General features: G+C 43.0%; 3 protein-coding genes across 12 annotated transcripts; 1 reads left to right on the forward strand and 2 right to left on the reverse strand.

The window, feature by feature from the left end:
• The first annotated feature begins 3390 nt into the window (after positions 1-3390).
• Positions 3391-8457, forward strand: ankrd33bb (ankyrin repeat domain 33Bb). 2 transcript variants are annotated; one of them, XM_010894064.3, is made up of 4 exons: positions 3391-4441; positions 6456-6585; positions 6712-6852; positions 7022-8457. In XM_010894064.3, exons 1-4 carry the CDS (start codon positions 3977-3979, stop codon positions 7825-7827), a joined length of 1542 nt encoding a protein of 513 aa, XP_010892366.2. In that variant the 5' UTR covers positions 3391-3976; the 3' UTR covers positions 7828-8457. The 2 variants fall into 2 exon arrangements, with proteins under 2 accessions (XP_010892366.2, XP_010892367.2); XM_010894065.3 differs by having other exon boundaries at positions 3391-4414.
• Positions 8458-10748: 2291 nt separating this feature from the next.
• ctnnd2b (catenin (cadherin-associated protein), delta 2b) lies at positions 10749-91629 on the reverse strand. 8 transcript variants are annotated; one of them, XM_020045468.2, is made up of 23 exons: positions 91614-91629; positions 70221-70354; positions 62795-62907; positions 51528-51562; positions 50076-50192; positions 46279-46424; positions 45543-46089; positions 45216-45359; positions 42836-43082; positions 41415-41471; positions 29743-29875; positions 28034-28247; positions 25047-25230; positions 22736-22853; positions 20149-20334; positions 19448-19636; positions 19051-19201; positions 16610-16841; positions 15600-15684; positions 14956-15082; positions 13742-13873; positions 13538-13614; positions 10749-13454 (listed from the first exon to the last, which is right to left on the reverse strand). In XM_020045468.2, the coding sequence occupies exons 2-23, from the start codon at positions 70347-70349 to the stop codon at positions 13203-13205; spliced, it is 3615 nt and encodes a 1204-aa protein (XP_019901027.1). In that variant the 5' UTR covers positions 70350-70354; positions 91614-91629; the 3' UTR covers positions 10749-13202. The 8 variants fall into 8 exon arrangements, with proteins under 8 accessions (XP_019901027.1, XP_010892369.1, XP_010892368.1 ...); XM_010894067.4 differs by lacking the exon at positions 91614-91629 and adding an exon at positions 90145-90294; XM_010894066.3 differs by lacking the exon at positions 91614-91629 and adding an exon at positions 90034-90294.
• A 4954-nt stretch (positions 91630-96583) lies between these two features.
• LOC105024241 (probable G-protein coupled receptor 141) lies at positions 96584-98577 on the reverse strand. 2 transcript variants are annotated; one of them, XM_010894074.4, is made up of 4 exons: positions 98446-98577; positions 98132-98244; positions 97888-97975; positions 96584-97795 (listed from the first exon to the last, which is right to left on the reverse strand). In XM_010894074.4, the coding sequence occupies exon 4, from the start codon at positions 97780-97782 to the stop codon at positions 96892-96894; it is 891 nt and encodes a 296-aa protein (XP_010892376.1). In that variant the 5' UTR covers positions 97783-97795; positions 97888-97975; positions 98132-98244; positions 98446-98577; the 3' UTR covers positions 96584-96891. The 2 variants fall into 2 exon arrangements, with proteins under 2 accessions (XP_010892376.1, XP_010892374.1); XM_010894072.3 differs by having other exon boundaries at positions 98132-98577.
• Positions 98578-102012: the final 3435 nt, after the last annotated feature.

Here is a 102012-nt window from a genome sequence, read left to right on the forward strand (position 1 = left end):
TTCAGGTTCACTGTGAGACTTATCTGTTGTGCTTGAGGTAATTTCATAGACATTGTTTGAGTTGCTGAGATATCCATAATTAGATGTTGCTTTTTCTTATAGCCAGTTTTTCTGAAAGCAGGTAAGTGAACCGAATATAATGTCAGTCTCTTACTCATGCCTGTACTTTGCCAGATGGTTACCCAAGGTTACCTTGCTGCCTCAACCTGCTTTTGTGGGTCAGCTGAATAACCCTCGTTCTGTAAAATGTGCGACAGATGTTGTGTGATCAGAGTTCCAGGTTTTCATCGCTTGAAAACTGTGCGGAATGCTTCAATGGGGGAATGCAAACAACTGTAAGCTATCTATTAGGGCTACATAGTCATCTCAAGTAACTTCATATCATCTATTAGGGCTACATAGTCATCTCAAGTAACTTTATACTATCTATTAGGGCTACATAGTCATCTCAAGTAACTTTATACTATCTAGTAGGGCTACATAGTCATCTCAAGTAACTGTAAGCAATCTAGTAGAGCTACATAATCATCTCAAGTAACTGTACGCTATCTAATAGTGTTACATAGATAGTCATCTAGCGATATTATAAATATAAAAGTATCAATAATAAGTATCCATATAAATTAATACTTTGTGGGCAGCTTTATTGACTGTATTGTCTAAAATGTCATCATAGTTGTCGTTTTTCTTTTTCATTGATTTGAATGCACTGACAACAAAGTCATAATGTCTGATGTTTTTCTTTCTCATTGACAGCAGTGCAATAAGAAAAAAAACATAATTAAGTTGACTTTTGTTCTCACTAATTGCAAAGGCTTGGGAAGAAATTATTATTATACATTTTTTATTGACTGCAATGCATTTACAAAAACGTAAAATATGTGACATTTTAATTTCTCATTGACTGAAATGCATATACAAAAATGTCTGACATTATGCAAAGTATTGACAGAAATGTCAAATATTACAAAAAATGTCATATATTATGATGTATTCCTTTATCATTGACTGCAATGCATTAAAACAAATATTTTGTTGATGTCTTTTTGTTATTGCAAAACCATAACAGGATGACGTTTTGCTATGATACAATGTAGTATGTAAATGTTGAACAACTTAGTCCCGCATAGAAAGTGCTCTTCATAAGTAATGGGAAAGTGCTATCTTTGCTGTACACTCAAGGCCATTGAAAATACGATTAATAGATGAATGTGAGTCAAAAGTACAGACTGTCATCTATTACAATATAGCTAGGTAAAGACATATTATTCACAATAATCAGTATCATTTTATAGGTAATAAACCCAGCTATCAATATGGATGATGTGTCATAGAAATTCTCTCAATCTGTGTCTTAAGTCTGTCTGTCACTGCACGTTATCTTGTTGCCTCCTCAGTTATTCCTTGCAATGCAAATGAGATGATGTCAATGGTTTAGAGATGAAAAACGTCAGACTGGGCACAGTGGCTTTTACCTCAACCTTTAGAAGTTGTCAAGATTACTTTTTTACTTATAATACACCATAAAAATATCTGGTTGATGTCATATCACGAAACATACACAAATGTTTGGTCAATAAAATTCCTTATAATGTTGTATTCAAAGAAATTAGTATTGAGAGCAAGTGTATATACAATTTCGGCATTATGCTTTTTAAATAGAATGTACTGAAAAGTTAAATACTGACAAATGTGTTATGTTATGAATTACAGTAATCTACAAAGCATTTAGTTTAGTTCCAATTCAAGCTTGTGCAGTTGGACTGTATTCACTCTTTGACATGCCGATACTCTTGAAATGGATCAGGCTTTATGATAAATGTAGAGTATGTGGTTCCAACATGTAGAAATATTATTTTCTTTAGTAAAATATTGTCCTTGGGAAAATATAAAGCCCTTAGAACTGAGTTATTATTTGTAATCCCCATTTATATTGAGGCGTTCATTCTACTCCACCACCCAGCTAACAGGGGATGTCTTGCTGATATCTAGGTGGCCATGACAAAACCTCCGGATGTCCTATCAGCTTATATTTGTTTGCAGTGTTCACTATAACAGCTAGTCAGGGCTGACTGCAGTGGCAGCTTCTGATTGGCTTTGTAATAGGGGCGGTGCCAAATGGTCATGTTTTCTTCAATTTGAGTAACAAGGACTTTTTCCAAGTTATGAGCATTTCTCTTCCCTCCGTCTTCTGTAAATTGATGCTGGAGCTTGTATTGTTTATATTGTCCAATCTCTCTTTTTCTAGCCCTGTGGTATCACCATGATGACAGTGACTGTGTGGCTATGCTTAGCCCCTCTTTGGCCCCATCTGGGAAATACTTGATATAGAGAGCTAACATTATGAACAGATAGAGTAAGGTTGTTCATTTAAATGCCCCAAAGTGTGCCTCAAAAGTCATGTGATGAAAACTCTAATATGTCATATGTCATTGGTGCTGCCCTCCCCCTTGATAAGCAATCCCTGCAGTAGGTGTTTTCCCCAACGCCCACAGCTTCTGGGAAACAAAGTGGTAGGTAACTGAAAAGCTTGTTTTTAACAGTATTTTAGACATGTGTGATGATCTATGAATACGTTATTAAGAGTTTGTTTTGCCATATTCACAATCAATTATTTTAGCACTAATATGGCAGAGCTCAGATAAGCGTGGGAATTACATTGCATTGCATTCCAGGTTATTACTGTAAAAAAAACATATGCAAGTTACTATCAACATTTTTAACTACATTCATAATGCCAGTTAACTCACAAAATGTTTGCAATGAACCAAGAAAATTATCTCAATCAACCAGCACAAATTATGTGAATTCAATAACAAAACGATGTAAATTAGTGTCAAGACGTCTTGCTGTACGACAGACAGGCTAGCTTTTTGGGGAAATTCAAAGATGATATATTATTTCGGCTGCATCCAATTAACAGCCAGGCCAAGACAGAGCCAACAGCAACCAACAATAAATCAGGATCACATGCAAATACTGCTCAACCGGTAGGAGTGGATGATAAAGCAGTAATGTCATGAAATCACTAAAGGGGAATCCCCACATCACCAGGGAAACTATTTTAGGGTGAGTACATAATTGCAAGAGTAGTCTATCGTGGCACACAAGCATGCAATAGAAAATGTGTCAGATGGAGCACAATATCTATACGGCACAATACAAAATGGGCCTGATCTTAAAATCTTGGTCTACACAACGTAACCCAAAAAACTCAAAAATGTAGAAAACGAAACAAGAGTGCTGTACAAACGTATGCACACCATATAGATTTAGAAACTACAGATTTTGGAGATGCTGTTACTATGTCCGACTTCCTGACACAAAAAAGGAAAGTATAAGGCAGAAAGAGGGGGAGGAGAGCAAGAGAGACAGAGAGGGAGAGAGAGAGCACAGATTGACTAAAGGGATTATGAAGCGCCAGCTTAGAAAATTCTTCCACATCGGTCAAAGGAAATAAATGTTTTACTGCAGGGGAATACAAGCTCAGGATATCAGCACATCAGTAACCACAGACTATCTAAAAGAAAATAGTGCCTTTTGGTGAACAGCGTTTTGTGGGACAACTTTGGCAACAAATGTATTCAAGAAATGAATTCTCAAGCTGTCATATTGTTGCTGCCAGTTGCCAGTTGGAAAGTAAGAAATACAGAAGGCAAATAAGGAGGTGATGAAAACAAGAGGATCCTTTGGGGATGTCACATGGATGTAAACAAGGTCCTTAATGACTGCCTAATGCTTGAGAAAACTAGCTTTATGGATGGATTAAAGAGGATATTCTGAAACATCGCCCTGAATCATTTCAGAAACAGATTCTTTTTTAAATAACATAGTATTTAGAGATCGCATTAACTACTCCTTCTTCCAGTCATAGCTAAGTAATTTATTTACATTTTGTATGAAAGGTAATCGGTCATACGAGATTAGGATTTTGGTGCCTTTTCCTTGTTGTGGTGGATTTTAAGCAGGTGCTTCAATGGTGCTGATCACAGAGGACCCAGGTGGCGGTGGAGGAACTTTGTTAAAGGTCCAACAGAATGGGATGGACAGAGGTCAGGCCAGAACCATCAGAAGTTCTGGAGATGAAGACTCATCTATGTTGTCGGAGGCGGTCGCGGACGGCGAAACAGACGATCCTAACGAGGCGGACGGCGAGGACAACAACTATTATGAAGACGACGATGATGATGTCTATCAGGAATTCGAAGAGTTTGACTTTGACACATTACCAAACCTCCCGGAGGACACCAGCAGTATGGCCTCGGACGACTCCTTCTACCCTCCGGATGATTCTCTCAAATACAACACACCCAGTCCAGACACGCCGGAAGCTCTGTCCTTCTTCAAGGCCTGCTGTAACAACAACTCCATCATAGTAAAGATTATGATACGACAAGGGGTGACAGAGGATGAAGTGAGAGAAACAGACAAGAACAACAGAGTATGTTTTGTGTTGTCGTTAGAGACAAACTAGTCAGTGCTTCCTGTGACTTAGATATCAGCGCTATCAAGTAAAGGCCTTTTGGGCAAATATGTGGTTTCTGTTCCGATGTCCACTCTTACATCCTACATATAACAAAGCTATGTGCTGTATAACATATTCTAGGTATTCTCTGCTGGTTTGGACATTGGAACATGGCAGATTTCCCTGAGTTCTGATCTGGTGTATGCTTTATGGTGGTTTTGATGGACAGTTAAACCAGGAATTTGTTTTCCAGGCTTTCTGCTAGGGAACAGCTTCTTTTAAATAAACATATCTGTGGACAGTGACAATCTCAGAGGGAAAGTCCCGGCTGTTGCTTAAGCCCTGGAACAGATGGAGGTGTGGATTCCGGTTTGCGATCGAGTTGAAGCAGCTCATAATCATGGCTGAGCTTTTAAAAGGTTCACCCTAGAATTCTGGGTGTTGCAGGACAAACCCAAAGAGAGGGTCGGCACTTGAAATCCATTATTCTTCACCCCATTAACGAGCATTTTAGGTATAGTACATGTAGACACGAGGTTTAGGCAAAGTGTTTCTGGGCTATATGCTTACAGTAACCAAAACATTTGCTGACTAATATACATTACATTCAAAACATGTTGCTTGTAGATTCCAAAATAGAGAGGTTACGTTGTTTCCCCAGGTATCTGATGAAGGAGCAAGTCTCGGTCCCTGACCTATTCATCATCATCTCAAGCTTTGTCCTGGGACAGACTGATATAATCCAATTAGTGAGAAACCGTCTGTCAAGACCTTGTAATGTATCAAACCGTCAGTCAGCCCTGTTCTTTGTGTAGATGCAAACACAGAGAGAGAGAGCAGCGTTTTCAAATCAAACACACTGAATTGATGTGTACTGTGTTTGATCAGAGAATCCTACTCTCCAGGGGAACAAACGGCCTCCAACACACTCGTAACATGCTCCTTAACTCAGTAGTCTTTTGACTTGGCTAAGTATAAAACGGCTTTAAGATGTTATTTTTGGCAAATCTAAAATGGTACTGGCCTTCTTCCAATTGACTACACTAGACAGATAGCGGGGGCCAAGACAAACAGTGTGTCAAGATGATGTTCTCCTTTTGGTTGTTTATAGAACCCTAGCCACCAGGAATCCGGGAAGTTCTGCTGATCGTACAGAGCACTAAAGTTTCAGGTTTTTGTTTTAAGAAGGCAAAAGGTTTGTTTGTACGTTAAACACGTTGTCTAATGCGCTTTCTTCAGGTGATGGGTGGTACAGACAACAACTGTTTATTTGGGGGTTAGAGTCACTGGATCCCATTGGGGGGGGTTAGGGTCACTCTTTTCACATTGACCTGTCTGTAATATTGGGTGGGGTCATGACACCCCTGGGTACAGTGGCCATGGTAACTGGGTATATGACCGAACCCAGAACCTGGAGCACTGAGCCACTTGTGTGCCATGCGTTCTGTGTACAGTGCGTCATTATAACCTGTGATTAGTGTAGGCAGCAGGCAGATGGTTCAGGAAGCTCTGAACTTAAGCTTAACTTGGATTTCCCTTGGGGATCAGTAGGCCTCTGATGCTGTGTCCCTGGCTATACATCACCATCCAATCATATATCGATTTGCAAGCGTCGCTCCAAGCACATCTTTATTCTGTTAGATTAATAATTTCTCAAAGATATCTACCAGCACCGACAGTTGGTTAAATCATCTCTCATTAAACAACAAGACAACCTAGTGTCCTTTTCTTGGGTGTCAACAAAAGTCAAAGGCAACACACCTTAGGTGAAAGCCACAGCCACGTTTGTATAAAGCTGACGTGATGTATTGGACGCAGCATGTCGTCCATATATGTGAAAGGTCAAATGTCAACATATGGCGCGGGCTGTGAATGGATTACCAAAAAGGTCAAGGACTAAGGCTAACTAGAGGCTAACAATAGACATCAATTGTTGTCATCTTTAAAGTGAAATGTGTCCATGATCTTTGACTGTGGTTGTGCTTTACAGAGCGGGCTGATCGTAGCCTGTTACATGGGCTGGGTGGATGTGGTCATGGCTCTCTCTCAGTGCCCGCACATCGACGTCAACTGGCAGGACAATGAGGGAAACACGGCACTAATGACAGCAGCTCAAGCAGGTAGGAATCCACAGATTTCTCAACGCCAACAAGTTCAAACAAACGTCTGAAAATCATTAGTGAAATTCAATTTAGTTCAATTTGAATAAGGCAAAGAGACCATTCTGGTTTCTTTTCTAATCTCAGGGCACATAATGATATCCAGCTACTTGGTCAACTACTTCTCGAACCTGGACCTAGAACGCAGGAACTGCCACGGTTTCACGGCTTTAATGAAGGCTGCCATGCAAGGACGGGCAGATGTGGTTCGGATGCTCATGTTGTCAGGTAACGCTCAAACCTTTGTACTTCCAGATCATTTGAAAAAGGTTTAACTCTGCAACTCCACAGAAGGCAGCCCGGTGCGTTTAACAATTTCCATGAACTTCACATTTAAAATGAGAACTGAACAGGACGCGTACGATGGCTGTCCTCATCTGTGTGCCCCCGCTAACAGGAGCGGACGTGGAGGCCAGGGACTACGGCCGCAAGATGACCTCCAGGGAGTGGGCGCTGTTCACCGGCCGCTACGAGACGGCCTGCCTGATGATGCGTCTCATGGCCCAGCCGTGTGCCGAGCAGTTCTGCGACTCCTACAAGCCGGAGTGGCCGATGCTGGAGGAGCTGGTGGCCCGGCGCCAGGAGCCCAAGCCCTGCTGGCGGAGGGTGGTGGACAAGACCTGCTGCTCGTTCTCCTTCCGCCTGAAGACTGACCCCGTGGACGACGGCGTGATGGATCACATGGTGCGCATGACCACCGCCCTGTCCAGCCCGCTGATCGCCACCGCCTGTCGCACGGTGTGCCCGGGGAGCCCGCCCTGCGTCGGGAAGCGGCGCTACGCCGTGTCGGAGATCCTGAGGAAGCAGCGCGTGGAGGAGCTCAAGCGCCTGGGTCCGGAACGCCTCAGCAACTACAAGAGGCTGTTCAATAACTCCAGGGTGCAGTTGGTCCCCAAAACGAGGGAGCGGAGGGCCAGCCTACAGCCACAAATGCTGCAGCTGGCGGGCACCGCTGTCCTGAGGCGCGCCAGCCTGCTGCCCCTGAACATGATGAGGAGGAGCAGCGTTAGGCCAGGCATTGTGGTCCCCAAGGTCAGGCTGTGCAAGGCCCCACCTGGGCCCGCCCCCGAGAGGAAGAGGAGGATCAAGGACCCTGATTTTCTCCAGCCCCCAAAGTGGAGGTACAAAGAGGCCAAGGAGGAAAGGAGGAGGCAGGAGGAGGAGGAGAAGCAAAGACGTCTGCTGACGTTGAGGAGGAGGTGAAGAGCTTTGACGGGGGAGGCCATTCTCAGGAGCTTCCAGGTTGCTGGGGTGTTGATAGGCTGTGTTCAGTCTGTGTCACTGAGGTAATGACTAATGCAGCGTTTACTGTAAATGAACTACATTGGAACATTGCCTTGACATTTAAGTCACGCTGTAAATAGGAGATTCCACTGTAAAGATTGAATAGCCCAAAGTTACAAAGTTGTCACTAGCAATTGAGATTTTAAGGGCTGTGCCATTGGATTTTATTGTAACCATGGAGCAGCATGTTTTCCTGTCCCATATTCGGGACTCTTTTCCCGGCTTTAATCGTGATTGGGTAGATACACTTGTTGCTGAGGAATTAATACTTGAACTTTGATACAGATGTATTTTTGTATCAGTCTTTTTGTCAGATTATGGATTTCTCCATCTCTGTTTGATATACCTCTGTTGTCGAAAGGATTACTCAAGAACATGCAATATAACCTTTGCACACTGTGTGTTGTGTCAAAGCTTCGGTCTGAGACCTTTTCATTCCTAATGAAACACTGAAAGCTCCATATTTACGTTCGTCTGGATATCCTCAAAGCAGCCAGTTCACCAACCGTTTGGATGTTTCCTTACTGTTAATAAAGGTTAACACACGTATACCTCTGTTCTGAGTCTTACAGGTCAATGAACAGCCCACCACAGACTTACAGACAGCTGCCCTGTGGCCTGTTCTGGCTCACCCTGCTGTGCTGCCTACGCTATGTGTGATGAGGAGCCATGAATCGGATGTGATAATGAATAGATTTAGGGGTGAATTATATTACTTTCTGCTGTATTGACGGAACAGAACAGGGTCTTCCGCAGGATATTGATATTTCAACGCATACACACACACAAACACACACACACCATTTGACAGGTGGGAAGTCCCAACATTGAAAGAGCTCACAGCAAGGGCTCCTGAAGTTATGTCAACCGAACACTGAGCGATGTGGAGTGAGTGTAATATTTAGGCGCCAAATGAGCCTCTGCCAGTTTGCCCAGTGGGTTCTTTCAGGTTGATCGGCTGGGAAAATGCAAACTGACCATTTTACTGTGTCTCAAGGTAACCTCAGTGCAACAACGTATAAACTGTAGGACTATGGTGCACACTTTAGGATCTGTGGCTTCCTGTCAGAAATCTGTCCCCCTCAACGCTGATTTCATGTAATATTCAAAACGGTCCAGTTGATTATATAACTGCCCTATATTCTCAGCAGCCCCACATATTTACATAATCACAATGTTATATAATACTGGAAGAGAGATATTTCCGTTTACTGTTGCAAAACTAACATACAATTCATGGGCTATGTCGTCCATAACTTGAGCGCATTTCCGCTTGCACTGGTATCTGCCGCTGCAGTGTGCATCACTGGCCCGGCAGAGCAAAATGGCAGACCTGACCTGTGAGAGAAGAGTTATCCCCTAACTGCCCACTAGGGGGCACTGCGGCCTCTTCCAAGCCGTTGACATTGACACATCGTCAGGCTACACCCGTTAACACTCCTCATCCAGCACACAGACACCAGAATGATGGATTCTCCCAGGATTAGCGAAGCAATTAAATTTTTAAGGGATACAATGGAATATTCCGTCTCTTACATTCTGAAACATAGCTTCTTTTTAGCTATACAAAATGCTGTATCTGGCGCATGGGTGAACAATGTGAGCATTCTCACAAAAGCAATTCAGTGGCCTTCTACTTCTGCTTCCATTCGTCCATTAATAATCTATGCTCTAAGCTCTCATGGAGCAGTTTGGGAACCTTTCCTCACGGAGATGCGAAAGATAGGCCCGGACACTCCTTGGGCGGGCGGCTGACACGTTAGCCCGTCGGTGTAAAACATCAAGCGAAACATTTCGGAACAGGCACCACAGCAGCACGACGACGGGCACGAGCGGTGACCCCCGGACTTGGCGTGACCCAGCCAGGCCCGCAACGTGGCAATCAACACCTATCGCAGTGGTAATCTCATATGACAAGGCAACAGCTTATACAGACCCGTCAGCATTATCTCCAGTCAATGTCACCAGGGAAACACAGAGAAACTGTAAGGACATCTCCCTCCACTGTCCCCAGTCGCGGCTGAGTGGCCTCTAAGAGCTCAGTTCGGTCAACCCAGCATTGCATTCTCTACAGAGAAGCTATTTTTTCCCCTGGACTAATGTTAAGCTCTGTATAAAAACCATCAACTACTTCCAAGGTGACCAACCCGACAGGTGTACTTCAACTTTTCAGATTTAGCAGTGTGGCCTGAAATATTGTGAATAAAAGGACTGTTAACATTGCTGTGATAGGTTGAAATGAAGCTCAGCCTAATTGGCTTGAAACTACACACTAAGCGTTCAGAATTACACAGACAAGCACTGTGGACTGGAATAAGAAAAACACAAATTCAACAAATGCTAGTTTAACCTTCGGGTTCCTCCAGTAAGACTCCAAGCTAAGAAAGACATCTTGGAACTCTGTACAGTGGGGCTGATGTGTTAACAGTCCCAATCCATTAGTGGAATGAGTTCACTGCAGTGAAATAATATGGAAAGTGTCTGATTGGAATGTTAATGGAAAATCTCCCAACTTTTTATTCCAGACGTCTGTCTCCCTTGGTAACAGGGAAGTTAGGGAAATAATGTGGACTCTGGATCACCACTTCACCAAATCAACAGACACAAAGGACATTGTCTAATCCACAACATGATGAAAACGGGATCCCATCGCAAAATCCTTTGGATTTGAGTTGATTTCAAATGCTATAAATGACAACACCCTTTTTTTTACTACAATAATTGTACATACTCATGTAGCAATCATTCTTCTGGTGGAAACAAAAAATAATAATTTCAACACAGCGGTCGCAGACAGACAACACAAAAGGATGCTGATGAATAAACAACCTCCAAAGCAGTGACTCTTAGATGGTCCATTTATATTTTGTAGCAGTTGCAATCTGTTGAGGCAATAAAAAGTTTCACAAGTCTTTTAAAACACGTTGTCTAGCAACAAAAAGGTTACTGACAGTTTAATACAGTTTGTCAGGTATGCCTACTATTCACAAAGACTGTGTCTGTTTCAGATGCTTACCAATGAGAAGGGGAATCAATATCATGTTAGAATATGTCGAACAATTTTGGGGGTTTGCATCATTTATTCATTTTTCAAGCATCTGAATGTGACCTAGAGACTTACGATATGTAAGGGAGACCAGGGCTTGTTGTCACAACTTACACCTTTTTTTCCCCTCTTTTCTCCTCAGCTTCAGTGCGTAGCTTACCGCCATTTTGTTTGACATTAAAGAACTGTTCATGCATTAGTGGGTAATTGAATCGGATTTTTCACTGATGCCATAAACCGTTATTGTAACATTTGTAACATCAAAGGAGGGCTTGCTATGAAACCATGTGTCATGCTGGGAAAATATTGTTGCAGGGTTTGTATTCAACTACCACTGTTAAGTTTGACAGATAAACAGAGGGTCACCAGCGCCACTGTTCATAACTGTACACCACATTGATATATACAGGTTTGAGGAAAACCGACAGGTATAAAGGAGATTTTTTTTAGTTGGTGATGAAAGACAATCACCTGTGAACATTTCAATATTCAAAGCTAGGGACATGAAGTGGCAAAATACATTCTGAAAACATCAATATACAAAGATCTGTGGGTATAACTTTTAGCACTCTTTCTTGTAGTTAGGTCTGTGACAACTTCCGTTTCTCAGCTTATTCGGCCCCTGGTCTCCCCTATTTCACATAGCAACAACATGACTACACAAAGTCAACATTTTAGTGTGTAGACTGGAAAATGATGCCGAACAAAAACCTACATGTATTTCTTTACAAGTCTTTTCCATAATGTTGCTGCTTTAAGTGACATCCACATCTGCACATAAAAAGTATATATTTATATTTATATAATATATATTCATACTCTATTAACAGTTTAGTCTACCATGAACGTAATTGCCACCCATCTCTGGACGGAAAAAAATGGATTGTTCTCAAACATTGATTATTTTACAACACAGTCAACTAATTTGTACATCTTTGGAGGGAATTAAGCTCTCAAAGATCTTGTTCGCTCCTCCTGGTAATGTTTCAGTTTTGTTACAGTATATATAGCTTTATTCCATTAAAACACATAAAAAAAGCATTTACAAACTGGCATCATTAGAACCAACAACTTGCTGTTGAATGTAAACTTCAACAGAAGTTCAACGTTACCCCTCAGCTTGGAGATAACCATGTTTGGCACATTTTCTTTTTTTTTCTTCATTTTATTGACAATGAGCACAGTTCACCAAGAGGCTTATCTAGGAACAAACATGTTTTCATGTAGATATGGTTTGACAAAAAAAAATTATATCGCAAGGCATGTAAGGACATGAACAGTTTTCGGAGTATAACTACGGTCCATCGGTAAACTGTTTACGGCAGTGGAAAAGCACCAGGGGAGAGGAATGATGCCGTTGAGCCTCCGAGTTTCACCAATTTGAAATAGTACCCTAATTTTGCAAATGCATATCAGCTCGCTTGTTGTTGTTTTGTATGTGTGCAGACATTGTACTCTCCGTTATCGCCCCAGAATGTTACGCACAGATTGCCGTTACGTTGAACCACTGAGGAAAGGGACACAGGCCTTTGTGTAATATACACTATGCACTGGTATCTCTGTAATGTACATAAAATACTTTATACCAGAATTAAGAATTAAAAAAGTAGAAATAAAAAAAAAAGAAGAATTGTAACAAATCAAAAGATACAAAGTCTAGAAGCAATTCCTTTGACCAGAGAGGACACTCCTTACATACAACACACGTTGAAGCCGGAATTTACCTAATAAGAGTTTGTGACTGACAACTATTCCCTAGCTTGTGTAAATGACACTTCATTTTCTTGTGCTTCACATACTAATCTCTTTACTATAACACATATTTACAGTTGCCTTTGTTCTAGAACACTCCCGACCGTCCCCAAGATGTTCTGCTGCTCACACTTCCATTCTCCAAGCTTCTGGTTGTGACCCCATCACACAGCATCCTCCCTTGCCTTCTGTGAGTCATTTCCTCACAAGATGCTACGCTTTCTTTTTCCCTCTCTTTCTATCCTCCCCTCTTTGTGACTCTCTCTTTCTCGCTCTCCCGCTGTCTCTCAATTCCGTCAGCTCGGATCTCTCTCGGCTTTCTTTCTTCAAAGACACATGGGTGTGGGACCTCTCTAGGACAAACTAAACTCGCTGAAGAAATGTCTTGTGGTGTTCATGCACATGCGTGGACTGTCTGTCTCTCTCTCTCTCTCTCTCTCTCTCTCCATAACAGGACAGCACACTGCCAACGACCGGACCTTCCTCTATAAGTCCACTAGACCCAGGAGTCTGGGGAGGCCGGGTAGTGACTGGTCTCATAGTTGAGTTCACTATAAGGGCGAGACGCTGAGTAGAAGTCCACGTAATTGCCGGTGGACTTGAGGCCCAGGTGCATGTTCAAGTCCGTGGCCTGGGCTGGGCGCTGGTGCACCTGGTCCTCGTAGAAGGCCTCCTCAAACTGTACCCCGGGGGGGTTCTGGAACGGCGGGTACGGCTCCTGACCCGGGTCGGGACCTTGGGCGGAGACCTTGGGCACACATGGAGAGGTCAGAGCGGTGCCGACAACGAGGCGCTAGGGCGAAGCCATCGGGTTGTTTCGTTATCCCTTACCTGGTTGTGTTTGATGTCATCGCTGGGGGAGACGTAAGCACCTCGGAACAATGTCGACGTCCCACTCGAGATTTGAACTGTGGGGAGGCCGGGGAACAGAGGGAAGGTGAGATGACTATCATCTGATGGAAATACAAGAGCCCAAAAAAACCAGGCGGAACCTGATGGAGGGAAGCAGAAGGCGGCCTTGAAATTCCCTCCTACCTGCCATGGCGTCTTTCCTCGACATGTGCTCGCCCTTGTTGCCATGGTAACTGGCGTTGGTGCCCGCGGACTCGTAGTCGGTCTTCCGCTCCTTAAGGCTGATCATCTCTCGTGGAGAGGCTGGGGCACTTGCTGCAAACGCAAATGACACAGCACGTATACAATTAGCGGTGAAGAACGACATCCATCCTGGCCCCTCCGTCAGGTACGATCCTGGCGCTCTTGTGCGTTGACATGTTTTGTTTAAACAGCGAAAGGAGGCTCGCGGAGAAGCAGCTGATGACATCATCAGAAGACTGTTACTATGCTATAAACCAACAGGAAGAAAACACATTCTGTACATGGGTCTAACTGAGCATATGCTTTAGGCTGAGGTCAACACATTTAACAAAGCTCTTCTATTATTACTTTATAACTGGATTCATTACATTCACTATTTCCATATTTTTTTCATTAAACTCCATTTAAGAGCAGTCCGTAACGTCAATGCCCTAAAACTAACAAAAATCAACAAAAGGCCTCCTGTCCAAAAAACTGCTCTTATACAGATACAATCAGCATTAAAAGGAGCCAAAGCGCCACGGCTGGAGGTGTCAATGACAATACTACAGACACCTCTTACATTTCCATTTCAGTCACGTAGCAGATGCTCTTATCCGAAGCGACTTACAGTCAGTGCATTTTGACAACTGTTCATGTTTAGTAGGCGTATTCTGCTCGGGCACTAACTGCCCCCCAGAGCAACATTTCCCATCCACCATCTCTCCTACGAGGCCGCTGCAGTGATGAATAGAGCCTGAGTCGTGGCATTCAAACCGGCCGTGGGGAGAATCTGCTCGGTGTCTTTCATCTGAGTCATCCCTCCATCATCCCTCCTCCTCTCCTCTCTCCTCTCCTCTCCTCTCTCCTCTCCTTTCATCTCAGAGGGTAAGTGAGTAACTGGCAGTTGCTTATTAGTGTCTGGGCAGACACCATCTTATCCTTGCTTCAACCTACCTTTGATCTGAAATATTACTAAGCGCCCTGAATCTTCCTGTCTGAGATGAATGGACAACAAGCCAACGGCCCTACAATGGTTAAGCCTGCTAATTAAAGTGCCAAAACATAAACAGCCTGTCAAAAAAATAATAATACTTCAGTATTTGAATACAATGGTCAGTCACCACTAACTGTGTTTTCTGCCAGTAGGGGTCTGATGCACTGAGAGGACTCACCTGATCGGTTATTGGGCGATGTCCGTACAGGGGAGATGGACGGGGTGCGGGAGGAAGAGTACGGCCTTTGTCTATCTCTCTCTATTGTAGAGGACGAACCCACGAAATGATACTGAGAATATCCATCCTGGGGAAAAGAAGATTCTAACTATGAACGACTGCGACATACTGTATTCGGTCATGAATGGCCACGCTGTTAGAGCTAAAATAATCAGATGAAATAGCAAATGAGTTCCAATAAGGCCAAACTGAAGAGGACCTTCTGGTACTGACAGCATATCCGTTGTTGTAAAGCAGTCTTGCAGAGCCTGGTTCCCCTTCCCCCCAAAAGCCTTTAAAGCCTCTAATTCTTAATCTGCCTTGTTTCATTAAAGCATCTCCTCAGCTCAGGACAACACCGAGAGATTATTTAGTTTATCAAACTGCAGCCCAGAGGGACTACAGCTTTACTCTCACTATCAATTCACTCACTTGTTTTGCCTGGTGAGCCAATCGGACTGTCAACATATGATGCATGCCCAGGACAGCACAAACATTTTGCCCTTGACCTTTCTGAATGAGTGCCCACCTCCGTCCCCACCCCCACACTGACTTCCAACCTCACCTTCGTCAGAGGGCTTGCGGTCACCGAAAGATCTACGCACCTTTTTGTAGAGGCTGCGAAGGTCTCGGTATTGCCACATGCTGTTGAGGACTTGAGAGGCTGCTTTCACCACTTTGGGAGTGTGTCTGCAATGACAACAAAAGGTTTGGAATGTTTGCTGCTGGATTAAACATCACCTGTTTAAAATCATTCTGAAACACTAATTCAATCTATCTCGTTTCAGACAACCATTCAAAGCAAACATGAAATGGAAACAAGGTCATTCCGTACTTAAGCACCATTGGCATTTTTGCACAAAAACAAGAAAAAAAAAAAAACAGAAATGAAGAAACGCAATTAGCAGAGCTAAATCCAATCAGTTTAGCATCAGAGGCCCCCCTCTCTCACACAGCACCTAATCCTCATCCCTATCTCATCACAGCAACTCCACAAGGCACAACTGTCAGCACCAGAGGTGATTCACTTAACCAAGCATTCTTCACGCTGATTCGCACTAGAGATATAGAATGATCATCAAGCCATAGCATTGTGCTTTTATAGCAACACCATCCTTTTCTCAGGATTCTTAAAAGAAATGTTTTATCTAACACTCAAATTGTATTCACTTCTTTTCTATGGAACAATATACTACAATGGTTCAGTCTGTTGGCTTTGGCAACGTTGATCAACAGCATCAGGACTGAGTGAAGAGGTAGCCAAGGTACACCACTCCATTACCTTGCTAATTACAATGAGAAGCTCACTGAGGGGAGAAAAACCTAGCGCATAAAATCACAAATGAGAAAACATAAAAACAACTGCCGGCCGCATTTTAAAAGAAATTTGAGAGGACATCATAAAAAAAACGTCTGTCTGAAGTCGATCTCGAGGGACACGAACAGAACCCGAACATGCGCTCACGGGAAACCATGGCGCTAGACGGCGCACAAGGCTGGGCGGCTGGAGGGCCGCGCGCTGGCTTTAGGGCCAAACATCTCTCGTGACAGTGCGCTAACAGGCTATACACATTAGCAGACTGGGGCGAACACAGCTCCACTTCTGGACACCCACTTGTCTCCTTTGCTCCTCGCGATGCCGATGAGTTTCTCAATGCCTCCGGCGTCGCGCAGAGCCTTAGTATTCTCCATGTTCTTGGTGATGACCTCGTGCAGGGCACAGCAGATGGCCGTGACGGTGTCGTCCGACATGGTCTTCCCGGTGGTACCGGCTGCTGGGCCGCCGCTGCTGTTGTTGTTGTTGACCCCGGGTAAGCGGTGGACCAGGTCTCTCATTGCGTACTTGCCTGGTGCGGAAAGAAAACAACACATGAGGGTTCTGATGTAGATTTGGACCAGTCAGGGAAAAGATTAGAAAAGAACAGATGCAGAACAACAATCTTATCTATTAATAAATTCGTCAGAACACGTTCCGTTTGAGACCAAAATACCTTCTCGGTCTCAACATTGAGAGAGGGGAAAGGATAGCAAATGGTCAGGAGAATGAATCCTTACAATCAAATGCAGTATTACTGTCCTTCACAGACAGATACTGATAATGACATGCAGTATTACTGTCCTTCACAGACAGATACTGATAATGACATGCAGTATTACTGTCCTTCACAGACAGATACTGATAATGACATGCTGTATTACTGTCCTTCACAGACAGATACTGATAATGACATGCTGTATTACTGTCCTTCACAGACAGATACTGATAATGACATGCAGTATTACTGTCCTTCATAGACAGATACTGATAATGACATGCTGTATTACTGTCCTTCACAGACAGATACTGATAATGACATGCTGTATTACTGTCCTTCACAGACAGATACTGATAATGACATGCAGTATTACTGTCCTTCATAGACAGATACTGATAATGACATGCAGTATTACTGTCCTTCACAGACAGATACTGATAATGACATGCTGTATTACTGTCCTTCACAGACAGATACTGATAATGACATGCAGTATTACAGGTCTTCACATGATTAATACTTATGCAGAATGCAGTATTACTATCCTATACATGACTTGTCTGCTGTCAAACAGCATTTTATCGCTAGCTATTCTTTGACCACTTGTCTAACTTTGCCATTACTCAGAAGAGCCTCAACAGGAGAGCCTTCCAGATCAGAGACGTGCACAAGCCCCTCATCCTATAGAGGCTACTACCCCAATGAGCACTGAGCGGTCAAGCTAAAGAGGGCTCTCTTGACACCACATGAGTACAATAAAAATGACACTTGACATTGAGGCATGGCATTTGAAGAAAAAAAAGGACTGCTTGAAAACAAAGGACATAGCTACTTATGGACATAGCTACTTATCCATTAGGATGTATATAACAAGTGAAAAGACCAGAGAACCAGAGAATATGAAAGGCGCAGTGTTAAAAAAAGAATAAAGACAGAAAGTAGGGATCAACATACAAAAGGCGAGAGAGACGAAAATTCTGAGACTGGTTCTTTTAACAATTCACCATTCTGCCTTAAACTCCCACCCTGACATTTATATCTATATGATAAGGGCTTAATATATCCATCGTCTGCTCAATGGGGCTCTTTAAAGACTCCGCTCAACACTCACACTATACTGTAGGCCTCCGGACACAACATTTGTAGCTGGGATGGAAATGTCAAGCCCCTTGACACCTCCCAGCTAATGGCATTTTTACAGGGGGAAAAAAATCCTGTTTTAAAGTGAAGCCTGGGATTTGAAATGCCCGGGAATGTCTAGTCCTGCTGGTGCACAATGCATTTAAGATCTACAACGGTGTGGCACTTGCTAAACCAGGGTTGTGGGTTTGATTCCCACGAAGGGACAGGTCGAAAGTATATTCACTCTATATTTGCACTACATGGAAATGATTTGCAGAACCTTCCAGAATATTTCAAGCCAACATACCTACTACAGTTACCATGTCACTGCAGAAACAAAAACGCAAACTGAAGCCACCACGACTGCAAGCAGAAATCCGGCTAGCGCCAAATCCCATTACAGCTTTACATGGTTATCAATGTGTCGTATTTAGCCAAACATATCTTTGGCTTAACATGACTTAAGCATGTAAACAAATAATTATGGACAACCCTCTGTTCTATAAACACAGATCAACGGGTTTCTGGTGGCCCACAGCGCTCCATGACATTATACAAATGTCTACTTAGAACCGAGCAGCAGCCTGAGACGGCAGGAGCAGTTGCTATGGAGATGCAGCGGTCTAACAGAAAACCAAGTTTATTAGAGGGATCAATAGTCTTTTAGTGCTGTCATGAGTAGAATTTCAACAATGTGAATACAGTCCACAGAGATAGCTCTGCTCTGCACACCTGTCTCGACAGAGAACGACGTAGATGGATCTGGCTAGGTGCATGGAAAAAAGGAACAAGCAAAAGCATATGTAAAGCATTGTTGGGTGCACAAACACACAAGCACACACATTTGCATATTGAATGTTTATACGTAGAATTGTGAATCACCGACAAGCTCACTTACCGATGAGCTCTTTGTTTCTGACGTCCAAGGCCATGTTTCTCAGAGCGGTAGCCACGGCGCACACGACGCGATCATTGTCTATTCGCAACAATTCCACCAGGATGGGCAGACCCTTCTCTTTCCTGACAGCCGCACGGATGTAGACAGACCACTGGAAAAGACAGGAGAGGAGACCAAGTCGGAACACACATGGACACACCAAAGTAGCACAATCCCTGTTAAACATAATCTTTCCCCGGATGTAGCCTACCTGATGCAGTCCTACCGTGACGCCGACTTAACTAAAGTCGCCGACGTCCAAAAGCGTTTTCGTGTTCATCAGCAAGTTCATCTTTAATGGTTCGCTAAGAAAATGGCCGCCGCCGGAGCAGCTCTGAGGAGGGAGACCATGGCTTACTGTACTATGCTGTACCTTCCAGCTGCCTGCAGCCAGGTTCTGAAGCGCCCCGGCCGCCCCCTCCAGGGTGTCTGGGTTGGAGCACTCGGACAGGAGTGTGAGGTAGGGTTTGACAATGGTGGGGTGCCACAGCATCTGGATGCCTTTGGGAGGGTCAGCCGAGTCCGGGAAAGGCCCGACGCCGTCCCACTGGGCGACACACAGGACGGTGAGGGGTTACCGGCTGAGCCGCCGAAAGTAGCTTCATTATCGTAGAACAATGTGAATAAGGAGTGTGGTTGAGACCTGAGTGACGAGTGAGTCGCTCGTTGCTTTCTGAATTATTTACCAGACCAACATAATTGAGAATGAGCATCCCTGTGGCATATCTAACAGGCCTTAATCATCAACACCTTACCAACCACATCAGCTTCTACCGTACGCCAAAGTACATTACTAACAGCCATTTCAAATCACAGTAAATAGCACAAATTCCAAAGCATTCAGATAACCATCAAAGAGTGGCTTTTGCCTGCTTATTTTCCGGGCATGGCAGACATGATTTTTATGTGGACTGCCAAGCCCTTTCAGATATAAACCCAGTAAATGAGTAATTATCCATTAGATGTAACCCCCCCCACCCCCCAGCCTGCGTCCAGTACCATTGCTCCAACATGCTGGCTAATTGCTAACAGCTGCGTTGGAGATGTTGAGGAGCCCACCTGATCGTGGGCCTTCTTTTTCTTCTTCTTCTTCCCCCAGCAACCGGAGCTCTCTGCATCTTTGCTGTTGGCATCGCCACAAAGCAATCCGTCAAGCTCGTCCGTGCCTATCTGCTGTCCCTGAGATGTTTCTGCAGCCAGTCGATACGAGAGATTCCTCAAAATGCACACACAGTTTTCAATGGTCTGCAAGGACAAAACGGGGAGATGACCAGAGATCGAGGGAGGCAGAGAGATAGAGGGAGACAAGGAGGGAGGTTAAGAGATGGGGAAGGGAAAGAGAGGGGGAGAGATTGGGAGGGAGAGAAGGTAGAGGTAGATGAAGGGATAGTTTAGCAGAGCGAGGAATATAAATATATATATATATATATACACAGAACAGGAAATATAAAGGGATCATGAAGAGCAGAAAGAGGTCAGGGGTAGAGAGGAATATAGACAGAGAGGACAGAAATGGAGAGAGAGAGAGAGAGAAGAGAGATTAGAACAGCATATTATATTGAACCGTGCCAGGACATGATTCGCGTGTGGTCTATGTAGGGAATAAGGTCATGTTAGACTGATAAGGCTTCCTCACATGGAACTGGGCAGGATGCTGTGAGGATACAGTGAATTCGGGAGTCAAACATCTGTCTGCTGCCGTTTGCTTAGGAACAGACACGCGATGCAACAGACCACAGCTCTGCCTCGGAATACAACAACCTCACGACCTCGTTACCAAACAACGGCGCCTGCTGCTTGTCACATTGTTACCAGCCTTTTAATGGATTGCATCTCACAGAATGCTGTCAACGGAGCAGAGGCCAAAGCCTTCCATGCAACAATTAACAGCGGAACAATTGATAAATGCGACTGGTACAGCAATGGTACAGTAAAGTGCGTCCATTTTAAATGGAAGGCAAACTGTTTGTGCTCGTTAGGTTGTCGTGCTGGACGCAGGTCAGAGCCGCGTTACAGTGCTAATCCTGTTGTAGCGAGCAGGAAGGCAGAATGCATCGCGGTTGGGGGACTTTGATCTGGTAATTGATTTTCAGTGGGATTAGGTCCGCCAGATCTCCTTCAAACTGGTTATTACAGACAAAGGCCCTCGGAAATCAAACAAATAAGGCACTCATTTCAAAGGTCTATGTGGCGGTACAGTCGGTGGTTCTTTGCGGCGTCGTAACACAGTGTTGTATAGATATGTCATTTCATTAAGGAGGAACACAGTGTTGTATAGATATGTCATTTCATTAAGGAGGAACACAGTGTTGTATAGATATGTCATTTCATTAAGGAGGAACACAGTGTTGTATAGATATGTAATTTCATTAAGGAGGAACACAGTGTTGTATAGATATGTCATTTCATTAAGGAAGAACACAGTGTTGTATAGATATGTCATTTCATTAAGGAGGAACACAGTGTTGTATAGATATGTCATTTCATTAAGGAGGAACACAGTGTTGTATAGATATGTCATTTCATTAAGGAGGAACACAGTGTTGTATAGATATGTCATTTCATTAAGGAGGAACACAGTGTTGTATAGATATGTCATTTCATTAAGGAGGAACACAGTGTTGTATAGATATGTCATTTCATTAAGGAGGAACACAGTGTTGTATAGATATGTCATTTCATTAAGGAAGAACACAGTGTTGTATAGATATGTCATTTCATTAAGGAGGAACACAGTGTTGTATAGATATGTCATTTCATTAAGGAGGAACACAGTGTTGTATAGATATGTCATTTCATTAAGGAGGAACACAGTGTTGTATAGATATGTCATTTCATTAAGGAGGAACACAGTGTTGTATAGATATGTCATTTCATTAAGGAGGAACACAGTGTTGTATAGATATGTCATTTCATTAAGGAGGAACACAGTGTTGAATAGGGGGCAGATATGAATGTCATTTCATTAAGGAGGAACACACTGCGTGAAATGGAGGTAATGTTTGTTTGTTGCATTTCTCTGGGTTAGCTTGTCCTGTCTGTTTTCAATCGGATTCACAAACCGCACAGTCGGGCACCGACTGAGCGTGTGAGTTACTGTGACCCGTAACTGAATCCCCCAATATTTGAATGTTGATTTCGTACTTCTGAGGGATATAACCTCAACATAATGAAGAGCGTTTCATCCTATTATCCTCAATAATGCATTTTAATGCGGGAGAAAAACATTAAGTTCATCCATTCGCAGGAAATAGAACATCTGGTATTGGCTTTTGGGAAATGACCAGAGTAATCAGAGCTGCTGATGACCTTTGTTAGCATCCAGCCAGACGGCCATGCAGACGCCGATCACCACTGCCGGGAGTACACGAGAGGAATGGCAGGGCAACTAGGGGAGGGACCGGTGTTGAGCAGGTAAATCATCATCAAACATGGCCACTTACAGGCGCTGAGAAAGCGTCGAGAGCCAGACATAACAACCTTGACAACACACAGATCCAGACCCACACGAGACGGCCGCGCGCGCGAGTGTTGTAATTACGTGCGTGTGCGGTGTAATGACAGGCCTCTGTGCCTGTCGTTCCCTTGGCGAGGCGTTGAAGGTGCTGCTTCATGGGAACAGATGAAAGGAAACACAAAGTCAAACCTTGCTATCGATCTCGCTGCTGCCCAAGGCGGTCTGGATCACGTAAAGCAGAGCGTCCGTCAGGCCCTCGCATTCCCGCATCCTCCTGCGAGCCTCCTCCCCCGCCGAGCTCACGTTCCTGAAACAACAAGCAGGAAACAACCACACGCACATTTCAGCTCTGTGTATCACCGCGGTCCTACGCTGTATCATCCGGTAGTAAGCCACCGTGACCATGTGCTCCGTGTTTTCCAGCCTAATATATACGCGGCTTGCCATTAACTGTTGAATATTCACACTGAATACAATTCATGAATGTAGCCTATAGCTAAATGACATTAATGGCAACATGCTTTGACACCACGACAAGCCCGGCCTATCTGTCGGCCCGTGTTCCCAGCCTGGACGGACCAAATTGTGCCCCATTTTCTATGCAACGCACTACTTTTGACCAGTGTCCAGAGGGAAGATGTCTCCATTGGGGACACTGCTCTTTCCTGTCTTCCCTCCGCTGCCCTTTAAATGTCAGGTCATTAGCAGTCTGGGATGGTGCTGCCAACTGGCCTCGTCTTAAAGGAGGCCTCTGGATGGACAACATGGCATTTATCCATCTGTGTCTCTCTGACTAGTGAAGTTGGGACCAAAAGATTGGGACATTATTGATGGCCTGTGTGTGTGTGGGTGTGTGTGGTCCTGCTGGTACCTCGCTCCAGCACTTTGTAATTGGCCCGATAAACAACGCAGCCTTGGATCCATCTATTGTATCCGTTTGTCCATCTGTTCAGGAGGGGCTTGTTCTCTCCGGGCGATGAGGGAGTTGGCCGTAGAGGTAAGACGGTGTTCAAAGCGGTGAGACGGGGTCATTTATCAGATCGCTTTAACACAGACAGCGGTCAGTGCCCACTGACCGCCCCAGACACGTGTTGATCCCGGACATGCAAGGAAACGATCCAAACGGGGAGAAATCGACCATCTTCAGAGGGTTTGTTCACTCTGTCGTGAGTGTGGATGTGACGGACGGCGACTGTGAGCATTTGCTGATCAGTGGAGCGTGGACCTTTTGACAGACTCCCTCCCATTATGAAGAGCTGACGCCGGGCACAAGAAACATCCAGTGAAGACGTCCGTTAGCATGCTGTGTTCCCTGTCAGCCATGGTGATTCCACAGGCTGTCACAGGATGAGGGAAAAGCGTGTGATGAGGTGACAGGTGGCGAGGCATCTTGGTCCCGCACATTAAATATTCAATCAAGGCCCCTGCTCTACTCTGTTCCTTAACGACCCATGAAACTGATAAATTAGCCTGCTGAGCTCAGGGATTTACTGTACAGTCAGTCATCCTTTATCAGAGGCAGACATTATGACTCAGCACATTTCACTCAGAGTCGGCTTCCTCCCACCTCATGCAGCTGCAGTCCCGATTGGTTGTGCTGCCGGAGACAACTTGTCTCGGCGCCAATGGGAACGGGGCACGCCCACAAAAGCATCATTAATCACTTCCTGCTTTGACAAGGTAATGTGTGTGCATATTAAAATGGATCCAGGAGCCTTTGTTTTCATTCCCTGAAATATTATCAGATAACAAAGAGAAACAGCAACAAATTGCAAGGAGAGAGTAATGTAGACGAAATTAATAACACCGAAATGAGCAGACAGGCAATGTATTAGCTCATTATTCCCTCTTCTTTGCAGACGCCTGCCTTTACACAGGGGACGAGGGCCCAGATATCAACACTTGACACACAGCCAATGTATCCCGATGCCAGCGTTATAATCAGAACGTCTTTGACAATACTCCAGAACTATAGAATGTTTTAATTAAATCCTGCAGGGAGCATTGGAAGCGGCTTTAAGCCTCAGCGCAGAGTGCTCAAATACTGTTTTCACACAACATCTTTCATAATGTAGGGTAATTAGGGGGGAGGAAACGTGACACGTGGGCTAGCTCCATAATCAGTCTGACACTCGTGGCCTTCATTCTCTATGATAAAATGTCCGTAACGAATAGCTCTCGTTCACTCCGTCAGAATTCCCCAGAAGGACAAAGCCACCTGAGTATACATCCTCCACTGATAACACCAAGGACCCGGGTGCCGGGAAGCCATGCAGAGATAAAACGGGGAGACAGCGAGAGAAGCCAGCTGTCTCATTTAAAACTACACCGAGAAGAGGAAGGCCCTAGAGGAGACAATACAACCCATCGGGCGTCAACACCAAATTGACATACACTGTCCCGACTTGTGACCTCTAACCTCTGACCCCGTACTCCGTGGGATCTAGGCCGGAGTAACTGTGAATGACTCCATTTCAGTGGCTGACGTGTGAACACTGACCTGAGGCAGCCGGTGGCATTGCGGAGGACCTGGGACGAGTGCAGGTGCAGTTTGCGGTCCTCCTGATGGGGCGAGGTGTCCCAGCCCGAGTGGGGGATGATGACCGCGTTGGTCAGCACCGCCAGGGCATCCTGGATGATGGGCATCTTCAGAGCGTCACATGATGATAGGTTCCACAGCACACCTGAGCACCGGACGAGAACACAACATGACATTGACGAAAAAAATTCCTTTATTGTGGGAAGATCGGTGCTGACAGGTGTTGACATCCCGGGAATAGAGGTACAGGAAGTACATTGGGATCTTGGAAATATTGTGATTGTGTGGCTGAAAGGTAAAAAAAATAAAAAAAAAATAAAGGGAAATTGTAATGCCTTATATTTTTCTTCACCTCCTGTGGATATTAATCAAGTATAATCAAGACCTACCAAGATCTTGTAGGTGATTTAACAAACAGCAGTGGTTTTTAGTTTTCATCAATGATTCTTAGGACTAATCAGGATTGCGTGACTTCTGGGACAGTGATTTTAAACCTGTGTTTTGTGGCCATGATAAGCATGGGTGAAATCTACGATAGGGAGGGTTTGGACTCTTTTCTTCCCTTTTCATCCAGAGTGTTGGGTGGACCACTAATTGAAGGCACATTGGGACACTCCTTGACTTGAATGAAACACTTCACACTGTTCTGCTTTCATATTTAAACAAGTGTCAAGTCATGATAGCAGACCTATGCAGACGTTTCAGGTCATTTGGTCTTTTCATTGGTTTTCTCTCTGATTGCTGTGAACCCGGATGTTGCAGATACACTGGTCGCAGCCCCTGGAGGGTCTAAATAGCCTCTGTACACTCAATAATCTCCACTCCCTCAGCTTTGGGGTGCTTGTTGGAATGGCAGAGGTGCTTGTGTCCATGCAAATGGATGGCTCTGGGTCATTGGAAGAGGCTGATTTGGGGATGGGGGTGACTTCGCTTCCCGCCTTTGAAGTAATCACAATTGTTTACGGCTTTCTCCTGAGATGAAAAACATAAAATGACTAACTTTCCAGAGAGAATTTCACCAGCGGGTGAACAGAGATTATTATACTGTATGGTAAATTACTTGTTGCGCATACGTTCAGAAAGCAGCATATTTCACCCCTTTAGTTCTGATGTAGTGAGAGCCCGGCCTCATCGTGAAATAAACTGGGCACCCAGAGCTTCATAGATTTTCTTTTTTTTTTTTCGTAATTGAATGTGCAACCAGCCAACCTAAAAAAAAAAGAGGGAATTTTCTCTCGCCTACCGATTCCATTCCAAGCCAGTGGCTTTGGCAGCAGCTTTATGAGAAACCCACACAGAAACGGAGACAGGGAGGAAGCTGTCAATCTGCAGCTGGGCTCTCCTCTTTAACCAAACTGACTAAGGCTTCAGTCTTCCTCAAACTGGGGCAACTTTACTAAACACTGAAGGGGGTCAATACACATCTAACATCCTGTTCATGGAGAACTTCAACTCAACCCGAAACTGCAACAGCGGTAAATAGAACAGCAAAAAAAGAAAAATGAAATCCTCGTAATAGTAATAATTACTTTCAGTAGGATGTGGTGGATTGAATATGGAGGCTCTGCCATGAGCCATGTTAATGAGTGAGCATGCAGCTGTTAGCCAATTTTTAAGGAGAACATTTAGCACAAGAACTGGGTATGTGCAGTACAAGAGGAGAGCAGGAGGAGAGGAACCTTTACTTCCATTCAGGGGGAGGGCCTGTGGTTGTGGTTTTCATGTGGTTCAGGCGAGGTAGCCGCCAAGCTGTGAACCGCCGACCAAGCCGTTGCACATTCTGCATGGAGACACTCTGTGGCCTAGCAACCGTATGGCTGTGAGCGGCCGTCCGTTTCTACATCCCCTCGTCCTCCGACCGCTATAGTTGTCAACGAATCGCCTCTGAGAGTTAGCAGGAGGACAACCGGATGAACTGTAATCCAGCTCTCCCACAGCCCATCCATCCTTCCCATTACTAGACTAATTGCAGCCGTGCAGTGTGGCGCAGCGACGGGGGCTCCTGTTCTACATCGCACGCCGTCCAGGATAAAATCCGCCACGGAGACAAAGAAAGCTGTCATTCAAAACAGATTCATTCCCTCTGAATAATCATCCTCTGCTTCTCTACATGTGAAGGGGGACGGGGACGGGGACGAGGGGTGGCGGCGGCACAGCAGGGATAACTACTTTCTTTGGCTTCCTGTGATGTCATAAATGGCTGCCACCGCATCCCTAAGTAGGGCGCCCCCTGGCTGTTGGTGGCTCGGGGAAAGCTGCGAGACGAAGAGACGGGTGAACAGGCCCTTAAATCCGTGCCCAGTCACAGTGAGGAACAGGAGGCTTACGCCAGAAGAGAAGAAGTGAAGAGGCAGAATTCCTCTGGGCTGGGGAAGGTTTTCTGCTGCCTGATTAATTTGTGACAGTAGGGACTTGGTGCGCCGTTCGTTGAATTGCTTTCTAATTTATATGGTAATCTCCTTTAAGACAGTACCAGCACAAACCATTTATTTCCCAAGCATTTCCAGGCTTAAAATCCTGCCTACAATAAAAATAAATAATACAATAACCGAGTGGCACGCTCTCTCTAGATATGACTCAAGGGATTTAACCTCTGACTTTTTGGCAATGTTCACTTTCAGGACATCGCTCCTTTAATGGATTACTGGAGGGCCATACCCTAGGCAAGTTCCACATCATATGGGAAATCCTTCTATACAGCTAATTTGTGGATATTATGACATCTTATTCAGTGTCCAACATGTATTGATAGCCTAGTACTAAGGAAGTTGACGTGAAAGGTCCCTTTTAGATCTGTGGCCAGCTTTTCAACACATGGCCAGCGTCCTCCGCGCAGTATAAACGGCATAGGAAATCAGCTCTGATGTGTTTCTAACTCGCGGTGAGCATGCGTGAGCCCCGACACGGTCCCGCGTCACGGCTAAGCGATGTCTCAGTAACGTCCTCACCTGTGAGTAGCTCTCTGATCTCCACGTCCGTGGTCTTCCTCAGGAGGCGCACCAGGGCCGGTATCCCGCCACAGTTCTTCAGGGCGATCTTGTTGTCGTCGTTGGCCTTCCCGTACACCAGGTTCCTCAGGGCTCCACAGGCGCTGCGGTGCACGTCGGTCATCCTGTGATCCAGCAGATCCACCAGCAGCTGGATCCCTCCCTGCCTACGGATCTGGAGAGGGCGGACCGAGTGTGAGGACAGAGTGGTGTGATGTCGCGGTCGGAAAAACCCATCGAACAAGGCAAGATCTGAATAAAAAGAGTACGGACGGAACCAACTGAACGCAATGGCAGATCTAGTGTTGTATGCAAACTGTCTGCCACAGAAGCGGTCCATAGTTTTACACACTGACAGCCTACAGGCATCCCTGGAGGCGGTTCACTATAAATACACCACAGCCTCTTTCATTACTGTCGTGAGGTGGCTACACACAAACTGACAGAGAGACAGGCAGACATGTAAACGTGTTTAGTACTTGGAAATACAAGGTACTTTTTATTATTTAATTAGACCTCCACACACAGCGCGGAGGAGCGATGCCAGCCGTGGTGGCGGATGCGATGCCAGGCCTGTCGCTTCATAATGGAACGGCGCTTCTCCCTCAACTCTCAATTAAACACGGAGGAGAGGAATCATTCCACACCAGACACCCTGTTTACCTGGGCTCTGCTCTGCTCAAACATACCCAGGAGTCACTTAGTTACGGGGCTACCCCGGCACCTTTTCCCTTTCCGCAACACCACAAGTGATTCGGAGCTGGAATCCATTCCGCTCGCGAACACAGGGGCGCTGGCGACGGCCTGACCAGATCACAGCTACATGCCTGCAGTCATTATCCTGTACATGCTTTATTTGTACCATGTACGCAGTACCAAGTCACTGCTAAACACATGTTCTTTCTCGCTCTGCTGTCAGCATAAAAGAGGAGGCTAAATAGCTGCTTCCCTCCCAGCCTGCCGAAATAACCAGATACTGCTAGGCAACACAGTACACCATCATGACAAGCACCGCTAACGTGGCTCGACGCTACTATAAATACTGGGCTGTGTGTGTGGATTCCTACTGGGTTTGTATGCCTCCCATGTGTGTGTGTGTGTGGGCGCGTGTGTCGTGTGTGTGTTCTGTGTGTCTGCCTATATTGCCAGGGTGATATATTGCATAGTTGGAGAGGGGCGGTGAGATGAGCGTCAGCAGGCTTCCAGGAGAAGCTAGAAGCTGACCTAATGACTTTCTTGCAATTGCTTCCAGACAGCATCTCACCTGCAACGTGTCGCTAATCTCACCATCCTTCCATCTTACACAGCCAATAACACCACATATCACACAGATTTCACACACACACACACACACACACACACCAAGCTGTTCAACACCTCACATAGTTAAGTGTAGTCAGGCAGTAGGAGGGCATACTATCTATGCATTAATGTGTGAAAACGTCCCAATTCAAACACCTGGAAAACGTAACGAGCTACAATGCTAATTATATTTATCCTCAAAAGAGGTTGGACAGAATGTGTCGAACATGTTGTGAGCAGAGGCGGACTGTTTTACAAGCTCCAACTAAAGGGGACACCGGTCCCTCCTACCGACGGAATCCGATTGTTTTCAAGCCTACGTTTGAGCCACAAACTGGAACCGTGTCCCGGTGCCTGGTCCGTGTTACCTCCGACTTGATCTTGTTGTCCCCGAAGCACAGGTGCTGGAGGTAGGCCGCCGCGTTGGACTGGACCGAGGGGAACTGGTGTTGGAGCATCTGGATCACCTCAGGCAGCTCCGGGTCTCTCCAGCCAAACTCCCTGCAGAGGACCGGGGGAAACGCAGAGATGAATCCTGTCCACGCTTTGACCTGTCTAAAGTCCTCCGTGGCTAACTGGCCCCCTATTCCTTATTTAGTGCACTACCTTTGACCGGGACCCATAAAGCCCAGTCCAGACGTACTGCTCCGTGTTTAGGGAATAGGGTGTCATTCTGGACTCAAGACACATCGGGATGCAGTGCTCAACTAAATATTCACTCACCGCCTATTCCACTGGAGTCTTCAGTCCATCTTTTTCCCACATATCTCTACGAATGTGGGGATTACTACACATGTCTGTGTGCTGTTCCATTTCAGTGCTGAATTGCAACAGCTGTTGCGGTGGTAATTTGCTGTAAGTGGTGTTGTAGAATAATGTAATTACAGCGTTACAGAAAAGAATAAGGAACCATATTGTCGGTTGCTTTTAAATGCCTGGCGGCTGGGCCTGTCCCAAGGGTTGGAAACGGGCTGCCGGGAGGCCAAAACTGGCCACAAGTGAGTTTTTAAATAAAAAAAACAACAAAATATATTATTACATTTTTATAGGACTTTTGTTTTTTTGGGGGGTAAAGAAAATGGCTAAAATCGTCAGGAATACAGCAAATAATATATTTAATTTGGGCAATATTTTCCCAAGTATCCACAAAAATTAAATAAGAGACATTATGTACATCGAAATGAAGGTATTAAATTATCCTTACGTAGAAATGACAACCTCTTATTGGGCTTAAAAAATATTTGCAGTGTAAAAATTATTGTTTATATGTATTATAATTACATTTCGGCCCCCCATTAATACATTCATACAACAAAATCTGCCTGGGGCAGATCTAGACGCCTACATCTGGCCTATTGTGTCTTTAGCAATATTGATTCATGAACAGTAAGTTGCACACTTAGTCTGCATTTCATTGAGATACACTTCCAAAGCAGAAACACATGACACATGCGTTGTCCATGTCAAACAATACATAAGTTAGCATAATGAATAACATAATGAGTGCTGAGCATGAAGAAGCCTGAAGGTGTATTGCACACACTATTTTCCAAACAAACTCATGTTCTTGCCATCCCTTGTCTTAGCATACGGCTTAGCATGAAAAAACATATTTGAATCACAAGTGATATTCAAATCAAACACAATGCTGTTTCCTATACCTGTAAGTAATTAATTCAATCATTCTGCGGTGAATACAGACATAAACTCTCAAATCCTTACTCGTGATGAATCACCAGCGACACATTCATTCAGTCTTTTTCCCCGGGGCTGCATGTTTCACAAGTTATCTCCGCAAATATTACCTACTGAATGAATAGAACCAACAGGTCATTCTATTCCTAGGTTTTTGTCCCTGTTCTACATGCGTATTCCAGATGGTTAACATTCCAAAAACCTGCCCCAGATGACACTAGTGGTGCTCCAGTGTGGTAGCCTGTCCTGAGGCTAGTTCTGGGCTGTCAGAGCCCTCTGTCCTCCCCCCGTCCGTGACGTTCTCACCGCCCTCCACTGCCACACCTCAGGAGGAAAAAGAAAGACAGACACTGGCAAAGGCAACGGCCTCCCTGTACACACCTTCCAGCCCCTGTCAAATCTCCAACCATCGCAGCTGTCTGCAATCAGGCTGTTCAGCTTGTCAGCTAGCTCTCGCTGTCAACACAGATGCCCCAACACTGGCTTCTTAACTCCACATGTCACTGACTCTCAAAGACTGAGAATCAATTACATTAACGAGTAGGATCGTGTGCGTGTGAGAGAGAGAGAAAGCCAGAGAGAGAGAAGAGAGAAAGGATGGGGGACAGAGAGAGAGAGAGAAGAGATAGAAAGAATGGGGGACAGAGAGAGAGAGAGAAGAGACAGAAAGAATGGGGGACAGAGAGAGAGAGAAAATACAGAAAGAATGGGGGACAGAGAGAGAAAAGAGACAGAAAGAATGGGGGACAGAGAGAGAGAAGAGACAGAAATAATGGGGGACAGAGAGAGAGGGAGGGAGAAACAGAAAGACAGTTTGGATGAAGGTAAATCCATTTGATTTCAAATACTTTTTGACAGCACCCCTTTTGATTTGAACAAAGCCTTCCATATACTGTAAAATGTTTTTTTTCCCCCATTAATCCAAGCAGTATTTACTCTTTAAGAAGGTTACTCTGAACTTTTAATTGTGGACCTGATTCCTGAAACATTCAATAGATATAACCTTTATGGTCAAATATCCAGGATTGTTTTTACATTATATAGCATAGCATATACAGCTAAGGGTTAAAATTCAGATAACACGGTAAATTGAAAGCTTCTGTTCCTCACTCAAAACTTTCCTTTTCAACTTTCTTGGAAAGGAAATAAAAAGGTGCAGCGGTCTCTTAATTTTTTCCGGAGCTGTATTTATATATATATATTTGAGGCACAAATTGCATTTGAATGGATATCACCGATGAAAAGTAATTCTAATTGACCTTTAAAGTGATAATCTATCCACTGTAGAATGGATAATGTCAATTTAAATGGTAATGTCTTCTCTATTATCTGCATCTCTATGATTTCAATAATATTTGTAGAGATAGAGATAGATAATGCAAAAACTTTTTTTGATAACATTCAAAATGCTTTATGTTTAGGGCATAAACCACTGGTACAGATAATGACAATAAATCCACATTCATCTAAATCCACTAAACCCACCTATTCAAGAGCACATTGCATCTCAACAGATGGTGGTCACAACCAGGGACGCCAATAGGAATGACAGGGCCCAGGACAGAATTTAATGTTTAGGACCCAAAATACTGGCCAAAAAATAAGTTAATAATAATTATATTACTGTCCAAAAAACTGGTCATAAATGTTTTATTGTTTAACGTTTTAAATCATAACTAGGCCACATTAAAATCCCTTTGTTTTCAACACAGGTAATTAATTATGTCACATCTTTTAAATTCATAACCTACTCAGTCCCAATCAGCCATTACTGCTACACATATTTAGACGTTTTCTTTAAGACTTGTCCTTCCATTTCTGTGCTCCTAGTTTTGGTTGCATGGTGGCAATGTTTTAGCCAGATAGCTACAGTACTGTAGTTAGACAAATGTATTAACATTTTAATAATGTAAAAAAAAAAAGTAAGCTGCACTCTGTAGAATGTTTTCAGTAAAAAAACAATTACAACATTGTGCAGTTACTAACCATTCAGAAAGCGGTTCCACACCAATGCCCAGTACAGAATCACATTCCGAATAAAAATATGAAAAATGGATTAACCTGTTCTACTTCGTGAAGCTTTGCCCATACGGGCTTCACTCCTATTGGTTCAACCCTTTGCCAATAGGCAGTCACTGAAAATTTTAATATGCAAATCACACCTCTCATGGCCATCTGCCCCATGGCTATAAAAGAGGGTCTCACACCTTGCTCAGTCTCCCACGCGGTGGTCGAAGCACACACCCTCTTTTGTGCATGCTCGTGACAGCACTAAAGAGGAGCCAGTGTGCAACGCCTGCGCCGTCCTCCCTTTACAGGTGAGGATGGACAGGCAGGCGTACTTTGCTGAGGAGGTCCCTCTCTCCGAGGAGGATTCTTTTCAGGCGGAGTTAGAGAGAGAGGTGACCGGCCCAGCTACGGCTCCGCCCACCTCCAGAACTGTTCTCCTCGTTTGGCTGAGCGGGTGCAGAGTTGACGCCCCCCCCCCCCCCGAAGGACAGGAGCGTCGACCCCCTGGCGGTGATGAAGGATTTCTTCACTGCCATCTCCACTGCTCCGCGGTTTTCTCTTCGTGCGCAGGACAGGCCTCTTTGCCCTAAACCAATAGGAGTGAAGCCCCTATGGGCAAAGCTTCACGAAGTAGAACGATAGTTACTACCATAGGGTTCATGCACTGACTGGTATCTGACTGCTTTTCTCATGAAGAAAGGTATGTCAGGAGACTGAGCAAGGTGTGAGACCTTCTTTTATAGCCATGGGACAGATGGCCATGAGAGGTGTGATTTGCATATAAACATTTTCAGTGACTGCCTATTGGCAGAGGGGTAAACCAATAGGACCGAAGCCCCTATGAGCGACGCTCCACTTATAGAACTGGAGTCACAAAAGTAACTATCGTTCCAAAAAAATTGCTAACTATGAGTTCAACGACATTCTTCTTAGCCTTGCTAACAGTAGCTTACGGTCCCTGGTAACTAGATACAGAAAATCGGTCTAAAAAGTATTTTTTCGCTTTGCCGTTTTTCGTAGTGTATGCTGTAGTAGACAAGGCAGGAACTGTTTGTCGTCCTGGTCTCTAGCTGCTGATATAATTTCTTACATTAAGCAAACTTCGCTCCTAATGGCATACTTATGCTATATATAATATCATCCAGGTAAAATGCTTGTTCACAAAATAAGTCAAGGAGGAAAGCCTGCCTCGCAGAAGGCGATTGGCTGGAACGGGATTGGCTGGGAAGTTGCCGTGTGCTACAAAAATGATAAAATGACATTCCACTGACACTTAACTTTAGTTTTTTTTACTGAATAAATCCTATCTAGTGCAGCTTTAACAAAGTTATGTTGGCACTTGTGTTTAGAGTATCACCCTGATTGGCTGTTGGTAGAACAAACAATTTCTACAGAAAAAGGCTTAAAATCATAATGCTGTATAAAAAAAAAACAGCAGAGTAAAAACCACAAATCCCTTCATCAGTGCAATTCATCTGTTGAATAACTGTTAACTTTCTCAATAGCACTGAATACTAACATTGACTAACAAATGTATATTTATATTTAAGCCAACCGAATGGGCCCCCACAGGCCTGGGCCCGGGACAATGTTCACGGTTGTCTCCCCCAGTCGGAGTCACTGGTCACAACACAAAACCAATCACATAAGATAGGGTCTGAGCAACAAAAGACAGTAGAAGAACATTTTGGTTTTAAAACAACATCAATGTATTTTCTTTTAATAATTAAGATTTTAAAAAAAGATGAAGAACAAGATAATATTTATTTCAAATGTATATTTTTATCAGGCATTTTATGCTTTATTGGATAGGCTAGAGGTGAAATATTAGCAGAGAGTTTCTGCTGCAAGAGCACTGGGTGGGAATCGAACCCATGCTGCAGCAGTATATGTTCACTGGAGGCGGCTGCTTAGACCGCCCTGGGACACATTTTTCAAGAATGTTTCTAAGCTTTTAAACAATATCAAACTAAACTGTTTATCTTTTTCAGTAATGAAGACGTGTGTAACTGTATGGTTGGGAATGAAAAACAAGTCAACCTTAAGTACCTTTGTCTCTTGAATGTTTTGACAGTCAGGTCCAAAAAGTCACTTTCACACTATTTCTACAATGTGCCGATGTGTATTGAAGTTTTCTTTTTTTTTTTTTTACATCAAAAGGTGTGCTGTCAAAAAGATTGAATTCACATGGATTTACCAATGAGGGAGAGAAGTGTGTGAGGGAGGAAAGAGAGGACGAGAAATGTGAGGGAGAAAGAGATGAGTGAGGTAGAGAGAGACGCGTGAGTGAAGGAGAGATGTGTGATGGGAGGAAGAGAGGGAGAGAGCGTGAGAGAGAGGAACAGAGAGAGAGAGAGAGGAACAGAGAGAGAGAGGAACAGAGAGAGAGAGAGGAACAGAGAGAGAGAGAGGGGAACAGAGAGAGAGAGAGAGAGGACGAGAGAGAGGAACAGAGAGAGGAACAGAGAGCTAATTCTGATCCGACGGGCTTGGCAGCTGCAGAGCTGTCACAGTCAGTGATGTACACGCTCTGACACCTAAAAGAGCCTCAAGACCATTTCATCTCTTCACAATCCTTCTCCCAGCAAAACCAACCACCACTGAAGTGAGCTGTGGAGAAACGGACGAGGCCATGACCGTTTACACAGGAAGAGAAATGTTAACTTTCAGAAAGGTCAACAGAGTGACGGGCTCTCGCTGGAATTCTATCTGACCTCTAACACATAAAACAAAACACAGAGAAATGAAATCCCGGGAAGCCCCCCAATCTCAGCGCAGGCCCTTCCAATTGGAAGCGGTGTTTTACACGGCAGGGGAGCAATGTACCAACCAAATCCATTCCCAGACTACACAGGCATCCACCAAGTCTCTCTGCACGCTTCTACTGAGCCGCTGAACCCGCTGAAGTGGGCTCTGCACATGCTCAGTAGCGCCGTAGCGAGGCTCCACTGTTACCTAATTGAGTATTGTTGAGCTATAGGAGCTGACTGGTGTGCAGTCGTCAGAAATGATTGTATGAGTCATCAAAGGGAAACAACGCAGAGAAGGTAGGGAGTGAGATCCTTTTGTTCGAAAAAAATTAAGAATTGACCAATGGGAGCTATCATTTCTCAGACATTTCTTCTCCCCATTTAATCACTGATGATTACAAAGCTTGTTCATATTCTCTGTGGTATGTCCCTGTGAGAAATGGATGCATTAGCAACAATATTCCTCCTTACAAACCATATATATCCTTCTGTTATCTAGCTATTATCTGCTATTGTATGTAGATACTATCCTTATAGTTACATCAGATTTCTATCTGATTTGTAGATCAAATACAGCATGACAATACATTTGGCTGTTTACCTTATGCTGATCTTCTCCAGTCAGTGGATTGTTGTATGCATTTTCTCAAAATAAGTCTAACCTCTTGGCTGCATGATTGTTTTTTTCTGAGATCAAATACTACTTAATGGAAAATATTGAAATATTATGTTAAATGCCTGAACACTTTGAGCAAACTACTGTATTTTTAATCATATCTGATTAAGAGTCAAGTAGCATTCTGAAACATTGCATGGAGTCAAACCAAGTCAGAGGGAATGACACTACATTGGGGTTATTTTCTTGTGAAAAGATTTCAAAGACTTCTGCGTTCAGCAAGTCTGTGTTAGCTTAGCGGTTCATTTATTTGCCGTGTGCTGAAAATAACCCACTTTTTCCTTCATAATGCACCAGTCCTTAATGAACAGTAGCCCATTATTTCAGATCTATGTGACATGGGCACTTTGTCAGTGTTAGTATAGTTGTTAAGTCCTCATGTATTGTGTTAAATCAACAGGCTCTGAAAAGGAATTTGATGTAAAGCTCCCAGATGCTCCAACCAGCCAGGAACCTTGTGTCTGTAATGAAATGACCCCGAAAGACTACTAGAGCCTCCGTGTGGAACCCTTTGAAATGGATGTTATGGCTCTTATTTGCTCCATCACAGACAGGGAGAATAGGACACTAGTGACCCGGCTCTGTGTGGTAATGTCTGAGATGTGGTCCATTCAGCCTGGATTTGAAGTGGAGTCCTCAAGCCAAGCTTCCGCAGGCACACACCCACACACACACTCGCCATTGGCCACTCCCTCTGATGAAAGAATAACAGTACGTATTGCTTTACCAGGAAATCATACAGAACCACTGTAAATAAATGAATTATCCATATGGATGGACAGAGTAGCATACGGACACACTCGATTAGCCGGTAAAACTATCACAGGCCTGAATAGAGGCGCTATATATTCGTTGCACTCCAGTATCTGTGCATTTCGGTTCTTCCACAACTATGTGACTTTCAAGAGAGCATGACGAAAGTAAAACACAGGCTCAGAGTCATGAGAGGGCCCCTCCCATCCCATTCAGCAGAGCCACATCAGACGGGTAGGCTCCACTCATCCACTCCTTAGGGCCCTCTGCGTTGTGTCTGCCATTTCAGTTCTTCATTAGAAAATTACCCAGGGACCGTGATTCATCCAAACGGCCGGACGAACGCCCGTGATAATGCCACTGTCCTCCTCGCATCTCATCCCGCCCCGACTCCTCAATCTCACAAAACGGCCCTGGAACTCTAGAAAAGGAGCCTGATTTGCTCGCTCAGTCAGATGACCCAAAACGGCACATGCCAAGTATGGGTGGTGGGTAGCAAATGAAGTTGAAGTCTAATTCCATCGACGTATATATCAAATCTCCACAGATTTGAATCAGTGTTGATACTGCACATTCTGAACATTCTCTATAGCTGTGTGCGTGCGTGTGAATTCCCAGCTGAGCGCTCCCAGAGCTTTGGAGCAGAAAGGAGCGGTTTGCATAACACTTCACAAGAGTTGAGTATCTGGATTCCAAATGCACTGATTCACAGTGATGGTCTTCATCCTCTCAGGAACAAACAGAACAATCAAAGAATCTGCTGATTCACAACTGAACCACCCAAGACAACAAGCTCTTTCTGTCTCTCTCTTCTCACTCCCACTTCTCTTTTCCTCTCTATTTCTGTGACTACCACTGCACTGGGATAGCAGACAGGCATGTCTATAGCATGGATGTTAGAGCAGTGAAGTGTGTCTTCAGCCCTGAATTCCCTAAGCCGGCCTTTTCGAAAGCTTTCGTTTTCTGAGGACTAAAATGGCACCTTTTAACTTCGAACGGCTCTCGTTTTGCAAAAGAAAGTTGTCCTACTCATTTTCTGAAGGTCTCCTTCGTGTCGTTGCTACAGATCATTCAGCAAAACGTTCCAGTTTGGCAAGGGGAGCTGAATCCCCTCAGCAGAACGTAATGGAGCGTTTGACAACTCACTGGATTGAAGCGAACTCCCAGGGTTTCAGCCGGATCGTCATTCAGGGCTTTGTTCAAGATCAGCCAGGTGAACTATCAGCTGGGAACATTTGCACCAGAATACACAATGCCATGCTTAAGGCAATCACACAATTTCTATAAAAGAGTATAAATGATGTATTCTAAACGCATGGCCGGGCACTGTGTTAAAGACATGGAAATGGGGGTAGACGATTTAACTGAACCTGTTGTTGGCCAGTGTCTTGAGCCCAAATGATATTTCTGGTGACTTATGGCTTGTAATATAGCTGGAAGACAACAGACTGTAAGATAAAAAAACAGCTGGCTTAGCCTGGCTGCTGGGGCCCACATGACTACTTCAGAAGCTGGTGTCATTCAGAACACTACTGTCTCCCACTACAGAGGAATGACACAGAGGGGAATGAAACACATTGATGACTCATGTAACCACTCAAAAAGGCCGACAGGGACTTTTCTGTCGCTCACCGTTATTCAATCTGCATGCTTCAGGTATTATAACACAAAGGGCAGGGCTATCCTCAGTGATAGCCATTGGAGGAATCAGCATGGTGGCGGCAGACCCAACTCTTCTCTGACTCAATATTTGAATCCCTTTCCCTTGTCCAGATCCTGTCTGATTAATGTGTTTCTTCTCTACTCTACAGACACAGTCCCGGATATCATTTAATGATAGGATTCTATGTAACCTAATATAATAGCATGTAGTGCAACGTTACACTAGGACCACCACACAACCAAAAGTAAACAGCTTGTGTCACTAGACAGAATACACAGGTAGGAAATGCTACAGTTTGTTAACGCCATCTGTTCTGTTCTGATTTGTTCATTGTACAAGACTCCAAACAGCGCTGTAGGCTGCCTTGAAAAAAACATCTGTCCCCATGAAATTGATTGAGATCCAATGATTGATATCCAGTAAGTGATGTTGGAAAACAGTGAAACTTGGAAAACGATCATTCCAGATTGACACTGAGAAATGTGAAAGGAAAAATACCCCAACATTTTAGTTTGAAGCCTTTCCCAAACCCCTTAACCATTCAGAATAGATACCATTACATTACCGTCCATCTTTCTTACCCTATCCCAAATCTTACCCCTAACCTTTGCCAATTATGGTTTAACTTCTACAGAGTTTGACAAAAAACCAAGTGATGGCACCACTGTGATTAAAACTTTAAGACAACTTTAAGAAATGACAGATACATGAATACATGGTGTAATTAAAATGTCAGTATTGGCAAGGGGTGTCTTTTATTTGGAGATTATGTTGGGGAAAAGTCTGATTAGCAATCACTGCCATAAAAAAGGACATTAGTGAATTTTACTTTTACTTTTAAACAAATCGACGTAGAAAATCGGACAGACCTTCACAATGTAACAGACAGTAGAAAGACATGCGATCAGTTCCAACACTTCCAATACTATGACTTCCATCAGACAAAATCAGTTCATCTTTAATTCATGTCTTTACTCAGCCACAATATCAGACAAACAACTAGTTGTGCAGAACTGATCTGCCTGACCAAAGACTATTTAACGTTATCAATGCCGTGCACGCATCCAAGTCAGATCTGCCGTGTAATTGCCCTCGCTCGCTGCTAGTTTACCAGTCGTATGTGGAGAGTTTTTCAACAAACACTTTAATGAGGAACTTGCTACTCTGCTTCCTTTGTTGCTTTGACGCCGCATCCATCCACGGTTCTGCTGTCTAACACCACTGGATGGGTCCCGTCAATATGCTCCACTGACTAAACTCCAAACAGCAACACACGCTGCAAGCGGTTAAAGGCGAGGCAGAGTGCAAAGGTTTAAATGTGAAACATTAGTGACGGAGGTCAAAAGAATGCTATGTGTATCTGCGTGCCAAGAAGAAAGAACACAAACTCACACATCCCAGTAATGGCTGCTGTATTTTTTGACAAGTCATACTTGTTCTCACCCTGTACTAGACAATACCACAATGCAGTGTGCTTTGCATTATGAAACGAGATGGCACTTTTGTTACGACCATTTAACATACTTTGAATCCCACGCATCACTGTAGTCTTGAGGATAAGATTAAAACAGGGGGCTTAAGACTGGGCCTGCTGTATTACAGTACAGAACGTATCATTTGGTAATCAGCATGGATTACCGCTCCCTAACACAGGGAATCCCATACTGTCTACGTACTAATAGTGCTAAAACCCATATCGTCTATGACTACGTACTAGCCCATTCATGCTGGTTCAACATGCTACAATGTCATTCAAAAAACACAAAGGCCATATGTTTCTTACGGCAGCTCTTTTGCTGGTATTTCGATGTATAGAATGATTTACTAACACGTAGCAACGCATAAATCTGCAGTGTGATTCATTAATAACTTAGAAAGATTAAGAAAGATCGCAGAAATAGAGAATGATCACATGCAGTGCAGAATTGACATTGTCATTCTATGTCCTAAATTCGGCCCTTGATTACACCCCACAGAACATTTTGGGAAGATGGAGCACATTTACAAAATGATGAGAGAAAAATGACAAATGGTGTAAAATGAAGGAGGAAAATGGACGATGCTTGGATAATGGATTCCTATTGCACCTGTCCTACTCATACAGTCGGCAAGTTCCTGCCGCCTACCCAAAAAACGTCCATCTGCTGCCACAAATCCGTTAAAGCTGAATTAACTGAAGTCACTAACTCTGTCACATCGTTAACTTCAATTACTATGAAGAGTGCATCTTCAGAACTTAAAGCCGAATACTATAGATATATGTCGCAGCTTTGGGCCCAATTGGAAGTAAAGGTATTAACTGAACTATGAGTCTCTCAGTGATCAGGGTACTGCAAGTAAATGGGAATCAGAAGACAATGCAATGGAAAATTGGACTATTCTGTTTAATGCTCTTTCATTGTTAAGTAGAATGTCCCTGGCATTTGAGTAGTAGACATGAAGGACAGATTCAGTGAAGGAGAGATAGAAATTAGAAAATAAATGCTGGATTACTTTGTCATTCTTTGCTCGGCTTGATTTTGATTCCAGACAAGGAATTCAGGGTCGTACCTATCAGGAGACAGGCAGAAAGAAAAAAAGGGAGGTGGGTGTCTCACACAAAGGAGCTTGACAAGAAGAAAATAATACTCATTTGACTGTCTTTCTTTCTCAACACTTTTCATATTACACACTTCAGAACATGCACTAGATGATGTGATTGTGGTGGATGGGGGTCCGTTAAGGAGGGGTCTTACAAAAACCTAGAAACAGGAGGATAATAGCTCGATCAGCTAGTCCAATTATGGATCGTTCGGTCATCAGAACCACTATCATAGATTGTGGAGAGATACGTTTCAGCAATCTTATTGCTGTCCCACTGAACAGAGATCTGGGTAGATGTACCAGGACTATGCTTTTCTATGGTTTAGGGGTATCTGCTAAATGGTGACAGGAATTATTATACGCTGCAAACCATCGTTTTAAACCACAGTTACATAACATCCTTAATTGTGGTATTTGAGTAAATCGTTGTTTCGCTTGTTGATTTTGAACATGATTTATTAAAACACATAATTTATAACTTTCCAAGATGTAATTGCTTATTATGCTCACTTATGCTCAATATAGGGCTCATTTCTCAACAAATGAATTTGAATTAAGATTGGAGACCTGTTTTTGTGAGACCCACCCTTTAACAATAATGAATATGAAGTAACCAAATAAAAAGGGAGTAATTTCTCATTTGAAGATGACTGTATTGATTGTGCATGTTGTGAAGTTGGTTGCAGCCAGCAAATGCAATGCATCACAAGTCAATCCACAGAAAGAGTGTGCAAATGCCAGGAGAAATGGCAGAACTACGGCAGAGACAGTGCAATGTGGAAAATAAATATTGTCCAATAGCAAAGGGGTGGTGAATGAAGAAAACAGAACAGGAAAAAATAAAAGTCATGAAATCGTAGAAGATGCAAACACAGATATCGTTCTTAACACTTATATTAGTGTATATATAATTGGTGTGACTGAGAGCATTTTTTATTTATTCTGATTATATTTTTATACTCTAAAGTAATGAACTCCTTTGTCAGACCCAAACATAAGGAATTCTGAAACAGCACAGAAATACAGCCATACAACTTAGAAATGAAGGCCACTGCCAGTGAAACCCTATATAAAAAAACACACACAGACACACACACACACACACACACGCACAAACAAAGTTTACACAATGTAAAGGCAGAAGTGAGGTTTAACACAAGCCTCATGTGCCCTCCAGAAAAGAAAAGTGTCTGTGTCATTCCCAGTGATACAAACAGGCCTTCAACCAGAAAACAGACTGGGAGGCTGTGACGTGACCGGCGCTCCGCGCTCCACAGTGGCCTGCCTGAAGGAGAGCAGAGGCATGTTAGCAGTGCCACAGCGGCTCTCACCTGGGATCTTTCTGGATGCTGTCGACCGACGGGGAGCGAGCCAGCGAGGCCTCCGGGGGCAGGGTGGGGCCCGACTTGCTGTAGGGGGATTCGGTGGACGGGCAGAACTGGAGGGTGCGGTACGGGTTGGCGTAGTCGGCAGCCGAGCCGGGGGCGAAGCTGCCCCTCTGGTACGGCAAAGTGCCCGAGGCGTTCTGGCTGCTGGTACGCTGCAACGGGATGGAGTCAACACCAGGGGAGGACGGGGCTACGGCAGGGGGGAAGTAAGGAAAGAGCAGAAAGTTCAGGACCTGTTCACAAAAATGGTTCACTGGGTCTAGGCAGAGGAATGAGCGAGCACGAAGTGAGAAAAGAAAGAGAACAGCAACCACCAGAGAAATAGGAAAAAGGACACAGGAGGGCAAAGTCAAAAGAAAGGCAACAACAATCACTGAACAAGAAAAAAACTGTTACAAAACCCAAAAAAACGAAATATACTGACTAACTGTGTCAAAAAAGACTCAAAAGGTTTCAATAGATTTCCATTAGGATGAATGCAATAAATTAAATACATTGTTATATTAAAGTTGTCAATGAACCTATAAAAAAGAAATTGTCACAACAAGAAGTGGGCATTCCACAGATAGATGATTATTCACTCCGTTCTTCCTCCATTTAACAGACCTCGGGCAGGCAGGCGCTTTCTGGAAAACAAACCCTAATCTTCCCGAGGAGCACTGAAAACCACCTTGAATTCAAAACACTTCAATGTACCGACAGTATTTTGTTGTTAAAAATTTATGTCACAAGAACACAATGAGGATAGGGATGAATGAGTAACAATTTTATTTTCAATAAGGTCAGAGAGAGAGGCCTTTGCAAACTATGTTTTCTGTCTGAAAAGTCTATGCTACTCAGAAGACACTACACTGTTCGTCGGTCAAATAGCTGAAGAAAGGAGTGGACTGAGAAACCATTCCTCCATTGAGGTGTTCCAATCTGCCGGGCAGCACGTCACCGTACTAAACTGCCTTCCTTGGTCATGGCTCAAACACCACTACTGCTAATCCTAGCCATGTTGAAGAAGAGACCTATCTATGTATCAGTTTCTAGGAAGCATAGCTTCCTGCCAGCTTAACACAAAGTGAAAGGTGAATAAGGTTTACTGAGGCTGCAAACTCCCTGACAGCCATCAATTGTGCTTGACTCATGGACACTCCACCTGGGCAGCTCTCAGTTGTACTAGCATTGGATAAATGTTATATCAGACCAATTCACATTGGCTGAATGTTGTGTGTGGGTTGAAAACAAAGGGAAATTATGTGAATTGGTTTACAAAATGTTGTCCCGTTGCAACCAAGTTAGTTATGCATCTGGGATTCTGAGTTCATGATACAGACTTATTTGACATTGTTGGATATAAAAAAAGCAACAAAAACGCATTAATCAACCGATGTGAAACATTACTCTTGGGTTTGCCTGAAGGGCATCAAAGATTAGGATGAGTGTTAGAAGAGGAGGGGGACAGCGCTGGCTGGTAGGATTTAAGCCAACAGCTTTCAAAGACAATCTACCATCTCGACACATGCTCAATGAAGCACCAGTAAAAGTGCTTAATGTCCCCACAGGACTTTTATAATACAATAAGCATGTAACCTCCACAAACAGGAAGCAATATTGTAAACCAACTGGCTAGCCTTTATGGAACTATAAAGCTTTTTAGATTGCACACTAGGATTCCGTCATTTGCAGTTAGTTGTGGAGGGGAGACACATGCTCATTAAAGAAGGTTTTAGGAGAAATTCTGTGGAGTGCATTTGACCGTGGTGCGTGTCTCAGACTCAAGATTTCCAATGCTTAAGCGGCAATTCTGCAAGATTAATTGAGATTAATTTCTGTCTAATATCTAATTATCCAATGATCTGTGACTGCAAAACAAATTGCCATCAAGATACTAATCAGATTTGCATACCTGAACTGAAAAATGGAGATAAGCTAAACGATGTGATGGAGCGATAAATATGGTAATCTTTTTTTTTTTATTCCTCAGTTGTTTTTCAGGAAAACCGGTTCAAAAGCCCACCTTCTAAGTTGAAACGGGATGAGCTAAATGTGGGGCACTCAATGGAATAGCTGCTTCCTTTGGGCTTGGTTGTGTTTGCTTAATTCCCGGCTAATTCTGACGATACACAATTAATTGTTTCATTGAGTAGATTATCCCTATCAAGGATTATTCAAGTGCTCAGTCAAAGAGCCAATAAAATATTATCAGCGCCATGTTTATGACGGTCTCCTCCACCACGCTTTGACCGATGATGCTCTGTGGAACAACACTGCTAGGTAGAAACACGAGGCCACTTCCAGTGCAGCGAGCCAGGGCCCTCCAGACCATCTCACTCACCCTGGCTGTGATTGAGGCCCCTGAGGGAAGGTTTCTGGTAGACCCTGTCTTCATAGATGGGGTCGATGTGGTGTTCAGGAGACTGCAGGGGTCGCATCTCGGATCCCAGGTGACTGTGCTGACTGCTGTAGGAGCCCCGGGAGCCTGAACGCCGCAACACAAACACAAGTCATCACGTGGCCCCGGACACGGTCGACAGCAACAACGCGATCAAGCCGCGCGAGCCACCGCGTTGAGGTCCATTGGAGGAAAAAAACAAAACGTGCCGCTGAGAAAAGATTATCTCAACACATTTATAGACACAATATACAGGACATGTTAACCCACCAGCCAGACTGCCAGGCCTCCCCAAGGTGGCGTTGGCGTACAGCTCGTGGGAGATCTTGTACTGGTCGGAGGAGTGCATCATCCGCTTGGTGGGGGACAGGGTGGCGTAGCTGCCCACCGTGGAGCTCAGCTGGTGGAGGGGTGACGAGACAGAGGCATTGCCCGGGGAGGCCATGTGCAGCGGGGAGGCGGAGGACAGACCCGCGGACCCCACCACCATGTTTATGGGGGAGCTGGTGCTGTAGGACTTGGCCAGACGGCTGGGGGACTGCTTGGGCGACGAGACCCGCTGCAGGGTGGCATAGCTGGGCATGTCGGAGGCCGAGCCCAGGCGCTGGAGCTTGGTGGGGGAGCCCACGGCCTGCACGGAGTGGGGGGAGCTGACGCGTTGGGCGGGCAGGGTGGAGCAGGAGTAGTACATGGAGGGGGCGGGCGCGGCGTCGGGCATGTGGAAGGCGCTACCATGGCTCTGGGCGAAGGACTCTCTGTCCCTGGCCTGGGAGGAGTCCACGCCTGCAGCCAGCTGGGCCGCACGGCTCGACGTCACCTGGAGAAGAACAGCGGGAACGTTAGGCGCGCGCATCGAACAGCATGCTGAAATTCACACTGTACACCAAATAGGCTAAATGACCTGACAATCTATGGGTCACTTCTAAAAGGCAGTCTGTTCCCATTGGGGTCTGGACAGAACTAGGGCACTATGAAGGGAATTGAGTGCCATTTGGGACACAATCACCTGATTGTAACTGTGGACTGCCCCTCCCACCTGGCCACCGCGGGGCAGGGCCTCAAGTGCCTGGTTGCTGTGGTAACCGGCTGGGTAAGAGAGTGAGCCGTCTTGATTGTTCAGCTGCAGTGCACTCTGGGATAGCAGGCCTTGTCCTGTTTTTTGTGGCGAGGAAAGAATAGTACATTTTCACATTTTAAGATTTAGCAGATTATTTATTCAGAGTGAAATATTTTGACAACCTCTTACCCTCTGTCTCTGTAACTCACTTTAATCTCTACATCTCTGTCTTTCTCTCTGTCTGTGTCTCTGTCTCTGTTTCTAGAGAACAGTGAGAGTTTATTTGATGCCTCTAGGTCTGTGTTTCTCACTGCCTTGGTTTGTCTCTCTTGTCTCTCTCTACCTCTCCTGTCTCTCACTAACTCCACTCTATTCTCTCTCTCTAGCTCTATCATCTTGCTTTCAGTCTTGCAGCTGCTTTTGTCTCTCCAGTCTCTCCCAATATATCTCTCTATCTAATGTTTACTGAGGATATGCAAATTCTCCTTCTCTCACTCTCTGTTTTTCTACCTACTTTCTCACCTTCAGTCAATTAAACTCAATAGTCATTATTGAAATGGGAAGTTAGGTTACTTACATTGTCAAAGAACACATTACTTATTAGTAGTCAGACCAATGGCAAATGGCAAATCTCAGACCAATGGCAAAACTCAATAGTCATTATTAACAACAGTTGCTACAGCAACAAATGTAAGTAATGAGAATAGTACTACAACTTAATGCTAAAGTAGTAGGATGCCAATGTTGAAATGTCCGAAAAGCTTGAAGGCATGGCATACAAAACACATTGTATCAGTGGCTATGCATCAGATTGTGGCAGGAGGCCACACATTTGGCTGCCAAAGAAACACACAGCTTTTTTACCCAATTTGTTTTTTCTTCTTCTTTCGTGGTTTCAAATTAATTGTGGTTACTGATCATTTAGGGAAAGAAAGCTTCCCTTAGGTCGTAGTATCTTTCAAAATGTAATAGAAAATGCAGATCTGTCTCCACCTCTCCCTTGAAGCAATGAACACAACCAGTCCTGTCTGGGTAACCAGGTTTGCCTGTGATAACCAGTCTCTATTGCAAAGATGTCAAGTTCTCAGTTTATCAGTCACAGTGGTCAGATTGTTGGCCACTGTGTATTGTTTGTTTAGAGCCAAATACCATTGAATTTTACTTTGAGATTTTGTAATGTTTTCCCAATAGTTAATATAATATCTTTGGGGGGTTATAATCTGTTTGGGACAGATTGTCTCAGTTTGGTTGATTGTTATTTGTGAAGGTTGCCCCAAAACATACTCAGTAAGGGTATTCTTTATGTAAATGTGTTGGCTTTTGGAGGCTTATAGTGGTAGGGGTAATGGTTGTTTTTGAGTGGTTAAATTTTGTTATAAAATGAGAGGCTGTTTTTTTTATTAATTAATTAGGAAATATTAGCCAAATTCTGCCCGGCATCCATTATTTGAGATTCATCAACGTAATCCAAGAATTCCATCAAGAATTTACACTGAAGATTTCAATTGGATGTTTCTCCCATTTTCTTTAAGTTTCGATAGATTACAGGACCCCACTCTTCATATTCCTATTAGGCAATTGGGTTAACTTTAACTGATTCCTCAATTTGGATTTGTCTTTTGACGGAGTAAAAAGCCCTTCTTCCTTTCTCTTCAGTCCCTCTCCCTCAATCCTTCTCCCTGACCCAGACAGGCAGAGAAAGAGAGGGAGTGCAGCATGCATAATTGATCAGGAGGAACTGGGAGTCACTGGGCACAACTGGTGCAGAATGAGGCCAAAAACACGGGTAATCACAGACTACATAGTCTTTTGGCCCACCTACAGCTCTCTGGCACGGGTCATTTTAATAGCATGAAAATAAAACGAACGCTGATCTGCATTTATGTGCATGGCCAACACAACTCAACGTAACAGCGCCATTAGCCTTTAATTCAAATAGTAGCATCAACATAAGCACTACATTTCCGTAGACCTGAGTATACCGTATTGTACTTTATTAAAGAAAAGATGAAGTGTGGGAAGTTGAAATAGAACGACAGCCACGCAATTAAATAAATCCCATCTAGTCTACAGTATAGTAGAACAATATTTTGCTCTTTGATAGGGCCATTACTGCCGTGCGTGTGACTAGGTAAAATGCTGAGAACCTGTTTCCGCGTGACCTGTTTCAGCGCTACTCTGCGTTCATGTCGGTGAGGCTGCCTCGCCTTGGCAGCCTTCACACCTTCTTCTACATTTACTCTCACATCCGTGCTCTGGCAACACCAACCTCATTTTCACATTAGTGTGAAGTCGCTGGCAATTTGTGTCCGATTCCTGCCTCAGCAACACTCTGGCATGCCTACACGGGAACCACACCAGCACGGTCCCCAAAACTCCCACGTGCTCACGCAAACACACATGAACACACTCAAGCGCTGAAAACCATTCCGGCATCATTTTCATTCAGGAAAAGTGAGCTAGGTTTAAGCCCTGCAAATGCAGTAGTAAGTGACTGTGTATTATTTAACGTGCGACATTCATCTTAAAGCTGGGATACGAAAACCACAGCAGAAATGTATCTGGGACCACTTCCAGGCGTTAGAGAATCTAAGTGAGTATTTCATGAATACATAATGTCAATGGCTGAGCATTTTTTGAGAAAGGATTTCAGGAAGTGAATGTAACAGGTCATAGAACAGTCCATTTGTGGTGTGTGTGTGTGTGTGTGCGCGCGTGTGTGTGTGTGTGTCTGTGTGCGTGCGTGTGTGTGGGTGTGTATGTGTGTGTGGTGAAGTATAATAGGCCGACAGAGCAGCAGAATATCCCTGGCATGGTGGTCACTGAGTGGGCGTTAAATATGCAGGGATTGACCTCTTTATTCATCTGATCTACGACCTGCATTCTCTATCAACACGTTTCAATATTTCATCAAGACACTATTTTTAGCCTTACTGCTTGAGTGGGAGTGAGATTAGTGTGAAGTGCACAGTGTATGACACACACACACACACACACACAGTGCAAGTCTATCCACACATGCAGAATCATACATTTCTAGCACCTAAACTTGCTGGTCTTTTCAGCATATTGAATATAGTTGTGATTTCTTTTGTAGTGGCTGATTTTAAACTGTATTCCTTGTACACATATGTACTCTGCTGTGCTCAAAGGAAGCTGCCGACAACTCTGCTAGACATAATTTCCATATCAAACGTTTGACATGTGGAATATCTCCTGACAGCTAATGCTATCTCAGTGGCTCTTCAGAGAAATATGAAGATCATTTTCTTGGATCAAATAAATTGAGGGCATTTGGGATTGAAAAAACAATACAAACAACTGTTCTGAATGGAGGATGCAAGAGTGCTAAGAGCCTTGAACACCTGCGGTATCTAGTTCCTGATTGAAACATTCACGGTCATTGACATCAGTCAGTGTACTACAAAAGAGAGACCTATTATCTAACATTTCTCTATCTGATTGATTTTGTACAGATCATTACTGACAATTTTCTTGATATTTACAATATTGAAATTCATCATGTTTGAAAAATGTTGCTTGCATAGTATTTGCCAGTCATTTTCTATTGGCTATGATATCTTTCTGTTAAATATATAATGTCCAAATGACATTATATATAGTAAGGACACAATGTCATTCAACATTGAAATCAAACTATTTCATTCCAAATGTGCAACATTCAATGTACTGTATATCCAAAGCGACGTCAAAAATAATGAGCAACATGAAGAGAATGTTCTTACTGTCGCCTGTGGAAAATTCTTGGGAGTCAAGAATCCCAGATTCCTGGAGTGACCTAATGCAGGAATCCACCAGCTCCAACCCGGTTGTCAGTTCCTCCTCAATGTCCTTCTGTCCGTCTGTGGAAACAGCAAAACATGCAGGATAAGTGTCTCATTATCTTAGTAAAACTCACTGGTTTATTGCGAGGATCAAGGTTTATTTGAAAGGCATTTGATAACGCACAACTTGTTGACCATGCAACCATGTATGAACTTTTTTGTGATCCCAATTAGCCTACCCTCTGGCAACAGCTAGTTTATCTTAAACAATGATTGGTATAAAAAAATTATGCAAAATGTTCCACACTCAATTTACAAATACTGCATTTAAAATGTGCATGTAAATGTGCATGTAGGCATCACAGACATAAGAATATCAACAGAGTAAAAAAAACTGAAATAAAACAATTTTTATTTTATTTTTATCCAAAAGCACTGTTCTTCCCAATTCCATTAAGAGTGTCTGTCTCCGCCTATCTGTCTGTGCCTAGAGTAAATGATATATGTCTGTCTTGTGTCTTCAGTCTGGGAAACATTACAGAATCAAGAGATAAGACCTTTCACAAGAGGTTTAAGATTAGCGTTAATCCCTCTTTCTATAGCTGCAGGCATGAAGGTTGAGGCTTCTGGCAGCCGACACTTGGTCCTTTACCCTATTACAGTCATAAGGACGATCATCATCGTTTTAACTCAGGGATAATTCTTTGTTCAACCGTACCCAAAACACTTCTTCACTCCTTAGTGAAACTTCTGCAGTCAGTGACTAAGGAGAGCAGAGGCAGGCTCCTAAAAACAGTCCTGTTGAACCAGTTTAGGATATTTGACCACTAGCTTCAATAAAATCCTAAATGACTTTTATTGTTTTATTGTCTTTAATTCTTTAGAAGTCACCACTGTGTTCCATGGTGCATACTTTTGCCTAACCCCATCAATCCAGTGTCACCTGGACGCTCACATTTGAGCCCTGGACTGATGAGACAGACAGAGAACCTTTGCTGTTCTATCTGACATACAGCGTTGGCTGTCAAGACCCAGGAGGGAGGCACGGTCCACTAGTGCTGTGACTGTCCTGCAATTTCAGGTCACGATAATTCCTACCTCTAGTCTGTCCCACACACTCCTGCACATTTTAACGCAGCCAGAGCATCAGACACAGTGGCAAAGAGGAGGAGATGTAGGTTGTAACAGACTAAGTCAGCAAAACAAGTGTTTATAAATGATACTAAAAGTCTTTCCACATTACCATAAAGTTGCTAACATTTTTTGGTGGCCTGATTACTTCATCCATAATCACGTCTCATGTCTCTGGTCTCCTGGAATTGTCTCTCACCATCACCATGTACACAGATGAAGTGAGGTTGGCATCATATTGATATCGACAAGATGGTGGAGGACAGATTATCATGTGCTCACCTTGGTTATTCCAGCGAAACTTCTCATCTGCTGAACTGAAGGAGAGAAAGAAAGAGATGGAGGTCAGTACAGAAGAACAACACACATTCATCTTCCTCTACCACAGATGCGTAAGCCCCGCCCCTGATCTCTACCCAGTGGCTGGTCATTTACATTCATTTATTCACTAGGAATCCAATTCTGTAGACATTCACATTCCCGCCAATACATTTGTACCTCACAGGGACCAGTACCCTTAGAGACTGAAGGGGGGGGGGGGGGGGGGTTTGGTGTTTTGGTGCTACAGATAGAATGTGGTTCTGTCCCCGTCTCTCTGTATGGCTGGGCGGGTGGGGGTCACTTCCGCCTTCAGCGTGGTGTTGACTGTTGGAGTAGCCGCCCCTCCAGACACCACTAAGCCTGAACGGGGTCTCCCTCCAGGGGGTAGGTTGAGAGGAGGGGGTTACACGACACCACCCGGAGAGACTGGGACACGTGGTCTTGGGGGGGTCGGGCTTAACCCGTGTGCGGCATCCCGCCCCTCCCCTCCCACGAAGCATTACGCATGTCATAGGGAGGGGAAAAAAAACACATTCCAGGCCTTTATCACATGGTACCTCATCCCTCTGCCTGGCCTACTTCCCATGAGCCATGGGGAGGGTGATGCACACAGCAATGAAAAACAGGCCAAGGCCAGTTACAGGAAAGGCCAGTTACAGGACAAGGCCAGATACAGGACAAGGCCAATTACAGGACTACAGGCCACAAAAGACTAAATACACATCTCACCAGTAATTGCAGCTCAACGCCGTTCACAGATACCTTCAATATTGTGTGTAATGACATAATGACTCTGCCAGTGTTTTGAGGTTACAGCCAGGGGCGCTTAACTTAATGTAGGCTATATTTGTAATTCTACATGAGTGGATGACTATTCTGGGCGGTAAAATGGCTCCCCGCTGAGAAGGGCTGCCAGCTTATCAGACAGAGACGGTCAGCGAGTGGCGCTTCAGTCATTATCATTTTCCCAGGGAATATGTTGTTGGAGTGGCTGACCCCCAGCCCATCATAGGGTCTGTACGTAAGATAACTACGCTGGGATCGATGGGAGATTACATCTCTGATCTGGAGGAGCACACAAACCAAAAAAAATCCTAATCACTATGGATCCTAGAAAATGGGAGCTTGAGTGGAATATTGAGCCCTCCACTTCCCCATCCCCTGATCAATGTGATTGTCAAAAGCAACTGGCCGGCCAGAAGCAGGCTGCCTCGGAGCTCAGCAGCCACTCTTAGCACTGGGCTAAATGGTCATTCACCGGCCCTTTGGCCAAGCAGCAGCTGCTAAATCATCCCATTGATTTGTCCTCCGCGGAGTGTGTGAGGATTCATATCGTGAGCCTGTCTCTGTTTACATTGGGGTGACGAATTGCCAGAGAAAAACAAACGCCACATGTTAATGGGGTCTGTGCATTGGCCGGCGAGCGCTCATTCATCATCGGCCCTTTATTGAACAATTCGCACACCCAACAACAAACCAGAACGGGGGGTGGGTAGAGCAGAGAGGGAGAGGCTTTTTAGGCTTGAGCGGCCTCTCTGTTGATCTGAAAGGATAGCTAATAACCAGTGGATGCCATCACTCTCTCTGTCCGTCATAATAGTGTCCCCATTGTTTCGGGACATTTTATTGGCTAAGCCTGTAGGCCCATGTCTCAGTCTTGAGCTTTGAAACATCAGGGCTTGTACCAGGACAGCCCACTGTAACAGGACAGCCCACTGTAACGGGACAGCCCACTGTAACGGGACAGCCCACTGTAACGGGACAGCCCACTGTAACGGGACATCCCACAGTAACGGGACATCCCACTGTAACGGGACTGCCCACTGTAACGGGACTGCCCACAGTAACGGGACATCCCACAGTAACGGGACAGCCCACTGTAACGGGACATCCCACTGTAACGGGGAATCCGTTGCGTCTTGACAGACACCGTTCTCAGCGGGACCTCCAGGCGCTGTCGTTGTGCCAAGGCCAGGATCTTAACTCCTGGCCACAGTGATGCGGCTGAATCGCACGGCAATGATTTAGAAACTTAGAGGCAGTGGCTTAAGACTGCTGCTCCACTTGGGATCCCTTACACTTAACACTCTCCCATGATCTTGGCGGCCGGTGTGTTCAAACGGCAGGTTACAAGGCACGTACGTATATCTCCATAGCCATTTCAACTCAAACCTTGTTTCTTATATTGATTCACCACTGCACAATCTATCCAATCTGGCTGGATAATTAACTATAAAACAGACCGAGGCGTAATTGATGGTGTGATTAACTGGGTGTGCAGCTGCAGGTTCCCGTTTGTATCCGTTAATCACCGTTAATCCCCTGCTTTTATGGAGTCGTGCCGGATATTGACAGACAATCGAGTCGCGGATTACATTCCGTGGTGTGATCATCAATATCCACCATCATTCATATAATTATGGTAGGAGGTAATTACGGAAGTACTATTGGTAGTGAACTGCCCAGCCACTGTGCGTGTGTGTGTGTTGGAGTGTTAGTGTTGAGAGCGACACGAGGAGTGAGGACAACGTCGAGTTGTTAAACTACTGTTGCCACTGGCGTCTAAAGGTGGGGGAGGTTGTGCAGAGTGAAAGAGACCAGCAGCATGCTCTCCTGACAGGGTAGAACATCCGTTTAGTCTTGCTCTACGACACCCCCACCCACCAATATACAGTACAGTAAAGTGACACTGAAAATCCAGTACGGACAAACTGGACATACAATACATTAACACTGAATGTGTAGTGGATTACAGTAACCCTGAACGTGATTTCCTAGAGATGCATTTGAACAAAACGTTCTCTCTCTACAACACAACGGCAGCAACCTTTTCGGAGCACAAGAGCTCATCACTCCAAAGCTCTCCTATCTGTGCCGGTAATATACAGACGAGAGCATCAATTTCGCGACATGCCTTTCGTGGCGTGTAGAGTTCTGGCGTGTGGCATTTGGATATTGCAACTCGCACTCCTTCAAGGCAGATCTTGATCAAACATTCATAAAATGGATGCTGTGCTGTAGGAGGGAGGAGGAGCGGAGGCATTCTGAAACACTGTCTCCATTATGTCAGGGAGGCTGTGACAGTGTAGAACAGAGGTAAGGAGCCGTCTATTGTTCTCCACAGATGAATGTGAAAGGGGAGAGCAGATGAGAGCAGGAGACAGCAGGGCAGGGCAGAGAAGAAACAGAAAGGGGAGGGAAGGAACAGGAAGGAGGTGGAGGGAAGGAACAGGAAGGAGGTGGAGGGAAGGAACAGGATGGGGAGGGAAAGAATAGGAAGTGGAGGGAAGGAACAGGATGGGGAATGGAGGTAAGGGAAGGAACAGGAGGTGGAGGGAAAGAATAGGAAGGAGGTGGAGGGAAGGAACAGGAAGGAGGTGGAGGGAAGGAACAGGAAGGAGGTGGAGGGAAGGAACAGGAAGGAGGTGGAGGGAAGGAAAAGGAAGGAGGTGGAGGGAAGGAACAGGAAGTGGAGGGAAGGAACAGGAAGGAGGTGGAGGGAAGGAACAGGAAGTGGAGGGAAAAGAAGAGAAGGAACAGGAAGTAGCGGGAAGGGATAGGAAGAGGAGGGGAAGGAGGGGACAGGAGAGTTGAGAGCTGGACTAGGCCCACACTCTATAGCCTATAAATATAAAGAAACTAGTTACTCACTGAATGGAGAGTGGGGAGCTGACACACTGAGTACAAACAACCCCTCCACTTATCCCATAAAAGGGAAAGGACCTCTTATAACCTCTTATAACATATCTTTATGCAGGCTAGAACAGGGAGAGTCCACCTCCTCGTAATATCTAATCGTGGAAGCGAGAATAGAGGGTCTGAAAGTGTGCGATTACATAGAAACGAAAAGGGAACAGAACGCAGAACACTCTGTTCAACTAAATTGTCAGAAGAGTGCGACCGCCCCGCTCGTCTAAACAGAGAGCATGTTGGGACTGGTGTGGTTTTAGCTGCTCGCTAACTTCCCCCTGCTCTGATTGCTATCCACTCAGGGAACACGACACTGGTGGCGTCCCCGTCATAATGCGTGAGAGATTCCATGAGATGGTACAAATGAGTACATCCCAAAGGCACTCATCCGCTAAAATAGCCGAGACACCCCCCAGCGTCCATTACAGGAGCGGGCGAGCGAAAAGATCATACTTATTATACCTCCCATAGCACGACAGAGAGAAAGAGACAGAGAAAAGAGTGAGGGGTAGAGAGAGAGAGAAAGGATGAGAGGCTAAAACGAGAACGGCTTAGCCACAATGAATAATGCCAGAGATAGCGGACAGAAATCTGGTCATTTTATCCGTTCAATAAACACATTTGGAATCCAATTATAATCCATCTATATTTTTCTGCTCGTCCTGGATAATATGTTTTATCAGGAGCAGGCACAATGGCATCCACATCCCTAGTGCGCACCAGCGCATTGAAATAATAGCTCGGAACACAGCAAAGCGAGGAAGGGGTCCGTGACTGCGAAAAGAGGCAGACAGCCCTCACTGGAAATGAATTCTCCCGTTTCAACCCCAGGAGAAACAGACAGACTGTCGGGGAGAGGATTCTGCTGAGTCAGGGGACTGAGACTCATTGTTAAGGCGATGGTTTGCCAGGCAGCTCCTGAGGGGAAGGAGAAGAGGCCAGATGCCTCGCTGGGACGGCCACAGTGATTCATAATTACCTGTTAACTGCACAGACAGAACACCTCGACAGCAAATGCAGCGCGCTACTTCTGACAGGTGCGCTATAGGGAACAGTTCGCTACTCGGGATCCACACTGTCATTCTGACCAGGCCCTAAATCCTACAAGGGTCACAGGTGAGGCTCTGGATAACATGATGCATTGAAGTGTATTTGTCATGCACATTTTCCACATGAGATGTATTACGAAGCGCAATATCCTGGGGTCGAGGTTACAATGTGCCTAACAGCAAAAGATTCAAAGTAGACACGTGAAATAGTAAAAAAAAAACATTAGACAAAAGAATCTAGTAAAACCATAGCACGGTAACAGTTTGAGCAACCAGTACAATAGCACACAAATAATTCAGATACAAGCAGGCCAACACACAGGGGTTAAAATCAGAGGTTGGAACCAGTTCACAGAACAGAAGAGAAAAAAAAACGAACTTGGAACAAACATGATCTCGTGATCTTGATCATGTTAAGCAATAATGGATGTTAATTACCATATTGTCTGTAATATAATGAAGCCAAGCACTTTAATCCAAGCCTCGTTCAAGTCCGCTCCTCGCTCGCTCTCTTGCCGCACCCACAAAAATACAGTCTGCCTCACTATTTGACAGATTCAAAATTTAACAAAAGGTACTTTTCTGGTTCACAACTTTATTTTGTGAAAAAAGGCAGTTTTGTACAGAACTAAACTATTCGATTGTGATGTGTTTCTAACCACTGGACAAAATCTGTGAAATAGCATGTCGAAAAGCACATCTAAAACGCTTTGATTTCAGATTCTTCTTGAAAATGTGTACTGTATGTGAGGTACAGTAGGCTGCTCCATAGACCAGAACCACAGTGACGTAAGCCACACCAAACATTTTTGTCCCTTATTTTTCAGTGAATTTGAAAATGAACAGGTTCATCCAAGGACTTCAAAACGTGTGTCATGTCTGCTCTTCTTCTGGTCTTTCTTAGCACGTATGCTGCTGTATTCTGACTTAATTACCATTGGCTAATGTTTCGGAGGGAAAACTGTAGCCACTGGTAGCACTAATGCAAACAAAATGCTACAGCTACAGTATTATGATTCATTGGAAGAAGATATGGCACAATGGTTTGGAAACACAAACCAACCTCTGTGAAATGCAAACTATTTTTCTTTCACTGAAATTGGTCTCCCTCTCGTTTCTTTGAATGAATCCCATTTTCCTTTGTTAGGGGACAATCAGTGACCCTGCTGTTAGATTCCACTGTCAGGTTGAGGGTTTTTTATTATCTTAATGGACACCTAACTGTCAGCATGCCCAGCTCCCTCTGGCCAATTAGTCCTGAGACCTGGGGACTCGGATGTCTGTGTTGCATGAACTCGGGCCATTTATAACTCTCATTGACACGGAGTGTGATGATTAGTGGCCCCGTACGGTGAGCGCTAGGTCAGACCAAACTGTCTCAGGTGAACCTCGAAATTGGGGAAATTGAATTCATAACCTGCCAAATTGGACCTTCTTCGCCGATCACGGTCCAAGAAGGACTGCGACTAGATGAGCAGAAGAGAGCCATGTTGTCTCTCTCCATGACGCTAGCTCTGTTCCGTGTGGAAACTGAACCGCCGCCCCTTCGCTCGGCCGCCCCTTCGCTCGGCCGCCTCGGGGTTGGACAGACACAGACCTCTGGTACCCGGGTGTAGGGGAGAGGTCTCTCCAGCTGGCCCTGGCAGACACAGAGATGGAGGCTAAGCTGTCAAAATGGTTTTGGGCCAGAGCTCTTCGCTCCATTAAGAGATCTCTGCCCGCGTTCGTTATCGGTTGTGACATGATGAGCGACGGCCAGCTGTACTATGGAGTGGCAGGCGGAGATATATTTAGGTCGGCTCTGTGAGGGAGTCACATCCAAGATGGCAGTCTCCACCCCGCTTTCCACTTGAACACGCAACTCCCTGCTCACAGAATGGAGTCATTACGACGTCCCCGGGGTTGATTTATGGTCCGCTGAGTGTCACTGGATGTCCTTAGGACGTCCCCTGTTCGCTGGGGCCGTATGGATGCAACTGATTTAGTGTTTGTTATGTCAGCTATGTTTACTGTGGGATTCCACAACAGCCCCACGTCAGCTTGCATTTTATAGCGTCCGTGGCACGGAGCCACGCTGATGATGCATTACGCGTTGAAGGGAAGAGCAGGAACTGAGCTGAGCTGACCGGGTTATCCCGGGATTCATAGAGGCACAGTAAACCATGTGTTTTCTGTTTCCCGCCGCGCCAAGCATTCCTTCCTGTCCCGTGTTCTCATCCCGCCGGCAGACCGGCTTTTCTACTCTCAAGGTCTTCAGCTGGATGCTTTTGATCTGGAGTATTTACGTCAGCAAGGCCAAACTCAAGTCAACAGAGTTGAGCCGGAGTCATCCTGCCAGAACCTTGACTCTCATCCAGTCAATCTGAGGTAGCTTGAAGGCTTTCATCACTGTTTAGGCATGACGGATCGGCCGGCCAATCAATACGCTGCATCTTCCCCTACTGTACAGGGAAGGCAGTTAGTATGATTCATTCAGTAGCCCAGACACCCTTAATAAGCCTAATATCCTTTACAATCAGACAGGGTCTGTCTGCAGCACTCCAGGGTACAAAGCAGACGGCTGGCGAAGACAAGGGAGCTATGGGGGGGGTGGGTTTAAAGCTTCTATTACTCCAGCCATTCCATTGCCTTCAAGTACAAGAAGTCTTTAACCTTGTCACTTGCTTAGATCAATAAGGAAGACTTTATGGATCGTGCCGGATGATATCATTTAGAATGCAGGTGACAACTGGGTTAGAAGAATAAACAGAGTCAATGGATGGAGAGAGAGAGCAAGCAAAATGGACGTACATTTATATAATGTTTTATACAGAATACATTATAAAGACCATTTCCTTATAATGTCATCCACAAATAGTATGAGGAAATGCAGTTAAATTGATCACAATTTCATGTCCTATCTTATAAAAATGTTCAACATTTGTTTTAAACAAAGATATAAAGCAGTTCATTCACCTGAACAGTATTTAGTTCAAAGCCATTGCCTTTGGGTGCCCTTTTATAAAATCCAGCAATGTTTAATCAGAGCATAGAAATGCCAGTACATTGTGAGCCTGGCATTTTCATGACTTATAATACAATGATGCAATTTAACAGAAGGGAGACAGGGACCTTCAAAAATTCTCATATATCTTACTTTTTTATTTAAATGTAAGAAACAAGATAAAAGCCGGTATTTCATCCAGGATTTTCGATGCACCATGAGTGCACGATCGATCAGCAATCTCACAGAGAACAGCGGCAGCGATTTCAAGACCATTTCCTAACATGCCTTTCCTTGCTGTTCTATCCATTCAAAAACGCTGGTTAAACACGCTTGCATTGCATAATGGAAATCCAACGGTTTCCACATTCTCATATCAAACCATGTCAGACGCAGAAATTCCTGCATGATGACATTTGGGGCAACAATGAGCATGGTACCACGCAGGCAAGGACGTGTCTCTCACTCACCAGGCTGGGGTCTAAATGACGCCCTAGAGAACATCTCTTTAAACCGGTGCCCAGAGGGGTCCATGGGTCTCTGGTCAAAAGCAGCGCACTGTAAAGGGATAAGGGGTCCTTTGGGGAGTGCAGTATGCGCTAAAGCCACAGGAGACCGGGAGAGACTAAGCTGGCAGCAAAAACCCTCTGACAGCTTCTGCTTAATACACCCTCGCTGTGCGCGTCAGACAGCGTCAGGAAGCAGACAAACCCACGCCCTGGGAAGTGTTTCTCTGAACAGAACACACAACCACCAGCACCTCACGCCGCAAGCAGCAGTCGTTTAGGGACAGACACCTGGGCTCTGCCTACTGGATACCTCGTCAGACCGTTAGATATGCAGGCTTTACAGTCCACCACAACTTGGTCCACCTTAACGCACGGCCCAGAACAGAGACAATGAACTAGAACGTCCGTAGCCCCGGGGGAGAAGTCACGTTTCTGCTGAGGCATTAGAGGTGTTTGTGATGGAATGTCAGAACACTAGTATTTCAGGAATTTCTCTTACTGAAGGAAATGCAATGAGAAATATGTAGGACATGCTTAAATATAGTTGAATGGTCTGTATACATTAGGCATGCATTAAATGATAACCTAACCCAGGCGTGGCTTTTTCACTGTACTTTCAAGTTCAGTGACAGATTTTCTCTGGGATGAAGATATTACTGTAACAATAAAAGTATACAACTGTTACCAGCAAATATATTAATGCAAAGTCGGTTTCTTCCTCTAAAAGTTCCTCAGATCACATATGCTGTATCTACTTGATTAGTATCCCACAGAGGCACCCTTTCAATACACATAAAACAGAAGACATCAGTCTATAGATATTGACCAGTGGAATCCAATATTGGCTTGTCTACTTGCTAACCCATCCGGTCTAGAGTGGTGAGATCTTCCATTTATACCTGGTCTAAAGGATGAGTGGGATGTGATCTCCTGCCCCCTGCCCCACATAACACATCCTTCCACCCCCGACCTTCACAGTAACCTTCAGGGACCCAACACTCAGGTTCAGGGAGCAACATAGGGAATGTCCTTCAAGCTTCATACCACCCTGATTGCGTTAGAAAATCAATTTCCATCCTCTCTTTCACATCAAACCTTTCTGACAGGTAAACAGTCTGTCCTCCAAAGTATCCATTCGAAAGACTTGAAAACAAACTGTCCTAATGATATATCCAGTCAGAGAGGAGATGAGCTGTCAAGATGACATCCAGACAAGGTCCTCAGAAAGGTCCTTGAAACCACAGACCCATTTGAATGGGGGAATGTTTTATAAAGGTCAGTGACTGAATCGCAATATTTCAGTTAACTGTAATCCAGTTAACTTTCCAAGCGAAAATCAAGTAGAAGTGATATGATGTTTCTGGATGTTTTCAAAACAGGTCATACTTGGGTAGGGGGTATCCTGATGGATTCACTGTGAATGGAAAACAGTGCTAAAAGTGATGTGTCTGGAGCAGGTACCATGGGAAATAGGCAGACAGCATCACAAAAAGACACAAACATTGTCTCCTCAGTTCAGTCAAGCTCACCAGAATGCTCTTAGAACAAAAGCTAAATTTACACTAATCACAAACTGAGTGGCTGTCTTGACCTGGTTTGAGTCATTTAAATGTAAAATGTAAAAAAAAATCTGAAAAAGAATTACCTGCAAGGGCCTGTCAGAAATAAATGAATATAAGGGAGAAACTGTGAATACAAGGCGATAGATAAGTTCAACGGAGTTGATTAACAAAAAATGCTAGGTTTGTGACTGACTGTAATTGAGAAGCGTTCAGACATAGCAACAGCAAGAAGCTGGCGTAAGATGTGCATGAGTGACTGTTTGTATTTTTATCTGCAGGTGTCTGATCGTCTTGCTTTGAAGAGACTGGTGAGGTAGCATATGCTACACCAGACATATGACCTGGTCTGACATATTAAGAACGCAAAACAAATACTTTGGCGAGTGGACGAGTAATTAACATGTCTTTTAACTTCACCACTGACTTTGACAATCACAAATATATTTGATGGAGGCGTTATGGATATGCTGAATTACACACAATAGTGCATCCACTGGTTTGCCAGAAAATTATCCATTCCATGCTTTGACAAGCTGGAGCAGATGAATACTAGTTTTTTGGGAATTCTCTGGTATAATCCGCTAAATGGTTCATAGAAACATATGTAATCAAAACGCACAATACAATTGCTACTGAATGTTCAGTCATGTCAGGTCATTCCACTGATCGTCTGATTAGAGGGACATAAATCCCATGCAACATTTTCCATTGCTCATCCTATTATCAAGGTTTCTACGGAGAGACAGAGTTTAGTGCTTAAGAGGTCGAGTGGTTAATTGGAAATGAAAATGAGTGATTTTAGACCATCTAGCTCATTGTTTGTCTGTAAATCGAAACGAGAATTACTATACAAAGATGACTAATTTGTTTTGAGGATGAAATCTCTCCTGGGTTAAAGTATGCACACAAACGAGGCACAGTGTAATATTATATTATGCGGACCCTTGTTGGCACATCAGGCTTAGCAATTATCACTTTTGTGTGCCAGGCTGCCGGGGCCTGTTTCTTATTGTGTCTGTTCTGTCCTGTGATTGGTGAGATGTGTAACAGCTAGGGGTAAAACATGTTGAATATAGCAACAATAAACTCGGCTGTGAACTTCTTATCTCTACCCGGGAACTCAGCTTAATGCTGAGCTCCACATTGTTACAAGAACTGTCCGTCTCCGATCCAAAGGCAACAAAAGAGTTTTCAGCCCACTGAGCAGACTTACTGAAACAGACAGACGGGGGGTGGGGGGGTGGGGGTGTGGGCGTTAGAGCCACTCCAATGAGCACACCTGATGAAAAAAGACAGGTAGGGGAAGGGCTGGGGAGGACGGGACAGGGAACAAGCTAGCATCCCAGAGGAATAAAAGAAGGCAGATATCAATAGAGAGGGAGGGAGAGAGGGAGAGTGGGCAAGCAAACATGTTGTGCCCCTCTACTGAACACACCTGATGCTACTCATGCTGCCGGTCTCAGATCCTAGCTTGCATCTCTCCAGTTGGGTGGCGACAATCTGCCGTTCGGCTTCCAGCTCTCGAGTTAGTCGCTCAAATTGCAACTCCTGTAGAAAGAAACAAGAATTTGTTAATGCCACATTAGGCCAGCCCGTAGGTTCACAGAGTATCTAGATTTCTGATTTCATGAATCAAATGACTTTAGTCAATGATAGACTTACACAAAGGTTCAAACTACAGTAGGCCTGATCATGCACATTGCAACTAGCAATTCATTAAGTAAAGAGGTTTTCAGTAAAGAGCTTATGATTAAGAAACTGTAGTACCCAAACAAAACCCCCCAAATCAGTAACTATTAGATTAAACTGTTTTGGTTTCTAATTGGTAAACTGACCCAATGATGATTTGGATAATGAAATTAGTTTGGACGGAGACTCCTAAATTGCATATGAGGAGCTTGGTTACATTAGCACAAACACTACAATAAACAGTGCTAACAACATAAAATCCCCAAGCACTTCTTGAGAATAATTACTGAGACTATTCCATCTGAGCAACCGGTCTAATTTAGCCTCAAGCAACTCCGGTCAATACAAACTGTCTACTTCTTTTGTGACAAGGCTGGAATTAGTCCACTGCCCACAAAAACTCTCCCTGGAGCAGTTCAATTAAAATCTGCTGCTACCCAATGTATCACCTGTTATTTTGGGCACTAATCCACAAAATTGAGGTCCACACAAACATCCCATACAACTGCTGTTAAAAACTCCAACTATAGCATCACAGAGCTTCTTAAATAGGCAGACTTGCATTCAAATTCCCTTCACTGGGTGGCTATAATCATTGTATAAGTTATTTCCATAACTTTGAACAACCAAACAACAAACTGTTGCTATTGTTCGGCTGTTATCTAAATCTTCCAATACACATATTTTGCATGACTTTAAAAACAACTTCATGCTAAAGCGGCAGCATTTGAAATTTGAAGAACTAAAAACGAAATAAATTAAACCAATAATGTTTAAGTCCTTGTCTTAATTTATCCAGGAGCTAGTTAGCTAAACAACTGACCCTCACTATTCCCTCAAACTGTAGCAGAACAACTAAACACCTGTTACCGACAAATGAAAATGACCAGCCATACCTTCACATGGACCATACTTCAGAGAAAGCAACAAACAGAAGAATATCCCACTTTTTGCCCAATCAACAACATGTCTACAAGTTCATCTGTCCTGATCAAGAAAACGTCATTAGAGAAAACTGCAAGCCCAGTGGTGACTGCCTCCGAGCAGTAAAGAATAGGAGTTCAGCCAGGCACAAAGGTCTCCATGGCAACAGAGAATTTAGAACCCCTTTGGCATTATTTATGCAACATTGCATCACAAAAGGGCCCTCCCACCCGTCTGCCTGCCAAATCCTGCCGCTCTCCAATCACTCTTTTGACTGCTCCTCTCCTCAACGCCATCTGCGCCCCCACTGAGAAAGCAGAGAGGGGCGGCGGGGAGGAGGTAGGGAGGGAGGCCAGTAAGGGGCGGTGGGGGGGGGGGCTCCAAAGACTGGGTGGGAATGTGACTGTAAGAGTTGTGGGGTTGAGGCGAGCAGAAATGTCTATCCTCTCTCCTCCCTCTACTCTCTACTCCTCTCTCCTCCCTCTTCCCCTCTCCTCTCCATTGCTGTGCATTGTGCTCTCCAGGGAAGCACAGCGACTGTTCTGCCTCAGTGCCACTCTCTAGGCTAGGCTCTGCCTCAGTGCCACTCTCTAGGCTCTGCCTCAGTGCCACTCTCTAGGCTCTGCCTCAGTGCCACTCTCTAGGCTAGGCGCTGCCTCACTGAGAAGGGAATTGACAATACAGTGGCATGTCATAGCCACGGTCTAAATATAGCTCCAGAAAAAAGTCACACAAGGATCTGCCATGGGACAGAAGACAGGGCCACAGAAGGTTGCCATGACAAAGTCACTATTTGCCTTCTGTCAGTCACACCATAAAGACTGTATATTTACAATAGAGCCTTCTGTCAGTCACAGCGTAAAGACTGAATATTTACAGTAGACCCTTCTGTCAGTCACACCATAAAGACTGTATATTTACAATAGAGCCTTCTGTTAGTCACAGTGTAAAGACTGAATATTTACAGTAGACCCTTCTGTCAGCAAGAAGATAAGGACTGTATATTTACAATAGACCATTCTGTTAGTCACAGCGTAAATACTGTATATTTACAGTAGACCCTTCAGTCAGTCACAGCGTAAAGACTGAATATTTACAGTAGACCCTTCTGTCAGTCACAGCGTAAAGACTGTATATTTACAGTAGACCCTTCTGTCAGTCACAGCGTAAAGACTGAATATTTACAGTAGACCCTTCTGTCAGCCAGACCACAAAGAATATATATTCTTGAGAAAAGTAACTTTGTTGAAATTACGACTGATGTGGCTGAAGGCAGCTGAAGCTTAACACCAGTTGACAGGTTCTAAGTGAACAACTTAACAGAGCTCTTTCTATGCAAAGCTGTCTCCTTACAAACACATTTCTTCATTCAAATCATCATTGGGTCAGTTTACCAATTCTAAATCATGTTCAGAATTTACATAGCCAAGCTTAACAAGACACTAATAAATGAAAACTGGAATTGACTGAGTCAGTGCTAAATTGTTTGCAGAATTGTTCTGGCATACTGTGAAACAGTGTAGAATTAACTGATTTCAAATTTGTTTGTGGTAGAACTAAAGAAATACCCATTAAATACTGAAATGAAGTTGTCTAAATGTGCAGATTGTTCAGTCAAAAGCTGGCCTGATAATTGCATCACAAGAAACAACATAATCTAGTATACTTCCAGTCCATTACTAATGAAGAGAGAGGGAAAAAATGAGATTAGAGTGAGAGATAGAATGAGACAGAGAGATTGAGAGGGAGAGATAGAATGAGTGAGAGATTGAGAGGGAGAGAGAATGAGAGAGATTGAAAGGGAGAGATAGAATGAGAGAGAGATTGAGAGGGAGAGATAGAATGAGAGAGAGATTGAGAGGGAGAGATAGAATGAGAGAGAGATTGAGAGGGAGAGATAGAATGAGAGAGAGAGATTGAGAGGGAGGGAGAATGAGAGAGAGATTGAGAGGGAGAGATAGAATGAGAGAGAGAGAGGTTGAGAGGGAGAGATAGAATGAGAGAGAGAGATTGAGAGGGAGAGATAGAATGAGAGAGAGAGATTGAGAGGGAGAGAGCAGGAGAAAGAAAAATGGGAAAAGGGGGAGGGAGATGTATGCCCAATAGCTTGCAAACAGTGCATCCCTGAAAACACCCATTAAACCTATTAGTTGGTAGAATAAATGACTAGGGGACAGAAGATGGGATTCTGTGGCTCCAGGAAACTAGCTGTTGTCCTCCAGTAGAAATGCCTAATTGTGCCCTGTGGTGCTAAGACTGACATTTACGTTTTTCAGAAGAGACAATTTGATTACAAAATGTAATTCTGCGTATGCCTCACACATTCTTTTCGGGGTTTAATCCATTTTATAAAAACCCAGAGGTGAAGTTGATGAGTATAAAACCAAAGGCAAGGACCACCCTGAAACATAATTAGAGCTAGTGCAGGGAAGGTTGGTTGGAGAATGTGATCCACAGACTCGTATTGGACTACAGAAAATATAGAACACTCAAAAGGCTGTCCTACCAAATAATAAAAAAATAATTGAATTAACTAAAAACTGTAAAGATTGAAATAAAAGGTAGGCTAATAAGCCTATGGTAATATGATTGGCTAAACTTGAGTAGAGGCAGGAATTAGGATCTAGGAACCTAGGGGCTTTAAAATCTTTGGCTTAAATACTCCAGTTGAGACAACATTTCAAGCTTCTCCTGGGTTGACTAAAAGCTCACCAGTTTTGCTGACTGCTTTCTTATTTGTCAGCTAAGTAACGCAGTGCTGGATTTCAGATTGATCTCTCTAATGCTCTATTATAAATTGTTAGAGCAACTGTAAACTCCTAAGCCTCTCAAATTGCACTTCTACCTCTCTGCAATGGTTGTCTGAATCACTCATTCAAGCCTCCAGCCAGGTGCCAAGCATAGACATTCACAAGTTAAATTTCCACAGTTTTTCCCCCATGTGTCAAGTGACAACGAAACACAGTCTTAAATGCCAACACTTTAATGACTAAAATAAAAGAAATATAAAGAGATGAGCACTCCAAATCCCTGCCTTATTCCCCCCAAACCCTCTTACTGAATATGTTAAAATCCCTTCTTATAATATAGTATTATGAAGTGATAAGCCCTGTCTACACACAGCATCAGATATATCGGATTGTTGCAGAGGTATAGGTACTTGTAATTGGTTAATCCCAGAAAACAACTCACCAAGGAGAAGGTTTTGTGATATACAAATGAGACAACGACCAACAACACTGAATAATCAACAATACATTCTGAGATTATTAAAGCCTAAATAAAAAAATAAAAACATATTAGCAGTAAAGGGATGTCAGCAGTCAGTCAAACCATTGTGATCTCCATGAGCCTCACATCTTCACTACTGCCTTGGCACTCGCTGAGTCAGGAGAGTCCATATCGAAACTTTGATTAGACATGACCGACATGCTAAATAAATGACATTGAAAGTCAGTCAAACAGGGATATTATAACTGCTTTGATTGATGGCCTAGTTGATAGAATTACGCAAAACGCTGTTATGCAAAATTATGATACGGGTAAAGTTAGGGGAGGGGAAATTGCTTAATGTCATTATGATTATGCCAACCAAGATAAGGGCGTGTTTACATTAGGAGAGAGAATAAAATGCTAGATAACCTTGAATTGGTTTGCATAATCATTTCCATAGTTTGAATTTACACAGGCATGTTCAAGACGTACCACGCAGGATTGTGGCCGTCAAACACTGGAAAATCCAGCGATTTGCACGCAGACTATAGAGAAACTGAAACAGTTCTGACAGAATTGTCTTCACACTTGCAAAACTCCGGGGGTGTCTTATTCAAATCTGAGGCACGCTGTCTCGGAAGGTGGCTTCTTGAGCTGTCGATATCTGTACGTTTACACAACAAAATAATCTAGCGTCTTCTTCGATACATTTTGGAAAATGGAGCGTAATGTAAATGTAAAGTCCTTTCTCTATCTCGTGTTTTATTCTCTTGAAATGTGAACAAGCCCAGAGGCAACTGAAATGACTATACTCGAGCAACTGAAATGACTTCACTGCGTTACCTGACGGATGTTTTAAACATCCACTATGTCTTAAGAGCCTGTTAGCATTCTGAAAAGAGCATGTTAGCATTCTCTTGCTCGCCCCGAAACTAAATTACTGTCGGAATATTCTAGCTGTATGCATACCTTGTTGGATGTTTGATATGGTACTGCTTTGAACACAATTACACTGATTTACATTCCCGTTGTATCCGCACATATAGACTACTTTACGTCTGAGGGCTCTGGCTGGTTTCGTTTGCTCTCCCTGTTTTTGGCTGCTAATTTCGTTTTCGAGGCTCCATTTGAAAGAACGATGAGGCATACTCTGCCATGTACCACTAATTTAAACCATGGTCATGACAGATCCAAATGAGGCCAAACCAAGACTAGTAAAACGTTAATCACCCCATAAGAGAGCCATCCAAAATCTACAGTATGTTAAAGTCAGGTCAGAATGTTTCACCTCAATTGAAACCCTTTAAACCTTTCCCCAAGTAATACAAATAAAACAGAAGTGGGAAAGCTTTCCCAATACTTAGCCAGCGGGTTGGTTACGTGTGGTTGCTCATGCCTGACCTCTCCACTCTTACTGCTCCATAATGCTCAGGAAGCAGACGCCTCCTAATTGTGTCCCACCGCAGAAAAGCATCAACAATCAAAACATGTCTCTTTTATTTCTATTCATATAACTACCCCAGTGCTGTACACAGAAGAAAACAGCAGCCAACAATGACTGAGGGCCACCGGTTTGAATAAATGCAAGCTTGTGGAGGTCTGCGCACACACAAACACGAATGCACGGATGCAAGCGCTTACACACACACACACACACATGCGCCCCTCTTTAAGCATGCCTTTTGGCTTTTATTTTTTATTTTTACCATCCTGATAGGAGGGCCATTAGTGTGTCCCAGAGCAGTCCATGGGGCCGTGCCTTTCGTGGCTGTGGCCCACTTTACTATTCCACAGATAGTCAGTCCTTTTCCCTCTTCTGCTGAAAGCATGAGGAAGTTTCAGTGTAACCAGTGTCATGGCGCCAGGGACTGCCATGCTTCATTCCCATCCACACACATGCTCCTGGAGCAACTCTAAAATGGCTGCCTTTCAGCTAAAACACTTCAATATCTTACTACTGCTGAGGGACATCGCACAGATACTTCCATGTTGTATCTACCGGCCACTTCAATTACACTAAACACAATCTCTAGGACAACTTAACACCTCAATCACATTATTTACAATAACATTCCCCAAAAAAATCCACTAATAACAATCAAATAACTTATTTACAAACTATTGTAAAGGTGAGAGAGACAGTACATGTTAAAATAAACAGCCATACAGGATTACACAAAGCCTTTTTATTGACTAGTGCAGGCTATTTTAAATACACTAGATCTCAATATTCTATTTATATATTCTACTGGCTAATCACTGTCTGTCCTCGGCACCAGACACATACTGTATATAATACACATGGCATCAATTACTTGTCTCCAGAGCTCACTGCTCCCTACAGAACACTGACAGGTCTACCTCATCACCAGGGAGACACAGTAAATAGGATAGATTTCAGGCACTGAACAGAATCGTATGATGAAACCAGCCTGAAAGTAATCAGGCTGTTGGTAGCATTATGCTCTGACCGAACCAATACCATAATGTCATTTCAGATCAGCATCACTTCATATCCCATGTAGGGCATGGCTATGTCAGTTAACAGTTTGATTCCCACAGGGTAAGTCTGTATTAGAGCATCTTCTAAATTACTGGAAGATGCTGTCTACAATCTATAGCCACTGGTTGTAAAGTGCCACTACCGAGGCAAAAATAATCCACAATGATAGTGTCCTATTTCATGCTGATTTGTGCTCCTTGTCATCAAAGCCACTCGCTTTCAAACTTGGAATTTCACAGCTAACAAGGTATGATAGTGATTCTACTTACAGACGATTCTCATAAAACAACATATTAAACATCCAGCCCAAAATGGGAGGTTTAAACTGTTATTCATATACATACTGCCAAATACGCCAATATGCTGCCAAATACGCCAATACACTGACGTCTTGATGTTACTTACATGAGTCTTGCTCTTACTCTGAAAACAGTCTCTGTACAATACACACAGATATAAGATGGAAGGCCTTACTCTTACTCTGAAAGTCGTCGCTGTATGGTACACATGGAATGAAGATGAAAGGCCTTACCTGTTCCTTGACGGAGGCCAGGATAGCTGACGTGGTCTCCGTCTCAGAGCCATCTCCATTAGAGGCGTTTAGCACTGGGCTCAGCATGCTGGGGTTCTCAGTGTCAGAGGCTGCGTCTGGAACTGGCATACCTCCTGCAAGGCAAAGCACAGGGTTAACAGTCAGCATCAGCAGGTATCTAGTCACCATTAGCAGGGACATGCTAATGTAGCCGTTGAGGGAAGCCTAGCTGACCTGACCTGGTTAACACACCAAAAGCGATCCATGTCCCAAGTATTTCATACTTCAAACTATTCCTAACCCTAGCATTAAGGGAACTTTCCGTAAGAGGGTACTTTGCCTCCGTAGAAAATCTGGATACAAAGAGATTAATCTGGTTTAATCAGATTGTGGATATAGCTAACACTTGTAAACTATATCTGTCACATCGTAATCTGCCCAGTAATCATCTAGCCGAGATGCACTAATGATGCCAGCGAGCGTGTGCGTGTGTGCTTGACAATAACACTGCGGTGACTAAAGGAGACAGGACCCAAGTCTCCACATAAGCCTGATGTAGTGAGAGCTCAAATAATGGCCATGACAACAACTCAGATGACAGCCTCTAAAAGCTGATGAAAGCGTGATGTCACAATTGATCCTTCCCATCCTCGTCTCCGCGCCCGTGGCAGTTGCCAGATTGCCCGGTTGGGTTGAAGGTAAGGGAAAGTCGACCGTCGCCCGGGAGACAGGAGCTAGACTATTCTGGGATGCAGAAAGGCAACAAGCCCTGGACACCGCTAACATGGCTGACCAGCACCCATCCCTCGTCATCCATTTTGGTGATCCTCTCCCTCTCTCTCTCCAGCCCCCTCCACTTATTCTCTCTCTCTTTTTTCTCTCTCTCTCTCTCTTGACCTAGTTCAGTGCTTTCTCATCTCTCTTCCAGTCTGTGAGTTCTAAACACTGGGCCACTTGTCTGACAGAATATCATCTCTTGCCACGGTTTCCTCCCTCCAGGGTCACCACACCTAATGTCATCCTCATCTTTCATTAGCATGCAGCTCTGCCTCAGTTACATACTAGCAGGATAAATGACAGCACACATACAGCGCTACACTCGGTTATTTATAGCGAGGGCTTTTTAGAATTATGGTAGGATTATCCAAATTGACTTATTTTGTTTAAAGAGTGAAACAAAATGAAACATTTTCCATGTCCCCACCAGACGCTCTATTTGGCCATCTGTGCAGACAGAATGGATCGTAAGGAAACACAAAAACGGATTACACTTTAAATCAATATGTCAACATACCCCCGCTTAGCATCTGAAATACCTTACATTATGATGCTGCAAGAGGCAGTCATTTCTGTCAAACTTGCAGTCTGTGACCAGTTCCTAAAAACTGGTATCTCAGCTTCACCAGAACCAGCTAAGCACCGTCTGTGTTAGCACACAGGAGGTGAGAGTGAGAATAAATAAGCCCTACGGTACATTATGTTGTTTAAGTCATACTAAGACATTAATTTGCCCCTGATAGATACATTTTAAACACCCCAAATAAACATAATTGCTTCATATGTTTATCATGCTAAAAACAAACAATGATTTGAAAAAGGCCTCAGCGTATTGGTATACAATGTATAGTCATCATTACAATACTGTCCAACTCATCCCTTTTTTTCTACAGTTAGCAGACTCACATAGATTTGTAAAAAGAAAAGCTGCACTGATTGAAATTTCCAAAGATATCAAACATTAATTTCAATTCCCACTGCTTGAGACTCTAAATTCCAAACATAAAGGCCCAGCAAAGTCAAACACTAGATTTTCCTGTGTGGGAAATAATACTGTGACATTTTAATAATTATGAAAATGCTATTTTAAAAGACCCTGGCATTTATGGATTTGGTGGGATGGAGTTTTAGACTGCGTGGTGACACATAAATTAGTTAACAGACCAAGAAGCAAAAGTTATAAACCAGTCTACCAATAACAGCTAGTTTTAGATTTAACCTTCAAACTCAAACCCCTCCCAGACTTACATATTAAAAGTCCTGCATGACATATTGCTCTTTGCTTAAAAGCTTTTTTACTGTTTTATTTTAATTGAAAATAATCACAGTAATGTAGTTAATTGCTACCTAGGAATGATTAAACATTGAGATTAAAAAAGGCAACATTAGACCTCTAAGCATCTCTGTACGTGACTGAATAGGATATTATGGTTTTGGAGAGTATTTGAGTGTCCCCTGTTGTCTCATTAAAACGTACTGCAACATTCATTTTGCTATGGTAGTCAGCCATGTCTACACACATACCCTTACCTTAATATTATAAGCATACTGTCAACGTCCGACACTAGGTGTCTATAACAAGTAAATGAACATCAGACGCTCCCTGTCAAGATGTCAGTGGAGGCCCATCTTACTTAAAATAACTCTCTGTACGGTAATGGACAGCTTAGTGTTACACCACGCACCCAATTGATTCACATTTTGCAATATGACTGTTGAGGATGAGGATGGCTCGGAGAACAATAGGAATCCATTGTGGGTGTTCAACCAAACCGTGGCATTTGCAAAGGTTTCTCCCAAGAGCCCCCTTTTCCAATATGAAACCTTTTTCTTTTTTTCTAAATTAAATACACCACCAGCATGACGATGGTGTCTTTAATTTGAGGGACCTGGAAAAATGTTGATTGCTAATTTCGTGCAATTCTACCTATTTCGAGCAATCGTGACATATTTTAGGCAGGATAGTGAATACTAGCGCTGCTGCTGCTACTAGTACTACAAATAAACCTGATTATCTCAAATGTTCTTCCACCACAAAACCTTCTGTAATTATTTATGTATGAAACCAATATATAATTCAAGATATTTAGTCTTCACTCAATAAAATCAATGATATACCTCAATATAAACCTCCATTAAATTACAGATTTTCTCTTTTACACAAAGTGAACAGTATTAACGGATATAAAATGCATTCACGAAGCAAAGCAGCATTTATTTTTTCCCGTCAACTTAAGAAGGACATAGCTCTGAATCTCATTCCCAAAGAGACAAATCCATTGAGCGTCAGTCAAGTCTAACTCTGGTATTTGCAACTATTTTTCTAGCAGATGTATACGTCAATATAGATCGTATAAGAAACACTGTGGAATGGCACCAAAAAAGTATTTACATGTTATGTTAACATACAATACAGCATATTTACTTTAGCCTTCAAACCAAGCTATGTTCCGACTTCCGAGAAACCCCATGAGAATGGGTTCCTTAAATTGGGGCTGAGCCCCTTAGTTTGATTAACCCAGTACAAATAGAAATGATTCATGGTATTAAACAAGCCGAGCGCACAGAATACACTTGCAATAAGTGTCAGAGAGAATTGGTGCCGGCTTTCTGCTTTTTTGCCCACCACAATATGTTTGATGCATGCCCCGGGTAAGAGAGGAAGGCGAATGCCTGAGTCTTAAAATACAGTCAGCAGAGGATACAAGCCAGAGATGCTGGGGAATGCAGAAACTACTGACAGGTTATCTTTCTTCAGGTGCAGAGTGCAAAGTGCTGCATTATTTTCTATAATCCCGTAATGCTTTGAAAAATAAAGGCCTCTGAAATTGTCCCTTTCCATGCATGACATTTAAGAAGAGACCATTCTTTGCCGAAATCTGTATTATGTAATGTATTGATAAAGGCCTTTGGGTGCTATAGACTGTAATATTATCAATGTGGCAGATAATATTCGAGAGGGAAGTCATTTGAGGCTATTGATTGAAGCTCTCTGGGCAGTATCATGCAACACGATGACTTCAAAGCCATCTGCAGATTTTGGTGGCTATAGGTGAACAGCAGGGAAGAGGGCCTTGTTTAAGAACCAATAGACTGTAATGCTTTAACCTTCACAGCTTTTAATCTCTGTCACCTTCATGAAACCACCGTTGGTCATGCAGAAATGTCCAGGTAACATCAACTCTAATTACATCGTGTTGGGACTGCGGCTCTGTCTCAGTGATAAGGCAGAGGAACACAGTCATTCATTCCTCCCCCATTTTCTTTATTTATTCAGGGAGAAACACACTGAGAATATGTTCTCTTATTCAAATCTGCCCTGTTTGCACGGATAAAAACCCGGCAAAAATCAAAGAACAATACACGAACAACAAGCACTCCAACATTTTGGATTCAAATTAGAGTCAGTTTGACATCTCTACTGCAGTACACCCCTATCTGCAGGGCCAAGCTGTCAGCTTTTAATCCTTTCTACACTCTATCACTGAGTTGACATAATGGGTGGCTGCTGAGCACAGACCTGTTTTCCACCATATTGCTTCAGTCCAACAGGAATCTAAGGAGAAACATTTCTTAGTATTCAGTTTAATAAGAGTTAAACTGGCTCTGGTTGGCATTTATGGACTTTGGAGGAGACAATATCCTCATCCGCTTTGCCTCGGTTACGATATGGGAGTGGTCTCTTGGTGTACAGTTAAAACAGAGCTAGGGAACACGCTGTCCAGGAAACATTTCCACACTCCATCCCCAGGGGGGAAGCACCAACAGGGTCTAGGTGCTGCGCCAAGACTTGATGAGCACATCAGGTGCAGCCAATTAGGGCTCGTCAGTCACAGTGCCAGCTCGGAGCTTGGAGAGCTGTGAAGCGGCCGGTTCGTTTGGCGGTCATTAGGGCTTTTCGGTTTGCATTTGGACCTTTATTTTTGGGTATGCCTGTTTGAGATTCGCTTTTTTTTTGTACGTATTTATTTTCGTTACCATCTGAACATAGAACAATCCTCTTCGGCTTGTGATTCAGCACAGAGCTGGCCCTGGACCAAGGAAATATAGCCTTCTCCTGGGTACATCCACATTGACTGATTTGTCAAGTAGGTGCACGCATTAATTACAGTTCCAGATTATGCAGCTAGACCTAAGACCCCGAGACATACTGTAAATGAGAACAGCAGAACCACAAGGCCAGAAGAGGAGGGAAGGGGAAGAAATAATGTTGTATGGTAAAACATTTTTATCAAACCCAAGTACCAGTTATCCTTTTTTATAACAATATCTGGTCCAGGACATCAGTCAATAGTGAATGTTTAAGTACATCACACAATTAAGGCACTGACCATATATTTCACTACAGAAGGCCATTCTCTTGGGTGTTAACGCAAATGTATTTTTCCACTAACAAAAGTTTCACCTCAGCACATTTTGTGAGACAAATCTAAATGTTCAAATAAACAAAAAAGAGAGATTGTTTGTAGCATTGGTTAGAATGTGCATCATTATTCTCTTCAGATGGACGCCTGATGATGTCTCTGCATCTTAAATTATTGTCTGGGAAACATGAATATAGAATGGATCTACGGGTTGTTGCGGTGTGAAATGAGAACTTTAGGCTTGTTGCACATCTCAATGGGCACCTCAGGTGCTATAAGTGACTGAGAACACAGTCTCATTTACACCGATGACGTGACTGTTTGTTACATTGATTAAACAGAGGCATTTCGACTGTTAATTGAATGAGTAGAACTGTATGTAAAACTCAACGTATGGCGTTGATAATGGACGTAAACCGAAAAGACGTTCATGTTATCTCGCTTAAACTACTTTCTGGGTGAAAAAAAACGTACAAACAGAAATCCTATTTCAACTATCAACTACGAACAGAAAAAAAAACTATTACATAATGTGTTTCTACATAACCGTCTGTAACATGATTATGTGATAATTGTTCCAGCCCTACTCAATGGTTCCAATGGCGACATGCCAATAGGTTAAGGTTTATAAAAATGTAATTACAACGTAACTCAGGCCTCCCACAGCCTGAACGTCAATGACCTAGAGAAGACATCGGCATTGCAAAAGCAATTAAAGAGCTCCTGGAATAATGTTCTCAGAGGAGCGTAACACAAATGATAAAGTGTAATTATGTGGGGCTTGCTGTGATAAAACAATCCTGAGTGCTTATTAACATTTTCTATTACAAACACTGTGCTGATTAGGTTAGTTTTGAGTGCATTTTGTTTTCTCTCAACAGAACCCCACTGTCTGGTTCATTTTATTGACTAGCTAATTTAATTAAACCAATGCCACGTTTTCAGTGTAACAAAGCGTAATGGATAAGTTAACCGGTGTTGCCAAACAAATGACTCAGTCTCTTCACACTGTTTATGGAAACATTCCGGTGGCCCACGTCGTCCAGGCCCTCATGTGTGGTTCACCCCTCACGTCCAGCCGGTATGCTGAGCCCCTGTAGGTTCTCCTGTGTTCTCCAGTGAACAACATGCTGGAGGGGTTGACCTACTGTACTAGCCCATTAAGCTACAGCACCGCACCAGCGAGAGCGCGACCAGCGCCGCCGCTGATTGTTCATGCATTAAGGAACCAAACCGACCCATGGCGATGCGCAGAGCAACGCAGTCAAGGGCTTAATGGCCCAATGTGAAGCCAGTGGTGTAGCTTCAGTAGTTGCGTGGCCTGGTTTTCTCCCACCCCAAGGCAACAGTCTCGCTGCTGAATGTCGTCTCTACTTGTGACCGTGGTGGCGGCAGAGTCCCTACTAGCCTGGTGAGAAACCCCCAGCTACCTCACACAGTCACTGACTTTGACAGCAGCTGCACCGTGGCACCTTAACAGAACAACGTCCAGTCAACGTTCATTACGTACTTTATTCTTATTCACCATCTCGTTTTAGCATGTCTTTATATGACATTACGCTACGCCATTACAACACCAAGCCTATCTGACCGCATGTTGAGATAATGTGATCACTGACTGCGTGATTGGTTGGAGACAAAGTTGCCTGAGGTGACCCCTACTGGTCAGCTGATGACACAGCAGCGTGGAAAAGAAGACTTCAGGGCAGAGCCAGTGGGGGAGAAGACGTAAAAAGCTGCTCACCTACTGTGGCATTATCCACAGCACTGCCACAGACACACAGCAGCCACTCACTGCACTGGAGAGTGAATAAACTGACCTTCAAGCAGGGACACATTCACAATCTACCCTGTTATTGATGGATATGCAGCTTTGCTCACCAAAGTCATTCTGTGTCTCTGTTCTGTGCTATGGACACGACACTGTTACAACTCTGTAACCTGCCATTGACTGTTGCCTTTCACCTATGTATAGTGTGAAGAGCACTTCATCTCAAAGCAACACGAGAACTGCTGTTGTGAACTGGATGTCACAAGGTCAGTACAGCAAGCTCTGTGTTTATACAGATTGTAGAACATCTAGACCAGGGGTGTCAAACCGGTTCCACGAAGGGCCGAGTGTCTGCAGGTTTTTCTTTTTTTCTATAGACTGGTTCCCAGTTCAGACCTAAACAACCAGATGAACCATTTAGTGACCTAATTAATCAATCAAATACAAGGTGAGAGTGAAAACCAGCAGACGCTCTGCCCTCCGTTGAACCGGATTGACACCACCCATCCAAACTTGGTCACCTGCAGGCACTCCAAATCTACAAGTATCATCACCATTATGAATGAGGTAATAAAGACATGTTGAGTAACAATGTTGATGAGTGACTTAGCCACGCAGAGGATTTACTAGGTGGTGATCACATTGTAAGACTTCACTAAACAGGGGAATGAGAGGAATGCTTTTGAAGTGCTCTTCACACTATACAAAGGTGAAAGGCAACAGTCAATGGCAGGTTACAGACTTGTAACAGTGTCATGTCCAGAGGAACTGCCACCTGTGAGTTGGTGCTGCATGTACAGAATTCATTGAAATAAAGTCAAATGAATAAGTGTTTAATACTATATTCTAAATTGTACAGTATTTGCATAAATAGATTTTATTTAAATGGTCCTAGTAGAGATGACGAAACCAAATATTTATCTGTGGTAGCATCAAAGTCCTCAGTAGCACTGTTCTCATTTAAAATGAGGATATTATAAAAGCAGCATACAAAAACATATGTGCCACACACAGCATTTCCATGAATAACAAGAAGTGATAATGGAGTGATAATGGCAAGAAGTAATTACAAAGAAAGGGAAATCACATCAGATAGATCTGAAAAAGTATTGGGGTTTCAGGCTGGGTGTTTTGTAAAAGCACTTTATGACAACTGCTGATGTAAAAAGGGCTTTATAAATCATTTTGATTGAACAGTGTAAAAGAAAGTTTCAAATTCAACCAGCTATTAAAGGACTGATCAAATGTTCACCAAACTCAATCATATCACAGGTCTAGATGCCATACAAATGTACATTAAATAAACCTCTATTGCAGCTGACACAATAGGGATGCTGCTAACCAGCAGAGAAAAGTACTTAAAGGCCTCTTTATTGAAGGATATATGGAAATCCAGTGAAGTGCTTGGTCAGCAGCAGGCAAAGTCATCAGGCACCAAAATACATGCTTCAACAGTAAGATGTCTTACAGAAATGTGACTTTCTGGAGAAATGACAACAAGCAAAAACAATGTAAGAATAATAATAATAATAATAATAATACATTATATTTATTTAGCACTTTTCAGGGACCCAAAGACGCTGTATAATAGTGACATGGAATAGAAAACAAACAGAAACAAGAGAAATACTATGAGAAAACAACGATTGAGAGTGTGGGATTTGGTATGGCTATGGGTAGGCGATGTTTAACAGATGACTCTTGATGCGTTGCTGGAAGATGGGGACAGTCTCAGTCAAAGATGGTTTTGGGGAGAGAGTTCCAGAGCCTAGGAGCAACCCTTGAGAATTCCCTGTCACCAAAGCCTTTGAGCTTGGACTTGGGGATTATGAGGTGGCCTGCAGTACTGGAACGGAGTGTGTGTGTTGGTTGATATGGAAGAAGAAGGTCGGCGAGGTAGGCAGGGGCAGTATTGTTTAGGGCTTTATATGTCAATAGTAGGATCTTGTAGTTGATGTGTTGTGAGATAGGAAGCCAGTGTATCTCACAGAGGATAGGGGTGATATGCTGCCAGGACTTGGTTTGAGTGAGTCGTCTGGCCGCAGAGTTTTGAACCATTTGGAGCTTATGGAGGGATGTAGATTTGATGCTGGTGAGTAGGGAGTTGCAGTAGTCAAGATGGGAGGTTATGAATGCATGTATTAGGGTTTCAGCAGCATGACGGGAGAGGGAAGGTCTGAGTTTGGCAATGTTGCGAAGATGGAAGAATGAAGATTTGACATGCTGAACAAAGGAGAGTGTAGAGTCCAGAATGACGCCAAGGTTACGTGCAAGGTGGGATGGAGAAACAACGGTATCATCGATGCTGAGATTGAAAGTGCCAGTTTTGTTGTGGGTGGTTTTGGTTCCAATGAGTATGAGTTCTGTTTTGTCGCTGTTTAGTTTGAGGAAGTTGTCCTTCATCCATGCTTTTATTGCAGTCAGGCAGGATTCAATATGGGTCAGAGGTGGGTTGGTGAGAGACTTGGTGGCTTGATATATTTGTGTGTCAACAGCATAGCAGTGGAAATTTAGGTTGAAGTGACGGAGGATTTGACCAAGGGGAAGGATGTAGATGGTACTGAGTACTGAGCCCTGGGGGACACCTTGAGTGACTGTGGCTAAATCTTAGTTTAGGCCTTTGAGTTGGATGAAATGGGTTCGGTTAGTGAGATAGGAATTCAGCCAGACAAGTGCAGTTCCCTCAACACCCAGCCCCTCAAGCCTGGTGAGCACAACTGTGTCAAAAGGCAGCCTGGTGGTTAACGGTGTCAAAGGCAGCCTGGTGGTTAACGGTGTCAAAGGCAGCCTGGTGGTTAACAGTGTCAAAGGCAGCCTGGTGGTTAACGGTGTCAAAGGCAGCCTGGTGGTTAACGGTGTCAAAGGCAGCCTGGTGGTTAACGGTGTCAAAGGCAGCCTGGTGGTTAACGGTGTCAAAGGCAGCCTGGTGGTTAACGGTGTCAAAGGCAGCCTGGTGGTTAACGGTGTCAAAAGGCAGCCTGGTGGTTAACGGTGTCAAAGGCAGCCTGGTGGTTAACAGTGTCAAAGGCAGCCTGGTGGTTAACGGTGTCAAAGGCAGCCTGGTGGTTAACGGTGTCAAAGGCAGCCTGGTGGTTAACAGTGTCAAAGGCAGCCTGGTGGTTAACAGTGTCAAAGGCAGCCTGGTGGTTAACGGTGTCAAAGGCAGCACTCAGGTCAAGGAGAATCAGGATGTTGAGGTAACCGGCATCAGCATTGAGGAGAAGGTCATTGATGACTTTGAGGAGTGCAGTTTCTGTACTATGGATTGGCCGAAAACCAGACTGAAGAGGCTCATATAGATTGTTTTTGAGGAGGTAGGCTTGGAGCTGTGAGGCAACAATTCTTTCAAAAGTTTTTGCCAGGAAGGGAAGGTTGGAGATGGGGGTGAAAGTAGCAGCTTTGTAGCAGGAGGGGACAGTACCGTTGGTGAGGTAGAGGTTGACTATGTGATGTGTGGACAGAGAGCAGATAAGGAGGCTTTAATCAGGACTGTGGGAAGAGGATCAAGAGAGCTGGTAGTATTTTAGGATGTCATTATAAGTTTTGTGATGTAAGGGGAATCAAACGAACTGAATGAGGAGAGAGTCCTGGGCAGCAGGTGGACAAATATGGAGGTTAACAGTAGGGGGGGTAGATTTATTAGATAGTGAAGAGTTTATTGTTGATATTTTATCCTTAAAAAACTGTAAAAAAAAATAGTTGGCAAGTTTAGTGGAGAGGCTAGGGAGTGAGTCATTGCAGGGCTGAAGTAATTTGCTGACAGTAGAGTAGAGGGTCCGGGAGTTCATACAGGAGCTGTTGATTTTGTTTGAGATGTAGGAGGACCTAGCAGCACTGAGGGCATCTCTGTAAGTTGAAAGGTGGTGTTTGTAGGCTTCAGTGTGAACAGTGAGCCCTGATTTATAGTTTAAATTGGGGTTTAATTGTTGCAACATGCCCTGTAATTTAATATTTTTCTCAAATAGATTAATGACATATGCAAATAAGAAAATACCATAATGTACCTATAGTCCCAATCCATTTTTCTGGATAAAGTCAATATATTTTGTGGGGCTTTCAAAAATACTCAGCACTTTTGCCATCCTTCTATCTGAAAATGGTACTGCCATGTATGCAAAATGCATTTCAATCTTTTTCCAAGATAATTTTAATTAGAACGTAATTTTCAAGATATCAATAATTGCTTCAGTAAGTCTAAAGAACACATCCCAGAAAAAGCACAAAAATGTTGAGTATGCGATGCTCTCAAGCTAAGATATTTTTTTTGTTATCCACCATAACTGTTATGGATGTTATAGAATGATATCAAAATGCTCCAAAAGGATAGGCCACTGACAATGAAGGAGAGAAACCAACTACAGATCATGTGGAACATTCATGAAAGTTGTCTTTGCTTTGCAAAGAAAGTTTCATAATCTGGTGTAAGGTGCATGTTGTACAAAAATGTTACATTATTTATGTTCCATTGTCTGTCCCAGGCCCCCATATCTTCACAAGGCTGCCAAACAGGCAAACAAAAAAACTGAACACAGTGAAAATGTGGCCTTTGTTGTTCATCAACATCATATCTCAATAAGTTACATATATCATATCTCAATAAGTTACAAATAAGTAACACAGAGTAAAAGACAAGCTTTAAAGAATGAACATGACTTATTTTAGACCTGGTCATTTATATCCCTTCTTTCTGAAAACAATTGTTGCAATGTGCACTCAATGAAGTAGACTGGAATTCTGAGTGTTGCATTCACCAACATTCATTTAGCCCCAACTAGCATTTCTATTTGTACTGGTGAATGCTAACATATCATTGGTTTCATATCTAGTACTACTTTCCTAAGCTTGAATAAAAATATAATTAAAATGTTTTGTTTTCATTTTAGTATTTCGTTATGGTTATAGGCCCAGCTAATAGTGACAGTAACATTGACCGGTTTGCTAGCAGGAAGTAATATTATAACAACACATATAACAATCCTGCCTAGCAATAAGATTACTTAAAAGTTTAAATGGGGAATATCTCGGGCATTCTGAAAAGTTTTGTTGAAAAATAATATTTGAAACATGAACTTAAAGCATTGACTGCTAATGCCTACTGACTATTTGTGCTTGAACTGTTGCTAGTAGTACAAGAAGAATCTCATATATTTCATTTTTTTTGGAAGCAAGCATAAGGAACAATGAGTTTGGCTTGTAAAAACCCTGTCCACAGCATAAAACATAAAAGTTGATTTTATAGTTTTCCAGTCCAGCAATATCAATAAGCTAGGCAAATGTGCATCATTACAGTGAAATGTTATGATTGGTTTGCCAGAGTTTAGCGTTCTACATCAGGACTTCGAAGTCACAATGCAAAGGACGAGGTTTGTAAAAATAAATAAAAAAATACCAGTACAGTAGGTCCATTGCTAAAAAGAAATCGAATAACTTGGTTCGCCACTTCCTTATTTCAAACAACAGCTAGTTATATCTGCCCAACTCAAGACCTAGTTACATTAGACAGTTGAGCTTAAGACCTCAGTTAGTGACATCATGGTCACTTTTTCCAGTGTTTGGGGGTTACGCGTTACTTTGTACTTTCGTTACAGTAGTCTGACTTTTTAACGGTACCAAGTAACGTAAAGCATTATTTAATTTAAGTAATCCTTTGCTAGTTTATTTTTCGAATAAATTACACGCTACTCAATTTCCCTCAGTGCAACCAACACGTTGTGTTTATTTTCTCCAGTAGCAAGTGGCAACCAAAGGATGCAAAGATGAGAGCACCAGCACTTCATGCTAAAGTTCAAAATACACCAATTAATGGCACAATCAACTCCCATCATTTTCAAATGGATATGTAGCGCTGACTAGCTATTTGTGCAGCGGGCAGCTGAGCTGCGCGATTTAGACACTCGCTCAGCTTACTACACTGCTCAAAACACACATCAGGTCTCAATTAACTAAATGTATTAAAGACCTTTACAGTACATTGTGTAATTCGTTGAGAACAAAATGAAGTTAAAAATGTGAATAGAAACAAAAATCACCAACCGATGGAGGGCTGGGTTCAAACCCACATAGAAAATCAAAGGAAACAATTGAAATCGCAGGCTTCAAACTTATGTGAATTTCATCCCTGCAACTCTTAATGTGACTCAGTAGTGTGTATGGCCCCCACGTGCTTGTATGAACTCCTGACAACGTATGGGCATTCTTCTAATGAGATGGCGGATGGCGTCCTGGGGATCTCCTACCAGACCTGGATCAGGGCTTCAGTGAGCTCCTGGACAGTCTGTGGCACTACTTGGCAGGGTCGGATGCACTAATACATAACATCCCAGAGGTTCTCAATTGGATTCAGGTCTGGGGAACAAGAGGGCCAGTCAATGGCATCAATGCCTTTGTAATCCAGGAACTGCCTACACACTCTGGCCACATGAGGCCAGGCATTGTCCTGCACCAGGAGGAACCCAGGGCCCACTGCACCAGCGTAAGGTCTGACGATGGGTCTGAGGATTTCATCCTGGTACCTAACAGCAGTCAGGGTACCGTTGGCTGGCACATGGAGGTCTGTGCGACCAAGAATATGCCTCCCCAGACCGTCACTGTCCCACTGTCAAACCAGTCATGCTGGATGATGTTGGAGGCAGCATAACGTTCACCACAGCGTCTCCAGACTGTTTCACGTCTGTCACATGTGCTCAGTGTGAACGTGCTCTCATCTGTGAAGAGAGTTGGGCTCCTATTGCGGACCTGTCAATTCTGGAGTTCTCTGGTGAATGCCAATCGAGCTGCACAGTGCTGGGCTGTGAACACAGGTCCCACTAGAGGACACACATGGAGTCTGTTTCTGACAGTTTGGTCAGAAACACACACACCAATAGCCCACTGGAGGTCATTTTGTAGGGCTCTGGCAGTGCTCCTCCTGTTCCTCCTCAAAGGAGCAGATACCGGTCCTGCTGGTGGGTTCATCCAGCTCTCCTTGTGTAATGGCCCGTCTCCTGGCACCTCCTCCATGCTCTTGAGAGTGTATTGGGAGACACAGCAGATCTTCTTGTGATGGCACATATGGATGTGCCATCGTGGAGGAGCTGGACAGCCTGTGCAACCTGAATGGGCTGCAGGTACTGCCTCATGCTACCAGTAGTGACAAGGACACAAGCAAAATGCAAAACTAGAGAAGGATCAGTCAGGGAGGATAAGGAGAGAGCAACTGTCTGTGGCCACCATGTGCAAAACCATTTCCTTTTTGGGGGTGGTCTTGCTGTTGCCTCTCCACACATCTGTCATTTGCACCAAAACAGCTAACACTGATTCACATTCGCTTATGCTTCCTAACTGGACAGACTGATATCCCTGAAGTATATTTGACTTTGTGTTATCCTGTGATGATTACAGCCAAATATTTATTTATTTAATGCAAGTGTACATAAATAACAAAACATCAGTATCTGTACTGGCCAATCATTTTCTTGTTGAAGCCAGTGCTTGACTTGGGCTAAAATAAGTGCAGGAACTGCCAAATTGCACATAAGACAATGTTCATCAAAATGTATGTTTTAGTAAGGCTTGTTCCAGTAAGGCATCCCTAAGTGATTGGTTAGCATTCCTGTACACAATTATATATTTTCATATCACATCAAAGAGTTAAATTTTAAATTTTTTGGATGAGTTCGCATTTAAGGCATTACAGCAAATCAAAATATAATGTGTACAGATTCATTTAAAATGGAACTCCTGATTGTCCCACTGTGTGCTCCAGTGAAGACTTTTTCCCTTCCTGGATGAGCAACCACATCCTTGATATTTTTAAGATGAAAGACTATTTTAATTTCTAAAAACTGTGTGATGTTTGTGGACATTATTTCTCTGAACAATTTTAATTTTAATTTTATTTATTGTTGAATTTTCTGAATCTTGCTAGGAACATTAAAAATGTACCACATTTCCACATTTCACAGATGATTCAAACAAAGAACTGTCTTCCTAACTATAAAAATAAGAGTTTTATAAAAATGAGTTAGCCTATGCTTGCTTTTGAAACATTGAAGAAAGTTTAGGCAAGTCAACCACTCATGTAAAGGTAAAAACCATAAGAAAAGGAAAAGCCAGGGCAGGTTCCAGACATTTCCAGAGTTAATGAAGCATTTAAAATACCATCATGCTAACTGCATGGATCTAAATTCTGGCCAGGCCAATTATGGCTACCATGGGCAGAAGATGAGATAGAAAGCGGAGTTCCTTTCAGTGGCAAACACTGCTCAACTTACATTTACATGCATAGTACTGAACACAAATAAACACTTAAGTAGAAGAATAGCAGCTATTAACACTTTAACACCGTTATTGACAGTGGCCTACATAGGTTTTTGGTTTGCATGGTGCAATTTCAGCCAGCATAATTCATTTTTTCTCAACTATGGTAGAAAGCAGAAACATATCACTTTAAATTTAATTTGACATTTGGCACTGCGTGCTTTGGGGCCCCTTTTCTAAAAACGTCATTGTTGTCTAGCAGTTAGCTCACAGTTTTCTAACTTCGACAATAATTTTGAGCTGCACAGCCAATCTCCAGCGACATGACTAATGTAAAACAAAACATTACTTTTACATTTTTGGATGATGCAAGTTGTCAATCATTGGATATAGTCAATCTTCGTGTATAGCTGGCCACCCCAGCCATTTTTAGATGATTAAAAAATATCTATATATATTCAACATTTATGAATGAGGCAATACCGGTGCTCGGTGCTCTTTTGCAACTTTAACAGGAACATGGTAAACCTGCAGCCATGTATTTCTCTCCTTGGCTCTGTTAAAATTGGATGAGTCCAAACAGTCTACATCTATATTAGTTTTTTTAATTTAGTTTAGAGTTAGAGTTTATCATATTGTTACAATGGTAAACAATGTGTGGTTTTGCCAGGCAAAGTAGCAGGGTAGGCAAGTTATCTGGCTGAATAACTACTTAGCTGATTAGCTTGCTGGCTAGGATGACTGCTATATAAAACTTCTGATAGCTGGTTAGAGGGTGTTTTGTAGGTTAATTCCAAAATGTTGGTTTACTTGTGGCTCAATTTACTAATAAAACTATAAAAAGGCAAGAGATTACCTATGTATAGGCAGACACTGGCTGAGTCATGCAGTGCTAATGTAAAAGGCTTAGCTAGCAGGTTAGTTAGATAGCAGTTTTACAAGTTGACGTACTGGCCAACAATTATATATATTCCAGTTTCAGACGTTTCAGGCTGACTGACTGTGACACTATTTTTGGCATGACTTTGTTAATCTTCAGAATTAGGTTTAACTTTGATGTGTATACTACTGCAAATCCGAAAGAAACGTATGGTTATATAACAGGCTGCCTAACCTTAAATGAAGACACTATGCTTGTGTTTCGTTTATTTTTGGGTGTTTTCTGTGTCTCAAAAGCAACATAAAAGAAGAACTTTACACTAGTATGTACCTTGACTTGCTTTTCTGTTCTCTTTTCAACCTTTTAGTAAAGATTAGAGCTGATTTACACAATTGTTCAACTCCTTTTTGGGTTGACAACACAAGTTATTAAAAAGTTCACAGCGTATTTGAAGAATCCTACTGCCGTACTCCACAAATGATTAGCACTGTAGTCTGAGTTTCCCATGCTATCATGTACTTTCCGGTGTAGAAATACTATGGGAAATTAAAGAGGGAAGATTAGTCCGTTACAGAGCAGCCTTCGGAGAAGGAAGGCTAACGTAAAGGGAGATATTTAAGTTCACAGAAAGGTTGAACCCAACTTGGATATCCACATACCTGACTGTCCTTTCTACTGGGAGAAGCAGAGAGAATGACTGATAGAAGGAGAGAGGCAGAGGGAAAACAAGGGAGACAGGAGACAGAGAGGAGAGACAGACAGAGGGGCTGAGAGGCTCTTCCTCCCCTGAACACAACTCCAACAACTCAAATGGCAATGAATGTACTGTATAATTAAAAAGAAGGCGGAAACAAGACAGGGACTGAGTGGATAAACTACCTGAAAAGGAATAGCTTGTTCTAAATGATGATAAGTGACGAATGACCGAGTCAACCTGTGGTTGTAATTTTCCACTTCACAACACAAAAGACTTCAGGACAGCATTATAGTTACATAAGGCCCAACAGCAGTGAGCTAAAGGGAAGCCTGGCTAAACGGTGGCCTGACCTGATAGAGGGCAGTAGAAATCACAATCTGTTTTACTCCATAATGGACGTTTCATTTGGTTAAAATCTACAGTACCTGACACAAACATTCACAAGTATCATGGCGTCAACTTGGCAACCACTAAAGGGCATTGATTGATTGCAGAAAAGCAATAGAGTGGTCATTTGAGACATAGGTGTGTGCCTTGATATAGTGGGCTTACTTATTGAGAAAGAAACATCTTCAAAACGAGCAACTGACACATTGATTCCTGTGGTAAGGAAAACATTTCCTTTAGTTTTTCAATTAGCCTACACAGGTAGGCCCAGACAGAAACAGCACAAATCAGATGATACCAATACCAAACAAATGACTGAATACCCCTGGCTACTAATAACACAGACTGTCTTTTATAATCAATTCTAATGTGGTCAATTCTGTACACATGCAGCACTTTAATAATAAATGACAATAATAGCACTCTGCTAGTCTGAAACAGTTGAACCCCCCAATACTACAGGGTATCATGGGATTGATGACCTCGGCCTGTGTCCATTATCTTTCAAAAACAGGGAGGGGGCTGAGGCTGGAGCACAGACAGCCAGGCCATGATATCAATCAGCCGCTTTGATGATTGGAATACAGCCCTGTGCACTCACACAACAACCCCTTCAACATATTTCCCTTGACCAAAAACAACGCTTATCGTACAAGTTTATCAGGACAAACAATGGATTCTTCAAATTGATAACAAATTGAATGACAGCGCTTTTTAAAACCAGGCCCTATCTCCCAGACAACGATAAGAATATCTTCATTGTGTAGAGGAAAGCAGAAAGATCATGTCTGACCATGGCTGATTGGATAAAGGGAAAGACCAGAAAACCTACCATGCTACCAACAACATAGAACTGAGTAACTGTGGGAGTCATTCTGCAGACACTGACCAAAACCCTAGACTCTGGTGGTGTAAGTCTCCAACCACTGTCAAAATGATCTAATGAAACAAAAAGGCTCGGAATAGCTGAGCCATTTCAGGTATCTTTGTTGCATACACCAGGCATAGCGGTCTATAGTATAAGCACAGTCGGCCATTTATAATGACACCTCACCTTATTCAGTAGCCAATGAATAGTTTAGCCTCTTTATACGGACTTGCCTATCTACAGTCTTGGCAATCATTCATCATTCCAGTGATCCCGTCTGGAAGATAAGTCAAATAGAGCCTGGGCCATTGGATGACAGCTCCTCCTGACTTTGGCCCTCATTTTACTCAATCACTACACCATTTGAATTCCGTTTACAAATAGTGTATCAAATCATCCTGTCCATGAGCTCTCTTTCTCTCTCTTTCTTTCTCTCCGTCTCTCTGAGACTGATGAGTAGAAGCCATTGGCATGTAATAGAATAGGCCAAGGTTTCTAGGACACAGATATGACCTACTACACTATATCAATGTTGTTGATTACCTAGTTAGGGCCAATGGTTATCTTGTCCATAACCTAACCCTCTACAGATTGCAGAAAGCATTGTTAAGTCATGAAATAGGTTCATGCCAAGGTTTCTATGATGTAGCTACACTGTGTCTTTGTTGCTGATGACCCATGTGAGGGCCAAGTCATTTGTTCTGGCCCAGGGGACACTAGGATCATATACATCTGACTAAAAGATGTGTCATATTGAAGATAGGGTTTAGAGGACTTCTGATTTGTTCATACAATCTGTAGCATTTCAAGTGTGATTTATGTCCATATCTTCAGTATTATACAGTTGTTCAACATAGTGAATAATAAGGTCCAGTCTTACCTACAGGCCTCGTCCACCATTTATTCATGAATTAATCATTCCCTCGATGTGTTATATAGTTTCAACATGGCCTCTATCTTTAACTTAAAAGCATCAATGTTTTTATTATTGATCGAGAAAAACAAGTGTTTCACAGATTTTTAAGTAGCATATGCAACCATTATCTAAATTTTGCTTCAAATAATTTCAAATTATCGGTAGCTTCTTTATTACAGAAAGCAAAAAGAAAATGTAAGGTTTAAAAAACTCTGCGCCCAAATGAATACATGGGGAAAACATGCTGACTATTTTTGCAATATTCGTGCCAGGCATTGCAGTCAAAACACGATCAAACGCTGAGCATCACATGCACATAAAAAATGATGCTAATTTTATATGGAGTTGATCTGAGGCAATGCACCCTATTGAAATAAATATTATGCAAATAGGGCTTCCTTTGATGATGAAAGAGATGCTGAAGTCAGAGAAGACAACAATGCACAGAAAACTAGAATAAGGTGTCTAATCATAGCAATCATCACACAAAAACGAGACATTATTCTCACCATTCTATCTCTTTACATCATTGCATTACAGACAAAAGAATGACGGTAATTTAACGATATCCTGTCGAACTAGTAAAATCTTATAAATAAATGTGGAAATAGGTCAATCAGAAAGTAATAGTTTTTTTTTTTTTTTCTGAACATCCCCCGCCTTGGATGGCAAATGAGCCGCTAATGGATTCCATTTTTGGTCCACAATCACTGAAAGCTTTACCACAAGATAAACCACTAATATTACACTTTCAACGCTGGAAAAACATCTGGCAAAAGGACAAAAGGTGTCATTAATTAATGAAATTTTACTCCCTTTCCGAAACAACTGCTAAATTAATCTTATTTCGTAATTGTGCGGTGTGCATGAAGTGTATGACAGCTGGAAAAGCTACTGGAATGACATTGCGCTTACTGTAAAATATCCCGGGGAACCGCGTTCTTCTTGACTCCCCTCGATTGGTACCCAAAATTCAAACCATGTAAAATACGTAAAGCATTCCTTGCGAATGGTCCGCAAACACACCTCAGGCCTAGGCTAGATGTTGTTGTTGGCGGAAAAGACAGCATCCACTGAATAGCCAAGAGAGACGCTAGTACGGGTTGGATGGGGAGCCCCGTTCACTGCGGTGTGCAGCAGAGAAGGCAGCGGCGCTTGCTCTCTCCTATCCTCCCTGGTCTGTTACATCCCCCCTTGCTGTCAAACTACGTTGTGCAGCTTAGGTACGAGTACAAGCAGCGACATCTTCCGGTGATGCACGAATGAGCATGACTTTCCCACATTTCACGGCATCTGTTGCCCAGGAGGCTACACATCCATCCAGTTAGGTATAATCTGATATGAGCTTCTTACTTCTGACTTTTAGCTAAATTAGCAACTACAAGATTTAATAAGCTTGATCATGGTTATGTACTTATTTCTAGAAATGAGGATTATATCGCATGTCCATCCATCAGGTCGGTCCATAGGACCAGTGGTGTCCTTTGTGAATATATCACATTGACAAAGATACATATAGACCTACATTTTTTTAAATAAATCTAATGTAAAGCAAATGTCTGAACGGTGTATGTTCCCCCTCTGCACTCTCACAGTCATTCCCCTATTGTCTAGCTCAAACAAGTTGGGATGACATCATCGTTTCCCATGGGGCCCTGTGGCATTGAGCAGCAACATGACTGCTATAGTCTGCTGAAGAAGGCCAGTGGCCACATCACTTCCTCTGAGTCAAAAGGGTACACGGTTGAGGCAGACAGCTCAGAGATGTCAAGAAATATTTCCATCAGGGACTGGGGGAGCGCATTAAGCTTTTTAAGGTTGATTAAAAGTCCTACTGGCCACTCTTAACCCTATGCAACCCTTTTTATAACGAAGGCATGTGGATTGCATGGAGGTTTGCTGTTCCATCTACACACACTCTTACCATCGAAACCTAAGGTGAAACCAGAGTCTGCCAGACATATAAGGTGAAATCTTAGTCCGACACAGACATACAAGCACGGTGTGAATGCGTATTCGTAGAATATACTTCAGTTTCTACTGCTGATACTGTGTTCTGCTGCTATCATTAATAATTTGTGCCTATTTTTGTCTATTTCTCATGACTTACAGGACGTACAGACAGAATGCCGGGAAAGCTGTATAAAACATAATATTCTATTTTAGTATTTTGCTGTTAGCTCTGAACCGGTGCATATAAAACCAAAAGTACTGCCTACAATTTGCATCAGTTTTGTTAGAGGTACCTTTTAATATTAAAAGCTTTACATAATAATTCAACACAGAGGCAGAAGGTTTCCATTCCCTGGCTTCTGCTAATTGATATTATCTAGTTATTAGCTATTATCACAGCTAGTGTGTATTATTTTGTGCAGTGATGAATAAGGGCACGACACACCCGATCTCCCTTTCATCTCTCAGGCATCGCACATCGCCCACGGCTCTAGCAGACTGGCGTACTCGATTGGGATTAAGAAAACACCGGAATGACTTACTACTGTGTTGTTACGGTGTGGAGAATGCATCCACCTCTGCCACTGCTGCACAGTTTAAAGGGGAAAGCCTCCACCTTTGGCTTGTGTCTCGCTGCAGGTTTCACAAGCACTGCCAGTCACTGGGGATGCAAGGGGAGGGCCCCGCCAGTCTTAGTCACAGTACGTAATCTGTGAAAATCCACCACAGAGGAATAACTGAGAGATGCGCGGCGAGTGAATTCAGGCGAACACACTTAGAGAAACACACCTAGGCAACAATGAGCAAAGCCAAAATGTTCTGTTACCCATATCGCACAATATACAAGTGAAATAATCCACTTGGTCACAAATGAGCGTTGTGCCATAATTGCTTTTCTATGGCGAAACTTCACAAAAGAGCAGCCCAGTAGGCCATTTAACGGGTGGTGATGTCATGTGTGCCAAGCACCTCCGTCCACTGGCCTGGGTGGTATGCTTGGGAATAGGGTGTCATTTAGAACACAGCCTTGGTATATGAAACCAGGCTTTAATCCAGCAGCTGAGCCAGTCTCCCTGACTTGGAGTCCTCCCCACAGACAAAATGGAAAGTCTGAGCCCAAGTGCTTCCATTTTGGATCAATGTCCACTTGCTGGTGGATATAGAAAACTCATTCATTTGTGACCTTGAAGAGGAGATTATAGGATGAAAGGCCAGGGCAGGGATTTAGCCCCCAATGCACATCCCCCGCAACCCAAGCACAATCTAGCAAAATATGTGAACAGAGAGAGAGTGTATTGTATTGTAGCTTTCCCTTTTACTCCACCAGCTTGAATCACCATTACCTATTTTTTTAAAGTATGAATACAATAATTATTCTGAATAAGTGTATGTGAATGTGAATTTGTAATGTGTCACAGAAAAGCTGGGCCTTTTGACAAGGGACATCACAGATATTTCACAGTGGAGCTTTGCTGTTTAAAATTGTGCTAGACTATACTGTAGATTATTGGCTCATGGCAATAAAAGATTCAAAAAAACACCTTGGTCAAAAGATAATGTATGGCACTGAAAATAAATACCTAAACGGACAGTATAGCACCATCTAGTGGACTATTTGATTATTGCAGGTATGACTGATAATCATGACCTCATCCTTCTTTATTTACCTTCGTCTCAAATTATGCATTTTAGAACTGCAAACCTCAGTCATTTAACGGACATCGATTGAACAATGCTTTAGACAGCAACTACTGTTGACTAACCACGTTAAGTTAAATCAGAGCCATAGTAGCCTAAAGGTAGATTTAGTATATTTAGAGCCAACGGAATGTCTTGCACAAAATACGAATGTCTGTTCTTTGTTAGGTTAGTTCGGTTAGTTAGGTTAGAACGAATTTGTTTCTGTTTTCGGCGGTTACACCTCAAGCCTTCTTTTCAATTGATGCGGCTTATCCAATTATAGCGCGTGTGTGCGTTAGGTTGCTGTTTATTGGCCAGGCGTGAAGAAAACCTGTCAATCAAGAAATGTAAGGCAAGATGCTGTTTGTGCTTCATATTTATCGTATTGTACGGTTTTTTCTTTTTAAACCCAATATTTAGGGCAAGCCGATGGGAGTATCTAAATTCAGGTATTTATGCACGGTTTATCTCAAATAATCCTTTATGATTTGTGGGTGATCCGCGTAGGTACGTCTATGGTTTCATTGTAGGTCACTGGAGTAGATTTCTGTTGTCACTACCCCAAACATGTAGCACGGATTTTGCAGACACTGGGAAATGACCGATTACAGAAGGTAAAATGCTCATACTAACAACGAACGCACAAGATTTGCACTTTTATACAAGGAAATTATGCGCATAAGATGTACTGATTATTCCCATCAAACCCGATCTGTTTGCAGTCGTCCTTTAAATGGACCTACCGTTGATGGACAAGAGATGTGCGATGCGCATGATGTGCTCTTGCAGGCCGGATTGACATTCGTTTATTTGTGATCTAAATTCAAAGGCATTAAATATCAAACATATTATTCTGCTTCTCATCCTGGGTAATACCTTGCTAAATCAGTCAGTTATCATGTAATGCAAATGGGAATCGAAACATGATGCCATGTAGCACTGTTTGCGGCAACCCGTCGTTCGAAACAGGTACGTGAATGTCCAAAATGTAACCTACATTCATTCTCAGCTGCATTTGATAAAGGTGTACTGTGTACAATAAGATAGATACATTTTTCTTTTACAAGTTTCCTTATTACTTATTGTAATGTAATACGTAGCCCCTTGAAAAGATTAGCAAAAATACTCAGGTATCTTCTTTGCACACTATATGAAATATATAAATTATTATTAGCACCCCTGTTTTCAATAGGCATTTTTGCTGCTGCATAGAACCTCATTCACAGTCCAACTGACCAATACTGGTCTCTGCTTCACAAGGCTCCTCTAGGTTGAGCCACCCAAAAGTTACCTCATGGACTGACCCATCTGCCTCATTTGGAGTGAATTTACTGCACATTATTCTTTTACACTTATATCCTTTCAAACTGTTATGAACGCTACTGCTTTAGTTGTTCTTTGTTACCCAGAATGGGACATTTTGGCTAAAAACCTTGTTGCCTCAATGGTTGTAACCCATTGAATAATTGTGGGTTGAATTGAAAAGGACAATCCAAAAGTGCGGACCAGAGGGAAGATTCTGTATGTAAGAATGGTCCAACATTATTTAAATGTGTTCTGCAGTCTTTTAAAGATTCTTTAATGCTCTGTGTTGTTATCCTCTCAAGGTAAGTTATTGAATACAAGGTCTGCAATAATTTTTATCTAATTCTTACGTTACATTTTTATCAAATTCTTACATGTTAACTATCTGCTGTATTTATCTGAGCAATTTAATTAGTCTACAGTAATATACAGTGCAGTCCATACATATTTGGACAGTGACACGTTTTATTGGTTTTGCTCTGTTACTCCAGCACATTGGCTATGAAATGAAAAAAAAAATGACTAAGAGGTTAAAGCGAGGACCCTCTGCTTTAATTTAGGGGATTTTCATCCATAAATCATGAACCATATAGGAATAACGTGTCATACATTGATTTGGCTTTTTCTCTGATTGATTCTTGTGAATATGCATTGGGATGGGTATCGTGACATGCACTGACGCTTCTATGGTCGTTGTGTTGACATCATTAGCCAGCAAATGCAAAACTAGAATCAAGACCGCTCTCTTCTGCATGCGCTAATGATGGACTGCACTGTACTTGAAACTTTTTGGGTCGTTTTACGTCCAATATTTTGGCACCTCGCAGTACAAGAAACCCAATATCGTAAATGACACGTTGGAACCTGTTTCAGGGGTTGCTGTGTGAAAATGTGTCAGCGATGACTGAGGTTGAAGCGACGTACGCAGACTTCATAGCGTCTGGTAGAGCTGGACGAAGGAACGCCATGCATGACATCCTGCAAAGCCCCATGGACCCAGACTCCAGGGATCTACCCCTGAGCCTGTCACAACTCAGCATCAACCCCACTGGTTAGTTCATGACAAAATCAGCTTCTTTCATAGTCTGAATGACAGTCAGTTTGAGACAGGCCAATTCCTTGACACGCATCGTCAGATAATGCTTGAAAAGAAACATTGGAGTTGACAATGGCACAAACATTTAGGACTGGCAGGTTAAGTATATTATGGTGTTTCTGTATAAAGTCCTGTTGATATTGTATTTGCTTGCAGTGCCGCAGTGTGTACATATCATGTTCTGTACATTCTCCATGTTATTTCTACCGGAGTAGGAGCTGACATGGAAGAACATCAGGGCCCATCCACGAGGGCCTTGCCAGAATCAGGGCAGAAGACTCGGGGAAACAGTTAAATTTGAGGCCTGAACACGGAGTCTGTAACCACCAACCAAATGGTGACGTTTATTTTGGCATGTGCAGGCAGTTTGGCGATGCAAGAGGAATCATGAAACTGTGGAGAATTCAAACCAATGGTTCCCTCAGCCTTTGGCTGGGAGAGACACGTGCCATGTATGTGGACATTAGACAAGGGATCACCATATTTAATAACGGGTGACTGCTAAAGACAGACTGGTTGGTACTGATTGATGACCTTTTTTGTGATCCATCTAACTAGATGATGTAGGGAACTGCAAATAACATTGAAAGCTAAAATAGTTGGTGCTGGTTGACAGTTGATTTTTCAGGAAGTTGGATCAACAGTTGGCCTAAAGTATGTGGGGTTGCTGTAGCAACTGAAAGGACTGACACAATGTTGTCTTATACTTCATTTAAAAGGTCTGACACTGCCCACTTTTTGGACAAAAAAAGAAGAAATGTTTTACAACATCACACTAATCACAGGTTTTGGTTGAACAACACTGCCTTGAATGAATTTAAATGATAGCAGCTCTTTCAGCATATTCATTTGTGCAGTGTTGTGTTTCTTTTCAGTCAGTGCAATGCACGTCCAAATCTTTCTACTTTTTGTATCCTTTGTTTTGGAGATGTCATTTTCACCCGAGACCGGGTGTCACTGTGGATGTGAACACAGATGTAGCGAGCGAGTTTTTATTCAATGTTATTGTAAGACTTTGCGGTGCTGTTACCTGAAGCCAAGCACCGCTGACTTGGGAACATGTGATACCTACCGAATTATATGACATCATGGTGCAACATGCATGCCTACACCATCTGTGTGACGTTTTAAAATCTCACTGATAAGCATTCTCACTGATGACAGCCATGCTGTTTTGATAAATGCTTATTATAATCTTGCTTCCTACATATGTATGGAAGTAACGGTCTTCCCAAAAGTGGAGGGAGCTGTGAAGCACTGATCAAAGAGCAACTTTTTTTAATGAAAGGTGATTCACTTGAACATCCAATATTTTGAAAAGAGTTGTCAAGAATGCATGAGTTATCAAAACGTTGATCCTTATTCCATGTCAAATGTTTAATCACTCATTGTGTGCTTATGTTCTATCATGACACATACTGTTACATCCAACTTTTTAGCATGTTCCTTTGTATATACCAATTTTGGGAGTATGTAACTTCATATCATGTTCCAGAACTCTCCATCAGTTATTAATAAACACTTCCACTATTGGTTATCTTGGTATTTCTGACTGGATCTATAGGGTGTCACTATAAATTACTAAGGAGGGATACTGTTCAGAAGTAACTTTTGCCTCTGACACTTGGTTTGACATAAGATTTTACAATATTATAATTTGGTATCAAGGTGCAAATGGAATACAATTATTATGCTACACATTGTCTTTAGGTCCCCTACACATGAAACAGTTTGGGTCATTAAACACAACATATTGAATCACAGGGTCTGAACGACTCCTTCCCTATTAAAATCAGCATGTCAAAGCAGCAGAACGTTGTAAAAGCCAGCGCAATCTCATTCTTCGCCTCGAGATCCTCATTATAATTACTCACGTAGTAAAACCGGAATGTGTTGTATGGAACAAAGCATACAATGATGACCAACATGAAGTAAATACTTTTAATCTGAGCCAAAAACTCCTGCTGACCGACTATCATCCCCTTGTGAGATCTATACACCCTCCCCAAAATCCACAACTGGCAAACGGCCAGGGCCAACGTAACGATGATGATGAGCGCGCTAAAGGTGTAGTTCAGCGCAGCATAGGTAATCTCGCGGTTAGAAAAAATGTTGCCGAAATGTAAGCACTGGTTGTCGGTGGTCGCGTTGCTGTGGTCCAGTGACCCATAGTTGAAAACCATGACGGGGATGACAACCGTAAGCACAAGGCCCCACACGGCAGCACTAGCCCACAGAGGATGGAGGCGCCTGTAGATGGACTCCACCTGCCTGGGCCTGAAGGAAGTCAGATGGCGGTACACCAGGATGATCGAGTAGAAGACAAAGGTCAGGTACATGTGGGCGTGAATCATGGCACTGACCACCTTACAGAATTTCTGTCCCAGGTCCCAACTGTCCGCCGCGTAGTAGTATATACGGAATGGCACGGTCAGGAGGAAGAGGATGTGGACCGCGATGAGGTTCAGGGCGGCTGTGGCGGTCACAGAGCAGACGTTGGACTTTAACATTCGGATCATGAGGGACATGCTGAGGACTCCTCCAATAAGCACAGTCGTGTACAAGGACAGCAAGGCGTGTCTGTAGGATGCAGGTAGGTGAGAGACGTCTGTGTTGCTCCCGTTAACCATCCTCTACTGTTTCCTGAAAGAAAGAGGATGGGGGGTGGGGTTGAAGTTAATTAACGCTGTTATTGAAATACAGCATTTCTGTTGGTTTACTTGGTATAATCTTACCGTAGTTTAATGTACCAGTTGTAATCTATTCTGGATGAGAGATCTGATAGTTGACCAAAACATGAATGTCAGTGTAGACAATCAGAAGCTATGGCAGGAAAAAGGGTTTAAAGTATGAAAATACAACGCAAACAGGCATTCACCATCATTCTCATAGGCTACAGCCGTACAATAGTCATGTCAATGATCTGAAAATACAACAAATTCCCCTGACCTTCTGAAACATGAAATAAACAAGTCATACCTTTGTCGTAGCACAAGGTTCTAGTGTCAGAATATTCACTGGCAGCTCACACCCACAGCTGGCCTCTCCAGCAGAGCCATTGGTATGCCGATACGTAATGTCAGGTGGTACACCTAGATAATAATTGACTTTAAGACCAAGTTTTCCTGCTTCTGGACAGCATCATGTTTAGAAATCAAACTTGTAATATATCAACAATTGAGTAAAATAAATGTATATTTAGCTGAATTTAGCTGGGTAAACAACAGTGTCTGTAACATGCAGCTGTATCAGAACATACAGGTTCTTGAAAAAAGGTAATTTAATTAAATTACTTCCTTAATCACGACACAAGATTGCACACACAGAAACAATGACAGACAACAAACAGTAGGGCAAGAGGAACTTAAATAGGGAGATAACGAAGGTAAAACGAGAGACAGGTGACCAGACTAAAAGAGACAGGTGAAACCAATAAACCATGGGGAACTAAACTGAACATAGAAACCAAGAAACATAAAACATAACAACTGGCACAGCACAGGCCATGAGTGGCCATTACATTAGCCCAGGGCACACTTCTAAATGAGATCTAGGTCTCAATGTGTCTCCATGGTTAATGAAAAGTTGAACCAGGGAAACACAAAAAGCCTACTGATCAGTAGTCCACCAGTAAATAGATATTGGCTGATATCCCAAAAAATAAACAAATATCCCTCTCCCTTTCACAGAAGGAATGAATAGCCTAGTATGTTATCTTCGATTGCAGCCGTGATAAGCATAGACCGGATGAGTCCTACTGAAAGGTCTTACACACTCAAAATTTACATGCAGTAGCCAACCAGCTAACACCTGGTCAGATGGGGTATTCCAAACAGCATTCTTTCAATTCATAGTCATATTTTAAAACCATTTGGCTATCTGCCTCCAAGATCACTTTATTACTAATATCTGTTCCCAGATACTTCTGCAATGGCGTAGGGACGTGGTAATCTTAAAAGTAATCACTGATGGCTGCATTCCAGTTCAACCCTAACCCTCACCCAAACAAGCTTAATCCAAACTATAGATACATGTCAACATCCTGGTTCAACCCTAACTTGAACTTAACCCTTGAACCTAACCCTTACTGTAATTACAGCTTTGAAGACCTTTGGCTTTCTAGTTATCAATTTGTTGATTTAATCTGAACAGATTTCACCCCAAGCTTCCGGAAGCACCTGCCACAAGTTGGATTGGCTTGAAAGGCACTTCTTAAGTACCATACGGTCAAGCTGCTCCCACAACATCTCAATTGGGTTTAGAGCCGATTACTTTTATAGACAGAATACCATCTGACTGCTTCTTTCCTAAATAGTTATTGCAGTTTGGACCTGTGCTTTGGGTCATTGTCCGGTAGTAGGTGAAAATTGGTTCCAATCAAGAACCATCCACGAGGTATGGCATGGCGTTGCAAAATGGAGTGATAGCCTTCCTTCTTCAAGATCCACTTTACCCTGTACAAATCTTTCACTTTACCGCCACCAAAGCACCCCCAGACCATCACATTGCCTCCACCATGCTTGACAGATTGCCTCAAGCACCCTTCCAGTATCTTTTTATTAAGTCTGCATCTCACAAATTAATATTTTCCTTTTATTGACCTGTCGGAGATATGGCTTATTCTTTGCAACTCGGCCTGGAAGGCCAGCGTCCTGGAGTCACCAGGATACATTGATACTGGAGTTTTGCGGGTACTATTTAATGAAGCTGAGGATGTATTCCACTCCTGTTTCTATTCTTGTTAGAGCCAGTTTGTGCTGTTCTTTGAAGGGAGTAGTACACAACATTGTATGAGTTCTTCATTGTCTTGGCAATTTCTTGCATGTAATTGCCTTAATTTCAGAGAACAAGAATAGACTGATGACTTTCAGAAAAAAGTGATTTGTTTTTGGCCATTTTGAGCCTGTAATCGAACCTACAATTGTTGACAATTCACATACTGAGCTAATGTAAAGTGGCAGTTTTATTGCTTCTTTAATCAGCACAACAGTTTTTAGCTGTGTTAACATAATAGCAAATGGGTTTTCTAATAATCAATTAGCCTTTTAAAATGATAAACTTGGATTAGCAAACACAACGTGCCATTGGACCACAGGACTGATGGTTGCTGATAATGGGCCTCCCTATGCCTATGTAGAGATTCCATAAAAAATTGTCCATTTCCAGCTACAATAGTAATTTACAAGATTAATAATATATACACAATGTTTCTGATAAATTTGTTGTTATTTTCATTGACAAAAAATGTAGTGAACTGTAGTGTTGGTATGATGTTGAACACAAGATGGCGACCTTGGTTAGGATTTACTAGACTAGGAGTGCTCAGAAGATATAGGGCCGGTTTTGCAGACACAGATTAAGCCTAGTCTAGGACGTGAGAAGCTCAATTTAGTTTTCTATCAAACTTGATTTTTTTTGTCCTAGACTAGGCCTAATCCGTGTCTGCAAAACTGGCCCATAGTCCATAATAGGCTAAATCTTATATAAGTAGGTGTTCCATGCCTAGCTTACTTACATTATTGTGTGAATGCAAAGCACGTCTCTAGATTTCTGGAATACTTTTTCTCATTCTATTTGAAGTTCCTGCTCTACAGCTAAAATAATTTAAAAGTTATTACTAAAATAATTTAAAAGTTATTACTCTGAAAACATTTCTCAAATATGCAGTCTGCTCTAAGGTTGCTTGAAAACACCTTTTGGATGACATACAGTGCTCATAAGTTTGCATGCCCTGGCAGGAATTGTGACATTTTGGCATTATTTTAGAAAATATGACTGATCATACAAAAAATGTAAGGATAGTAATCATATGAAGCCATTTATTATCAAATAGTTTTTGTCTCCTTTTTAAATCATAATGGTAACAGATATCAACCAAATGGCCCTGATCAAAAGTGTACATACTTTTAATGTTTGGCCTTGTTAGAGACACACAAGGTGACTCACACATGTGAAAATGGCAATTAAAGGTGAATTTCCCACACCTGTGGCTTTTTAAATAGCAATTAGTGTCTGTGTATAAATAGTCAATGAGTTTCTTAGCTCTCATGTGGATGCACTGAGCAGGCTAGATATTGAGCCATTGGGAGCAGAAAAGTGCTGTCTAAAGACCTGCGTAACAAGATAATGGAACTTTATAAAGATGGAAAAGTAAATCAAAAGATATCAAAGCCTTGCAAATGCCAGTCAGTACTGAAAATTCGGGGATCTCTTGATACCAAGCCAAGATCAGGTAGACCAAGGAAGATTTCAGCCAAAACTGCCAGACGAATTGTTTGGGATACAAAGAAAAACCCACAAGTAACCTCAGGAGAAATACAGGCTACTCTGGAAAAAGACAGTGTGGTGGTTTCAACGAGCACAATACGAAGATCCTTGAAAAAAAACGAGCTGTATGGTCGAGTTGCCTTATTCTTTAATCAATAACAAGATATCATGAAAATGGGAATAAAATGTATCACAAATGATCTGTTACTAAATTAATTTGCTCAATTTACATAACTCAATCCATGAACAGTATCTCTAAAACTGTTCAAGCTGGGGAAATCTAATTAACATTGTTTTACATCAAGGCTATCCAAAAATCTAATTCCTAAAAAGCTTATTAATTGTAATTGTATTCAAAAATTCTATGAATTAACTCATTAAGTTCTCTTGACCTCTTGACCATTCAAGCCAGACACAGCAAACATTTCTTGCATAGTATTTTGGTAATGCAACTTAAAAATCAAGATGTCAAGTACACCACATTTACTTCTGTAAATGTCTTTTTGTTTTTGTTTTAGAATATTCAAGTCTGCTTGGTCATGGAGAGGTGAACCTCCAAAGCATAACATTATAAAGAAATAACAGTATCTAGA

The sequence above is a fragment of the Esox lucius genome, chromosome 3, assembly GCF_011004845.1.
Source record: "Esox lucius isolate fEsoLuc1 chromosome 3, fEsoLuc1.pri, whole genome shotgun sequence".
NCBI lineage: Eukaryota > Metazoa > Chordata > Actinopteri > Esociformes > Esocidae > Esox > Esox lucius.

Bases quoted from the DNA above. Each gene is read 5' to 3' on its own strand.
- ankrd33bb (XM_010894064.3), top strand. From the start codon at position 3,977: ATGGTGCTGATCACAGAGGACCCAGGTGGCGGTGGAGGAACTTTGTTA. The intron at 6,586-6,711 runs GTAGGAATCCAC...TTCTAATCTCAG, and splicing joins AATGACAGCAGCTCAAGCAG to GGCACATAATGATATCCAGC. The intron at 6,853-7,021 runs GTAACGCTCAAA...CCCCGCTAACAG, and splicing joins TCGGATGCTCATGTTGTCAG to GAGCGGACGTGGAGGCCAGG.
- ctnnd2b (XM_020045468.2), bottom strand. From the start codon at position 70,349: ATGCCAGTTCCAGACGCAGCCTCTGACACTGAGAACCCCAGCATGCTG. The intron at 46,090-46,278 runs GTGATTGTGTCC...GTTCTTCTCCAG, and splicing joins CAGTCCACAGTTACAATCAG to GTGACGTCGAGCCGTGCGGC. The intron at 43,083-45,215 runs GTGAGTGAGATG...CCCCTGCCGTAG, and splicing joins GGGCCTCAATCACAGCCAGG to CCCCGTCCTCCCCTGGTGTT.
- LOC105024241 (XM_010894074.4), bottom strand. From the start codon at position 97,782: ATGGTTAACGGGAGCAACACAGACGTCTCTCACCTACCTGCATCCTAC.